The 144,179-nt window shown below is 47.4% G+C and overlaps 3 protein-coding genes across 3 annotated transcripts; 2 read left to right on the top strand and 1 right to left on the bottom strand.

Moving 5' to 3' along the window:
- The first annotated feature begins 5,172 nt into the window (after window positions 1–5,172).
- On the top strand, window positions 5,173–52,291 carry LOC146025642 (solute carrier family 26 member 6-like). Its single transcript, XM_083155608.1, has 20 exons — window positions 5,173–5,823; window positions 16,999–17,138; window positions 18,156–18,266; window positions 18,863–19,029; window positions 19,284–19,448; window positions 20,050–20,202; window positions 20,685–20,767; window positions 20,904–21,051; window positions 22,452–22,565; window positions 32,630–32,707; window positions 34,359–34,454; window positions 35,114–35,220; window positions 39,238–39,307; window positions 41,168–41,260; window positions 41,834–41,950; window positions 47,568–47,636; window positions 47,866–48,054; window positions 48,418–48,472; window positions 51,424–51,560; window positions 51,772–52,291. Exons 1-20 carry the CDS (start codon window positions 5,690–5,692, stop codon window positions 51,793–51,795), a joined length of 2,250 nt encoding a protein of 749 aa, XP_083011734.1. The 5' UTR covers window positions 5,173–5,689; the 3' UTR covers window positions 51,796–52,291.
- Window positions 52,292–60,087: 7,796 nt separating this feature from the next.
- Window positions 60,088–74,538, top strand: UQCRC1 (ubiquinol-cytochrome c reductase core protein 1). The gene is made up of 13 exons (XM_083155610.1): window positions 60,088–60,247; window positions 62,279–62,419; window positions 62,641–62,727; window positions 65,014–65,143; window positions 65,247–65,445; window positions 66,618–66,697; window positions 67,406–67,521; window positions 67,718–67,861; window positions 69,816–69,976; window positions 70,868–70,953; window positions 71,186–71,274; window positions 73,828–73,903; window positions 74,262–74,538. Exons 1-13 carry the CDS (start codon window positions 60,140–60,142, stop codon window positions 74,324–74,326), a joined length of 1,482 nt encoding a protein of 493 aa, XP_083011736.1. The 5' UTR covers window positions 60,088–60,139; the 3' UTR covers window positions 74,327–74,538.
- A 2,924-nt stretch (window positions 74,539–77,462) lies between these two features.
- On the bottom strand, window positions 77,463–85,611 carry KLHL10 (kelch like family member 10). Its single transcript, XM_083155609.1, has 5 exons — window positions 85,343–85,611; window positions 82,505–82,994; window positions 80,361–80,975; window positions 79,095–79,244; window positions 77,463–77,890 (listed from the first exon to the last, which is right to left on the bottom strand). Exons 1-5 carry the CDS (start codon window positions 85,465–85,467, stop codon window positions 77,522–77,524), a joined length of 1,749 nt encoding a protein of 582 aa, XP_083011735.1. The 5' UTR covers window positions 85,468–85,611; the 3' UTR covers window positions 77,463–77,521.
- Window positions 85,612–144,179: the final 58,568 nt, after the last annotated feature.

Genomic DNA, 144,179 nt, shown 5'->3' on the forward strand with positions numbered 1-144,179 from the left:
GTACTTGGACTCCACTGAGCATCGGCAGAGAAGGGGGGCCCCGCTGGTGGAGGCCGCACCCAGACCTCCTCCCCTCTTACAACACCCCGATACAGAATACTTTTGGCAAGCCAGGCAGCTTTTCATCATCATGATGTCATTATTTATGTGGAGGCGCAGAGCCCCACCCGGCCCATTGCTAATCTGGCCCTAGTAGCCTGGAAGAGCACCCTCTATGTCACAATGGTATCCTGAGGCTATAACTGATCAGAAATCGCTCTTTGCTCTGTAGATAATGATTTTCCTTTGTGATTTGCTATAATGTTCTAAGCTGGAGAAGGAGAGTAACCGGCAGCAATAGTCCACTTGCTTTAGGTCTTCACCCCGGAGACCTCCGTAGCAGCAGAAATCAGCTAAAACTCACAACTTTACAAACACCCCTGAAGAAGTCATAGAACAAACTACGTCGGGTAATAGCAGCTGTACTCTGACGATTTATTGGGCAATATTGGTAGATAGTAGCGCTCAACCTGGGTGCTGGCAGCTTGGTCGAGTTGTCCAGGCTCAAAGGAGTGCAGATAAATAGATAGATAATGACCAGCGCACTAGCTCTATAACTGTGTCCCCAAATAAGTGGGATGGTGTGTTATGTCGGCGGTAAGGAAGATGCAGATAGGAGTGGGTGAAGCACAAAGAATTTATTGGTATTGGACACAGTGTATAAGTATAAACTGCTCTGCAACCAAAATATTCTGACAGTGCTGGTGCTGTGGGGGGAGAGAGGGGAGAGTACCGCTGCACCGTGTGTCTGCGGTCTGGTATGACTCTCCCTCCGGTGTGATACTGGTGACACTATTGGAGCACCAACGGTATCAATTAACTTTGTTTCCCACCCACCCCGGACTGCCAACCCCCCCCCCCCCCCCCAATATTCACCGCTGCACAGAACACCTAGCCCGGTGGACTTTACTCAGTGCAAGCCCACCCCCACTGGATACCTGGAGACGGGTTGGGATCATTTGGCCTATTGCATTATGGTCGAAAGTCATTAGGTCGAATCCATTAGGTCGACATGCTAAAAGGTCGACATGACTCTAGGTCGACATGGGAAAAGGTCGACATGATTCTAGGTCGAAAGGTCATTAGTTCGACAGGTCATTAGTTCGACAAGGTCATTAGTTCGACATTGTCTATGTCGACATTCACAAGGTCGACATGGGGTTTTTCACTGTTTTTTTACCTGAATGTCAACACAGTCGACATGGACACAGTTTAAAGTGCACTGCATCCTCTCGCATCGCTCGCTGCGCTCGCGATGCGTCGGGCACGGTGCCTCGCTACGCTCGGCACACTATTTTATTCTCCCACCACGCCCTAGTGGATGGTAGGGCATGAAATACCGCCTGTCGGCACATGTTGGCTCAAAAAACAGTGAAAAACTCCATGTCGACCTTGTGAATGTCGACATAGACAATGTCGAACTAATGACCTTGTCGAACTAATGACCTGTCGAACTAATGACCTTTCGAACTAGAATCATGTCGACCTTTTCCCATGTTGACCTAGAGTCATATCGACCTTTTAGCATGTCGACCTAATGGATTCGACCTAATGACTGTCGACCATAATGCAGTAGACCAAATGACCGCATCCCGTTCAGCGGTACTCTCCACTCTCTCCCTCCCCCCCCCCCCCCCCCACAGCACCAGCACTGTCAGAATATTTTGGTTGCAGAGCGGTTTATACCCATACACTGTGTCCAATACCAATAAATTCTTTGTGCTTCACCCACTCCTATCTGCATCTTTCTTACCGCCGACATAACACACCATCCCACTTATTTGGGGACACAGTTATAGAGCTAGTGCGCTGGTCATTATCTATCTATTTATCTGTACTCTGACGATGACACCCAGATACACCTGGTGCTCCCACTCCACCGAGGAGCATTGTGGACTTGTGGATGTCATTGTGTCATAGCTGGCGGTCAGTTACACGTATCCAAATCGTATTGCATTTGTTATTATACTACACAATGAGTGGCCTTGAGCGTTGCTTTTTGGATGCCTTTGATGGAAGGGTTATCCCTATGGATCAACCAACCTTATGTGGAGGCGGGCAAAAAGTGGAAATGGGAGTTTTTGTTTATTGAAGCCAGAAGTTTAACGATTCATCCTGAAGAAGATCCCAAAAAGGAAGATACAGGGATATATTTCATAAAGCTTCTTAAGCAGTCCAGTTGTTGTTGCCCATAGCAATCACTCAGATTCTCTGGGGAAAATTTACTAACATGGGAGTTCTATTCAAGCGGGGATGTTGCCCATAGCAACCAAGCATATCTTTTATCTTCTACAAGGTCTAAAATAAAGAAGTGCAATCTAATTGGTTGCTACGGGCAACATCCCATCTTCAACAGAACTCCCACCTTAGTACATTTACCCCTGTCTATCATGTTCTAGAATGCAACAGAAAAGTGATTCAGAAATGTAGTAAATCTGCCCCAAAGATCTAAAGTCCTTCAAGATAACCGTTAGATCAAGATCTTCTATTGTGTCATTTTCACATTTGTCGCATCTTGTTTTATATACACTACATTTATATATAATCCTGTCATTGTATACAGAAATGTGCCATGTCACCTGTATTATACAACCACACCTTTGTGTCTTCAGCCTGACGTTTTATGACGGCACAAAACAGAAATCCATCTTTGTGTATTCGCTGCTGTGACAATAGCGCCTGTATTTAATATCGGTATTTGTTACGCTTGTTGTCATCACATAGATAAATTTGTACAAATACATCATTAAAATGTGCTAGAATCGGGCAGCGGACAATGGGGGCTTTTGATGAAAGGTAACAGGGATGCTATGTGGTTGGCACATCAGAAAGCTGCCATTTAGGTGGCATCACCAAGGTCACTGTTAAATAATTGGCAGATAATAGAATATTTTTTAACCTCTTCTTCTCCTCCAGTCACCTGCGGAGGAGAAAGGGGGAAGGTGAAATAGTTTCGCAAGTTTTGGGGGGAGGTGTACCAACACCTGCATACTAATGCGTTCACTACATGGGGAGGAGGCTTAAAACTACTGGATGTGGCAGTGGGCGGTGGTCCTCCTGCCAGTATTGAACAGTATAAATATGGACGTACAGGAATAAATGCTGCTAATGTAATTCAGCTACAGGCTACAGAATGGCTAATTACACATCGGCCAGTTTCATGTGAATGGAGGATTCGGCGGACGTCAGTGAATGTGAAGTCATAATGGTTGGTCTTGTATAAGGTAGGTCTAAGCAACAGGTGGCTTTCCAATGGCTGTGGGACTATAAGTCCCAGCAGAAAATGTATAAAGTCTAAGGGCCAGATGTATCAAACTTCAAAAAGTGATAAAGTGGAGAGTTTTAAACAAACAGCCAATCAGCTCCTACCTGTCATTTTTCAAACCTAGCCTGTAACATGGCAGTTGGGGGCTGATTGCTTGGTTGTTTATCACTCTCCACTTTATCACATTTTGAAGCTTGTTACATCTGGCCATTGGAGAGAGATAAATTGAAGCAGCTGCCTAAAGCAAGCAACTGGCTGATGTCCTTTATCTAGCACAGTCTGCGATATAAAAGTAAGATGCTGATTGGTTGATTTAAGCAACTTCTTAGAGATGTTGGGCAGCGGCAGCACAGAGGTATTTGGTGCCCCCTATAATGTGCAGAGCTGCTTTTGGCTTCAGTTAATAGTGTTGATGCTAGGCGGGCACCAGTGCATGCATACGTTCCCCTGCCTGCTCGGGGCAGGCAGGTGATGTCACATGATGTCAGTACCCGCCCACAATTCGGGCAACAACGTGCAGCAGAAAAGTAAGTCCTGGGCTATTGTTCTGCTGCGAACAGAGGAAAAGTCATTTGATGGTCTCCGAATATATGCAGCCTAGCAATCAGGTCTGAATGACCCCCTATTTTACCTTCCATGCAAGAAAGAGGAGAAAGGGGTAGCGGTTGTATGGTTGGATGCACGCCTTTTACAGGTATAATTAGATAATTTTTAATAAACTGGTAAAAAATGTCCTGTGTTGTTTTTTTTTTATTAGTTGAAACTCAGGGGCATATCATGTTTTAGACAAGATGAAATAGAGTTTAAAAAAGGGTTTACACATATAGACACAAAACATACATTTACTGTATTGTGTGGAGGAAAAAAGATTTGAGAATTCGTGCAATAGTGGTGTATTTAAAAATACAGAACCTCTGTTATGCCATGGAGTTTTTACTGGGAGATAAGCACTGGTTTCGTTAGCTGTGGTTGGTTTATTATAATACTTTTAAATAACTCTATTGATTGAACACAGCCCTCGGATTCACCTACCAGTGGTTTATTATGTGACCACTGGTTCCTGATGCAGAGTCCAGGCTACTCTTACCAAGCGGATGTGTGCTTTTTATAATTTTGGAGTTTACAGAAAACATTGTCATGTTACCAAGGTCACTTTATAATATTCCAAATGTCCTCTTTTAGGCCTGGTATTTAGCAAGTTTTACAGGATTGGTTTAGTGATTTTCAAATACTCTATTCATAAAACCTGGTGCTTTGATTTGCCATGCACTGCTATTATATATTCTTGTTTATTGGCACAAAGCACAGGCTTTGAATGAGTAGTGTGCTCCTGTTTGTAAATAGAACTTGAGTATATACAATGTTGCAATAGTTCAAGAAAAAGTGTCTCTTGTTCTATCGCAGCCTGATATGTGCACAGAGATATTATATATGCAGAATCAGGTACAGATTCAAATATCCTTGCTTGGATTATTATCCCTACTGTCCCCTTACAGGGGATTTCTTGCTAGTTAGACCCAGGTCACACACATCGCAACTTACATTTTTGCTTTTTTCAATCAGATTTACACATAATCTTAGGTACAGCAATAACAGAGGTTCTGGGGGTTCAGGGGGAACTGACTGACACGTGTTTCACCTTACTAAGAAGGCTTTTTCAAAGGTCACTTTTTTTCAACTCTATTTGACCTTGTCTAAAACATGATATGCCCCTGAGTTTCAACTAATAAAAGAAAAACAACACGGGACATTTCTACCAGTTTATTAAAAATGATCTAATTATACCAGTAAAAGGCGTGCATCCAACCGTACAACCGCTACCCCTTTCTCCTCTTTCTTGCATACATTTTTTTGGTTGTCTTAGATAGCACCCCCACCTGACAGTTAAAATTCTAATGATAGGTGGATCCATAAACCTAAAAATATGGTTGTTGGAGAAAAAAAGCAGTGTTCGGACCTACCCTCCTTGTTCTATTTTACCTTCCACAAAGACACTAGGCTTTTTATTACAAACCAATTACCCCATGTATGCGATTCTAGTGATATCCTGTACCACACACTGGCACAGATTTAATAAGCCTTGGAGAGTGATAGAGTGAAGAGAGTTCCAACCCATCAGCTCATAACTGTCATTTTTAAAACACAGCCCGCAATACTGCAGTCAGGATCTGGCTGATTGGCTCTACTTGATCACTCTCCAAGGCTCTGTACTGTACCTCAGTTGTTGCAATGTCCACCAATTAGGAGGAAGGAGGATACGGTTACAGTACTGCCTACTTTGGGCGCATTACAGTAATCAGAATGTTTATCTTACTAATTGTGTATCCTCAGACAATGCTGTTGAGATAAACGTGTTGCCCAGCATATGACAGCCGACACTACACCATGACAGAGGACAGGTTGGTACCGGGCTCCTTGGGAAAGCACCAGGCGGTGAGTGAAGCCGATCTGGACAAAATAGCTCCAAGAACCGATATTGTAAAACCGTCAGTTTGGAAAAGATGCAAAAGTCGCATGCGGTGAGTAAAGCGGAAAATACATTTATTATTCACATCAGCGGCTACAGGGCGTATAATATCCTGTGTCATGTAAAGTGTCATTTTATTTAGGTGTTGTTTCGCACAGATCCCCTATCGCACAGTTGTGTCTGCCTGCACTCAGTATATAGGCAGAGATCCCCTATCGCACAGTTGTGTCTGCCTGCACTCAGTATATAGGCCGAGATCCCCTATCGCACAGTTGTGTCTGCCTGCACTCATTATATAAGGCAGAGATCCCCTATCACACAGTTGTGTCTGCCTGCACACAGTATATAGCCTAAGAACCCCTATTGCACAGTTGTGTCTACCTGCACTCAGTATATAGCCTGAGAACCCCTATCGCACAGTTGTGTCTGCCTGCACTCAGTATGTAGGCTGAGATCCCCTATCGCACAGTTGTGTCTACCTGCACTCATTATATAGCCTGAGAACCCCTATCGCACAGTTGTGTCTGCCTGCACTCAGTATATATGCTGAGAACCCCTATCGCACAGTCGTGTCTGCCTGCACACAGTATATAGCCTGAGATCCCCTACCACACAGTTGTGTCTGCCTGCACTCAGTATATAGACTGAGAACCCCTATCGCACAGTCGTGTCTGCCTGCACACAGTATATAGCCTGAGAACCCCTATCACACAGTTGTGTCTGCCTGCACTCAGTGTATAGGCTGAGATCCCGTATCGCATAGTTCTGCCTGCCTGCACACAGTATATAGCCTGAGAACCCCTATCGCACAGTTGTGTCTGCCTGCACTCAGTATATACTGTAAGGCTGAGATCCCCTATCGCACAGTTGTGTCTGCCTGCACACAGTATATAGCCTGAGAACCCCTATTGCACAGTTGTGTCTACCTGCACTCAGTATATAGCCTGAGAACCCCTATCGCACAGTTGTGTCTGCCTGCACTCAGTATATAAGGCTGAGAACCCCTATCGCACAGTCGTGTCTGCCTGCACACAGTATATAGCCTGAGAACCCCTATCGCATAGTTCTGCCTGCCTGCACACAGTATATAGCCAGGGAACACCTATCGTATAGTTCTGCCTGCCTGCACACAGTATATAGCCAGGGAACACCTATCGTATAGTTCTGCCTGCCTGCACACAGTATATAGCCTGGGAACACCTATCGTATAGTTCTGCCTGCCTGCACACAGTATATAGCCTGAGAACACCTAGAGCATAGTTCTGCCTGCCTGCACACAGTATATAGCCTGGGAACACCTATCGTATAGTTCTGCCTGCCTGCACACAGTATATAGCCAGGGAACACCTATCGTATAGTTCTGCCTGCCTGCACACAGTATATAGCCTGGGAACACCTATCGTATAGTTCTGCCTGCCTGCACACAGTATATAGCCTGAGAACACCTAGAGCATAGTTCTGCCTGCCTGCACACAGTATATAGCCTGAGAACCCCTATCGCACAGTTGTGTCTACCTGCACTCAGTATATAAGGCTGAGAACCCCTATTGCACAGTTGTGTCTGCCTGCACTCAGTATATAGCCTGAGAACCCCTATCACACAGTTGTGTCTACCTGCACTCAGTATATAAGGCTGAGAACCCCTATCGCACAGTTGTGTCTGCCTGCACACAGTATATAGCCAGGGAACACCTATCGTATAGTTCTGCCTGCCTGCACACAGTATATAGCCTGGGAACACCTATCGTATAGTTCTGCCTGCCTGCACACAGTATATAGCCTGAGAACACCTAGAGCATAGTTCTGCCTGCCTGCACACAGTATATAGCCTGAGAACCCCTATCGCACAGTTGTGTCTACCTGCACTCAGTATATAAGGCTGAGAACCCCTATTGCACAGTTGTGTCTGCCTGCACTCAGTATATAGCCTGAGAACCCCTATCACACAGTTGTGTCTACCTGCACTCAGTATATAAGGCTGAGAACCCCTATCGCACAGTTGTGTCTGCCTGCACTCAGGTGTTCTCAGCCTATTTACTGACTGCAGGCAGACACAACTGTGCGATAGGGGATCTCAGCCTATACACTGAGTGCAGGCAGACACAACTGTGCGATAGGGGTTCTCAGCCTTATATACTGAGTGCAGGTAGACACAACTGTGCGATAGGGGTTCTCAGGCTATATACTGAGTGCAGGCAGACACAACTGTGCAATAGGGGTTCTCAGCCTTATATATTGAGTGCAGGTAGACACAACTGTGCGATAGGGGTTCTCAGGCTATATACTAAGTGCAGGTAGACACAACTGTGCAATAGGGGATCTCAGCCTTATATACTGAGTGCAGGCAGACACAACTGTGTGATAGGTGTTCTCAGCCTATTTACTGACTGCAGGCAGACACAACTGTGCGATAGGGGATCTCAGCCTATACACTATCACACAGTTGTGTCTGCCTGCACACAGTATATAAGGCTGAGATCCCCTATTGCACAGTTGTGTCTACCTGCACTTAGTATATAGCCTGAGAACCCCTATCGCACAGTTGTGTCTACCTGCACTCAGTATATAAGGCTGAGAACCCCTATCGCACAGTCGTGTCTGCCTGCACTCAGTTGTATATAGCCTAAGAACCCCTATCGCATAGTTCTGCCTGCCTGCACACAGTATATAGCCTGGGAACACCTATCGTATAGTTCTGCCTGCCTGCACACAGTATATAGCCAGGGAACACCTATCGTATAGTTCTGCCTGCCTGCACACAGTATATAGCCTGAGAACACCTAGAGCATAGTTCTGCCTGCCTGCACACAGTATATAGCCTGGGAACACCTATCGTATAGTTCTGCCTGCCTGCACACAGTATATAGCCAGGTAACACCTATCGTATAGTTCTGCCTGCCTGCACACAGTATATAGCCAGGGAACACCTATCGCATAGTTCTGCCTGCCTGCACACAGTATATAGCCTGAGAACACCTATCGTATAGTTCTGCCTGCCTGCACACAGTATATAGCCAGGGAACACCTATCATATTGTTTTGCCTGCCTGCACACAATATATAGCCTGAGAACACCTAGAGCATAGTTCTGCCTGCCTGCACACAGTATATAGCCTGGGAACACCTATCGTATAGTTCTGCCTGCCTGCACACAGTATATAGCCAGGTAACACCTATCGTATAGTTCTGCCTGCCTGCACACAGTATATAGCCAGGGAACACCTATCGCATAGTTCTGCCTGCCTGCACACAGTATAGCCTGGGAACACCTATCGTATAGTTCTGCCTGCCTGCACACAGTATATAGCCAGGGAACACCTATTGTATAGTTCTGCCTGCCTGCACACAGTATATAGCCTGAGAACACCTAGAGCATAGTTTTGCCTGCCTGCACACAGTATATAGCCTGGGAACACCTATCGTATAGTTCTGCCTGCCTGCACACAGTATATAGCCAGGGAACACCTATCGTATAGTTCTGCCTGCCTGCACACAGTATATAGCCTGGGAACACCTATTGTATAGTGCTGCCTGCCTGCACACAGTATATAGCCTGAGAACACCTAGAGCATAGTTCTGCCTGCCTGCACACAGTATATAGCCTGAGAACCCCTATCGCACAGTTGTGTCTACCTGCACTCAGTATATAAGGCTGAGAACCCCTATCGCACAGTTGTGTCTGCCTGCACTCAGTATATAGCCTGAGAACCCCTATCGCACAGTTGTGTCTACCTGCACTCAGTATATAAGTCTGAGAACCCCTATCGCACAGTCGTGTCTGCCTGCACACAGTATATAGCCTGAGAACACCTAGAGCATAGTTCTGCCTGCCTGCACTCAGTATATAGCCTGGGAACACCTATCGCACAGTTGTGTCTGCCTGCACACAGTGTATAGGCTGAGATCCCGTACCGCACAGTTGTGTCTGCTTGCACTCAGTGTATAGGCTGAGATCCCCTATCGCACAGTTGTGTCTGCCTGCAGTCAGTAAATAGGCTGAGAACCCCTATCACACAGTTGTGTCTGCCTGCACTCAGTATATAAGGTTGAGATCCCCTATCGCACAGTTGTGTTTGCCTGCACACAGTATATAGCCTGAGAACCTCTATTGCACAGTCCTGTCTGCCTGCACACAGTATATAGCCAGTGAACGCCTATCGCATAGTTCTGCCTGCCTGCACACAGTATATAGCCTGGGAACACCTATCGTATAGTTCTGCCTGCCTGCACACAGTATATAGCCAGGGAACACCTATCGTATAGTTCTGCCTGCCTGCACACAGTATATAGCCTGAGAAAACCTAGAGCATAGTTCTGCCTGCCTGCACACAGTATATAGCCTGGGAACACCTATCGTATAGTTCTGCCTGCCTGCACACAGTATATAGCCAGGTAACACCTATCGTATAGTTCTGCCTGCCTGCACACAGTATATAGCCAGGGAACACCTATCGCATAGTTCTGCCTGCCTGCACACAGTATATAGCCTGAGAACACCTATCGTATAGTTCTGCCTGCCTGCACACAGTATATAGCCAGGGAACACCTATCGTATAGTTCTGCCTGCCTGCACACAATATATAGCCTGAGAACACCTAGAGCATAGTTCTGCCTGCCTGCACACAGTATATAGCCTGGGAACACCTATCGTATAGTTCTGCCTGCCTGCACACAGTATATAGCCAGGTAACACCTATCGTATAGTTCTGCCTGCCTGCACACAGTATATAGCCAGGGAACACCTATCGCATAGTTCTGCCTGCCTGCACACAGTATAGCCTGGGAACACCTATCGTATAGTTCTGCCTGCCTGCACACAGTATATAGCCAGGGAACACCTATCGTATAGTTCTGCCTGCCTGCACACAGTATATAGCCTGAGAACACCTAGAGCATAGTTTTGCCTGCCTGCACACAGTATATAGCCTGGGAACACCTATCGTATAGTTCTGCCTGCCTGCACACAGTATATAGCCAGGGAACACCTATCGTATAGTTCTGCCTGCCTGCACACAGTATATAGCCTGGGAACACCTATTGTATAGTGCTGCCTGCCTGCACACAGTATATAGCCTGAGTACACCTAGAGCATAGTTCTGCCTGCCTGCACAGAGTATATAGCCTGAGAACCCCTATCGCACAGTTGTGTCTACCTGCACTCAGTATATAAGGCTGAGAACCCCTATCGCACAGTTGTGTCTGCCTGCACTCAGTATATAGCCTGAGAACCCCTATCGCACAGTTGTGTCTACCTGCACTCAGTATATAAGGCTGAGAACCCCTATCGCACAGTCGTGTCTGCCTGCACACAGTATATAGCCTGAGAACACCTAGAGCATAGTTCTGCCTGCCTGCACTCAGTATATAGCCTGGGAACACCTATCATATAGTTCTGCCTGCCTGCACACAGTATATAGCCAGGGAACACCTATCGTATAGTTCTGCCTGCCTGCACACAGTATATAGCCTGAGAACACCTAGAGCATAGTTCTGCCTGCCTGCACACAGTATATAGCCTGAGAAAACCTAGAGCATAGTTCTGCCTGCCTGCACACAGTATATAGCCTGGGAACACCTATCGTATAGTTCTGCCTGCCTGCACACAGTATATAGCCAGGTAACACCTATCGTATAGTTCTGCCTGCCTGCACACAGTATATAGCCAGGGAACACCTATCGCATAGTTCTGCCTGCCTGCACACAGTATATAGCCTGAGAACACCTATCGTATAGTTCTGCCTGCCTGCACACAGTATATAGCCAGGGAACACCTATCGTATAGTTCTGCCTGCCTGCACACAATATATAGCCTGAGAACACCTAGAGCATAGTTCTGCCTGCCTGCACACAGTATATAGCCTGGGAACACCTATCGTATAGTTCTGCCTGCCTGCACACAGTATATAGCCAGGTAACACCTATCGTATAGTTCTGCCTGCCTGCACACAGTATATAGCCAGGGAACACCTATCGCATAGTTCTGCCTGCCTGCACACAGTATAGCCTGGGAACACCTATCGTATAGTTCTGCCTGCCTGCACACAGTATATAGCCAGGGAACACCTATTGTATAGTTCTGCCTGCCTGCACACAGTATATAGCCTGAGAACACCTAGAGCATAGTTTTGCCTGCCTGCACACAGTATATAGCCTGGGAACACCTATCGTATAGTTCTGCCTGCCTGCACACAGTATATAGCCAGGGAACACCTATCGTATAGTTCTGCCTGCCTGCACACAGTATATAGCCTGGGAACACCTATTGTATAGTGCTGCCTGCCTGCACACAGTATATAGCCTGAGAACACCTAGAGCATAGTTCTGCCTGCCTGCACACAGTATATAGCCTGAGAACCCCTATCGCACAGTTGTGTCTACCTGCACTCAGTATATAAGGCTGAGAACCCCTATCGCACAGTTGTGTCTGCCTGCACTCAGTATATAGCCTGAGAACCCCTATCGCACAGTTGTGTCTACCTGCACTCAGTATATAAGTCTGAGAACCCCTATCGCACAGTCGTGTCTGCCTGCACACAGTATATAGCCTGAGAACACCTAGAGCATAGTTCTGCCTGCCTGCACTCAGTATATAGCCTGGGAACACCTATCACACAGTTGTGTCTGCCTGCACACAGTGTATAGGCTGAGATCCCGTACCGCACAGTTGTGTCTGCTTGCACTCAGTGTATAGGCTGAGATCCCCTATCGCACAGTTGTGTCTGCCTGCAGTCAGTAAATAGGCTGAGAACCCCTATCACACAGTTGTGTCTGCCTGCACTCAGTATATAAGGTTGAGATCCCCTATCGCACAGTTGTGTTTGCCTGCACACAGTATATAGCCTGAGAACCTCTATTGCACAGTCCTGTCTGCCTGCACACAGTATATAGCCAGGGAACGCCTATCGCATAGTTCTGCCTGCCTGCACACAGTATATAGCCTGGGAACACCTATCGTATAGTTCTGCCTGCCTGCACACAGTATATAGCCAGGGAACACCTATCGTATAGTTCTGCCTGCCTGCACACAGTATATAGCCTGAGAAAACCTAGAGCATAGTTCTGCCTGCCTGCACACAGTATATAGCCTGGGAACACCTATCGTATAGTTCTGCCTGCCTGCACACAGTATATAGCCAGGTAACACCTATCGTATAGTTCTGCCTGCCTGCACACAGTATATAGCCAGGGAACACCTATCGCATAGTTCTGCCTGCCTGCACACAGTATATAGCCTGAGAACACCTATCGTATAGTTCTGCCTGCCTGCACACAGTATATAGCCAGGGAACACCTATCGTATAGTTCTGCCTGCCTGCACACAATATATAGCCTGAGAACACCTAGAGCATAGTTCTGCCTGCCTGCACACAGTATATAGCCTGGGAACACCTATCGTATAGTTCTGCCTGCCTGCACACAGTATATAGCCAGGTAACACCTATCGTATAGTTCTGCCTGCCTGCACACAGTATATAGCCAGGGAACACCTATCGCATAGTTCTGCCTGCCTGCACACAGTATAGCCTGGGAACACCTATCGTATAGTTCTGCCTGCCTGCACACAGTATATAGCCAGGGAACACCTATCGTATAGTTCTGCCTGCCTGCACACAGTATATAGCCTGAGAACACCTAGAGCATAGTTTTGCCTGCCTGCACACAGTATATAGCCTGGGAACACCTATCGTATAGTTCTGCCTGCCTGCACACAGTATATAGCCAGGGAACACCTATCGTATAGTTCTGCCTGCCTGCACACAGTATATAGCCTGGGAACACCTATTGTATAGTGCTGCCTGCCTGCACACAGTATATAGCCTGAGAACACCTAGAGCATAGTTCTGCCTGCCTGCACACAGTATATAGCCTGAGAACCCCTATCGCACAGTTTTGTCTACCTGCACTCAGTATATAAGGCTGAGAACCCCTATCGCACAGTTGTGTCTGCCTGCACTCAGTATATAGCCTGAGAACCCCTATCGCACAGTTGTGTCTACCTGCACTCAGTATATAAGGCTGAGAACCCTTATCGCACAGTCGTGTGCGTGCACACAGTATATAGCCTGAGAACACCTAGAGCATAGTTCTGCCTGCCTGCACTCAGTATATAGCCTGGGAACACCTATCGCACAGTTGTGTCTGCCTGCACACAGTGTATAGGCTGAGATCCCGTACCGCACAGTTGTGTCTGCCTGCACTCAGTGTATAGGCTGAGATCCCCTATCGCACAGTTGTGTCTGCCTGCAGTCAGTAAATAGGCTGAGAACCCCTATCACACAGTTGTGTCTGCCTGCACTCAGTATATAAGGTTGAGATCCCCTATCGCACAGTTGTGTTTGCCTGCACACAGTATATAGCCTGAGAACCCCTATCGCACAGTCCTGTCTGCCTGCACACAGTATATAGCCTGGGAACGCCTATCGCATAGTTCTGCCTGCCTGCACACAGTATATAGCCTGGGAACACCTATCGTATAGTTCTGTCTGCCTGCACACAGTATATAGCCTGGGAACACCTATCGTATAGTTCTGCCTGCCTGCACACAGTATATAGCCTGAGAACACCTATAGCATAGTTCTGCCTGCCTGCACACAGTATATAGCCTGAGAACACTTATCGCATAGTTCTGCCTGTCTGCACTCAGTATATAGCCTGAGAACCCCTATTGCACAGTTGTGTCTACCTGCACTCAGTGTATAGGCTGAGAACCCCTATCGCACAGTTGTGTCTACCTGCACACAGTATTTAAGGCTGAGAACCCCTATCGCACAGTCGTGTCTGCCTGCACACAGTGTATAGCCTGAGAATACCTATCGCATAGTTCTGCCTGTCTGCACTCAGTATATAGCCTGAGAACACCTATCGCATAGTTCTGCCTGCACACAGTATATAGCCTGAGAACACCTAGCGCATAGTTCTGCCTGCCTGCCTGCACTCAGTAGATAGGTTGAGGACTCCTACCACACAGTTGTGTTTGCGTGCACTCAGTGTATAGGCTGAGATCCCCTATCGCACAGTTGTGTCTGCCTGCACTCAGTATATAAGGCTGAGATCCCCTATCGCACAGTTGTGTCTGCCTGCACTCAGTATTTAGGGTGAGATCCCCTATAGCACAGTTGTGTCTGCCTGCACTTAGTGTATAAACTGAGATCCCCTATCGCACAGTTGTGTCTGCCTGCAGTCAGCATATAGGCTGATAGCTCCAATCACACAGTTGTGTCTGCCTGCACTCAGTATATAAGGCTGAGATCCCCTATCGCACAGTTGTGTCTGCCTGCACTCAGTGTATAGGCTGAGATCCCCTATCGCACAGTTGTTTCTGCCTGCACTCAGTATTTAGGGTGAGATCCCCTATAGCACAGTTGTGTCTGCCTGCAGTCAGTATATAGGCTGATAGCTCCAATCACACAGTTGTGTCTGCCTGCACTCAGTATATAAGGCTGAGATCCCCTATCACACAGTTGTGTCTGCCTGCACTCAGTGTATAGGCTGAGATCCCCTATCGCACAGTTGTGTCTGCCTGCACTCAGTATATAAGGCTGAGATCCCCTATCGCACAGTTGTGTCTGCCTGCACTCAGTATTTAGGGTGAGATCCCCTATAGCACAGTTGTGTCTGCCTGCACCCAGTATATAGGCTGAGATCCCCTATCGCACAGTTGTGTCTGCCTGCACTCAGTATTTAGGGTGAGATCCCCTTTAGCACAGTTGTGTCTGCCAGCACTCAGTATATAAGGCTGAGATCCCCTATCGCACAGTTGTGTCTGCCTGCACTCAGTATTTAGGGTGAGATCCCCTATAGCACAGTTGTGTCTGCCTGCACTTAGTGTATAAACTGAGATCCCCTATCGCACAGTTGTGTCTGCCTGCACTCAGTATATAAGGCTGAGATCCCCTATAGCACAGTTGTGTCTGCCTGCAGTCAGGATATAGGCTGATAGCTCCAATCACACAGTTGTGTCTGCCTGCACTCAGTATATAAGGCTGAGATCCCCTATCGCACAGTTGTGTCTGCCTGCACTCAGTATTTAGGGTGAGATCCCCTATAGCACAGTTGTGTCTGCCTGCACTTAGTGTATAAACTGAGATCCCCTATCGCACAGTTGTGTCTGCCTGCAGTCAGCATATAGGCTGATAGCTCCAATCACACAGTTGTGTCTGCCTGCACTCAGTATATAAGGCTGAGATCCCCTATCGCACAGTTGTGTCTGCCTGCACTCAGTGTATAGGCTGAGATCCCCTATCGCACAGTTGTTTCTGTCTGCACTCAGTATTTAGGGTGAGATCCCCTATAGCACAGTTGTGTCTGCCTGCAGTCAGTATATAGGCTGATAGCTCCAATCACACAGTTGTGTCTGCCTGCACTCAGTATATAAGGCTGAGATCCCCTATCACACAGTTGTGTCTGCCTGCACTCAGTGTATAGGCTGAGATCCCCTATCGCACAGTTGTGTCTGCCTGCACTCAGTATATAAGGCTGAGATCCCCTATCGCACAGTTGTGTCTGCCTGCACTCAGTATTTAGGGTGAGATCCCCTATAGCACAGTTGTGTCTGCCTGCACCCAGTATATAGGCTGAGATCCCCTATCGCACAGTTGTGTCTGCCTGCACTCAGTATTTAGGGTGAGATCCCCTTTAGCACAGTTGTGTCTGCCGGCACTCAGTATATAAGGCTGAGATCCCCTATCGCACAGTTGTGTCTGCCTGCACTCAGTATTTAGGGTGAGATCCCCTATAGCACAGTTGTGTCTGCCTGCACTTAGTGTATAAACTGAGATCCCCTATCGCACAGTTGTGTCTGCCTGCACTCAGTATATAAGGCTGAGATCCCCTATAGCACAGTTGTGTCTGCCTGCAGTCAGGATATAGGCTGATAGCTCCAATCACACAGTTGTGTCTGCCTGCACTCAGTATATAAGGCTGAGATCCCCTATAGCACAGTTGTGTCTGCCTGCACCCAGTATATAGGCTGAGATCCCCTATCGCACAGTTGTGTCTGCCTGCATTCAGTACGACAAGAGTGCGCCTGAATGTGCAAGGACTGGGACGCATCGTTTCTGCATCTGTAGAGGCAGCAATAGACACCACCATAGTTTGCACCATCGATATTTATTTCACATATAGGTTTGTATTACACTATTCTGTAATAACACAGCAGTATATTCAGTTTATCGTGGGATGAATTAATACTGAACTTAATCAATGTCGTTGCACGTTCTGGTTTATAGATGTTCCCAAGTGAGTGCCTGGTCCTTGTTGCTGAAGTACATTCCTGTCCTGCACTGGCTCCCGCGGTATCCTGCCAGGGACTGGATACTGGGAGATACCATATCCGGGATTAGTGTTGGCATTGTCCAGCTGCCTCAAGGTAATGGTTTTAAAGATCACACAGTATGGGCCCAGTAAACAAACAGCTATAATTTGCTACTCTTATCTAATCTCTCTATCTACCTACCTACCTATCTATATGTATATCTATCTATCTATCTATCTATCTATCTTTCTATCACAAAGCTGATCCCAGAGAAAACCCAGGATTCAAACTCATAACCTGTTGCATTCCAGTCAAACACCCTACTCATTGAGCTATTTGATATTTATAACCATAGTTATAATTGTATTTGAGCAGATATACGGTATATTATGTGCAACAACACATCCAATCCCGTGAATCCACACACTACATAGATTTTCTGAGCAAAGCTGTTCATTATTTTAATGTAGCACAAGGTGAGCTTAAATAGTTAGAATTCTCTGGCTGTCTATGCGGGGTTAGATAGCTTATAAATAGAGTGACTGACTGCAATGCCACAGGCGATGGGATTGAATCCCAAATATATAGCGTGAAATGTTCTTGTATGTATATTGTGTAGGAATTAGCAATGGAATGGGTGAGGGAAGGAATCGCTGGGAGTCAGGAGATGCCGAGCTTCCAAACCTTGGTTTACACAGCAAGTGTATTCTGGTCATGAAAGGTTTATTCAGGATATTGTGCTTTATGGCTCTATTTATTAAGCCATGGAGATGGAAAAACTGGACAGAAATAAATTATCAACCAATCATTTCCTAACCACCATGTTATAGGTGGATGGCTGGTGACATCACTGTAGCTCCGCCCCCATTTTACAATACACACATCATCAGCATTGTAAAGCGGGGGCGGGACTACGATGACACAGTTTAATGCTGATAACGTCATTGGTCTGCACCCTTCTTTCATTTGAGTGGTGGTATGGGAGTGCGGCGGTGAGTGGGATACAGGAGCCTTGCCTACTTTGCAGGGGGACAAGGAGTGCAGCACGATTTTTGGGAGCCTCCCAGCCATTCAGAGAGCAGTATGACTGTATGCAACAATGTATATAAAATCTCATTGTTTCCCTTCCAGGTCTGGCGTACTCGCTTCTGGCCGGCTTGCCACCTGTCTTTGGACTCTACACGTCCTTTTATCCGGTGTTCATATACTTCCTACTCGGAACCTCTAGACATATATCTGTAGGTGAGATGTGGGAGCCAGGTAACCTGTAGCAGGACAATGGGTAATGACAGTTAGGAGCTGCCTTTGTGTTACCCTGTGCCCAACGCAGCCTCCGTAATCTAACAACCATGGTGCATATTGTGTTGCCTGATGCGTCCTTCTCACCCCTACGTACAGAATTACTTAGGTCACTCTACATTCACCGGCCCTTACTCCCGACGTTGTAGCTCTCCGTGGGCCCATCTCTCTAGAATTGCTGTATTATTGCTCTTATTAAGACCTTGGTTACACATCAGTAATATGTAACTTATATATTCCTAGTTATCAGCCAGTTAAAATGATGAAAAGTCGGCGCTGTGAGCTGGGCGTGCGTGAACTCAGCAACAGTTGGCTGCCACCTAGGGGCCCCTGGTGTGCACAGCACTTGCATTCTTGTCCTACGCATGTCACATAAAAGACATTGTACACAATGAGCAGATGAGATATTTATATGAATCCCATCTGGCCCAGTATAGATACTATCATTATAACCACGTTTACCGCTCATTTAGACGCTTACAACTTTTTCTTTAATATTAGAATACAATAATTTTCTCCCTCTTGCTTGTGTGATTCAGGTACGTTCGCTGTGGTATGCGTCATGATTGGCAGTGTGACGGAATCGCTGGCGCCCAATGAGAACTTCCTGGTAGGGGAGAACGTGACGTTTATTGACACAGTCGCCAGGGACGCGCTGAGGGTGGAGTTGGCCATGGCGTTGGCGTTCCTGGTAGGACTGTTTCAGGTAAGGTAATACTGTATGTCACCGTGAACCAGTTAGATACTGTATTGCATTGTGTTGTTCTGTAGTACAGGTGAACGCAGTCTCCATTCTCCTGAAGATACGCGTAAAAGAGAAATCAGCAGAAAATGGCGCCATCGTTGTTGTGATAATGTGCGCAGTCGCCTCAGAGTTGCTGAAGGACAGCTGCGTACAAGTGTGCTGATTGGCTGACCTGTCTGTGAAGTGTAAATCTCTCTCCTGCCTTGTGTTTGTAGCTTGCTCTCTGTCTGATTCAGTTTGGATTTGTGGTCACCTATCTCTCGGACCCATTAGTAAGTGGCTACACCACGGCGTCGGCCGTCCACGTGCTGGTGTCCCAGCTGAAATACCTTTTTGGCATTAGAATGAGCCAGAAGACCCAGCCGCTGTCATTAATATATGTAAGTAATACAGGGAGTTGGTTATGACTTTTAGCAGCATGGGGCAAAAGCTACAGTTTAGAAAGCACCTTCGTGTCAGACCTTAAGGGGGGTATTCAATGTGGAATTCCGACTGTCGGAATGTCCCAACAGTTGGAATCCCGGGCCATGTTCGGTCGACTCGAGTGCAAGTTTACAGGCAGAATTCAATGTTACCCCTGTCGAGTGTCGAAAAGTGAGCGTGTTGGTGAAAATAGTCACGGATTGTCAAGAAACTGGTGTGAACTCCACAATTCGCGGCCGTTTCCGACAAACCAGATCTGACTTGTTTTAAAGTCAGATCTGTCAAACTCCCCTATTAATGCTGTGGTAGCATTGAATACGCGGCCGCTATTTCTCCTGCCGGAAATAGCACCCAACATTGAATACCCCCCTAAAACTACTAAACGCGCATTGTCAGCCACATAGCGCATACACAATAGATGATATCATCGTTCTACAATGAAATCCTTTTACTGATTTTGCATATCACGTAATACTGTCGGGTTATAAATCTATAACATGCTGTAGCTACTGTAGTATTCTCTATATTTATGTTGATATTCTCTATTTTTGTCTTTAGACCATAGTTAAACTTTTCACAAAAATCACACAGACAAACATCGGGACCATCGTCACCAGCATCGTTGCCATCGTAGTCCTCTTGCTCATGAAATATTTAAATGAGAAGTTTGTAGGAAAGCTCGTAATCCCAATTCCCATCGAACTGATCATGGTAAATGCAACCGTTTCCTTATAACATAGCCGTCTATGTAAATGCCTTCATGAGTGTTTTCATTTACATAAAAATGATGAGAAAAATAAGCAAAATGTATATTGTTTTTATATCTGCATTACGCTATCTCGGTCTCCAGGCGCTCAGGTGTTGACATTGGCACACAAAAATGTGAAAACGCATGCTGACCTTTTCCCATGTGGACATTTTCCACAGTGACATTTTGTCAACGTTGATATTATGCTTGTCGACCTTGTGTCATGCCGACCTACTGCATCCCCACCCTTCCCTATTTGAATTTTGGATTTTGTTGCATCCCCACCCCTGGTCCCACCACTGGACGTGAATGTGACAAAAGTAGAATGACCGCTACTGGCCCGAATCAGACCCCAAAATCCTGTTGTAATATTGTGCACATTACCCAGGTGATCAGGAATGAGGTCCGTAGATATCACTTATCCTTGGACTCTTGGTTTCTTTAGCTCATCGTCTCCACTGGAATATCCTATGGCGTTGGATCGTATGACAAGTTTGGAATCGAGAACGTCGGGGAAATCCCTGTAGGGTGAGTCCTGGGCAGAAACGGGCTGGTAGATGTTATGGTGGGATCCGATCAGAAGTCTCCACTGTTTAATTCCTAACTCCATGAGATGTCATGTACTTTACCCAAGCTTACTACCGATACTTGCCCTGTTCTTCAGTTTAAAGGTTCCAAGGTTGCCTGACTTCAGTCTGTTTGGAGAGATCCTGGGAAACGCGTTCGCCATTGCTGTGGTGGGATACGGCATAACTATATCACTGGGAAAAGTATTTGCCAATAAGCATGGTTACAAAGTGGACAGCAACCAGGTACTCTCTGGCCAAGATGTCCTCTCCCGTTGTTTGTGAACTAAAGATAGGGCCTCCTTGAATTCCAGTCTACAAAGTTCTACAGAAGTCACCATGTACTCTGCTTATGTATGCTGAACGCTGTACAATAATTCCCACCTACTGTGGTACTGAGGGCTCATACTACTGCAAAGTTTGTGTGTATTTTAGCAGAAGAGATTGCTTAAGGGTCCAATTACTTGGCACATTCCTCCAAAATAATCAATTACTAAATACCAGCTCCGGGACACCCACCATGACCACAAAGTAACCACTGTCTGAAAGGAGAGTGGAAGAATGGAGAATGGGCCTATTTAGTACATTATACTTGCACAGGATAATCAGTATGTACTGGAGATGTCAACCCACTCTACAGAAACCATGGCCGTCCAATCAGGTGTAGATCCCATCAATGATTGGTCTCTGGGCTTGTTTCAGTGCTCAATGATTGGTCTCTGGGCTTAAGTGCTAAAGTGGACAGAGATAAAGAACCAGCCAATCATCCCCCTAACTGACATTTTCCAAACACACCACATGACAGTTAGGAGCTTATTGGCCTCCTGTGAATGCAGCACATTGCACTGACATGCTCCTGACCCGCCCACTAAATGAACAATTTATGCGCATGCTACAAGCCCCCTGGCGTCTAACTTCCGTTACTGTTGATCTAGACGCGGTTGACTATCTTTAGGCGTCTAACAAGACGGGTTCGACTAAGCGTGGTGGACCATAACATGATCGATCTAGACATCGTAGATCCATCTACCGGATACCCCTAAAACGGTGTTATTTAGCATGACCCGGGTCGCGGTAACCCAAGTCAAACCATTCACACTGCACCCGGTTGGTTACACCTCACCCCCTTGGTCCCATGTCCAGGTTGGATTGCTGAATCTCTTGACATGGCTTCTTTTTCTCGGGCCCTTTCAGATTAAGCCGCAACCTGGCTTCCATTTGGCATTAACCTGGGTTCTTGCGACAGTCTGAAAGGGATGTACGCTGGTCACACACTGCACCATAATAGTAGCAGCAGAATAAATGACCGGTTTGAATATTCTTTGTTGAGGGCACAATAGTGAACGTCGACTGTTCAAAGCATGAAAATGGCTGAAAAATGGTCTGGACCATCGTTCAACCACCGTCATGTGAGTGGAGATCAGCTCCACTTATCGTGTAGTATATGTAGGTGATCCGATTATCGGACAGTCGGCTCTTCCCATCGACTGCACGTGTTTGTCCAGCTTTAGTTGTCCCCAATAATGGGTCATGTCTGAGGGGTTTTCTGCACAAGGTAATTACTGAAGCACACAAATACATGAATGATGTTATAATACGTCTTTGGCCCCTGGCAGACAGTATAATAACAGTTTCTTCTTTTACAGGAGCTGATAGCTATTGGCTTCAGTAATTTGGTGGGGAGCTTTTTCCAGTGCTTCGCCATTAGTGCTTCCGTGTCCCGGTCTAGTGTCCAAGAAAGTACCGGAGGAAACAGCCAGGTGCGTCATCTGTCTACGTCACGGAGTAAGGACAGCAGGGACCAAAGATACAGCAAGATAATAAGTCCTGGTGGAGGCTATTATAGGGGAGGCTGTACATGAGATATAATTCTACTGTATAGCCTCCCCTACTGCTTAGTCCCATCTGCTCCGACCTTTTGTCTTCGCAGCTCCCTCTCTCCATACCCAGCAAGTTTGAAATAGATCATTTTGCTTTCACTTTCTGTCAAGGAGTAATTTGTCAAGTCAAGTGGTCTCTAGTGGTCAGTAGAGGTACTTCACCTAATAGAGGTGAGGAGTATTTAGCCTTTTATATAGAGAGAGATTTTCTCCAACATGGTAATAGATGAATCAAGATTCCACTGCTGAATAATATCCCATTTACATTGAGCGGTGATGTGGGTCCTGGCTAAGAGTGAAAGGGTCTACCTGGGTCCAAACTGCAGGAGCCTTGACCTCGTGCCCTACGAGAGTCATGACTGCTGATTGGCAGGTTCAGAAGCGTTCACTGGGGACATCCGGTGTGCATTCTGTATTCCCTTTGCTCAACTCTGGAACTTGCTGCCAAAAAGGGGTGTGACTAGTGGAGGCTCCAAGGGGGTGTATGGGAGGGGATCTGCAGCACAGTTCAACTGCCATTCCAAACTCAGCTGGCGTTTCTCCTTTATTTGAATTTTGAACTGTGCTGCAGCTCCCATCTTTGGAGCCGCAACAGGGTGTGACCTAAGCTAAAGGGGTGTGGCCTTGATGGGAATAGCGCTGATAAAGCAGATATTTATCTGATAAGATTAGATATGATTGATAACCCAAACCTGTATATATTTACCTTATTACCTTTAAATATAACGGCAACGCTGAAATAATTGCACACCCACACAACCTTGTTATAAAAGGTATGACAATGCTTTACTTAAAGAATAGCTTCATTACAGGTATTTGCAAATGCAGACTAACACAAGAAACATAAAACTGACTAGCTAATACTTAAACAGTAATTCTAAATCAAATCAAAATGGACACCTTTCAAGGACAGTGATCAGCCATGATTAAACCTCCTTCATAGTTACCTCCAGCCCCCTGTGCTTCCTTGTTCTTTCTCAACTGCCTTTTTCACCTCCCTCTCTAACTCTGATATTTAAACCTTTATCACATTAATTAATTAATTACTCATAAGCATTGAGTCTTATTGGAAAGCTCTGCTTTCAATCATGATGTCATAATTAACCCAACACCCAACTTCAGTGGCCTTGTGGGTCTACGCATGTGTGGCCTTGTTCCCATCTTATTCAGTTTGTGGAGACTAGCTTCCTGTCCTTGCTACATTATACTGTCAACATCACATTCTTAAGCTTCTAAAACCAAAAACAATATTCTATAAGAAATCACTTTTACAGCTCTGTTCTGAATGATCAGCCATTTTATAATATTTATGCAAGTCATGGTTCAACAAAATGGCTGCTGCTTCTAACATATTATAACTGTTTAGCGCAAAGGGAAGGCCTCATACGCAGTGAATAGTACAGTGTGCAACAAGCTAAAGTCATCTGCAGCAATAATAGCGGCAGTCAGGAAAACAGAATATAATAAAAGCATAGATATATTGATTAGTTGATTTTCTGTATTATCAGTCCATCCTCAACTTTTTTCATATCTCCGAAAAAAAGTTCATATCTCTCGTACTGTGCATCATTTGTTTCTCTCTTAATACATCGGAAAACCTTCTTGAAGCATTTCACTAGTATACAGAAAAATCAATAATATTATCTTGGCAAAAACATCAAACTTCTTAAAGCATATATAACATTGACTTATGCGAACCAGTTATTGGGGTTCAACCAAATAAACCAACTGTAGGGAATCACATCACTCACACCTGTTCAATAAACTAAAAAATTTTTTCCAACCCAAATAATTTAATTCAACTTTCCTTTTAACGTCACCATCAGTTTAGTATTTGTGATGCTTGTACCATATTTTAATTATATTCACAAATTCAAATACAATTTTATAAACTTGGGATAATGTAAATAAGTGTGTTTCTTTAATATACCATGTGTTACTTTCAAATCTTCATGTTGAATCACCACTGTATTAATTAGTAAAAGTAAAATTTTATTACAATAGATCTTGTTTGTAACCATTTAGAAACCTTATAATCCTTGTGGTAATGTCCATGGCTTATGAGACGGTATGTTTGAGAAAACATCATAAGAAACAATTCAATGAGTACCCCTTTTTTTTTTCTAGATGTTATACTAACACACTTAACTCTGTCACATAACTACATGTTTTGTTGTACTCCAAAATATCTCCTGTTATTACACTCTTTACCAATTTTAAACCTAGAGAGAGTCAGTAACCTTATTGTTCTTTTTATCAGCTCATGATGAGCGTCTTAAAAAAGAAATGTCAGTTTGCATATAGATATTATGTTTGCACCATTGTTACCATCCTTATTTAGAATGCCTCTTCTTTACTGATACCTCAACTAGAAGTATTCTATCAATAGTTCTGGTGTGGGCGTTCTCAGTTACTTTTATGTTATTACTCATATATTTATTTTAAACCTTTTAATTAGTTTAACATATTGGCTATCAGTATTTTATTACCATCCTCTGATGCATACCGAAACCTGGGAGCATCAGTAGTATGATGTTTATGTGTGTCTGTTATGATTATTACTATACTTGTGGGATTAAATTTAAAAGCAGAAGTAGAATACACCATCATGACTCTAGTAATACCTCTTTGATAACTATACACACTGTCCTTGCCAGCAACCAATCCCTGGTAACCCTCATTCACTATAAAAATATGAAAACTTAAAAAACAAAAATGACTTCTTCAGTTAGTGAGTGTATGGGAAACTTGGTCACTCATGGGGATCATTGTTTTACACCTTGTCCACAACCCGCAGGGACACCACTAAGGGTATCCCCCGATTCCGTGGACCTCTTCTTGCCCACAACCCGCAGGGACACCACTAAGGATGCCTCCCGATTCCGTGGACCTTGTCTTGGTCTGTGTGGGGGCCCTGGACAGGCCCATCATCCAATAAGTTTATTAAGTTAGAATCAAAGTCACAATATTTATCTGCATCAGTTTTTATTTCTTTCAACTGATATCACCACCAGGTCGGAAACCTTCTTGCAGTGAGACGCATTAATTCAATTGGTTTGTTTCACAGGGACGGGTCTTGCCTTTGATCTACGAGACATTTAATTGTAAGAATTTTCTCACCATTGCATAGTCTCCAGGCTGGACCTTATAACAACATCCCTTCATAAGCTTGTTTGCTTTTCTGGTAAAGTATTTAGATGATGTGAGAATTAGAGTGCCAAGTCTGCTGCTGGATGTTGAATAGGGTTTGCTGGTCTCCCAAAAATAAAAAAATGTATATATAAATGAAATAATGATCTTATAAGGGGACAGGTTCAGTGGCTGCTGAGGAGTAGTGTGAATGTCATACAAAACCGAAGACAAAACTTCAAGGTCAACTCATGGTAATTTCCACACCCACCCTAAATAATGTGTTCTCAATGTGCATTTGTTAACATGTTCAATTTTGACTAAAACCTTTTAGTGAATGGTGAGTGCAACCAACCTTCAATAACCATACATTGATTTATTCCTTAGAATACCTTTCCTGTTAAATACCTCAATAATTTTTTTTAATAGCATATACCTTATGGGATAACATATCTGAACACAAATTTCTCAAAACATTTCTTTGCTGTAAAGGATGCTGTACATGGGACAGCTGGGATGTTCCTTATAATCAAGATAACATATCAGATACCATTTAAATATAATGACAATTTTAAATGCATGTAAATTCCCCAAAAAATAATTTTAACCTTAGGAATGGACCAGTGGTAGGAGAAATGTTTGATGGTTCTATAGGAATAATTTTCCTGAGTTCATTCTTCTGCAGATGCGTTTGGGCCTCTGCATAAGATGAAATCAACATACATGCCCTCTCTCTCCTTACATGGGTCATCCCATGGGCAGCTTCCGCATATGCCAGGAGGAGGGGTTTGGGGAGCTACTGGTCTGCCCCCACCATCTTTACATAGGCCATTAGCCTTTTGACTGTATCCATTCATCATCCATTGGCACATTCCTTTTAAATACACAACTCTTGATGTTTTATGAGATTCTGCTGGTCAATTGTAAAAACATTAAATTGTATAGTGGTGTGATTCACAACAGTGGCCATCTTATTTTTGTTACCAAGTGCAACAAGATCACTTTATAACATGTGAGCTTGACACTTAACAACTACTGCCTTTGCAGGGAGTTGCACAGCCTCAATGAGCTCCTTTACTTGCTGTGATATTAGCGTATTATATCATAGCAAAATCACGATGGAAAATGAGGATCTCTAAATCCAATACTACCGCATATCCCGTATATGGCCATCCTGAGTCTCCTTGTTGGTGACAACTACAATCTTTGTAGATGGTAGTGGCGTGTCAGAGATATCAGGTCTAATTGGAGAAATTTTGCTTTAAATATTCCTCACAATCATGTTCTAAATCCTGCATCTCATCCATCCTCTGGGACTCCCGGGTCCCACCAGGTAGCAGAGTAGCAGGATTTAGCGTACCACACCTGACAATGGTCAGGTCATGTGGCGCTGGGAGCTAAAGTTCCCAACGAGAGAACCATGCACTGGAAATGTGTCTTGTCCGTGAGGAATTCAGTAGAAAAGATGTAGCATTAGAGACACATAGTGTGCGGTGTTCTGTAATTTCTATACAAAGGCTGCAGCAGCCGCCACAGTCCTTAAACATGTTGGTAAAGCAGATGCCACTCGGTCAAATGTGCAACTGTAGTACCTGATGGGTCTATGTGAACCCCCATGTATATGTGTTCAAACTCCCAAGGTCGCTGCTTGTTGTTCATTACAGTAAAGACAGGTATATGATAAATCTGATATATCCAGTGCTGTGGTTTCTGTCAGTGCGTGTATCAGAGCCTCAAATGAAGCAATTATGTCAGTATATTGTACTTTGCCAGCTCTGTGTCAGTTAGATTCAGTAGTAGTAATAGAAAAGGTGTCAGTAAGAGAATCCTGTAAAGAATTTAAACACATCTTTAGATCATAAACATATTGAATCAGCATTGTGGTAGCAATCATGCAACTCATTGTGGGACATAGTGGGGCTGTCCATAAAACCTTGGCTTAATTGAGTCCACGTATATTGGACTGTGCTGTAAATAAATGTAGTAAGTACTGACTATCTGCTATTTGATTGTAAGAACTATGCAGATCATAAATCAATGATTAGATGACTGTAATACTTCCATAACTGTAAAATGAATTGATTTACACTAAAAAAATAATAAGAATAATCACATTGGGCAGATAACCTGCAATAACGGAGTGTTGCCACTACTATGGGTATTAAATAGTATGCGTTGTTGTAAAATTTGAAAAAAACTATTTCTTGTGGTCCATAGATGTTTAGAAACTTGTGACATGATTAGTAATGAAAAACTCATCAAAATCCTCTAACCCCGTAAGGGTCCTCATATCGATTAGTGCCTTCTGACAGCAGTCTCTCATGGATTCCTGTTAATAATACACAATTTCTTCCAAACCACTCTGAGAAAAAACAATCATTAAATCATTACAAATATTTGAGAGAATATCATGATTAGTTGTGCAGCAAATGCGATTTACTAGTAGCAGAACCCAGTAGTGCTGCACCTAATTGTGACCTCCATTCCTTATTTGTGGGCTCATATGCATGACCAATGGATCTAGTAAAGTGGCAACATGCAATCAGATAAATCAGTAAGCATAAAAATGCAACTCAATATGCATCTTATAATAATCACTATAAAAATCTGTATTTTCCAATAATGGCTTTGATAAGGATTCTGCAGCATTACCTGCAGACTCAATATTATTTTCTAAAGAATTTCTAGTGGCTCAGTAATAATAATAATAATAATAATAATAATAATAATAATAATAATAATATTATTTTTTTTAAACACTTGCTTTTTCTGTGCAAAATGAAAAGCATCAATTTGTAAATTAATCTTTTCTCTGGAATGGTCACACCTCTATTGGCTGGGATTTAATTTAAATAAAACAAGCAAAAGCAATAGCATTATTAAGCTCAGACATCATATTAGCATTTGTCATTTGGAAAAAAAAAATGGCAGTTTTTTAAACAGATGTTGACAAAACAACATTATCACATGAGGGAAGCAGAGGGGAGGGGGCTGGAGGTCATCCTTGGGTATGGCTGATCACTGTCCCATACAGAACATTGCAATAACTTTAATCTATTCATTGTGCTTTTTCAAAAGGGTAAACAATATCTTCAATTCTAAGAACTTTCAACACATAATTGTTTATATGTCCTTGTTATGGAAAACAGTTCTGTAACACTCCTTGGATATTTCACATCATTTAGGAATAAAACTTGACTCTCTTATCAATCTCATTAACCATTTCCTGCCTTTAATCTCCAACAGAGTTATTTCTGATGTTACTCTCACCTCATCACTGAAAAAAACTTATTCCCTTCTGCTTTTTCAAAAATAAACTAAAAATTTCAAAATTATTCTTTTTTTCCCCATTTTTCTTTTTTCTCCCTAAGGCTCTAAAAGACATATCACCTCTCCTCACTTCTCACTGAACATAATTAACCCCTCAGTGGGACAGTACAATCTTTCCAAACATATGTGGGTTAGTGGGATATACTATCTCAATTCTTGAAGCTTTCACCACCTGTCACCAGACCATTGCGCGTTCACTCTTATCAAATAATCATTACCTCACAGGTGCATCATCATCGCCAATTCCAACTAACTATGACCAGCATAGTATTTTCTATTCCTTCTCACTTGCTCACACTAGTCACATACTCAGAACTTTCTGTGATCCCATACAAATGCTTAAAACAGTGTTACCTCTTTCAAAGACAAAAATGTAAATAAAATAAATGAAAAATGTCCCCAAAAAACCTAACCTTGCGTTATGTGTCATTCACTGTTACCACACCTACGCCTTCCACATCCTGTCATTCCTTGTTACCAGTCTTGTGGGTCTCTACTGTCATTCTTTGTTACCAGTAGTCACGTGTCCCACCCCCACCCTGTCTTCTTTTATTATTTTCCCCATATATTCTACCTTGTACGTAGGTGGCAGATACCCCCTGTGAATCTCGCTACCGGTCAGCACTCTTCACAGGAAAAAAATCAACTCATCAAATCAGAAAAAAATTATATGCAATATGTCATTCTTTGTTACCATATCTGCACATTGTCTAAGTGATCATTACACGATTAGATCACTATCTCCCCTTGTTATTTAGCTAACTGTGGCCACAGTATTAACCCCTTACGATACTCTATCAATTTAGTACCCTCCCCCTTTGAAAACAAACAAAATTAAATTAACACAAATCAAAAACAAAACAAAAATTGGCTTAAAGAAAACCCCACAGCCTTGAGTCAGTTATCACTGATTACCTTCCATTCATAAGAATAAAAATAAACCCAGGATTTATCTGCGCATTACTCAAGGTATATCTGATTCAATATATGTATCCAGATCAAACAAATAAGCAATAGAAATTGCCAACAGAAAACATGGTCTAATATATCAATATGAACCTTTAAGAATAGATGTTATATTGGACTTATATCTCATCGATATATATATCACTTTTCTTATCCAAAATGTATTACTCATTAAATGAAAAAAAAAACATTGAATTCACATGATCATTTCCTGTTTCTTCACCTAACATGGACAACTCCTTATCTCGCATTACATCAACTGAATCCATCACTTTAGAGTTTCCAACTCACAGCTGCTTTGTTTAATAAACCAAAAAAAATTAAATCAAAAACCCATAGCAGAAAAACATCAGTCCTACATTACGGACTTCATCTCCGCAAGACAGGAGACCAAAAAAACTTTACAATGAGATAAACTCGATCTTACTTTCTTTGTTATAAACAATATTCCAATTAACTTTATTTATTCTGGTGGTAAAAATGAACTGTTACTTGAACCTACAACAAATATATGCAACTTCTTTAAAATTTATAGATTGGACAAACAAAGAAACTCTAATTATCAAAACAACCGCTACAGATTAGTTACTTCAGCAATATCCTCAGCAGATAATATACATCAAACAATCCAACCGCGGTCAAAAAATAAAAACAAACAAAAAAATACTGTCATTTAAAGAATATATTTTTTTTTAAAAAAGTAGAAAATGTATTGCCAGCATAACCTTTATACCAATATGCTTGCTATAGTCTGCATGCTTTGCAAATAAACTAAAGAAATACTCTTCCTGACCCAAGCAATGTTGTTTACAACTTCTTGCCAAGTTTCTCGCTGCTCTCCTTATCTATTCTCTGACACAGAATGGGCTTTAGCAAGCTGACAGTCTGCAAAATGCAGCGTTGTCTTTCCATGCCTTAAATTACGATCTATTTGTTTTATAATTAAATAGCGAAGTTTCTTCAAGTAATTGTGGATTACCATACCTTAACAGATGTTTGAGAAGATTAGGGTACACAAATGCACCGACTTTAAAAAAAAAAAATTCTACACATTTTTTTTTTTTTTTTTCCAATAGCTAATTTTTTTCAAACTTTGATCTTCTCAATAACTGACAAAATATGGACACCAACCATCATTGAATCTCGCTGGGGCCTCCAACTGATAAAACAGATGTTGAGAAAGATAAGGGTACAAAAAAAATGCATCACCTTTACAATTTTTTCTACACATTCTTTTTTTTTTTTTTTTTTTTTAATAGCTAATTTTTTTTTTTTTTTTCAAACTTTGATTTTCTCAACTGATAAAATGTGAAAACCAACATCATTGAATCTCGCTGGGGCCTCCATCTGATAAAGCAGATATTTATCTGATAAGATTAGATATGATTGATAACCCAAACCTGTATATATTTACCTTATTACCTTTAAATATAACGGCAACGCTGAAATAATTGCACACCCACACAACCTTGTTATAAAAGGTATGACAATGCTTTACTTAAAGAATAGCTTCATTACAGGTATTTGCAAATGCAGACTAACACAAGAAACATAAAACTGACTAGCTAATACTTAAACAGTAATTCTAAATCAAATCAAAATGGACACCTTTCAAGGACAGTGATCAGCCATGATTAAACCTCCTTCATAGTTACCTCCAGCCCCCTGTGCTTCCTTGTTCTTTCTCAACTGCCTTTTTCACCTCCCTCTATCACTCTGATATTTAAACCTTTATCACATTAATTAATTAATTACTCATAAGCATTGAGTCTTATTGGAAAGCTCTGCTTTCAATCATGATGTCATAATTAACCCAACACCCAACTTCAGTGGCCTTGTGGGTCTACGCATGTGTGGCCTTGTTCCCATCTTATTCAGTTTGTGGAGACTAGCTTCCTGTCCTTGCTACATTATACTGTCAACATCACATTCTTAAGCTTCTAAAACCAAAAACAATATTCTATAAGAAATCACTTTTACAGCTCTGTTCTGAATGATCAGCCATTTTATATTATTTATGCAAGTCATGGTTCAACAAAATGGCTGCTGCTTCTAACATATTATAACTGTTTAGCGCAAAGGGAAGGCCTCATACGCAGTGAATAGTACAGTGTGCAACAAGCTAAAGTCATCTGCAGCAATAATAGCGGCAGTCAGGAAAACAGAATATAATAAAAGCATAGATATATTGATTAGTTGATTTTCTGTATTATCAGCGCTGACATCGCTCTGGGGGCAGTCCAGTTTCCCCAGAGAGGCAGGGCTGCTCCTGGAGACTAGAGTCTGCACTGTCTGCTCTATGACAGAAGCCAGGTGCTGTAGGAGAGTGTCACACTGCAGCATTGGGCTACTGTCACTGTGGAGAAGCCAGTCCCTGCCCCAGTGGAGCGTACAATCTATATTCCCTACCACATGTACACGCACACACATATTCATTCTAGGGTTAGCTGTGAATGTGTATAAGTGATTCTATGAATAATATCTTAATTTCCCACTTTTCTCCCAACACATGAATGCAGGTCGCCAGTGCTATCGCTTCATTTGTCATCTTCGTCATCATCCTCCGGGCTGGAGAACTCTTCCAAGACCTACCAAAGGTAAATCAAAGATATTAACAGGCCCAAAGAAGTATGAAAACGATGTTATGCTAAATATTTTATTGGTAATCTGCCGCCTGTGGCCGCTCTGCCTCCCCCTGGTTAGCGGCACTGTGTAGGAACGCTCTATGAAGACGTGCAATGGTGCTGATCCTGCATTATAGTGTGTACAGGGGGAACGCAGAGGCCACAGGGACCAGAGACACCTGCGGTACTGTATGATGCATCTACAAGCACAATACATGGGATGGTCAACTACCTGCACAACGGCAAAAAGAAAAACAAAAAGTGCTAATATGTTTTAGCTCAATAAAGGACTTTGGCGTCTTTTCATGAAGCAGTGATAAGAGTTCAGAAGCCAGGGGAGAAGTTGCCCAGGGCAACCAATCAACTTTTCTAAAGGGCTTTCTATAAAACTATATGCAGCAGCTGATTGGTTGCCATTGATTGCACCTTCTCCACTTTTTTTTGCAGCTTCATGGATAGACCCCTTTACTACAGATGCGTCCTCATGCACTGTGGCTTCAGTCCCACTGAGTGCGCCTGGTCCCAGCGGCATGGCTGCGCCTAGCTATGTTCTCGCTCACATTGTGCGTCTTCTCTGCATAATCATAACAAATGGAAGAGACAAAACTACTCAGATAGATGACACTGATCAGTGTGATGTGCGATATCTGTACATCTGTGTGCGACTGAGTCTGACCCTGTATATGGAGTGCGATTTACCTATGACAAGTTCTGTTGTGCCCCATCTGTGGCTCTGTAGGTGTTTAAAACCAAGGGACATATTTATTAACATGTTTAGTTTTCACACCTGTTTCACATTATTTTAGTGTCACCCAAATGCACTAAAGGGCTTTTTGAGCAATTTTCATGAAACACTTCTCCAAACCCTTCCATTTGCCTATTTGTAGTAACCAGATCGCATTTCTCATACTTAGAATTGGAAATGTGATCTAGCCGAATTCACAACAAGAACTTTCAGAAAAACACTTTGATAATAATCACAGGGCTCACTGGGAATCCTGCCTCCTGCACTGCTTTCTCTGGCCGTATGCACAGAAATCAGTGCAGGGGCCCCGCCAGTGTGATTAGCTAGTGTGTCTGATGGACTCACAATCTGATCATCGTAAAGAAAATAAAAGGAAAAGACAAAAGATCGGTGCTTCAGTGAGGACTGCTGATCATTGGGTTCTGCTTTGTTGACACATGATCCCTGGTGCAGTAAAGTGATGCTCACTTTACAGCATCGGGGTAACTGAGCAGAAGAGTACCGGTTGTGTATATATCCTCTGAGTAAATGTTCCGGCTGATGGGACATACCATGTGAGCTGGGAGGGCAGGGGGAGCCTGAAAGTAGGTAAGAACACACATAAAATGTACCCTCACTATGGTTCGGCCCCGGTGTCTCTGCTTTGCTTGCCGCCTGGTTACTAAAGGCAACCGGTGGTGGCTTGGATAGTAAAATTGGTGTTCCACCGACCTTGCTGCTGCCACCACCACGTGGTATTTTCCATTGGAACCTTGGTCCAAACTACATTCACAAGTTAGGAACAAGCCGCTACCAAAGAGTATCCCAAACCTGGCAATGGCAGCACTAATAATGATTTTAGGCAGTGTTAATTATAATCTTTTTCTGTTTTTCTCCTAGGCCATACTAGCTGCTATCATTGTAGTTAACTTAAAGGGAATGTTTAAACAATTCTCCGAAGCCGGGGTCCTGTGGAAAACCAATAAAATTGATCTGGTAAGAACTGATCATTGAGAGAGAACGTATAAAGTTTTTGTTGATCTTCTGCTGGAGCATCTCATTGTTGCTGAGGTGGGGTGTGACTTTATATGTGATGAAAAAAAGGGAGCTGAGAAGGCGTGGCTACAATCAGGATCCGCACCAGCACCAGCCAAGTATGCGCCTCGCTGGAGGTCCGCCCTGGGAGACTTGTCCACTCGATTTTCAGGTGCCTTTTGATCTCTCCGGGAGAGTAGGCAAGTGTGAGGCATGTTGTCTGTAGGGCCCTTCACCAATTTGATTGGGGCAGTTATAGAGGCTCATACCTTCCCCATCTATTCCTAGGGGTGCTAGAATATAGATTTAGAAGGCTTGAAACCAACAAGAGATGGAACGGTACTTATATGTTAGTTGGGCGCCCACTAAGCTATTTGCTATTTGCTTAGTTTTCTGTGTCCGCTCGCCACACTATATAAAATCAACTCCATGCCGACATGGATAGTGGGGCTGCACCAGGGGAAGAGTCATAGATGTGACGGTGGCACAAGGCCGCTGCCCCAGACTCAGACTCAGCCTTATTGTGTACGGTCATGTGTGGTGACCTGCCCAGTATGTATTGTACATGTATTATGACATGTCTGAGTGCAGAGTAATGTGTCATGTGTTCTCCATTACAGATAGTCTGGGTGGTGACTTTTGCAGCAACAATTCTGCTAAACATGGACATCGGCCTGGCCGTCGCTGTGGCCTTCTCCTTACTGACCATCATCTTCAGGACCCAGCTGTGAGTGGCCACAGGACCAAAGCATAATGGACATAATATACACATACACAGCTGAGAGGAAATAAGATGACACATAAGTCCTCTAGGACCTTCTAGAACTATTATTGGAAGAGCTGATGCTTCCATAATTACTCATACCAGCGTTAATATATAGTGCACTGCTAGCGACACATCTCCCCCGGCAAGAGCGGTCTCTTGTACATGTGTGGTTGGTGGTCAGTGTATGCACAAGCTGCAAGGGACTGAAGGGGATCTTCTGAACCCTCTCTGGGGTTTTCTGTACCCTGGAGAGGGTTCAGAAGAATGTGCCTCATGCCTATATATATATATATATATATATATATATATATATATATATATATATATATATATACAAACACAGGGGGCCCAGCACTCACTACAACAAACTAACTCACCTTAACATTCAAATAATCAATAAATAAATAATGGGGTTTTAGTTCATGAATTGATCAATGCATTTAAGCTTGCAGCCCATCGCCAAGGGACCCCATTTCACTGCAAGTCCTACACTAACAACTGGTTTTCTTGGGAACCTGGCACCTGCTTACACATCATAGCTAAAATGAACATGTGTTTTTTTTCTGGGTTAATGCTCAACTGCCAAGTAACTTATGGCTTTTATAAGGTGAGACAATCCCAAACACAGCACCTGAATTAGTATTAAAGGGGCAGCTGTAACAGGTTTCAGGTAAATGAGATTATCTAGGGTGCATGAGAAAGCTATGATCACAGTAACAGAGGTTAATTAAAAATCAACCCAAATATATAGATACAGAAGTACCAACACACTCGCCATTCCTAGGAATGGGGTGCAAACAGCACCCACATCCCAGGGTGGGGTGCGGTGGCCTGTGACCACACACTCTAGTAAATACAAACACAGGGGGCCCAGCACTCACTACAACAAACTAACTCACCTTAACATTCAAATAATCAATAAATAAATAATGGGGTTTTAGTTCATGAATTGATCAATGCATTTAAGCTTGCAGCCCATCGCCAAGGGACCCCATTTCACTGCAAGTCCTACACTAACAACTGGTTTTCTTGGGAACCTGGCACCTGCTTACACATCATAGCTAAAATGAACATGTGTTTTTTTTCTGGGTTAATGCTCAACTGCCAAGTAACTGATGGCTTTTATAAGGTGAGACAATCCCAAACACAGCACCTGAATTAGTATTAAAGGGGCAGCTGTCACAGGTTTCAGGTAAATGAGATTATCTAGGGTGCATGAGAAAGCTATGATCACAGTAACAGAGGTTAATTAAAAATCAAACCTAATATATAGATACAGAAGTACCAACACACTCGCCATTCCTAAGAATGGGGTGCAAACAGCACCCACATCCCAGGGTGGGGTGCGGTGGCCTGTGACCACACACTCTAGTAAATACAAACACAGGGAGCCCAGCACTCACTACAACAAACTAACTCACCTTAACATTCAAATAATCAATAAATAAATAATGGGGTTTTAGTTCATGAATTGATCAATGCATTTAAGCTTGCAGCCCATCGCCAAGGGACCCCATTTCACTGCAAGTCCTACACTAACAACTGGTTTTCTTGGGAACCTGGCACCTGCTTACACATCATAGCTAAAATGAACATGTGTTTTTTTTCTGGGTTAATGCTCAACTGCCAAGTAACTTATGGCTTTTATAAGGTGAGACAATCCCAAACACAGCACCTGAATTAGTATTAAAGGGGCAGCTGTCACAGGTTTCAGGTAAATGAGATTATCTAGGGTGCATGAGAAAGCTATGATCTATGAACCTGTTGTTAGTGTAGGACTTGCAGTGAAATGGGGTCCCTTGGCGATGGGCTGCAAGCTTAAATGCATTGATCAATTCATGAACTAAAACCCCATTATTTATTTATTGATTATTTGAATGTTAAGGTAAGTTAGTTTGTTGTAGTGAGTGCTGGGCCCCCTGTGTTTGTATTTACTAGAGTGTGTGGTCACAGGCCACCGCACCCCACCCTGGGATGTGGGTGCTGTTTGCACCCCATTCCTAGGAATGGCGAGTGTGTTGGTACTTCTGTATCTATATATTTGGGTTGATTTTTAATAAACCTCTGTTACTGTGATCATAGCTTTCTCATGCACCCTAGATAATCTCATTTACCTGAAACCTGTGACAGCTGCCCGTTTAATACTAATTCAGGTGCTGTGTTTGGGATTGTCTTACCTTATAAAAGCCATAAGTTACTTGGCAGTTGAGCATTAACCCAGGAAAATAACACATGTTCATTTTAGCTATGATGTGTAAGCAGGTGCCAGGTTCCCAAGAAAACCAGTTGTTAGTGTAGGACTTGCAGTGAAATGGGGTCCCTTGGCGATGGGCTGCAAGCTTAAATGCATTGATCAATTCATGAACTAAAACCCCATTATTTATTTATTGATTATTTGAATGTTAAGGTGAGTTAGTTTGTTGTAGTGAGTGCTGGGCCCCCTGTGTTTGTATTTACTAGAGTGTGTGGTCACAGGCCACCGCACCCCACCCTGGGATGTGGGTGCTGTTTGCACCCCATTCCTAGGAATGGCGAGTGTGTTGGTACTTCTGTATCTATATCTATATATATATATATATATATATATATATATATATATATATATATATATATATATATATGGAGCCCATCGGCCTCTATAGGTAACACCAGCAATAGATGACATTACTTATTGGCCATAAGCTCTACAAAGTTCTGCTTTTAGAAGCTTGATGCCAGCACATTGCAGATCAATATAATTCTACGGGGACTGAAATGCCGGCGGATCACATTGGATATCTGCTCTGCTCCAATCTAATCTAGATACTGAGGCTTGTCTGCATTTTTTATTATATAATACATCCAACCTTGAGTGCCAAATACAACATTTAAATGATGGGTAGAGTCAATGGGTGACAGGAAGAGGCAGTGGGTGACAGGGAGAGGCAGGGGGTGACAGGGGGAGGCAGGGGCTGACAGGGGGAGGCAGGGGGTGCCAGGGAGAGGCAGGGGATGACAGGGAGAGGCATGGATGACAGGGAGAGGCAGGGGGTGCCAGGGAGAGGCAGGGGATGACAGGGAGAGGCAGGGGGAGACAGGGAGAGGCAGGGGATGACAGGGAGAGGCAGGGGATGGCAGGGGATGACAGGGAGAGGCAGGGGTGACAGGGAGAGGCAGGGATGACAGGGAGAGGCAGGGGATGACAGGGAGAGGCAGGGGATGACAGGGAGAGGCAGGGGATGTCAGGGAGAGGCAGGGGATGCCAGGGAATGACAGGGAGAGGCAGGGGATGGCAGATAATGACAGGGAGAGGCAGGGGTGACAGGGAGAGGCAGGGATGACAGGGAGAGGCAGGGGATGACAGGGAGAGGCAGGGGATGACAGGGAGAGGCAGGGGATGGCAGGGGATGACAGGGAGAGGCAGGGGATGACAGGGAGAGGCAGGGGATGACAGGGAAAGTCAGAGGGTGACAGGGAGAGGCAGGGGGTGGCAGGCAGAAGGTGACAGTGAGAGACAGAGGGTGACAGGCAGAAGCCGACAGTGAGAGTCAGAGGGTGACAGGCAGAAGCCGACAGTGAGAGTCAGAGGGTGACAGGCAGAAGGTAACAGTGAGAGGCAGTGGGTGACAGGGCGAGGCAGTGGGTGACAGGGAGAGGCATGGGGTGACAGGGAGAGACAGAGGGTGACAGGGAGAGGCAGAGGGTGACAGGGAGAGGCAGGGATGACAGGGAGAGGCAGGGGGTGACAGGGTGAGGCAGGGGGGACAGTGAGAAGCAGTGGGTGACAGGTAGAGGCATTGCAGTGGGCCCTGGTGCAATGCACTGAACGCACCTCCACTAGTTCCATCAAGTACAGTCCCCCTCTCAGGATCTGTTACTCCATTCCCACACATAATGCTTTCTGCTTTGTGGTCTGGTTGCGGTTCCCTTGTGATACACGTTTCTGGCTGCTTACATAGATGTGCGCAAGGTGAAACGCTGTCTCGTTTGCCATTTCAGATCTAATTACGCAATCCTGGGGCAAGTTTATGACATGGGTGTTTACAGGGATGTGGCAAGGTGCCAGCAGGTAAGACATCTACCCCCCCCCCAAAAAAAAATCAGTTATGAATAAAATAAAAACAGCGGAATGGTTTGACGTGTCGCTTGGCCCGCCATTGTTTGCAGATGAGTTCGAGAACTGCGCAAATCTGTGCTCTACGGGAATTAAAGATAAAATACAATGATAGAATAAGTATTACAGCAGGTAAACAGAGTTCTCCGTGCAACAAAGATGTGCTGTTGCTAGAGGTTCCCCATTGATGTACGGTGTGGCGTTGCCATGGGTTATTGCCACTTTCCAAAGTCACCTAATTTATTCTCCCTCTATGGGGGTCGTGGACCCCCACGAGGGAGCAGTCGGGTGGCAGGCTAATGGGGATTTAAGTGTTAAAATAAATGGTTAAAAAATAGATATCTGGTAGAACTACAGGGCCCAGCAAGCCTCCCTCGCATGCTGGGACTTGGAGAACCACAAGTCCCAGCATGCGGGGCCTTAATGGGCCCACTGGGACTTGTAGTCCTACTACAGAACCAATACCCCAAGAACAATCACACACACATGTAAAAATAAAACTTTAATACATACTACATACAATCATACATACTTACCTATAGGGTCCAGCAGAGGCCTATTAATGCCCACATGTTAAGAATTGTGGTTCTCCAAGTCCCAGCACACAGAGGAGTATTTCTAACCATTTATTTTCACACTTCCACCACAATCATCCCGCCACCCGTGTGATGCTTTACGGTCATTCGTATTTGGCTGCCCGGAAACACAGCAGCCAAATATGGACGACTTCACCATCGGAAAATACCAATCAGGAGAATACGGCAGCTTTGTAAATTAGCCGTATTCTCCGTTCCTATTTTCAGGCCGTAATTGGTCTTCTTAGTAAATTTCCCCCAATGTTGGCTACCTGGCTTGTACCTGGCCGGTCTAAGAACTTCTAGGGGATTATCTATAGAGTCGGATTGTGAAACCCAACACTTCTGAGAATGTCTATGAGAAGGCCGATGCTTTCCCCCGCTGTGTCCTGCCACTAACAGCATCAGGCGTAATGCGCCAAAGTGATGGATTCTACATTCCGATTCTACATACATTAACCCTCTAGTTGCTGTTTGGCTAATCTGATTTTGGATGTGAGATGATGTCACCATAGGTGAGACAATAGAAGAACATAATAATGGGAGAATGCGCTGGGGGCCTGATTCAGAGATTGCCGTAAATGTGATATTTAAGTAAGTCTCCGATGTTTGCAGATCTGAGCATGTGCGAATCTGTTTCTACAATGCCGGTTGCAGTGTCCCAAAAGCTGCAGCACACGTGACATTCTGCCGGTGTTTGTTAGGGGGGCAAGTAAACGGCATTTCCTGGGCGTCCACAGGATTTGAAGGACAACGTGTGTGTGCGTGTTGGTGGTCGGCCTGATACAGACCTGATCCCTGTGCTGGGAATCTTTGGCGCACAGCGATCAGGGAAACGTCACCACCGCCAGAGTTCCCCCGCCCCTGTGCACAGCTGCGAATACATTTGCAGCTGTGCACACAGGGGGGAAACCATTCGCAATCAGTCACCCGAGAAGGAGGCCGCTGATGATGTCAGTGCCCCTACCTCCCAACAGCCGGGCAATGCCTGCGTTTTCCAGGGCACTCCCAGAAAACACTGGCGTGCCACCCCCAAACGCCCGGCACCTGTCACTCGACTTGAGAACGGCCAGTGATGGCTATCCATTTGTGCGTGTGGTCGTCCGATAATCACAAGGGCCCGTGGATTTGTAAGCCCCAAATGTAGACTTTCTAATCTTTAAATCTGTATATATGTGTATGTGGCAATATTGTCAGTACTACACTTCTGTATTTATGTTTCTGTGTATATGTGTTACAGGCCAGAGAGATACCGGGGATAAAAATCTTCCACTCCTCATCCACGGTGTTCTACGCCAATGCTGAGCAGTATACGGAGGCGCTGTACAAGCAGGTAACCCTGACGCCCGGCTTACAGTATGCTGCGTTCCTGCGCTGGGGGAAACATTCAATATGAAGAACTCATTGTGCAGCGCAACTGTACTATGGGCCTGATTCAGGTTCATTCGCTAAGCAGCGGTCGTTCATAGCACATGTGTCTACCACAAGTCCCAGCCATCAGTGTGTACTTCTACCTGCTCTACACCGAGGCTGAACCTGGGTTAAGAGCAAAGCAAAATGAGGGCCATTGTCCATTGATGTATCAAACCATCAATGGTGTATAACCGATGGTGAATCATTTTTCACCATCAATGGCAGATATCCAGATGGTTTACCAACATTGATGATAGCTGATTGCCCCATGTACCCATGTATGCCCCACTCCTGGCTCTCAATCAGACCCACAGCCAGGACATGTAGAACCTGCCATTGATGGTAATACAGTACATCAATAGATGCCGCACCAATGGCTATCCCTAAGCAACATGTGCAGAGAGAGCTAAATGGTTGGGGCGGTTCTTAATGTGGTAATATTACTGTGAGTAACATGAGGATATTGTATTCATATCTCTGTCCATCCCATCAGTGCGGCCTGGATGTTGAAAAACTGATTGAGAAGAAGAGAAAAGCAATAAAGAAACGTAAGAGAAAAGAGGAGAAGGTTATGAAGAAAGCTAATAAGAATAACGAACCCACCAAAGAGGTAAGTGCGGACATTCCCCTTATACCGGAGACCTTCCATTACTTCCCATTCCCCTTATACCGGAGACCTTCCATTACCTCCCATTCCCCTTATACCGGAGACATTACATTACTTCCCAATTCCCTTATACCGGAGACTTTCCATTACTTCCCATTCCCCTTATACCAGAGACTTTCCATTACTTCCCATTCCCCTTATACCGGAGACCTTCCATTACTTCCCATTCCCCTTATACCGGAGACCTTACATTACTTCCCATTCCCCTTATACCGGAGACCTTCCATTACTTCCCATTCCCCTTTTACCGGAGACATTACATTACTTCCCATTCCCCTTATACCGGAGACCTTACATTACTTCCCATTCCCCTTATACCGGAGACATTCTATTACCTCCCATTCCCCTTATACCGGAGACTTTCTATTACTTCCCATTCCCCTTATACCGGAGACATTACATTACTTCCCAATTCCCTTATACCGGAGACGTTCCATTACTTACCATTCCCCTTATACTGGAGACTTTCCATTACTTCCCATTCCCCTTATACCGGAGACTTCCCATTACTTCCCATTCCCCTTATACTGGAGATATTACATTACTTCCCATTCCCCTTATACTGGAGATATTACATTACTTCCCATTCCCCTTATACTGGAGACATTACATTACTTCCCATTCCCCTTATACTGGAGACCTTCCATTACTTCCCATTCCCCTTATACTGGAGACTTTCCATTACCTCCCATTCCCCTTATACTGGAGATATTACATTACTTCCCATTCCCCTTATACTGGATACATTATATTACTTCCCATTCCCCTTATACTGGAGACATTACATTACTTCCCATTCCTCTTTCACTGGATATATTTCATTACTTCCCATTCCCCTTATACTGGAGACATTACATTACTTCCCATTCCCCTTATACTGGAGACCTTCCATTACTTTCCATTCCCCTTATACTGGAGACTTTCCATTACCTCCCATTCCCCTTATACTGGAGATATTACATTACTTCCCATTTACCTTATACTGGAGACATTATATTACTTCCCATTCCCTTATACTGGAGACTTTCCATTACTTCACATTCCCCTTATACTGGAGACATTACATTACTTCCTATTCCCCTTATACTGGAGACCTTCCATTACTTCCCATTCCCCTTATACTGGAGACTTTCCATTACCTCCTATTCCCCTTATACTGGAGATATTACATTACTTCCCATTCCCCTTATACTGGAGACATTACATTACTTCCCATTCCCCTTATACTGGAGACATTACATTACTTCCCATTCCCCTTATACTGGAGACTTTCCATTACCTCCCATTCCCCTTATACTGGAGATATTACATTACTTCCCATTCCCCTTATACCGGAGACCTTCCATTACCTCCCATTCCCCTTATACTGGAGACATTATATTACTTCCCATTCCCCTTATACTGGAGACATTATATTACTTCCCATTCCCCTTATACTGGAGACTTCCCATTACTTCCCATTCCCCTTATACTTGAGATATTACATTACTTCCCATTCCCCCTATACTGGAGACTTTCCATTACTTCCCATTCCCCTTATACTGGAGATATTACATTACTTCCTATTCCCCTTATACTGGAGACATTACATTACTTCCCATTCCCCTTATACTGGAGACTTTCCATTACTTCCCATTACCCTTATACTGGAGACTTTCCATTACTTCCCATTCCCCTTATACTGGAGATATTACAATACTTCCCATTCCCCTTATACTGGAGACATTACATTACTTCCCATTCCCCTTATACTGGAGACCTTCCATTACTTCCCATTCCCCTTATACTGGAGACTTTTCATTACTCCTCATTCCCCTTGTACTGGGGACTTTCCATTACTTCCCATTCCCCTTATACTGGGGACTTTCCATTACTTCCCATTCCCCTTATACTGGGGACTTTCCATTACTTCCCATTCCCCTTATACTGGAGACTTTCCATTACTTCCCATTCCCCTTATACTGGAGATATTACATTACTTCCCATTCCCCTTATACTGGGGACCTTCCATTACTTCCCATTCCCCTTATACTGGAGACTTTCCATTACCTGCCATTCCCCTTATACTGGAGACATTATATTACTTCCCATTCCCCTTATACTGGAGATATTACATTACTTCCCATTCCCCTTATACTGGATACATTACATTACTTCCCATTCCCCTTATACTGGAGACATTACATTACTTCCCATTCCCCTTATACTGGAGACATTACATTACTTCCCATTCCCCTTATACTGGAGATATTACATTACTTCCCATTCCCCTTATACTGGAGACATTACATTACTTCCCATTCCCCTTATACTGGAGACCTTCCATTACTTCCCATTCCCCTTATACTGGAGACTTTCCATTACCTCCCATTCCCCTTATACTGGAGATATTACATTACTTCCCATTCCCCTTATACTGGATACATTATATTACTTCCCATTCCCCTTATACTGGAGACATTACATTACTTCCCATTCCTCTTTCACTGGATATATTTCATTACTTCCCATTCCCCTTATACTGGAGACATTACATTACTTCCCATTCCCCTTATACTGGAGACCTTCCATTACTTTCCATTCCCCTTATACTGGAGACTTTCCATTACCTCCCATTCCCCTTATACTGGAGATATTACATTACTTCCCATTCCCCTTATACTGGAGACATTATATTACTTCCCATTCCCTTATACTGGAGACTTTCCATTACTTCACATTCCCCTTATACTGGAGACATTACATTACTTCCTATTCCCCTTATACTGGAGACCTTCCATTACTTCCCATTCCCCTTATACTGGAGACTTTCCATTACCTCCTATTCCCCTTATACTGGAGATATTACATTACTTCCCATTCCCCTTATACTGGAGACATTACATTACTTCCCATTCCCCTTATACTGGAGACATTACATTACTTCCCATTCCCCTTATACTGGAGACTTTCCATTACCTCCCATTCCCCTTATACTGGAGATATTACATTACTTCCCATTCCCCTTATACCGGAGACCTTCCATTACCTCCCATTCCCCTTATACTGGAGACATTATATTACTTCCCATTCCCCTTATACTGGAGACATTATATTACTTCCCATTCCCCTTATACTGGAGACTTCCCATTACTTCCCATTCCCCTTATACTTGAGATATTACATTACTTCCCATTCCCCCTATACTGGAGACTTTACATTACTTCCCATTCCCCTTATACTGGAGATATTACATTACTTCCTATTCCCCTTATACTGGAGACATTACATTACTTCCCATTCCCCTTATACTGGAGACTTTCCATTACTTCCCATTACCCTTATACTGGAGACTTTCCATTACTTCCCATTCCCCTTATACTGGAGATATTACATTACTTCCCATTCCCCTTATACTGGAGACATTACATTACTTCCCATTCCCCTTATACTGGAGACCTTCCATTACTTCCCATTCCCCTTATACTGGAGACTTTTCATTACTCCCCTTTCCCCTTGTACTGGGGACTTTCCATTACTTCCCATTCCCCTTATACTGGGGACTTTCCATTACTTCCCATTCCCCTTATACTGGGGACTTTCCATTACTTCCCATTCCCCTTATACTGGAGACTTTCCATTACTTCCCATTCCCCTTATACTGGAGACTTTCCATTACTTCCCATTCCCCTTATACTGGAGATATTACATTACTTCCCATTCCCCTTATACTGGGGACCTTCCATTACTTCCCATTCCCCTTATACTGGAGACTTTCCATTACCTGCCATTCCCCTTATACTGGAGACATTATATTACTTCCCATTCCCCTTATACTGGAGATATTACATTACTTCCCATTCCCCTTATACTGGATACATTACATTACTTCCCATTCCCCTTATACTGGAGACATTACATTACTTCCCATTCCCCTTATACTGGAGACATTACATTACTTCCCATTCCCCTTATACTGGAGACATTACATTACTTTCCATTCCCCTTATACTGGAGACATTACATTACTTCCCATTCCCCTTATACTGGAGACTTTCCATTACTTCCCATTCCCCTTATACTGGAGACATTACATTACTTCCCATTCCCCTTATACTGGAGACATTACATTACTTCCCATTCCCCTTATACTGGAGACATTACATTACTTCCCATTCCCCTTATACTGGAGATATTACATTACTTCCCATTCCCCTTATACTGGGGACTTTCCATTACTTCCCATTCCCCTTATACTGGAGACATTACATTACTTCCCATTCCCCTTATACTGGAGACATTACATTACTTCCCATTCCCCTTATACTGGAGATATTACATTACTTCCCATTCCCCTTATACTAGAGACTTTCCATTACTTCCCATTCCCCTTATACTGGAGACATTACATTACTTCCCATTCCCCTTATACTGGAGACATTACATTACTTCCCATTCCCCTTATACTGGAGACATTACATTACTTCCCATTCCCCTTATACTGGAGACTTTCCATTACTTCCCATTCCCCTTATACTGGAGATATTACATTACTTCCCATTCCCCTTATACTGGAGACTTTCCATTACTTCCCATTCCCCTTATACTGGAGACATTATATTACTTCCCATTCCCCTTATACTGGGGACTTTCCATTACTTCCCATTCCCCTTATACTGGGGACTTTCCATTACTTCCCATTCCCCTTATACTGGAGACATTATATTACTTCCCATTCCCCTTTTACTGGGGACTTTCCATTAATTCCCATTCCCCTTATACTGGGGACTTTCCATTACTTCCCATTCCCCTTATACTGGGGACTTTCCATTACTTCCCATTCCCCTTATACTGGGGACTTTCCATTACTTCCCATTCCCCTTATACTGGAGACCTTCCATTACTTCCCATTCCCCTTATACTGGGGACTTTCCATTACTTCCCATTCCCCTTATACTGGGGACTTTCCATTACTTCCCATTCCCCTTATACTGGAGACCTTCCATTACTTCCCATTCCCCTTATACTGGGGACTTTCCATTACCTCCCATTCCCCTTATACTGGAGACTTTCCATTACTTCCCATTCCCCTTATACTGGAGACCTTACATTACTTCCCATTCCCCTTATACTGGGGACTTTCCATTACTTCCCATTCCCCTTATACTGGAGACATTATATTACTTCCCATTCCCCTTATACCACTACCTGCTACATCCCCAACCTCCCCCCAAAAACACATTCCTACCCCACCTCACTCTGCCACCAACGTCCTCCTTTGTCCTCCTCACCGGTCCCAATCACCACTTCCTACTACTACTTCAGGATCCCTGACGTGCTTCGCCCTACCTGGGGTACTTTCCATGGTCAATAATCTTCTGGGTTCAGTTTGCAATCTACATTTTGTAGTTTGAGATGTGTGGTTTGCATTTGATGTTTTCATTCATTACTGTTAGTTAAATTTCAGACCTGTCTGGCATTTTTGAGGATCCCCTCTATCCCCAGGTGCGGCACATAGTTTTCTTCTAAGATATTTATTTGCCATTTATGTTATCATGTTGCCTTATTTCTGATGTCACAGGTCACAGGACATGACAACATCGCCTTTGATAGCCTTGAACTTGGAAAATTTGACTTTGAAACAGAAGAGGTAAATGATGAACAATGCAAATTCTACAAGCTAATGGTTCACGCTATCATCCTTTTGAAGGAGTAGGATATTTCACATAAGCAGTCAGCCACCTTGTCGTACAACAGCATTTGTTGAACTACTATAAGTCTCAGCATGCCATGACTCTTCTGTTGGAATATGTAGAGACCGGTACAATAAAGTAGACCCAGAGGAACTAATGAACAATTTTTGAATTTTCCACTCACAGCAGAACAAAGAGCAGGATATGACCGAGGGTTCCATCATTGTTGTACCGGGTCATGCAGCAAACAAAGAGACAAATGGGAAGAACACGCTACAGTCACTAGGCCTGGAGAAACCACATTTCCACTACCTAATACTGGATTTCTCAGCGGTGAACTTTGTAGATACGGTCTGCCTCAAAATGTTAAGACAAGTAAGTTTGTGCCAAATTGCGGCATTTCTAAATATCGGCAATCGTTAGCGTTTCTGCTTCATTTAGGGGTCAATTCAATGTGAGTTTTGACTACCTCTTTTCCCTGGTAATGACGGATTATAATCCAAGGCCACAAACTCACCAAATTGTGTGTTCATGTCTCCATTCATCTCCTTTATAACCTGCTCCCACTGAGACATCTGAGTGCGCCTCTGCTGGGTATAACTGAGAGATTGGCAGCTGGGAGAGGCTGTATTACTTTAACATGTGGAATAAAAAAGTTCAGTTACAGTGTAAGGTCCCGGCCCAGGCAGACAGATATTTTTGCCGTACTAATGGTACTGTCATTATTTTTTGTTACAGATTTACAGGAATTTTGCTGAAATTGAAGTGGACGTCTACCTTGCTGGTTGCAATGGTAAGTATATCTAGGATTTAATTGTCTTACTGTAGTTCTAATAAGTGTAATTGTGAGATACAATCAGGATCCCGGTAGTCGGGATCAGGGTCATGCGGTGGATGGAGCTGCAGGTATTGTACCTGTATGTTACAGGTATTACGCGTCCCCACGCGGGGCTCGCTGCACTCGCCACGCTTCGGGCTCGTTGGCTCGCTCCACTCGCCACACTATATAAAATCAACTCCACGCCGATGTGGATAGTGGGGGTATGAAAAGGTCGGTCGGACGCGTACCGCTGCACTCACCACACTGCGGGATTTACCATTAAATGGCATTATTCTAGGTTCCATCAGAACCGATATCTCATCGCATCTCATCGCATTGCATGCCATACAATAATGGCATGTGATGCGATTTTTTATCGCATCCTATCTTTTTAATGGATTCACTGACACAGAGCAGTGAATATATTAGATAGGAAAATCGCATCGCATGCTATACAATATGGCATGCAATGCGATGCGATGCGATTTCACTACCGTGAATAGCCCTCTATGCAAATGGAGTAGTGGGCGCCGTGATAATACACAAGTACCCATTTCTATTAGCAGTTATTTTTTGTATTCCCTGTAGAAGTTCCTTAGTTTATTTAATGTACCATTGTTGTTCCCTAATTTGGGTTAACCCTGTACAGGGTTGGGTATATACCCGCACAACCTATTTGGAACTTAATCCACAAATATAGAAAGAGAGACCCCCAAATATTGTGTCCACAGTGTGGGGGGTGCAGTTCCCAACAGAAACAATGTATTTATACGAGGAGAAGAGAAAAAGACTGTATGGGGGAACGCACAAAATATTAAAACGTAACTTTTATTGATATATTCTAAGATGCCCTATATCCGAATCAGGGGCACTACATAAACAGCGAAAATATTGAAGAGGTTAAAAATACATATAATACACAGACAAAGTGAGTGATGGAAGATAAAAAAAGAATTAGTGTGTTAAAATACACATTTGTTATTTAGGGAGAGATGTTATGGGGATAGACGTTGAGACAAAGACTTCTATGAGAATCAATTCCTTATGTCATATGTTTGGTTGATAACCATGGAGAAATATAGATTGTGGGCGAATGATTTATAATCCACTTGTGATGGGTGATCCCCTCTCACTGGTTCCCCAGTCACAAGTGGTGGCAAGCTGGTGTTGTTATGTGTTATAATGTTTATGGGCACTCGTCGTGAAGGGTGATCCCCTCTCACTGGTTCGCCCCTCACAATAATTGGGTTTAATCCCAAAATATTCAGAGATATTTTTTTCTCTATTGGGTTATACTTTATTTCAGTATCCCATTCGTGCCTAATTTTCACACAAAGAAAAAAACAACACGGTTGCCACCAATCAAGATGTATCGCCACAATAGTATCTAGTATTGTTTCAGGAATGCCACTCTCACTGGCATTACCTGTTAGTTCTAATTATTGGGTAGGATTACCCACACTTCAGATTATTGCACAGTTCAGTATGGGATTTCCCCTGTGTTATAGTAATTCAGGTGGTATTATCTGCTGGCTTAGATTGCCCTCTAATGGTTAAACCAAATGAATTACAAACACATTACTGTTGCAACATTGTGTTCAGTACATATACTAGATACATCTCTGATACAATGTCTAATACTTCTCCTATCTCAAGTCTATCCAAGTCCTATCTCATACAATATATTTCATTTATCATAATGACAATTCTATAATAAATTATGAGGACTTCTCCCTAATATAACAGATGCCAATGCAACGTTTCGCTATTTAAGCTTTCTCAAGGCTAATTTATCTGTAAGGCTGCCAGTACACATTGGGGGTTATTCTGGTGGATTGGCAAGGCTGCATATTCGCAGCCTTGCCAATCCACCAAACCACACCCAAACCTGAATGAACGCCCCCCCCACACCCCCTCGCAGCGTGGGTTCACCCGCACAGGCTGTAAATGGATATTTAGCATAAACATCCATTCGTATGCCGCGGGTAACCTCTCACATCTTTCAATGGTCGCTGTGCGAATGCACGGAGGACCGAAGGAATAAGAATAACCCTCATTATGCCACAAAGTACCCAAATTGACATTATGGCATGCACTGTCCACATTACGGTGCCTCCTTACCAATATAACATCCAATACACGCTCCTGTCACTATAAATATAATGTCACATATTCAGGTTGGGCAATGGATCTGATACAATTGCTTGGTCGGTAAATCTGGGGAATTGGTATGCAACTTTACAACCTGGGTCCAGGCCAGAAATGTAGTATTGCAATTGCATCATCACAGCCCCGCCCCTCTCTACACAAAGCCATCTCATTTGTGGCATAGTAAAGCAGGGATCTGTTGTCACAATGATAAGATTAAATGCAAATTGCATAATCAGGCCCATGGGCCACCTACAGTACTTCAATAAGGAAATGTGCGGCATCCCTAGTCTGGGAGAGCCACCCGAAACGCAGGGGTCTCCCAGACATTCTGGGAGAGTAGGTAGTAATATGAAGTGTTGTCCTTTATACGTCACCAATAATAATGTGTTTCGGCTTCCCTGATGAAGTGAGCAGGAGTGTCACAAAACGCGTCGGGGTGGTTACTTTGTAAGGAGGATGCTCAAAGGGCAGAAACCCATAACCATGGATTCATTCCGATGCTGCAGCGATGGCGATCATAGCGACACACATAAAGCATAGGGTTCTATGTAAAACTCCTGCTTGTGAACACATGGAATGTCCCAACAACAGGTGTTTAAAGTACAGTAAATGTTCCATATTGTTGCAGCCTACATTTGAGATCACAATTGTGCTGTAGTACCAGAAGGCAGCCATTGTGTCACCATGGCGGCATCTACTTCAGGTGGACAATAAAGTACAATTCACCACATAGCCATTGCTACAACTACACTATGCCATATTTATTCCAACAGCGATAGTGATGGCCGGGCTGGAAGACGGAAACTTCTTCAATGAAATGATCACAAAGTCTCAAGTCTTCCCCTCCATCCAAGATGCAGTCACTTATCTGAGCACGGACCATGACCACATCTCTGAGCCGGATGTACATGTAAGTGATGGACTGGATTCCTGTCCTTTGTACATTGTCTACTTTATAGTGTGTCCTGTATTAGACCCTATTTGTGTATGACGCTAGTTAGATTATGGGTAACTGTCATTTCCATAGCCATCTGCCTACAGAAGACACCCTGGATATCTGACACAGGTAGGGACCATCAGGAAGTATGAGAACTGATAGGAGTAATGTCATTGTCTTGCAGGGAGATCCAGACACAAGATTGTAGACTGGACGGATGACGAATGGGAACAAGATCACCAGGAAAGAAGACAAGTGCATTATCTATGAATTGGCATCATTTTATTATTATTATTATTATTATTATTATTACTAAAACTTTCATTATAACTTCTATAACATGTTATTGCGTTGATAATAAATAAGCCAACTGATGACCCACTAGTGCAGATGTTACCAGCGCAGCAAAGACACTCAGAAGGTGTTATCACACACAATAAACACAAAACATGGAAATATTGACTCCGGTTCTGTATTTGGGAATAATGACTCCGGTTCTGTATTGGGAATCCTCAGCCTCCCTTCTTCCTGTGGGAGGCTCAGGAATGGGGTCCGGCAGGTGTCAGCGGCAGCCAGAGCCGGCGGGACGGAGGTCTTGGGGGACGTTGCCCATTGACCATCCTGTGTATTGTTACATATTCATACTGTCACCTCCTAGCTGAGCTTCAGTGATTCTAGGTAGTCCTGCTCCCGGGTATTCCCGGAGACCGTGTCTGAGGGGCATTCCACCGTACCCCCAGGTATAGTTACTTTTACCTCTTGCCTTCTCTCCGCCTCGACGGATGTGTTGTTCTACGTAAGGCCTGGCGGCATCGGGGCAGAGCCGGCATAACCAGCTCTGTCGAACGCGGCTGTTATAGGTGAAGCCTAGCACTGCATGCGTCCGTCGACCACGGTTTGAAGCAACAGAGTTAGGGTTCCAGGTCGGTGGTATCCCCTCAGAGTCCTAACACTCTGGTCCTTTATTGGGAATAACCACTCCGGTTCTGTATTGGGAATAATGACTCCAGTTCTGTATTGGGAATAATGACTCCAGTTCTGTATTGGAAATGACCACTCCGGTTCTGTATTGGGAATAACCACTCTGGTTCTGTATTTGGGAATAATGACTCCGGTTCTGTATTGGGAATAATGACTCCGGTTCTGTATTGGGAAAAACCACTCCGGTTCTGTATTGGGAATAACCACTCCGGTTCTGTATTGGGAATAACCACTCCGGTTCTGTATTGGGAATAACCACTCCGGTTCTGTATTGGGAATAACCACTCCGGTTCTGTATTGGGAATAACCACTCCTGTTCTGTATTGGGAATAATGACTCCAGTTCTGTATTGGGAATAATGACTCCAGTTCTGTATTGGGAATAATGACTCCGGTTCTGTATTGGGAATAATGACTCCAGTTCTGTATTGGAAATGACCACTCCGGTTCTGTATTGGGAATAACCACTCCGGTTCTGTATTTGGGAATAATGACTCCGGTTCTGTATTGGGAATAACCTCTCCGGTTCTGTATTGGGAATAATGACTCTGGTTCTGTATTGGAAATGACCACTCCGGCTCTGTATTGGGAATAACCACTCCGGTTCTGTATTGGGAATAACCACTCCGGTTCTGTATTGGGAATAACCACTCCGGTTCTGTATTTGGGAATAATGACTCCGGTTCTGTATTGGGAATAACCACTCCAGTTCTGTATTTGGGAATAATAACTCCGTTGCTGTATTGAGAATAATGACTCCGGTTCTGTAGTTGTAATAAGTCCTGTTTTTACAAATGTCCAGAGTGTTCTATATAAAGTCTTTATCCTCAAACGTATTTATATATTTATTCATATAATAAACCGATATATTCTGCACAGCCAAGAACCTGACACCACCGTTCCAACTGTGCATGACCTGTCATGTCTTCTGCAACCTCATCTGTAGCTAGTACTATACAAATCCCTGCCCGTATCCCATCAGTGTATTTGGGCAATTCCCCCGATCCCCTGATGGTCCCCTTTAAACATGAGTGTAAATCCTGATTCTCTAATCCTGACAGGGATTGCAGAATTGGGACTTTTTTTACAGACTTAATTTCCTGGATTCGACAATGGATCAATGGATATCGATGGCTGACGACCGGCACATCCGGTAGGTGGAACAGCGTTGCCGGCGAATTGGAGGATTGCCCCGTTGATGTGCTGTATGGGCCCCTTTACCCATCTTGGCCCTGCAGGCACACTTTACCGTCTCCAATTACCGAGTCCACGTGGATGGTAAATAGGAAAAAATGACCCAAAAATCGCATGTCGGCATTTTCATTTGTCGACCATAGCCATGTCGACTGTGTAAATCTTTTGGTATCTTGCGTGTGTCAATCTTTTGACTATGGTGACCATGACCATATAGTGTGGACCTGAGTGTCATCCCACCATTCAGATACCATACTCTAGCCACATAATTTGGGGAAAACTGAGTTTGAAACCTTTGTGGTCTTTCCATTGGGTACGATTCATTAGATTGACAGTGACAAGGCCAACAGTCAAAAGGTCGACCACTATTGGCCAACAACCAACTAAAACGGTCAACATGAGTTTTCCACATTTTTTGGTGTCTATGTCCACATAGGTCAACATGGACATTAGTGTACCGCGTCCCAGAGTGCCTGCCCCGCCAAATCCACCCCCCCCCCCCTCATGTGCCCGCTGCTAGAGGAATCAATCAAATGATTTATCCAGGGCTCGCATATATATAAGTCAGTTGAGACTGACTTATATTTGGGGGCTTCTGTCCGAAGACAGGGCGGTGGCTGATGTCATCAGTCACCCGCATTACGCTGGCATTTACATGGGAACGCCCAATGTTTATGATTCTGCGCATGCACAGGGCACCACCATCGGTCCTCATGGACTAGAATCGGGCCCACAATTTGTAATTTGCTCCCAATATCTTGAAATGGACAAAATCTGTCGGTCAGACAAAGTTCTGTCGTTGAAATTGTTTGATTTAAATAATTTGACCGAATGTTTTGTCCATTTTCCTGGGTTTGTGAGCACATTGCCTATTGTCGTTTATGCTCCCATACACTGCCAGATTTTCAGTCCAACCAGCCAACTAGTTGTCTGGTTGGATGAAAGTTGGTTTGACCCTTCCACAACTCTACAACAGAATCAGGCTGACAGAGGCCGGCACTGACACCACAGACCCTCCTTTAAAATGCTTGGGCACGCCTACATTTTTCAAGACACTCCCAGATAACCACCCACAAACACCAGCAGTCAAGATGCGAAGGCATTGGGAAAAAAGTCAAAGCTGGTTTGTGTTGCTGTCTTGCCTTTCACATGTGCGCTAAGATCCGTACACATGCGATAATCGTTCACCTTGCACATTCGCACAACAGCGATCAACTCTGAATAACCCCCTTTGCATTTAAGGCGTGCATCTGCATTTTCTGGATTTTTTTTTCACAGTTTATTTGTAATTCTGAATGTTTCAGGTTCTGTGTCAGTACTTCGCTTATACTCTGTAATACTGTGGTTTTTTTTTCATAAATATATTTTTGATTTTCATCATTATAGTTAAATTGTTTTCTTTCATTTGCAATATTGTTATTCTAAGACACTACATGTATAATGTAAATATATATATATAAATATTTTATATTCACTGCAAAATATTTGTCAGTCTATTTTTTGCACCACTCAACACCAGATGAGCAAAACGTGTTGATTAACCATTAACGTTTTGATGGTCATTGTGTGCCAATGCGGGACCCCAAAAAGGTAAGTAATAAAACATGGGTACAGACCGAGGGGGCCAAGGGGCCCCGCACACATTGCACCCATTATAGACACTCCAATGCCCCCCATTCTCAGAGCACCCCTACACACAATAGCAGAGGAGCCACCCCCATCCACCGCAATATGTAAATAATAAAATGCAGTGTTCTCCCCAGCGTTGTTTTCTTGGGCACTCCCCATGGCAAGGTGCACCCTGCCGCCCTGCATTCCCCTGGCCAGGCAGAGTGGTGGACAACCCACCCGACAGGTCTGTGGATATTTTAAAACTTGTGCAGGCTCGCAAGCTAATTGGAGCTCGTGGTCCTGCGGCTAATCAGGAGCGGCAGTAGTGGATATTGATTGGCTGTCATACCACAAGCTCTGATTGGCTTGCGAACCTGCACAAGTTTTAAAATAGCCGCTGACCTACCGGGTCACTTCAGACAAAAAAAGGGTTTTAGAAACCACTCCGCGCCCCAAGACTGCAGCAAAGCAATATATCCTCTGGGTTACCAATCCCAAGAATGCATATACAAAAAGAGGTTTGGATACACCCAGTGGCGTAGCTACGTTTTGGGCGCCCCCCCCGCCAGTAGGGGGGGGGCGCCCCCCCGTCGCCGCCCCGCCAAGCACCCCTACCCCGCCGCCCATGCAAACCCCCCCTCAATCCCCCACAGCCTTACCTATCGCGCTGGTCCCGGCGGCTCCGTTCTTCTGCTGAGGACCACCACAAAATGGCCGCCCCCATACAGCAGACAGTTCCGGGAACTGTGTGCTATATGGGGGCGGCCATTTTGTGGTGGTCCTCAGCAGAAGAACGGAGCCGCCGGGACCAGCGCGATAGGTAAGTCTGCGGGGGATTGAGGGGGGGGGGGTTTAACTATAGCACCGCAGCCCCCGGCGCCCCCACATGCACAGCGCCCCCCCGCGGTGGCGGGAGCTGCGGTGCTATAGTTACACCACAATGCTCTGTCTTATTCTAATGAATATAGGATCAAATGTCCTCAAATGGTGCATAGTTTTCCACCAATATCAATTATGTGTCTTTGACCTGGGAACCGATAAATACTCCAATGGTCCAATCTCCGTAACAGATTCCCAATGTATGTAACTGACCTTTTGTAAACGCCCTATGGGCACATAACGGTATCTTTATCAATCTTCACAAATCACAGTTCACGTGTCACCAAATTTTGCAGATCTCACCTGTATAAGGTGCCCTATATGCACCAAAAGGTTTCTTTGTGACGGTCACCAACCAGAAATAACGTCCAGAGGGTCTCCAAAGGGGGTATACACATTTATTCCGATCACAAAAAGTTTTTCACAATAAAAATGTCAATAAAAAATTCATAAAAACTGGAACAAGAATGAAGTCCCACTCAGGATCACAACCATAACCACCACTGGTCACCCGGAATGAAGAGAGGTAGTAAATCAAGATGTTGCACTGGTCCTGGATTCCCTAGTGAGAGTCAAACAAGCCTCCAACCCACTAATGCGTTTCGGGCTTAACAAGCCTTTTTCAAGGTGTGGAGGCTAAGATGAACAAATCAGGTATATATACCTGAATGCAAAGTAAAATCCGAACTGGAATATATCTAATTATACACATTAAAATCATATTTCTTTATACAAATATATTTTTTCACATTTTTATTGTGAAAAACGGTACTTGTGAGTTATCTGGGCTGCCGATTTTTTGATTGTATGCCTTAAGTTAAGGCATACAATCAAATGCGATGCGATGCGATATCGCATCGCATCGCATCGCATGCGATCATCGGATGCGATGACCCGATTTTTCCATAGGAATCAATGTTAAAATGGACTGAGTCCATTTTAACATGGAATTCAATGGGAAAAAGGGGTCCTTTTCATACCCCTACTATCCAAGTGGGCATGGAGTTGGATATAAACCTGTGGCGAGCGTAGCGAGCCACCGAGCCCGAAGCGTGGCGAGCGAAGCAAGCCCCGCAAGGGGACGGTATTCTGTGTCCCCTCGCGGGGCTCGCTACGCTCGCCACGCTTCGGGCTCGGTGGCTCGCTACGCTCGCCACAGGTTTATATCCAACTCCATGCCCACTTGGATAGTAGGGGTATGAAAAGGACCCCTTTTTCCCATTGAATTCCATGTTAAAATGGACTCAGTCCATTTTAACATTGATTCCTATGGAAAAATCGGGTCATCGCATCGCATCGCATCGCATCCGATGGTCGCATGCGATGCGATGCGATGTGCCCGATCCGACCCGATTTAGAAATCGGCAGCCCGGATAACTCACAAGTACCTGAAAAACTTTTTGTGATCGGAATAAATGTGTATACCCCCTTTTGGAGACCCTCTGGACGTTATTTCTGGCTGGTGACCTTTACAAAGAAACCTTTTGGTGCATATAGGGCACCTTATACAGGTGAGATCTGTAAAATTTGGGGACACATGAACTGTGAGTTGTGAAGATTGATAAAGATACCGTTATGTGCCCATAGACTTTTTGTAATGAGTGACAATAGGCGGTGCTAAACACACCCCTCTGACAGTGCAGTGTCCCACTAGACCCCCACCCGGCTACTTCTTGATGCCAGCTGGCTGGAAAAAAATTCTATTTGTCCTAGGTCTGGACTGCAGGGTCATTCACAGACATACCAGCCAAACTGCCTTGAAATATATTGGTTGTCCGATTTATCTACTGTGAGCCTAAAAGTCCCAACAAGCTCTGGCAGCCACTGGACTGGGTGTGCAGGGGCGGATCCAGGATAAAATGACAGGGGGGGCACCATGATAAAAGAGGGTTTAGGTGGGGGAGGGGCAGTGTTAGTGGTGCCAGTGTATATGCTAAGAGAGCGGCAGAGAGAGAGGTTGGGAATGGGATTAAAAATAGACCCTGGCATTTAAAGTACGCAGGCCCACAATGGCGACAAAAGTGAAGGATGTAGTTGTGCACGCGCCGAAGGCGTGCTCCGGAAAAGGGGGTGTGGCCACTCAACAGGGGGCGTGTCCTTGAGTGTAGTGTACAACACCATATACAACTTCTACACATTATGCAACAAAATACTAGACCCCATTATACTTGCCCCTTACACATGATGCCACATGGATTGAGCCAAAATTCAAATAATGTCACATGGATTGTGTCAAAATTCACATAATGCCACACGGATTGAGCCAAAATACACATAATGCCACACGGATTGAGACAAAATTCACATAATGCCACACGAATTGGGCCAAAATTCACATAATGCCAAATGGATTGTGTCAAAATTCACATAATGCCACACGGATTGAGCCAAATTCATAAAATGCCACACGGATTGAGACAAAATTCACATAATGCCACACGGATTGAGCCAAAATTCACATAATGCCACACGGATTGAGCCAAAATACACATAATGCCACACAGATTGAGACAAAATTCACATAATGCCACATGGATTAAGCCAAAATTCACATAATGCCACACAGATTAAGACAAAATTCACAATACGCTTCATAAACAGGGACATTGTCCACCAAAGGCGCGCATTAAACATTTACACCATAATGTCCATTACACGTTAAGTTACACGCCATTATGTCCATTATGTGTTATGCCAAACACCATAATGCCTATTAAAAATTATGCTACATAAGTGCTGCTTATCTACATGCTCATTGCCAAGGGTTCCATGCTCATTGCCAGAGATTCCATGCTTGTTGCCATGTGGGATTACATGCTCATTGCCAATGGGGAATACATGCTCGCGGTAAATGGGGGACAGCCGCCAGGCAGAAGTGATAGCCACTGACAGTGGCCGAGCCTGGCTGTATTCAGAGCACTGCAGGTACCGGCTATTTGAAATAATACCCCTTTTACACCAGAAAATGCATTGCCAGGTTGGCCCCTTTTACACCAGCCTAGTCCCTGCCTTTTCTGGTGTGAGGGGGAGAGAAAACCACCCCTCCCCCCTTTAACCAGTTATCTAATTTAACCGGCTATATCTTCGGAACCAACTGACCCATTTACATGAGACAAGTATCATATTGAAGAACTTTTGTGTGGGCTTTGAATGATTTTGGTCCAGTGAAACTGGAACGTTTGGTTCCAGAGTAATCTGCCCTCAAAGAACATGAACAGCCATGAAATTACATTTCAAAAATAAAAAAATCGGTTTACACACAATATCTCTGAAACCGATTTGCCGATATGGACCAGCCTGGTATCATATTGAAGGCCCAGCGATTTGGAATTGAATGTGTTCAACCAGAAGCTTCTATGATGCCAGGGCGGGAACAGGCAGCCATCGGAACCGGGTGGGGGTCGGAATTGACGGGTCCCATATTATCCTAGGGGGAAAAAACATTACAGCTTTGACAGGCGATATGGGGGTTATTCTGGTTCACTTGCAAAAGCAAATTCTCTCTCTAATGGACAGACCCATGTGCACTGCAGGTGGGGCAGATGTAACATGTGCAGAAAGTTAGATTTAGGTGTGGTTTGTACTTCAAACTGATATCTATATTTCAGTGTAAAATTAAAGCAGCCAGTATTTACCCTGCACAGAAACAATAAAACACCCAAATCTAACTCTCTCTGCACATGTTACATCTGCCCCACCTGCAGTGCAGCTGCAGCATGGTTTTCTCCATTAGAGAGTGGCCTTTGCGAGTGAACCAGAATAACCCCCAATATAGTTCCGTGCGGTTCTCTCTCCTATGAACAGCTGCTGCAGTACAGACCTCCACCAGCAGCGGCCGCTGTGCCTTATCATCCCCGGCAGGCGGCGCGCCCACTCCTGTGCTTTCCCATGCGCATGCGCCTTGCGAGTCTCCCCACTGTCAGCTGGAAGATGGCGGCGTCCGTGTGCAGAGCCGGGAGCGCAGCGGCCGGCAGAGTCCTCCTCGCCTCCCGCTCGGTGGGTACAGAGCTCCGGCGCATCCTTACTGGCAGGGGTGGCGGGCTGCTCAGGCTGCCTCAGCCAGGGCTCGGGAGGAGGGGGCAAGGCAGCGGAAGCGGTGTGAGGGGTGTGAAGGTCACCTAGTCCCGGGCACAGGGCTGGCGGAGCGGGGCGGCAGCATACGGCCGCACTGACAGGGGGACACTAGGCCCCGTCCTCTGTGCTGTGGTAATGTCAGTGGCCGTATATAATACATGCAGGTTACTGGGCTGCCCAGTGTCTGGCACACAGCACCCGCGGTGCTGATAATAGGGTGATATGGGGTCACTGTAGGGTTATTACTTTTATGTTAAATATATAAAACGCAATACTAAATATTAGATACCAAAATAAGGTGACCCGCTATGAAAGTCTCTTGCTGGTCCATACACACTGGGCGATTATCGCCGGCATCGCTGTGGGGAGGGCGGCTTTGCATAGCGCAGCACTATCCTGTCCTCAAAGCCGCTCATCTGCTGTTTTGAGCGGGTTTCAGCTCAGTCACCCAGTGTGAATGGACCTTTATTATCATGGGCGATTTTGATTTGCTTCCCAATACAGTGTGGTCTGTATTTCAGCACTGGTATGCAGACCATACTTGTGCTAGAAGCACCTCAGCAGACCAACACCCCAGACTGGAAAGAGGAACCGCACAGGTTTTGAAAGAGGCTAGAATAATGAACACTACCTGTGCTGTAATACTGATTTAACCACTTCCATGGTATATGGTATCTGGCACACCCCCCCCCCCCCCCCCCCGGCACTCACCTCGCCGAGGCTCCCCCCCAGGCCCCGCTCAGGCAAGTTCGGGGCCACTCAGGAGTTCAGGTGCCCCTGAACTCCTGAACCTCCCAAAGCCAGCAGCAGCCCCAGGGAAGAGAAGCTGGCAGCCCATTCAGTGGTGAGTATTTTTGGGGCAGAAAAAACCTGCCCTGGTGGGTTGGTACTGCCCCAGGAAAACCCACCACTCAAGGGGTTAAGGCTGTATTTAGGAAGCGGTTGTTTGTGACCTTAAACTATAAAGTCGCCCTAATGGGAAGTGCACCATTAAGGTACAGTTATTTAGGAGCATATCCCGCTAGAAGGTGCCTGTTTGTACCACTATAATGCACTGCAGGGAGTCTGGAAACATTAGTGTGCAGATTAAAGCCCTCCATACTCCGAGGGGAGAAGTCGCAGCCGATACACTTGTACCGCTCGGGACCTTCCTGGGCGGCAGGATACACACGACATATCCCTTTTCCCTGAGGAGTCTCCTTGTCCTAGTCGGAGGTCAGACTTACAAGCAGTTCTGATGCACAAGGGAGCGCGGATCGGATATAATATCAAACACATGCGATTTGGCCACTTGATTGAATGAATGATGATTGTTCAGTGTATGGCCATCGTGATTGGATGTAGTCTGCCTGCATGGTGCATTGTGGGACAATATCTCCATTACTGTGCATTCTCCCCTGTCAGCTATGTGGTCCTTATGTGTATGGCCTGCATTAGTGATTTATTACATCTGGCATGTAACGGGGCCGTCCTGGGAATATTGCTGCATGCAGAAGCCTCAGCAATGTATCACCTACTGTGAATACGTCATACCCAGCTAGAAAGACGTTCTGGGGAGAACACTGGTGCGGAACGTGGGATGGGAATTGTTGTTTGGCTGCAGAACTTGTCTGGTTTTTGATCTTTTTATTTGAATGCAGTCGAAGCTTTAAGTATACATCTGGTGGGCACATTTGTGCCCTAAACATTCCAGACTAAGTTCACATGAAAATAAAAAAAGTTGTACGGTAATGATTATCTACCCCTTTGAGAATGGCCGATATTAGTACCAAGGGTTGTCTGTTAACTAGACCAAAGGCTTTATTTAGCAGTGAAAGTTGATGTTCCTACATTATGTTAATAATCTGTGCGTGTGGACCATGGGAAAGCATGGAACGGGTGCTTGTACTCCAAACACAGGTGTGACATGTTTACAATTTTCACTGACCTAATTGTGGACATTTTATTTTGTAGCCGTCGTTGCTGCACCTAAAGAGGAATCAGAGTGCCGTGTCCTATGCCCAGGCATTGAGCAACATTCCTGAGACCCAGGTTACCACTCTGGACAACGGACTGCGCGTTGCTTCAGAAGAATCCAACCAGGCCACCTGCACAGTGAGTCACAGTGTCTCCAAAATATTAAGGGTTTATTTTTCTTAATTGCTGAATAGTTAAACTATACCTTCATACTTTCAGGTGAGCTTCAAATAATAACACATGAATGAGGTTATTATTGGTCTTTGCCTGAGCGTCCGTATTCCTGATTTTAAGCAGTATGTGACTGGCGATTTGTGTAGCATTACTCTACCCGTGGCTGACCCATTATCTGTCTTTAGGTCGGGGTGTGGATTGGAGCTGGCAGCCGCTATGAAACTGAGAAGAACAACGGCTCCGCGTATTTCCTGGAACATTTGGCGTTCAAGGTGATTATCATCATCATCATCATCACTTGCTTTATAATTAATAGCTTCTAGTTCCTTAGTTCTGTTTCATTTATGTCCCTGACCTGATCCCTCCTGTAGCAGCTAAATGAGGATTGTTAAAAAGAAGCTGGCAAAACCTCTTATTGCATGTATTTGTTGAACTCTTAGTCAGACCTGATCGCACAGCTTCTAGTTAGCAGAGCCCAGCAGTCAGGTATACGCTGCCCAGCAGTCAGGTATACGCTGCCCAGCAGTCAGGTATACGCTGCCCAGCAGTCAGGTATACGCTGCCCAGCAGTCAGGTATACGCTGCCCAGCAGTCAGGTATACGCTGCCCAGGTTGTTTTTGACTAATCTCCCTCCACAAGCAGCTAGAAATGTCACCACAGCGGTCCGCATTCACAGCATTGTCCTTGGTGAAGAAATCAGCAAGAAGCCTACCCCTGTGGTCCCAAAATACATAATTCTTTGCTGATGGAGTGGAAGGTGGGGCTGATGTGTGTTTCCAGGTCATGCATGCTTGTTTCATCTCCGGAGTCACATGATGCACTCACGTACCCGTGTCAGGTGCACAAGTAGTAGTAGTACATTTATTTATAAGGCGCCACAAAGTGTCCGCAGCGCCGTACATAGCAAACAAAAAAAACAAATTACAAGGTAACGTACAGGGTGTGTAGAAAGATACAGTATAAATAGGGGTATAGCTGGTAGAACTAAAATCAGCATCAGTTCAGAAGTAGGTGTCAAAATAGTCAAGGAGACTGAAGATGAAGTAGAGGAAGGGAAGAACAGGACGGGAGCACAGGTGAGGTAATGAGGTAGGGTGAGTACGTGAGGAAGGAGGGCCCTGCTCATAAGAGTTAACATACTAAAAATAGGTGGGTGGACGAACGAAATACAATAGGATAAGTAGGAACGGAGGGGAACGGAGGCAGGATAGGAGGATCAAAAGAGGTTAGGAGGAGGGAGGACTGAAGGACTGAACTCCCTCCTCATTGTACCGTGTCGGGTGCACAAGAGACAATCCCACCCTATCTGTTTTGCGAACTTCCCTGTCATGTTGCTCATTTACGATGTGCACAGCACCCACTGAAATGATATATCACAAACAAGGAAAGAAAGTATAATGTAGGTGCACTGAAAGTCCTTTAATGTTAGTATTAATATTAAAGGACTTTCAGTGCACCTACATTATACTTTCTTTCCTTGTTTGTGATATATGTAGATACTCAAGTAGTAGGTAGCACCTCCTTACTGTCAGCAAGAAGGAAATTATTCCTACAAAATACCAGTATTGAGGGAGAAAAGAAAGTCCCAATATATAAAAGACTGGTGCGGGTATCATCTTTTCCCCACCCACTGAAATGAGCCTGTTCCTCCTGATTCCAACCTTCAATGTGGCACAAATTGTCACCTGCGGTGGACGTGCTTGGTCGTCTGGATTGCTGCTGATCTTGAATGGCCGACATTATCACCGTACACCCAGACAATTTGCCAATGATTTTCAGTTGTTGGTGTGCCTTTTAGACACAGGAATCTGATCACAGTATCCACCTCAATGTTTGACCTTGATGCCATCTTGTTGGGACAAAATGACTGATATGAGGCGCAGTCTAATGGCTGTGAATGGAAGCAGCGGGCTGCCTTGCGGGCAATTACAATGAAGAAGAGAACATTACACATATGAGAGGGCTTGTAACCTTTGTTATTGAACCACCTGCAATTTTCATGTAATATATCTGGCCGATTCATCAGAATGGGATGAAAACAGGCAAATCAGACCTGTGTATGGACACCTTAATTGATTATTATTTATATAGCGCACATAGTCAGCAGCCCTTATACAGAGAATATTTGAACACTTACACCAGTGGAGCTTACAATCTATATTCCCTACCACATGTACACGCACACACGTTCACTATTGGGTTAATTTTGTTGGGAGCCAAATAACCTACCAGTATATTTTGGATTGTGTGAGGAAGCTGGAGTACCTGAAGGAAACCCACGCAAGCACAGGGAGAATATACAAACTCCACACAGTTAGGGCCATGGTGGGAATCAAACCCATGACCTCAGTGGTGCGAGGCAGCAATGCTAACCATTACACCAGTTGTGTAACCAGTGTTAAACCAGTTGTTGTATAGTAATTGGATCATTCCGGACGATATAAGGAAGCTCATACTGTCTCTTACTGGATATAATATGACCAGTAGGAATCCTACAGATACACAGTGGGTAGCTGCAGAGGGCTAGTGGAATAACTGGTATGGGTTTTTATTCCAGGGAACAAAGAAACGCCCCCAGGCTGCCCTGGAGCAGGAGGTGGAGAGTATGGGGGCTCACCTAAGCACTTATACGACCCGAGAGCAGACGGCTATCTACATAAAGGCTCTGTCCAAGGATTTACCTAAAGGTAATATTAATGTAAATGTGCTGCCCCAGCTAGACATAACGCTATACATAACAGAGACTAAGGTCTGGCAGGCGCCTGTGTCTAACCCTCTCCTCTCTCCCAGCTGTGGAGATACTGGCCGATGTGGTTCAGAATAACAGTTTGGAGACCTCTCAGATTGAGAAGACACGAGAGGTGGTTCTACGCGAGTTACAGGAAGTGGACTATAATCTGCAGGAAGTGAACTTTGATTACCTCCACAGCACGGCTTACCAGGGGACTCCCCTGAGCCACACTGTTGTGGGTCCTTCTGAAAATGCCAAGTGAGTGGCCGGAATATACTGGTTGGGTGTGGGGGCTTTTTTGTTTGTTTTTTAAATCTTTTTGGTGCCTTATGTTAAAGTGTCACTCATTGTCTGCTGGTATCTTGTGGAGTTGTGTTGGGAGTCTAGGTGATCCACATTGGAACACTATTGAGACTCGTAGGCACAGAATAAATTAGCCATGGGAGTTACCGCAGGGTCTCAGAGCCCCCCGGATAAGTGGCCAGAGCCATTCTGACTTGCCCACAGGCTGATGACAAAATCCTATGAGGCAAAGCTTGCGATGTTGGTGGCCGCGATGTGCCCCTGTAGAACAGTACATCGCAGCCATCTCACATAATGAAATCACCCTCCGCCCATTACATAAGGCTGCCTCCTGCTGGGAACGGTCATGCACCACTAGCTGAGAGAGTTTGCAATTAGTGTCAGATGCGAAAGTGCTACGTAGTCTATCTAAAGCTGTGTACACATGGTACACTTATCGCTGAGCGACCATATTGCCAGCGATTGGAGTGTGCACCAGCGATAAATCGACTTCCTCTGATTTTTCTCCCGGCAATGTGACATTTTCATCTGCGATCATCTCTGGTCACAGATGAAAACGGGACACTGAGCAATATATTGCCAGCGACATATTGCCCCGTCTGTACGCACCTTGACACTGAACCTTTGCGTGCGGATGGCGCTGTGTGCTAGATATGGCTGACCGCTTCTGGTGGCCTATACTCACTAGTACAGGCAATCATTGTGCGTGAGATGTTCCAGCCTGCGACTTTGTGGTCCTTTGTATACTATCCAGCAGTGTGAGGCCTTCCGTTATCAGATGGCAGCGGGCCACAAGGTCTATTTTATATGATGCAATATTGGCTTGTGTGTGGGTGCGGTGCCGGATCAATGCCCGACAGTCGGGATCCTGACAGTATACCGATATCGGAATCCCGAGCGCTGGTGCTCTGACAGGGGGGATCCTGAATCACAGGGGCTATTCTCCCTTGTGGGCCCCCATAGAGGGAGAATAGAACCTGTGGTGAGCGAAGCAAGGGGCTTCTTTGCATTCATACCCCTGCCGGGGCACCGGCAGTTGGGATTCCGATGTCGGGCAGTCATACCACACCCGCAGGGGTGTGCAATGTATATTTGTAGTAATAAGTTTATTTTTATTTTTTATAAAGGAAGTTAACTCGGGCCGATCTACTGGAGTACATCAACCTCCACTATAAGGCACCTCGCATGGTCCTAGCAGCTGCTGGAGGTAATGTCTCGTATTTGTCACTCAGAAAGGGTTTGACCGTTTTTATGTTGTGTGTTTCTAACTCTGCGCATCTCAGCAGCCCCTGAGGAGTCTCAGCAGCCCCTGAGGAGTCTCTGCAGTCCAAAGAGATTCTCACGTCCTTTACTAAGGCGTAAGATGTGCCCTGAATAATATAATATACATGAACTCTGACTCTAGTTAATTATCAGGGGGAATGTTAGTTCCGCTGTAAATGCCATATAAGAGCAAAGCGATACGTTTTTTTCCCCTTGTTAAAGAAGACCCGGTCCCTATACGCTGACTGGCGGTGACGAGCCTTTATGGCATCTTGCAAGATGAATATTGTCTGGCCAGATTTTTAAAGTGGCGATCATTTATACTGCAAACCCACCCTGGTTACGCTGTGTAAATGATTGCTGCTTTAAACATCCGGCCAGACTCAGATGAAATACCGTACTTCTAACACTTTCTATCAGAGGGAATTCAGTTTTGCGTGATGCGCCCCTGTGTTTGGCTTCCCCATGTCTAAGCATTGCAGGTTTCAGGACAAACCTTTCATGGGGAACCAGGTAAGATTGGTGACGTTGCGGTCAGCATTGGGCCTTCTCTTCAGCATTTCAGGTTCATCGCACTGGATCGCATTCCCCGTATAAGTCTTTGTAATCTCTTTACCCTGAGTCCCTGTGACCGGCTTTCTCTCCTCACCAGGTATTGATCACAAGGAGCTGTGTGACCTTGCTCAGCGTCACCTCGGCGGTCTGTCTACAGAGTATGAGGACAGCGTTATACCTGTGCTGGCTCCCTGCAGGTTTACAGGAAGTGCGGTAAGCCAAGCTCTATGGGGGGGTTTAACCTGTCCTATGTAGTTTGCCACCTATTGTATTAACCCTTTCAATCTGTCTCCATGCAAAAAATACTCCCAAACGTTTGTATGACGCCACCTATGTGATTGGAATGAAAGGAATATAACTGCCTGCTATTGTCCTGTGTGTCATTATTCCGTCTCTTTGGATTTTCCAGATCGGTGCCCGTAATGACGACTTGCCCTTGGCTCATGTTGCTATTGCCGTGGAAGGACCGGCCTGGAATAGTAATGATAATGTGGCTTTGTCCTTGGCCAACACCATCATTGGCAGTTATGATGCTACGTTTGGAGGGGGCAAGGTAAGGCGGAATGTTCCTGAGCAGCAGTAACCTGCCTACAATAATTCCCCAGTGTCTCTGAGCATATTCCTATAACAAGTCTACTTCACTGCTTGCTCTCTTTAGAGATATTGATATCAGATCTATAAAGAAAAGTCTAAGCCTGGTGCCGGCTCCCCCTAGCTGCTGCCGCTGGTCTGATACTTGCTCCCCCTAGCTGCTGCCGCTGGTCTGATGCTTGCTCCCCCTAGCTGCTGCCGCTGGTCTGATGCTTGCTCCCCCTAGCTGCTGCCGCTGGTCTGATGCTTGCTCCCCCTAGCTGCTGCCGCTGGTCTGATGCTTGCTACCCCTAGCTGCTGCCGCTGGTCTGATGCCGGCTCCCCCTAGCTGCTGCCGCTGGTCTGATGCTTGCTCCCCCTAGCTGCTGCCGCTGGTCTGATGCCGGCTCCCCCTAGCTGCTGCCGCTGGTCTGATGCTTGCTCCCCCTAGCTGCTGCCGCTGGTCTGATGCTTGCTCCCCCTAGCTGCTGCCGCTGGTCTGATGCCGGCTCCCCCTAGCTGCTGCCGCTGGTCTGATGCCAGCTCCCCCTAGCTGCTGCCGCTGGTCTGATGCCGGCTCCCCCTAGCTGCTGCCGCTGGTCTGATGCCGGCTCCCCCTAGCTGCTGCCGCTGGTCTGATGCCGGCTCCCCCTAGCTGCTGCCGCTGGTCTGATGCCGGCTCCCCCTAGCTGCTGCCGCTGGTCTGATGCCGGCTCCCCCTAGCTGCTGCCGCTGGTCTGATGCCGGCTCCCCCTAGCTGCTGCTTCTGACGTGGCGCCGGCTCCCCCTAGCTGCTGCTTCTGACGTGGCGCCGGCTCCCCCTAGCTGCTGCTTCTGACGTGGCGCCGGCTCCCCCTAGCTGCTGCTTCTGACGTGGCGCCGGCTCCCCCTAGCTGCTGCTTCTGACGTGGCGCCGGCTCCCCCTAGCTGCTGCTTCTGACGTGGCGCCGGCTCCCCCTAGCTGCTGCTTCTGCTTCTGGCCTGGCGTCGGCTCCCCCTAGCTGCTGCTTCTGCTTCTGGCCTGGCGTCGGCTCCCCCTAGCTGTTGCCTTTGGCACTAAAGTAACGCCGTCTCCCCCTAGCTGCTGCCGCTGGTCTGATGCTTGCTCCCCCTAGCTGCTGCCGCTGGTCTGATGCTTGCTCCCCCTAGCTGCTGCCGCTGGTCTGATGCTTGCTCCCCCTAGCTGCTGCCGCTGGTCTGATGCCGGTTACCCCTAGCTGCTGCCGCTGGTCTGATGCCAGCTCCCCCTAGCTGCTGCCGCTGGTCTGATGCCGGCTCCCCCTAGCTGCTGCCGCTGGTCTGATGCCGGCTCCCCCTAGCTGCTGCCGCTGGTCTGATGCCGGCTCCCCCTAGCTGCTGCCGCTGGTCTGATGCCGGCTCCCCCTAGCTGCTGCTTCTGACGTGGCGCCGGCTCCCCCTAGCTGCTGCTTCTGACGTGGCGCCGGCTCCCCCTAGCTGCTGCTTCTGCTGCTGGCCTGGCGTCGGCTCCCCCTAGCTGTTGCCTTTGGCACTAAAGTAACGCCGTCTCCCCCTAGCTGCTGCTTCTGGCGCTGGACTAGCGCCGGCTCCCCCTAGCAGTTGCCACTGGTCTGGTGCCTGCTCCCCCTAGCTGCAGCTTCTGGCGCTGAAGTGGCGCCGGCTTCTCCTAGCTGCAGCTTCTGGCGCTGGCTTCCCCTTAGCTGTTATTGGTCTGGCGCCGGCTCCCCCTAGCTGTCGCTACTGGCGCTGGCTCCCCCTAGCTGTTGCCACTGGTCTGGCGCTGGCTCCCCCTAGCTGTTGCCACTGGTCTGGCGCTGGCTCCCCCTAGCTGTTGCCACTGGTCTGGCGCTGGCTCCCTCTAGCTGTTGCCATTGGTCTGGCGCCGGCTCCCCCTAGCTGCTTCAGCTAAAGCCACAATTGCCCATCACTGTAATTTTTGTTCTTTGCTTTGTTTATAGAACCTTTCTAGTAACATGGCCAGTGCCGCAGCTGAGTATAAGCTCTGCCAGAGTTTCCAGACGTTTAACATTCGCTACTCTGACACCGGGCTGTTTGGGATGCATTTTGTGGCGGACAAACACAACATTGAAGACACGCTGCACATCGCTCAGGCAGAATGGTAAGAGACCTGGAAAGGACACATTGTCTTGTTGCTGTATCAGAGAACTCACATGGAAGATACAACTGTACTTGCTGTTACATTCTCCATTCCATGATGCTGAGCTACCTTTTAGTCCTTCCCTCCCATCACTTGTATCTTCTATATAGTTCTTCCCCACACCAGCCTATAGGTAGGGGATAACCAAACTGATCTTCTGTAGGAGGGTATGTGGGTCGCTGTTAAGAACTAATACATAATTCTGCCAACGCAAATCTAGTAATTATCCCTGTACTGTGCGTACATTACAGAAAGGGAGGGCTGAGTGTGGAGGGAGGCTGGCTGAGTGTGGGGGAAGGGAGGGAGGCTGGCTGAGTGTGGGGGAAGGGAGGGAGGCTGGCTGAGTGTGGGGGAAGGGAGGGAGGCTGGCTGAGTGTGGGGGAAGGGAGGGAGGCTGGCTGAGTGTGGGGGAAGGGAGGGAGGCTGGCTGAGTGTGGGGGAAGGGAGGGAGGCTGGCTGAGTGTGGGGGAAGGGAGGGGAGGCTGGCTGAGTGTGGGGGAAGGGAGGGAGGCTGGGTGGGGAGCTAGGGATGGTGGGTGTATGTGGCGGAAATAGAAGGGATGTGGGCAGTGCGACACTTACTGTAAGATGGCCACTCACAGAGACACAGTGCCAGCAGCATAGTACCAGCCAATTGGAGCTGGCAGTCCATCTTCCTGATAGGCTGCCAGTCTGTCAGCTACGGCCGGCACTACATGTGAAATGCAACTGGCCCTGTCTGCATCCCTCTTGGTGCCCGACTAAGCCCATAGACACGGCTGCATGTGTTTCCGATCACTGTTCTTACTCTCCCAGCCTCCCAAATGTGACTCGTGTCGTATGGTGACGTTCTAATCTAGTTTGTACTCTTAGGATGCGTCTTTGTACCAGCGCAACAGACGGCGAGGTGGCCCAGGCGAAAAAAACCCTGAAAAATGCTCTGGTGGCCCAGTTAGATGGTATGTCGGATTTCCTGGAGAGGGTAGATATATGGCGCACCAGTAAATATGTGCCCGTCCTCATTGCGCCCGCGCCTATTCGCCAGTGTAATTGCAGGTGTAACTTGTATCACCCGGGCAGACGTAGTCCCTGTGGCGATGTGGGCACACTAGCGAATGCGTTATGGCATTGACCAGCACGTGCATATCTGTATTTGGTATCCTTACTGATGTGTTGTGTTCTTATTCCAAGGAACGACCCCCGTGTGTGAGGATATCGGGCGCCAGGTACTGGCCTATGGGCAGCGCATTTCTTTGGAAGAATGGAATTCTAGAATTGATGTGAGTAGTGATACTCTAGAACAGAGATGCAGATACCAATTGTTCTACATTCCTGACCCCTAACTGCCACTAATGGAACAAACTGCAAGTTACCAATTTAAAGCGTGGATGAGGAAAGGGATATACAATAACAAGTTCAGCTTGTACTTTGCTTCCAGACAAATCCATACAAGATAAAATGCATTAGATACGTGTTCTAATATATACAGTATTTGAGTAGTTCGCTGGCTTAATGTGCTGCCTTCAGTTGGATGGTCCTAAATGTGATCGACCAGCGTCATGGCACATGTACTAGGAAATAGACTGCAAACCCTACCTGCGGGTTACCCCAAGTCCCCCAGACAACAGACATACCAAATTAAACAGCAGCTCAGGATTCTAAGGACTGCATCAGCTGCAGACTGTAGAAGCCTGATAGGCCAGTTATTACAGCAGGGGCGTGGCTTCCCATTGGAAATGCTCTGTTACTTGCAGCCTGTACTGGCAGTCCCAGAGGGAGAAGTTACCTCCCCCTGAGACTGGCTGATTGGCTGTGACTAGCACGGAGTGCTTTCAATGGGAAGCCATGGCTGCAGCCACTAGGTGACACCTGCCTCTAGTGCAGATGTTCCCAAACAATTCTACATAAAGAGAACTGTTTAGATACCCAGTCAGGGTATAAGTTATAAAAGGTGCAAATAAGGCTATGTGCTCAAATTATACCTACCTTGTAGTCATCAGCCAGTCAAACAAAAGGACCAGTCAAACAAGAGGACCAAGACAAGGGGGGTAATTCTGGTTGATTCGCTCGGATGCACCCTTGTGAATCGACTAAAACCGGCTTTGCTAATTGCTGCTGCCACCCGTTCGCAAGGGCGACTCGCTCACGGGACTGCAAATGGACTTTACACAGTAACATTCATTCACAGGCCAGGGGGAACCTCCCACATCTTTCGATGGTCGCCGACCATCGAAAGATGTGTAAGGTTGCTCTGAGCACGTTCAGGGGGAAGTGGGCAGGCAGCTGACATCTGGTAATGTCAGCTGCCCACCCTCCGCCTGTCTGTCATGCCCGCATTAGCATGAGAGCGCCCAGTGTTGTCATGGGAACGTCCATGAAATGCTGGCCGGCACCCCACGCCACTCTGCCTGCTGTGGTGTGTGCGAGCAGAATGTTCGCCGTGGGTACACACACACAGAAATGCGACATCAGTCCCCGTGTGAACAGAGCCCTGCTACGAAGGAACCTGAATAAGGTCCAAGGCCTGTAGTCCTATAAATGACTTGCATAAAGCCAGCATATACCATTGTGCTGTACCGTACTGATGAGAACAGGCGCCGAGTGCAGTCGCTCACTTGGAATTCGTAACAAGACAGATAATATATTTGATGATAATGGACTTGTTCTCCCCCAGAACCAGGCGTTCTAGTTGTAGTACATTTGCTGTGCAGTTGGCTGTCACACGTCCACCTCCTCCACATTGCTCCCAGCTTCCATGTACTTCCCTCTCTGTGTCCTCACTGCCCGTCTGCTTCCATGTACTTCCCTCTGTGTGTCCTCACGGCCCATCTACTTCCATGTACTTCCCTCTCTGTGTCCTCACGGCCCATCTGCTTCCATGTACTTCCCTCCCTGTGTCCTCACGGCCCATCTGCTTCCATGTACTTCCCTCCCTGTGTCCTCACAGCCCATCTACTTCCATGTACTTCCCTCTGTGAGTCCTCACGGCCCGTCTGCTTCCATGTACTTCCCTCTCTGTGTCCTCACGGCCCATCTGCTTCCATGTACTTCCCTCTGTGTGTCCTCACGGCCCATCTGCTTCCATGTACTTCCCTCTGTGTGTCCTCACTGCCCGTCTGCTTCCATGTACTTCCCTCTGTGTGTCCTCACGGCCCGTCTGCTTCCATGTACTTCCCTCTGTGAGTCCTCACGGCCCATCTGCTTCCATGTACTTCCCTCTGTGTGTCCTCACGGCCCATCTGCTTCCAGGTACTTACCTCTGTGTGTCCTCACTGCCCGTCTGCTTCCATGTACTTCCCTCTCTGTGTCCTCACGGCCCATCTGCTTCCATGTACTTTCCCCCCCCCCCCCTGTGTCCTCACGGCCCACCTGCTTCCATGTACTTCCCTCTCTGTGTCCTCACGGCCCGTCTGCTTTCATGTACTTCCCTCCCTGTGTCCTCACGGCCCGTCTGCTTCCATGTACTTCCCTCTGTGTCCTCACGGCCCGTCTGCTTCCATGTACTTCCCTCTCTGTGTCCTCACGGCCCATCTGCTTCCATGTACTTCTCTCTCTGTGTCCTCACGGCCCGTCTGCTTCCATGTACTTCCCTCTGTGTCCTCACGGCCCGTCTGCTTCCATGTACTTCCCTCTCTGTGTCCTCACGGCCCATCTGCTTCCATGTACTTCCCCCCCTGTGTCCTCACGGCCCATCTGCTTCCATGGAACATGCGAGTCCTTTCCTACAGCTGTCTGCAGACAATGTTACGCATGTGTTCCTATAGTTGTGCCATATGACTGATATATATATATATGTGTGTGTTTGGTCATTACTCTCTTCTGGTTATTTACAGGCTGTCACTGCTAAGACGCTGATGGAGGTCTGCTCCAAATACGTGTATGATAAGTGTCCCGCCGTGGCTGCTGTTGGTAAGCTACGTTACTGCCCAGTACAGGAAACTCTGGGCTCCGGCATTTTATATCCTTAGATGTGTGCACGTATGATCTCCGGGTCAGACACCCCTGGTGGCAGGGAGCAGGATCGCATCTCATACATTTGCATGCATAAGGCGTTCTGGGCAGCTCAAGGGCGTTTGGATGTGATGTCACCCATAGGTGGCCTTTAATAATCTCCCATGTGGCTTTCTGTTTGGGCTGCAATAGTTGCTTTAATGGGTTAATTATGCTCCGTATTGTATATTGTAGTACATGTGTAATTTGGGGTTGGTCAGCCAGCACGGATTGAGGATAATGTGTTCTCACTGATTCCGTTCTGTCTTTATTGTAGGTCCCATTGAGCAGCTTCCTGACTACAATCGTATCCGCAGCGCTATGTACTGGCTGCGTTTCTAAACACCGTGTGACCCGGAGCCCGTTGTGTCGGGAGAGATTTCCTTTCTTGCCGCCAACTGTGGTTTCTGCTAATCCATACCAGCAGTTATACAAGCGGATCCAAAGTGAACTTAAGGATCTACGTGTGCGTAATATCCACAGTCGTCCGTGCTTTGTTTATTTTCAGAATCGTGCAAAATGGAACCACAGAATAAAATGTAATTTAAATTGAATGAGTTGTGTTAATTTCCAGCGCAGTATTTCTAATGTTCATTCTAGCAACCTGCACCTTTCAAAACTCATGCAGTTCATCTTCCCTGCCAGGGGTGTCACTCTTTGCTATGGTGCTTCTAGCACAGTTTGCGCTGTGGTGTGTCTAGCACAGTATGATCTGTGTTTTAGGGAGATACAGACCAAACTGTGCTAGAAGCACCATAGTAAAGAGTGACACTCCCGGCAGGAAAGAGGAATTGATAAGTCAGTGGTAAGTATGTATTGATGGGCCTGATTCAGAGATTGAGTGTTTAGCACAGATGCAGCTGCTGTTTACAAATATGATAATCCGAAGGAATAGGACTCCTCCATCTGATTGGTTCTTCTGTCGCACGTACAATGTAACTCTTACATGGTTTACCACAGATACTTAATGATCTATGGTTTTGTTGTTTGTTAGCCTTTTACACTATTGTCCTGTATTGTTACATTATGAAGCATATAACACTTTCGGCAGCACAAGTGCACTACTGTACGGCAGATTATACGCTTAAGGGCCCCACACACCGGGCTGACCAGATCGCTTAGATAAAGACCCTACATTGCGCCTCGTGCGTCGCTATGACCCAGACAATTAATATTCAGCACGATAGATACATCTCCTGGCCCTGACAGTGCTGTGCAGTGCTGTATGCTGAGCGATCTAGCGTCCCTCGGAACGCTCTCCCCCTCCCCATTACGTTCCGGCAGAAATGAAGGCTCCAGCTGAAGGAGTAAACGCTTTATTTTCATTTTTGTTACAGATTTTAATAGAAGCTGTATAAATATGTACAAATTCCTCCCTCGGTTGGAGCAGATTGAATTCAGCATTATTTTGATGGGTCATAGAATAGAAAAAATGCAGAGCATTGAAAAGATGGCACTGTCACATGCGTATTTCTAATGCTTCAACAGTGTCATCTAGTGGTCAAAAAGGGTAATGCAGAAAAAAGTATAATTTAAATTTGACGCTTCATATAGCTTGCTGCTTCCATTTGAATTATTTTACACTGTGTATCCATCAGACATGTTCAGATGATCACACTGCCTGGTTCTGGGCCCCGCTGCTTTCTCTGCCTAGGGGCAGCCCTGGGATTACTTCAGCTGAAGCTGGAATTATCATCACAGAGCTCACTGCAGGTTTTTTGTTTTACTTTATTTTATATAAATTTGGCCAGATCGCATTTCCCATTATAAGTATGGGGAAATGCAAAATGGTTTCTTAAAGTGATTTAAAGGGTTTGGAGAAGTTTTGTTTTTGAAAACTGCTCCAGAAGCATTTTATTGCATTTAGGTGATAATAAAATAATGTGAAAAGTGTTTGAAAACTCCTCCGTTTCACATTATTTTAGTAAACAAAACAAAAAAAATTGTAAAAAAAAGTTGTTTTCCTTCCTTATTTACCTTTTTATCGCTTTCACTTAAATATGTAATATAAAGCATTCAAATATAGTATACAGCAGAAGTTCCCAACCTGGGGGTACGCTGCAGACTGGTTGGGGGGGTATTTGAAAATAATATTGGTAATGGTGGAAGAAGAAAAAGAAGTCTCCCGTTGCCGTGGAAATGAACCATGTTGTGTTACTTCCGGTTCCATCTGCAGCATCATCCGCGTCTCCTCGTACTTTTGTCAGGCCAGCATTCCACTGGGAGATACCCGCGCTGCCCTCAGATATCAGCGTTAGTGGGAACCCCTGAGACAGTACACAGAGGGCCTGATTCCTGACCGCACACTACTCCTCCGCTACCGGAGACCATGCACAGCCAGTGGCCACACACAGAGGGGCCCCATTCCTTACCGCACACTACTCCTCCGCTACTGGAGACCGTACACAGCCAGCGGTCAGACACAGAGGGGCCCGATTCCTGACCGTACACAGCTAGGGGCCAGACACAGAGGGGCCCGATTCCTGACCGCACGCTACTCCTCCGCTACCGGAGACAGTACACAGCCAGCGGCCAGACACAGAGGGACCCGATTCCTGACCGCACACTACTCCTCCGCTACCGGAGACCATGCACAGCCAGTGGCCACACACAGAGGGGCCCCATTCCTTACCGCACACTACTCCTCCGCTACTGGAGACCGTACACAGCCAGCGGCCAGACACAGAGGGGCCCGATTCCTGACCGTACACAGCTAGGGGCCAGACACAGAGGGGCCCGATTCCTGACCGCACGCTACTCCTCCGCTACCGGAGACAGTACACAGCCAGCGGCCAGACACAGAGGGACCCGATTCCTGACCGCACACTACTCCTCCACTACCGGAGACCATACACAGCCAGCGGCCACACACAGAGGGCCCGATTCTTGACCGCACACTACTCCTCCGCTACCAGACACCATGCACAGCCAGTGGCCACACACAGAGGGACCCGATTCCTGACCGCACACTACTCCTCCACTACCGGAGACCATACACAGCCAGCGGCCACACACAGAAGGCCCGATTCCTGACCGCACACTACTCCTCCACTACCGGAGACCGTACACAGCCAGCGGCCAGACACAGAGGGGCCCGATCCCTGACCGCACACTACTCTTCTTACTCCTTAATAAAAGGACACACATACCACTCACTTCCACTCCACTCGTAAGTACTGTGGATATTTCATATTGAGTGGATTGAAAAGCCTAATCAAGGGGTAAGGGAGAGATAAAGGTTGGGAACCGCTGGTATATAACAATGGGTTCTTATTTTCTTGTTCAGTCCATGGAATTTGTCTTAATGCTGAATAACTGAATTCTCCGAATTAGAGTGGGCTACCTTTAAAGTCTTAAAAAGTAAATGCGGTCGACCTCCCAATTTCTCATGGACATGACGGCTTTCTCCTAGAACCCAACCTTGTATCATACATACATATATGTAGCACATATCCATCTAACAAACCCACTCAATGCATGAGCGTGATGGTTTTTATTACAAGGTGGTCTGCAGACATTTATGTCGTGGTTACGTGCTCAGATTGACGACACTGTCAGCAGTGATCTTGTGGAGGATGAGGCCGTAACATCATCTCTAACATATTGGCGGGCAGTATATTCCCGAACGTTGGCGAGTCCTGGCACCACGCAACAGCTGAGGGCACTACGGTTGAGTCTCATGTCTTGGGCGCTGTACCACTCGCCCTTCTTCTCATCATAACACTCCACATTGCGGATGGTGGTGAAGCCATTGAATCCTCCCACCACGAAAAGGAGGTCGTCCACAACCTCGAGGCCGAAGTTGCTACGTTGATTGTACATACAGGATACCATGCGCCAGGTGTTGGTGGTCGGACTGAAAGCCTCAACAGTGTGCAGACGATTGGCTCCATCAAAGCCACCTACCTGTAAGAAACAAAACGTATCAGCTAAATAAAAGCCCATCAAAATGGCTTGCTTCCACTTTGAGCTGTGACTGTTTTTACATTAATTTTGAGCTGTGGCAGTTTCTACTTTCACTTTGAATTTGTTACTGGGAAAAATTTACCGCGCTCCATGGGAATGGCACTCATCACAAGGAAAGATAGAACAATAGAATTTGGCCACATTTCAGGTGGGGATTTGGGCTGAAATCAGGACTATACAAGGTTTTATATTCCTTGGTAAAAGCATACTTTCCTTCTCTGCCTCTATGACCAGGATGCTCCCAGGACCTCGATGGCACAGACCAAATCATTGTGTCTTGGTGGCTCCACCCTCCATTGTGCACAAAACATAGCATTGATTGGGTCACAATGACCCAATGATTCACTGCATTGCAAACCCCTCCCTACTAATCAGGGGTGTTTTAAGAGAGGCAGAGGTCCTGTGCAGCCTCCTCCAACCTGGCCCCTCCCTCTCTGCCTGGCGCTCAGACTCCACTGCACATTTCCGTAAACGTGGCACAGATTTAAAGAAATGGGAGCAGCATGTGCGGTGTGGGCCCTGCTGGGTCTCAGGGACCCGTGTGCACTGCACACACTGCACCCATTATAAATAGGCCCCTGCCCTTAAGCTCCTTCTTGCATGTCCCTTTGGAGGTTAAAATGTTACAAAAATATGCTATAATTTTTTCAATTGCAGGAATGAATAAATATACTGTGTGACTGTTCTAGTAACGCACATTCTGCTGAAATACTGTCCAAGCAAGTTTATGTCAGTTACTTGTAATGGTCACAAATGTAAAACTACTGAACACAGCAGTATCTATGAAAGACGTAGGAAGAAGACGCAGCCAGATGACACCTGAACTACGACCTCAAGCGAACGTACTGCCTGCCCGCAGCCACATGGTAAGTGTCTCAGCCTATGCTGAAAACTGTGTGCACGTAAGTGGGAGAACCAATGAGAATCCACAATCACGGACACTGCAGCTTCTGATTGGTCCCTGTTGTGGCCATTTTCAATCAAGTGGTGGCCAAACAACCGCTGCAAACCTCAAGCCTATTTTCTAAAACCTCCACCCCTTGAGTGGCATTATGGCACCTTGACACGGTTAGGCAAAGTGTTCTCCTCATTAACGTTAGACTATGGAAAATATAAGAGCATATAAATAATATTTCACGCTCACCACATAAACTTCATCTCCATAGGCAATTACCCCAACGCCACTGCGCGGACTTCTCATTGGGGCGATAACGTTCCATTGCCCGATCTCGGGACAGAAAACCTCAGCAGTGATCAAGATGTCGTTGCCAGTAAATCCACCACATATATAGACCTGCAAAGAAAGATTCACAAATGTGTTCACAGCACTTACAAGTTGCATAGATGCAGGGGCGCCGACAGGTCAGCCGGGCCCTGGTAAAAATGGAGGGTGTGTGGCCACCGAATGGGGGCGGGGCCATGTCTCCATGATTAAAAAAAAACAAGAGGAAGAGAGGACAGGCTACCGCTGCAGGTGTCTCTCTCCCCAGCTCAACACACGCACTGAGCAGTATGTGCTGAGCTGGGGAGAGAGGCTGTACTGTGGTGGCTGCCTGTAGGGGCGGATTGGCCCGCCGGGAAACCGGACCATTTCCTGGTGAGCCGGCCCAAAACTCATTAAAAACAGGCTGGCCGCTCCCCCGCCTGGGCCGTGGGCAGGGGCCGTGGCACCTTGCTCAAATCCAAAATGGCCGTGGAAGGGCTGCGCACAGCACCTCCCATGAGCCTTCAAGCTGGCTCCAAGCTCCCGTTCCCCCTCCGCCCGGCTAGCAGAAAGAAGAAGCAGCAGGTGAGCGCCCCCCCCCCCAGGAAACTTTCCGGGCCGGTTTCAAGTGCCAAACCGCCCCAGGCTGCCTGTCATCTCTCTCCCCACTTCCTGGCTCCCTGCTTGGGCCTCTACAGCAGAACCGGCCCTGGGTAAAAAGTACCCACTCCGCCCTCTCTTGACGCCACTGCATAGATGGGATCCGATACGTAATCCCGGCGGTCGGGATCCCGGCGGTCGGAATCCCGACCGCCGAAATCCCGACATGGGGGGGACGTGGATCGCCCCCCCTTGCGGGCTCGCAGCGCTCGCCACGCAGCGGGCCCGGTGCCTCGCTACGCTTGGCACGCTATTTTATTGTCCCTCTATGGGTGTCGTGGACACCCACAGAGGGAGAAAGTTTCGGGATTTCGGCGGTCGGGATTCCAGTGTCGGGATTCTGAACGCCGGGATCCCGACCGCCGGCAAATTGACCGCATCCCCATAGATGAATTGCATTAACAAACCTATCCATTGTAATATAATACGGGAGTTCTTTCCTAACGGTTAGTCTAATAACATCGGCAGAAAGATCGATGAAAGCGAGCGCCAGAATATCTTCTACCCCTCCAAGTGCCTCCAGCGGGTACAGCGTTATCCTCTTACCTTTCCATTGAGGGTGGTGGCACTAGCGTCACTCCGCTGCTCATGCATCGGGGCGATTAATGTCCACTGATTGGTCTCCGGCTCATAACGCTCCGCAGTATTCAGCCGGTCAATGCCGTCAAAGCCGCCCAGAGCATAAATGTGGTTATCATGGACGGTGACGCTGACGTAACAGCGTTTCCAGTGCATCGGGGACACTTCCCGCCATGTTTTGTTGTGCGGATCGAAGCGACTCACGCTGTTAAAGTAGTTAATGCTATCAAACCCCCCAATGATGTACACATAGCCTTGCAGGTACGCCGTTCCATTATACGCCCTGGGGGTCTCTGTGTCACATCCAACATTCACCCAACTGTCCGCACGAGCATCATAAGCCTCAATGGTGTTAGTGGGGCTACCGCTCCAGCCTCCAACAGCCAATAAGATCTCGTAAGGAAGGCGTGGCCTAGTCTGTGGGTGTGTGAGGTTAGAGTTGGTGGCGCCATGCATGTTAAGATCATACATGTTCTTCAGAGCATTAATAATAATCGGTTTGCAGTCTTCATTGTCTGTCACATACTCATGGGTTTTGACTCTATTCATGAGGTAAACTGAATCCATGAACGCCAAACGGACCTAGCAAGGAACGTAACATTGCATCAGTTACATCTCATTATCAGACAGATTTATATTTCACTCAGATACATAGAGGCATATTTATGAATTATTGTCTTTTAGTTGCAGCAAAAAGCATGGTCGGCTGATAATGTATGCACCAGCAGCCATTATCAGGGAGGGATCTTGAGGAACCCTCTCCCAGTGATTTCTGGGAAAATATGTGAAGATGGCATTAGCATTAGCACCTATGGGGGACTGCAAGATCTGCAGATCTTGCAGTCCCCTGTCAATAAATGCAGAGGATACTTAATATTTGTGGGTGGCCCCTATTTTCTGGGGATATCACATAAATAATCTTTCACAAATGGACCGCACATTCTCTTTGACATTATCGATAAGGTTTATGTGATACAGTGAGTGACAGGTGGAATAATTATGTAAATGTCAGCTCTCTTAGTGCCCTGGACGTCCCCATCTGGCGCCATTGTGTTATCCACTTTTAGGTTGGAGAGTTCTAGTTAGGACCAATGTAAATGTATTGTCATCTACCGTAATTTTATGAACGCCCATGCAACTTAAATGTGGCCCCTTCCCCGCTCCTTCTGTAGTGAATACTGAGCAAAAATAATTATTTAGAGGATGTGCTGTTGCTGTCTTCCTACATGTGAATAGTATAGCAGTATATAGGTTCCGTCATAACATCACGCAACAATACTGTATACATCTGCTAATGGGAGGAGCAATTGTTACTCAGTAACTTATTCTGATTGACTCGCAAGGCTGCATAATTCGCAGGCTTGCAACTCCGCCCACAGTGCCGGCCGCCCCATCCTCGCACGCACAACCCCCCGCATGCCTGCGAATGATCTGCATAATCATCCATTCGCAGACGGGTAGAAATCATTCGATGGTCTGCGACCATCGAATAATTTCTCCAGTTGCCCGCCCCCCGCCCCCGCGTCACGGCCTCATTAGCATGAGAACGCCCAGCATTTTCATTGGAACGCTCATGCAACACTGGGCATTCCCATATGCTAATGGAGCTGCCTGGTGCCCCCGCCCTTCTCCGCCCCCTGTGTAGGGGGCGTGCACCCGGGGAACAGAATGTTCGCTGTGGGTGCACGCACCCTGCGTCTGCACATGTGCAGAAATGCGTTGGCGGAGACGCACACCATCGGTCCTCCTAGGCGAACGTACGGAGGACCGAATCAATCAGAATAAGGTCCTAAGTCTGGGAAATTCCCGTTTGAGCAAGCGAAGAACCTAATTCCGACCCAATAGCAAATCTCCGCAAATCACAGTTTAAAGCCCCATACACACTAGAGGATATAGTCAGAGATATCGTTCAGTGACGTCATCGGGTCATTTGGCTGTACAGCTGCATGTTCAGCAGACAACAATCATCATTAATGATATTGAGTATACACACTAGAGGATATCGGGAAAGGTATCGGTCAGAAGGGGCTTTCTGCACAATATTGTTTACCGATTCCAGATCACACATCTCTGCGGGAACAGTGCATAGACCAGAAGATGGATGGAGATACCTCAGATAGAAGGATGGACATATACTTCTTCCGGGCTGTTACATCATGATTGATCCATTTGATGATGGCCTCAAATAAAATGTTCTCCTGCTTGATGTTAAGTTCATCTTTCTCTATGAGGTCTTCAAGCTCCATCACTGAAAGCTTCAGGAACTCCTGTGAGGTCTTCACGATACCTTCAAAGTTGTTCATGATGTACCTGTAGGCTTTGTGTCTGAGGTCTGGGCAATGATAATTCTCAGTGAACTTCCAGATGCCAATACAGTTTTCAAAACCAAGTTGGCCGATCATGAAGTCAGAGCAGGCTTGTACAATGCCCATGACGTTCAACTGGTCAGCTGCGATGAAGAGTTCTTGCGCGTCGTTGGTGGTGATGGCCATCGATTGGGTGTAGGCATAATCAATGATTAGTCTCATCATATCCGGGGAGATGCCGGGGATCTTATAGTCTTTCTTCTCTGAGTTGTTCCATCTACTGGAAAACAGTGCTCTGTCGGGGGAGAGGAATATTATTATGACCGTGTAACTGCCCCAAACATACCATCTCATGCCACAAATTCTTGTGCCCAGCAACAGGTTATTCATTCAGCATTATAGACCCTCATAGTGAGGTCTATATTGCAGTGTAAAAATAAAGCACTCAGTATTTTCCCTGCACAGAAACAAAATAACTCACCCAAATCTAACTCTCTGCACATGTTACATCTGCCCCACCTGCAGTGCACATGGTTTTGTCCATTTGAGAAGGAATTTGCCTTTAGGAGTGAACCAGAATAAGCCCCAATGCCTATTCTGGTTCACTCCTAAAGGCAAATTCCTTCTCTAGTTTATCTTTAGTTTTTTTTTATGGGTCATGGCCCCACCCCTCATGGAGGCCCCGTCCCCCCTGATGGCCACAACCCCCACAAAAATGAAAAAACTCTCCCAAGGTCTCTCACTCTCTGATTCTCACACCCTATTACTTGGCCCCGCGTGTGTATTCACACGACGACTCCTTTTCTAAGTTATTTGACGTTAATAAACATCTAGTAAAAGTCAAGTTCTGTCTCGGCGTGACCAGGGCTGGCGCCACCACTAGGCAGCCTTAGGCATTTGCCTAGGGCGCCGGCCACTGGAGGGAGGCATGGGATTAGCTCCCCCCCCCACTTGGAGCCATATGAGCTGCACACCCCCCCCCCCCCCAGACTCTGCGGCGGCGGCCGCTTCAAGCTCTCCCTCCCCCTTTACTTGGCAGCGGCGGCCGCATCCCCCCCCCCGGACTCTGCGGCGGCTGCTTCAAGCCCCCCCCCCCTGGACTCAGCCCCCCTGTGAGCAGGTAAGCGGCAGGGCCCTGGCCGTGACCGCAGTTTAAGTTGCATCAACTATGCAATGGGGGGCGGTGATAGACTGTTGGGGGACGGAGATAGATGTGTCCGGACCACTCGAGGACGGCGGCGGCGTCTGGGCCACCCCCTGCCATCACAGGTTGTAGTTTAGCAAGTCTTCGCTAAACTACAACCCACACTGAATTGGCCACTGTGAGTGGTATTGCTAAGGGCCAGTACTTGGGTGTGTGCTCAGTGCGACCGACAGATGCGCAGTGTACCGATAATCACTCAACCCCATAATTGCATCTCTGAATGAGGCCCATGGTGACAAGCAGAAGTCAGCACACTGGGGTTAGCAATACTGCGCTACAAGTACTTTGCATGGTAAGTGACTGCACTGAGTATACATACAGTGGCGGATCCAGAGGGGGGATGCAGCACAGTTCAAAATTCAAATAGGGGAGCCACACCAACTGCCAGTGAGTCAGTTTGGAATAACAGTTGGTGGCAGTGGGTGTGGCTCCCCTCTTTGAATTTTGAACTGTGCTGCATCCCCCCTCTGGGGCCACTATTGCATACATAACATTTCCTGCTACATTTAGTGGTAAATTTACTAAAGCTTCTAAAAATGAAAAGAAGTGATGTTGCCCAACCAATCAGATTCTGTCTATCATTTTCTAGGATTAAAAAGAGAAATGATAGACAAAATCTGATTGGTTGCTATGGGCAACACTACATGTAATTTCTAGAAGCTGCACATGTGAATTGGGTTTATTTCCCGCGATTTATGTCACTCATACCAGTGTAGGGGCACCTCTAAATTGCTCCGTTGCTACATCTAGTTTCTGCTGGCAAGCACACTTGAATCCCCCCATAGAGGCGAGGAGCAGTGCTACCCTTTTATTATATAGAATGCTAGTACATGTAGTAATCCTTGCCCTGCTTCACTAATCTATAGGGAAGAATAACGCTGCAGCACAGGGGTCATTATTTACCTCACACACCAACGTCTCTACATTCGCCCCATGTGTCATTCATCTACATGATCACAGCGGCTACAAATTGCTCCTAGTTTGTGTTAGGAGCAGAATGTAATATAGGGAACTGTAGGACAGACATACAGTACCTGCAGGAACCTAGCCCCATCCAGAGGTGTAATGGGAGCACAGTATTCCCACACCAGAGGCTGAGAATACTGCTCTGTGCTGCAGGAGGACCCTGCTCCTTCCTCTATCACACTCATTGTCCTTTACCAGTCCCATCCCTAACACAGATCAGGTTACGCCCACCATAGGTCTCTAAAGGTGGCCATACATCAGAAAGATATTGTACCCAATCATACAATCTCAATTGATTGTAAAATAGATTGTATGCAGAGTGTGAGTACATTGTGTGTCCGAAAACCACCAAGGACTGCCGGGGAGTTGAAGGGAAATTGGACACAATCATGAGCGCTATCAATCTTAAAATCAATCTGTCTGATGTATGGCCACTTTAATACTAACTGTAACAAATCACTATGTACACTGACCTAAAATACGGACTACAGCCGCACAGAATGATCTTATGGGCATTGTACTCCTGACCATTGACTTTGATGATAACGTCACAGAGTTCTCCATCCAGTCTCATCTTGTTCACAATACAGTCGCCCATGGCGCTAATCTTGTGCTCTGAGCGGCTGGTTTGGGGCACTGGGGTGTTATCTTAGTTGTCTATTGCACCGTCTGAGGATGGCCACTGCGATCCCTGTGTCTGCTCCTCCCCTCCAACTGACACGGAACCTTGCCGGTGCTGAGGCCCCACAGTGACATCATAGTACAGGTCACCGTGGCAACCAATGGTACACATGCAGCATGGCCATACACATAGATATTACTTATTATTGTTTTACCTTAATCAGTAGAAAAAGTGGAGGGCGGTTATCCGGCAATTATTGCACATTATTTGTTCTATATCCTACTGACATAGTAAGCCGGGATCAGTATAGGCGGGATCATAGTAACATGGTAATTAAGGTTAATAAAAGACGTTAGTCCATAGAGTCCAATCTATCTGACATGTAACTACTGACGTGAGTAAGTCATATCTATAGGATTCCCTTCGTGCCCCAATATGTATCCAGGAGTTTGGCCCAAAAATGGCTGGAATTTGAATCCCGGGATTATAGCTTCCAATCCCAGGATTAGCCTTAAAGTGCCCATACACTAGTAAGATTTATCTTCAGATCTGGCTGGTTGGAACAAAAACATGGTAACATCTAGATGACAGTTTGGCAGTTTTCCAGCATTTCCAAGCAAATGGTCAACTGTCATTTGCTCTCATCCGTAACCATGTTTTTGTTCCAACCAGACAGATCTGCAGATAAATCTGTGTGTGTATGGCCACATGCGTAATCTAATGCCAGGCATTGCACTAGGGGGGCTAGAGGAGATAGTTGTGCCATCCAGAGGAATAGCTCGGTGACATGGTGCCTGGAGCAAGGGTATGTTTCGGCACCCACATAGCAAGTAGTGGGGCAGATGTATCATAGCAGCGCTTATCGCGCCGCTATGATACTTCCTGCTTCGCCTCAATAGCGAGGCGAAGCAGGAAGGGACATCGACAAGATGTATTAACATCTTGTCTGCCGAAGCGGGGGAGCGTTAACTCCCCCCTTCGGCGATGTCCCTTTCTGAAGATAGCGCATCAGTTAATACTGATGCGCTATCTCCTGTCCCCCGGCCGGCAGCACTGGGCATGCGCGGGATCTCGCTGTTCACGCGAGATCCCCAGCGCAGCCCAGACCTAACAGCAGGGACAGCGCTGTCCCTGCTGTTTAGATAGGGCTTCGCCAGCCTGATGCTGGCGAAGCCAAACCTGGCTTCGTGCGGAACGGTCAGCGATGCTGACCGTTCATACATTCGGCCTGCTATCATTTTGATAGCAGCGCCGATATGGACAGGGGCGCATAGCGCCCCTGTCCATTACCGCATCCCGGCCGCATCCCGGCCGCTTCATACATGGGGGAGAAGCGGTATCAGTGCACATAACGTGCGCTAATACCCCTTCTCCCCCATAACGACCGTTCATACATCTGCCCCAATGCCCCTTAACATATCCGGTCGATGCCACACACACCATAGTGCCCCTTACACAATATGCCACACAAACCGTACTGCCCATTGCATGTTATGCCACACAAACCGTAATGCCCATTACCCATTATGACCCTCCCCGTAATTCCTATTACGTCACATACAGTTATAACGCTGATTTTTTGGCCCACACACAGAAATGCCCTTTACAAATGATGCCCCACAGAAAGGCTTTTGCCCCATACATTAATTACAGAATTTTTACCTTCATGCATAGAAACCTCTGGGGGATGCGGCTGTGAGCGGCACAGGATGGATCGGAACAAGTATCGGAGATCCTGCTGCGGTCCCTTCTATATACATTCCGGCAGTACTTAATATTTACTGCTAACCACTGAAAACGGGTGTTTTCGGGCAATTATCCGCAATTATTAAATGATATATGGGCCCTTTAATAAAAGCCTTTAAATGTTCAAACTGTTTCCAATTCCTCCCTCGGCCGGGGCAGATTGAAGTCAGTATTTATTTGGACGTGTTATTTATTATCACATTACATTTACAGAGATCTTATCTCACCCGGGATTACAAAAGCCGCAGACGGGAGGGATTGGTACATACTGAACTAATTAGTGAAACGAAGAGAGAATAATACAATTGCTTTGTAGCTAAAGGGTTCGGGGGAAGGGGTGGCAAATACCCAACGTTTTCAACTTGATTTTTTTACCTGTCAGCGTTTTTTTTTTTTTTTAATAGTGGTGAGTTTTTTGTCTTGGGGATAAACATTTTCCTTATTTCTGTTCATCAACCTGTACAATGGTGTTTCCCAAACTGCTCCAGGTTATAAAGCTATCCATCTGAAATTTGGGAGAGTGACCTGTTGGCAAGGGGGCAAGGCCTACATATTGCTTCACTCCAGTGTTCCCTCTAAGCTGTGCGCACGTGCGCGCGCACACCACTCGACGAGCGTGCGCACAGACATTACAACAGAGCGCACAAAGCAGCAGTGGTCCCTTTTTGCAGTTGTGGACTCAAGTAATGTGTGTTTCACCCATTAACTACATTGTGTGCTGTGTTTTGAATGTTTAAATGTTTAATATCAGTTTGAAGTAAAGTTAACACAAATGCTGAACGTCATTTTCCAGTTATATATGTGACGCACAAAATTTTTAATTTCCTTCCAAAGTTGCACAGCCAAAATCTTTTGCCGCACACAGACTTCGGAAAATTAGAGGGAACATTGCTTCACTCCCGCAAGGTGATACACCCTTTTTGCCGCTGTGGGGGCAAAGTCAGCGACTCTGTAAGCTATTGGCCATGCCACCAGCCCCTCTGGCTGCAGGAATAGACTCCCCCACCCCGACACTGCTGGCCCCAGGTGAAACGTGGGTACGTCTCAAAAAAATGGGATGTTCCCGTGAAAATCAGGACAATGTGGAGGTATGACCACAGTGTGTACATTATGTGCATAGCCCAGGGCTTACTCAGCTGCTGCGATAAAAACAGGCTGTTCGGGGCCCGAGCTGAGGAGCTGGTGTCACACGACTTCCCCTAAAATGTGTTTTCCCTGACACTCCCAGAAATCGGCCAGTTACCACCTGGTATCTGAATCAGGCCCATCGCAGGTGCTTCACAGGCTGTATGAAGAGGTGAATGCACGCAAATAACCACATTTATGTCTGTGCATGCACCCAACTTCATATCAAACCCGAAGTTCTCCAGTGCAGCTTGCAACCTACAGCACCTAGTACAATAGGACAGAAAAACATTTTGTCACTAGACAATAACAAGTATAATGCAGACCATTGAGGAGATAACGACACTGCGCAAATGTCACATGCGCAATTCAAATGCTTCAACAGTGTCTTCTAGTGGTCAAAATAGGTTAATGCAGTGTTATTGAGTTAACTGTCACATGCACAGTACAAATGCTTCACCAGTGTCATCTAGTGGTGAAAAAGGGTAATGCAGGGAAGAAGTATAATTGAAATTTGACGCTTCGTTCAGCTCGCTGCTTTCAGTTTAATTCCTTTTGAAATTCTTTTCATTTCTCTTCCTCAGCACATTCAGCTGCTGACGTTCTCTTCCAAAGTACTGTAGAAGAGAATAGGCTATACCTCAGGGCTTTATATTTCGTTGCTATGGACAACCCTGACATGTCACAAAGAAATGCAGTTAAAATGTTGCAGGCGTTTTGCAAATCACGTCAGCTTCAATTCTTTTGCTTAGGAAGCTCAGTTGTAACTTTTCAGACTCCATAAATCATCTGGGTGTTTGATAGAGATGTAAGATGTAAAGTTCTGTTATAGCTTGTACAGACTTACTGTTATCATTATTCCCTGGTAGGTAACATGCAATTATCCTCTGTACCTCGATGCCAAGAGACCTTTCTATGGCCCTTATTCTACTTCGTGCGGTACGGCCCGCGTGCGGCCGTACCGCCGATGTTTTTACACTGCACATGCGCAGAGGTCAATCTGCGCATGTGCAGCCCCCTTCGCCGCAGACGTATTTCGTCCGCCGCAAAGGGGGCGTATAGGGGCGTGAGGGGCTTCATGCCCTCATTTCCCTATGTGTACGCCCCGCGTTTCATGGGCGTTCCCATGCAAACGCGGGGCGTATGCATGGTAATGAGGGCATGACGCCACTCATGGGGGCGGAAAGCTGACGTCGCCGGATGTCAGCTTTCAGCCCCCATACAAGCTACCACACGGACGATTGTCCGTGTGGTCTCAGCTTGCGGGAGCTGCCGCGGCGTGCGGTCCTGCCTTCGATGGTCGACGACCATCGAATGCAGGGGGCAGCTCCCACCATGGTGGAGGCGTAGCCTCCACCATTTTTATGCGGATCGCCAGCCGTCCGTGTACGGACGGCCGTGGCGATCCGTAGGGTGGGCGGGGATTGGTTTGTGCGGCCGGAGCCCCGTGTGCGGCTCTGGCCGCACCAACCAGAATAAGGGCCTATATGTGTGTGTGTGTGTGTGTATATGCTTTACCTCACATTGTGCTATATGATATTCAGCTTTGGCTTACATGATACAAACATTGCCCCTGAGTGGGGTTTTAGGAAATACGTCTAACACCACACACACACAGTGGTTCAAAGTTACTGGATAACTAAGGTTTCCGGAAACTGGTGGTAATTCCCAATGAAAGGCCGGAGCAGAGGGGACGCAGCCATTCTGATAATAGTTACACTGTTGACACCACAATGTGTATAGATATGATGTTAACATTGTTAATATTTCAACATTGAAATTTCCGCATTTGCAGAATGTCGACTTGTGAAATGTCAGTTTTATTTGTGGACTTAAGGATAAGATACTGAGGGGAGCTTAAAGTTAGGTTACAGAGGGAAGGTTTAGGCTGTCAGTGGGGAGGTTATGGAGGGCTAGCATTAGGCTGTAGGGGATGCGGTCATTTGGTCTACAGCATGATGGTCCACAGTCATTAGGTCAACACCATTAGGTTGACATGGGAAAAGGTCGACATGGGTCTAGGTCGACGTGGTTCTAGGGCAAAAGGTCATTAGTTCGACAGCGTCTAGGTTGACAGTGAAAAGGTCAACATGTGGTTTTTATTTACTGTTTTCTGAGCCGACATGTGCCGACAGGCGGTATTTCATGCCCTACCATCCACTAGGGCGTGGTGGGATAATAAAACCGTACCCGACGCACAGTGATGCTGGTAAGTAATGGGGGCAGGGTGCATGTGGGTGCAGGTGGGAGTTGCGCTGTGCTGCTGGGGGCCCGGGCCCCCACATTTCTAGCGGCGGGTCTGTGCCCGCGTGTCCTAGGCCTGTTAGTGACCAATCATCTCCCAGTTCCATATGATTCCCAATCCTGTATGTGAACATAGTAATCCTATCACCTCTCAGCCTCCGTTTCTCCAGTGAGAACATATTCAGCCTGGTATAACCTATCCTTGTATTCTAGTGATTCCAGACCTGTTACTAGCTCAGTCGCCCTTCTCTGCACCTGTTCCAATTAATTTATGTCCTTTTTAAGGTTCGGTGCCCAGAACTGAACACAATATTCCACGTGTGGTCTCACCAATGCCTTGTAAAGAGGCAATATCACATTGGCATTCTTGGAATCCATGCCCCTATTAATGCCAGTGTCCGGTTTGCTTTTGCTGCTGCGCTTGAGCTCAATTTTTCATCTATGATGACCCCCAAGTCCTTCTCTACAGCAGAATTCCCTATAATAACTCCACTTAGCCTATAAGTAGCTTGTTCATTTTTATTCCCAAAATGAATTACTTTACATTTATCAACTTTAAACTGCATTTTCCACCTTTCCAGTCTATTTAAGTCACTTTGTAGTGTACCCACATCCTCTCCTCAGTTAATATACTTACTCAATTTCATGTCGTCTGCAAATATTGCAATTTTACTCACTATGTCACTTCCAATATCATTAATTAATATTTTAAACAAGGTGGGTCCCAATATTGAACCTTGCAGGACTCCACTTTGGACCTTACCCCAGCTGGAATGTGTGCCATTTACCACCACTCTCTGTCCCCAATTGTGCAACCAGTTTTAAATCAAATTACAAATTTTATCACCTAACCCTAAATTACCTAGTTTCATTAATAACCTTTTATGATGCACCATATCAAAAGCTTTAGCGAAATCAAGCAGCATTACATCAACAGATTTCCCTAAGTCCAGCCCCCTACTGACTTCCTCATAGAAGCTAATTAAATTAGTCAGACATGATCTATGTTTGACGAACCCATGCTGAGCCTTACTTATTACTTTCTCCTGTTCTAAGAAATTTTGGATACTATCTCTTATTATTCCTTCTAATATTTTCCCCACAATGGATGTAAGGCTGACCGGTCTATAATTTTCAGGGTTAGTTTTGCTACCTTTCTTCCATATTGGTACTATGTTAGCTATGTGCCAGTCCCCGAGTTTATTGATTCTCGAATATTAGATATAATGGTAGTGCTATTACAGAACTCAATTCTTTTAGTATGCTAGGGTGTATTTTGTCCGTGCCAGGAGATTTGTTACTATTTAGGTTCTGTAATACTATTTCCTCACTCAAACATACAGTTTGGGAGCCATCAAAAGCCGAGCATTTAATCTGTGGGAGATCTTCTGATGATTCTTCCCTTGTAAATACTGAAGCAAAAAATTCATTGAATAATTCCGCTTTCCCTTTTCCTTCTATTACCAGGTGACCCTGCTTATTTTTTAGTGGGCCAATATTTTCCAACCTTAACCGTTTCCCATTCATATAACTGTAGAATTTTTTGGGATTATATTTGTTATCTGTGGCTAGTTTACGTCCAGTCTTTAATTTAGCCATCTTGATTGTATTTTTACATTTCCCCTCGAAAATGAAGTGTATTTTCCAGGCGTATTTTACCGGCAATTAGCGGCCGTATCCCGCTAATTGCCAATAATTAGCTGTTACATACGGCCACCATCCTTTTGAATGCTGATTCCAGTTCGTTTTCTTTTGATGGCGTATACATTCATATTTATAAATACAAATATGAATGTGCCATCAATACGAATTGACGTATTTTCGGTATAGAAAATGCCAAAAATACGAATACGTATAAAATAGGCACCTATTTTATACACATTTTTGTTAGTAAATTTCCCCCAATGTGAACTTGAGATATTTTACTTTCATTTTTTCTTTAACGAAAAATCTCAAGTGAACATTGCCCACTGTATATATTTGTGGTCCTTTATACACACTGAGAATTATTTATTGTAAAGGTGCCCATACATGGTGCGATAGGCACTGTACGTTTTGAACGCAATGCAATGAGATGCAATGCAATCTAGTGCAGCACATACTGCTTAAACCTGAATGGTGGCGGGGACGTGGCAGAGGATACCTGGCAGAGCTGCCAATGGCTGCCCCCCTCCTATAATTGGTGCTGCTCACATTGGGCGGGATGTACGTACCAGAAAATGAGGTAAACCCCCGTTATTAGGGGTTTTACCGCATTTTCAGATGCACTAAAGCCCCAGCACCGGGGATTTGCCGCATGAGGTTACGCCAGCTCTTGCTGGCATAACTCCATAGAAGCCTTTGGGCTTCTTTTCACATCCCCCGCCGCCCCACGCTGCCCTCCTCACCTGATGTCCAGGCCGCCTCCTGCTGTGCTGCCCGGACAAGTGACCTCCTCCTCCCTTCCGGGTGCGGGAATGTACCGTAATCGCTTGGTACATGCCGCCCTTATTGGAAGAAGTGCAGACTGTCTGGAGTGTCTTCTGAGTAGCTGTACAGGTCAGAGTATGCTCCGCGTGGACCTGTAGAGTGAGACTGGCCGCAGGTTGCTGTACCGGGCAGCCAGAAGCAATGGTACTGCCCCCTCCTTGTAACTGCACCCAGCCGTGGCATGTCAAAGTGTTTCAGCATCTCCGCTGTTGTCGGTACATCCCCCCACATTCACTGCACCATACTAACATCATTGGAGGAGTACGCTGAGGGGGTCATACAGAATGTTCGCTCTGGCAGTGAAAGGGTGCAAGGCGCTGTTACCCATCAGACAGAACATCATTTCTCCTGCAGGATCACACACGAACAACGCCTTGTTTAAAGGCACCAGGTAAGATCCTGGCCCAGCACCAGCACGTCTTCATTGAGATGTGTTAGCTAATTGTAGCTGCTGCTGCAGACACATATCCCAGCTGTAAGCCGCATAGGGCAGGGTGGAATTCCGTCTCGTCTTCTGATCTGCGTGTTCTTAGGAGGGGAAGCCATGGAAAGAATCCAGAACTCCTGAATGTCTCTGCGCTGCAGGGGCAAGCCGCATCCTGCCAGCTGCCGAAATCCCCTCTGTGAGTAACAGGCCAGAGACTGGTGAGATGTGTTTGTACTGGAGGGCATGAATGAGCCATAAATTACCTGTACCAGTGATGGAGGGTGGGGGGGGGGGGGGGGGGTCTGGGCCAACGGCATGTGTAAAGATAAAGACTAAAGTTTTACAACATAAGCTCAGCCTCACTGCCTTCAGTAACCGTCACCTGTATGTCACACTGCGATATCAATGATCCGTATTACCTAGCTCCTCCGCATATTTACCAACTTACCGAGGAGATGCTGCAGGGAGCTTCGGTAGGGGGAGGCTCTGACATCATAAAGCCGTTCCATAACTTTGCCAGTCTTGGTTCCACATAAGGGGCGGAGCTAAAATGACGTCCCTTCCCCACTGGCAGATGAATGCCGATGGTGATCTCTCCATCCTGCCCGCTTCCCCAGGGTGCGGGAGATCTGCCTGCTCTTCCTGGTGTGAGGGGGCACAGCCAGAAAATCGGGAGCCTCCGGGATACGAGGAAATTATGCTTCTCCATCCTGTGAAATAGACTTTAGCAGGAAAACGTATTTCTTATTCTCTACTTTAAATTAGAGATGTCCCATTGCGGATTTAGAGGCAGATTTAACAACGAGTGATATACTTGTTATCACCCGATACTGGTGGCAGCTGCTGGTGGTGAGCTACAACATCAACTCCATATTGTATAGAGCGTATCCAGATGGCTGACAGAAAATGGGCCTGATTCAGACCTGATCGTTGGGCTGCTAATTTTCAGAGCAAAATCCTCCCCCGTGCAAGCCTGCAAATTGTTTAGTATGAGAATACTGCAGGCCTGCGAATAGATGCAAATCCATTCACAAGCCGCTCACCATGTAATGATTCCCCAGTGTGTGCGGTGTGTGTGTAGCCCAGGACTTACACATCGGCTGTAATAGAATCAGGCTGACCGGGGGCGGAGCTGACATCACATGACTTCCCCTCACACACCAGGCCACACCTGCGTATTACCTGACACTCCCAGATAACAGCTGCTCACCATGTAATGATTCCCCAGTGTGTGCAGTGTGTGTGTAGCCCAGGACTTACTCAGCAGCTGTGATAGAATCAGACTGATCGGGGGCGGAGCTGACATCACATGACTTCCCCTCATACACCTGGCCTCGCCTGCATATTACCTGACACTCCCAGATAACAGCCGCTCACCATGTAATGATTCCCCAGTGTGTGCAGTCTGTGTGTAGCCCAGGACTTACTCAGCGGCTGTGATAGAATCAGGCTGATCGGGGGCGGAGCTGACGTCACATGACTTCCCCTCACACACCTGGCCACGCCTGCGTATTACCTGACACTCCAAGATAACAGCCGCTCACCATGTAATGATTCCCCAGTGTGTGCGTAGCCCAGGACTTACTCAACAGCTGTGATAGATTCCGGATGATCAGAGGCGGAGCTGATGTCACATGACTTCCCCTCACACACCTGGCCATGCCTGCGTATTACCTGACACTCCCAGATAACAGCCGCTCACCATGTAATGATTCCCCAGTGTGTGCGGTGTGTGCATAGCCCAGGACTTACTCAGCGGCTGTGATAGATTAAGGCTGATCGGGGCGGAGCTGATGTCACATGACTTCCCCTCACACACCTGGCCATGCCTGCGTATTACCTGACACTCCCAGATAACAGCCGCTCACCATGTAATGATTCCCCAGTGTGCGCAGACTGTGCATAGCCCAGGACTTACTCAGCGGCTGTGATAGAATCAGGATGATCGGGGGCGGAGCTGGTGTCACATGACTTCCCCTCACACACCTGGCCACACCTGCGTATCACCTGACACTCCCAGATAACAGCCGCTCACCATGTAATGATTCCCCAGTGTGCGCAGTCTGTGCATAGCCCAGGACTTACTCAGCGGCTGTGATAGAATCAGGATGATCGGGGGTGGAGCTGATGTCACATGACTTCTTCTCACACACCTGGCCACACCTGCGTATTCCCTGACACTCCCAGATAACAGCCGCTCACCATGTAATGATTCCCCAGTGTGTGCAGTCTGTGCGTAGCCCAGGACTTACTCAGCGGCTGTGATAGAATCAGGCTGATCGGGGGCGGAGCTGACATCACATGACTTCCCCTCACACACCTGGCCTCGCCTGCATATTACCTGACACTCCCAGATAACAGCCGCTCACCATGTAATGATTCCCAAGTGTGTGCAGTCTGTGTGTAGCCCAGGACTTACTCAGCGGCTGTGATAGAATCAGGCTGATCGGGGGCGGAGCTGACATCACATGACTTCCCCCTCATACACCTGGCCACACCTGCGTATTACCTGCCACTCCCAGATAACAGCCGCTCACCATGTAATGATTCCCCAGTGTGTGCAGTGTGTGCGTAGCCCAGGACTTACTCAGCAGCTGTGATAGAATCAGGCTGATCGGGGGCGGAGCTGACGTCACATGACTTCCCCTCACACACCTGGCCACGCCTGTGTATTACCTGACACTCCCAGATAACAGCCACTCACCATGTAATGATTCCCCAGTGTGTACAGTGTGTGCGTAGCCCAGGACTTACTCAGCGGCTGTGATAGAATCAGGCTGATCAGGGGGCGGAGCTGACGTCACATGACTTCCCCTCACACACCTGGCCACGCCTGCGTATTACCTGACACTCCCAGATAACAACCGCTCACCATGTAATGATTCCCCAGTGTGTGCAGTGTGTGTGTAGCCCAGGACTTACTCCGTGGCTGTAATAGAATCAGGCTGATCGGGGCGGAGCTGACGTCACATGACTTCCCCTCACACACCTGGCCACGCCTGCGTATTACCTGACACTCCAAGATAACAGCCGCTCACCATGTAATGATTCCCCAGTGTGTGCGTAGCCCAGGACTTACTCAACAGCTGTGATAGATTCCGGATGATCAGGGGCGGAGCTGATGTCACATGACTTCCCCTCACACACCTGGCCATGCCTGCGTATTACCTGACACTCCCAGATAACAGCCGCTCACCATGTAATGATTCCCCAGTGTGTGCGGTGTGTGCATAGCCCAGGACTTACTCAGCGGCTGTGATAGATTAAGGCTGATCGGGGCGGAGCTGATGTCACATGACTTCCCCTCACACACCTGGCCATGCCTGCGTATTACCTGACACTCCCAGATAACAGCCGCTCACCATGTAATGATTCCCCAGTGTGCGCAGTCTGTGCATAGCCCAGGACTTACTCAGCGGCTGTGATAGAATCAGGATGATCGGGGGCGGAGCTGGTGTCACATGACTTCCCCTCACACACCTGGCCACACCTGCGTATCACCTGACACTCCCAGATAACAGCCGCTCACCATGTAATGATTCCCCAGTGTGCGCAGTCTGTGCATAGCCCAGGACTTACTCAGCGGCTGTGATAGAATCAGGATGATCGGGGGCGGAGCTGATGTCACATGACTTCTTCTCACACACCTGGCCACACCTGCGTATTACCTGACACTCCCAGATAACAGCCGCTCACCATGTAATGATTCCCCAGTGTGTGCAGTCTGTGCGTAGCCCAGGACTTACTCAGCGGCTGTGATAGAATCAGGCTGATCGGGGGCGGAGCTGACATCACATGACTTCCCCTCACACACCTGGCCACGCCTGCATATTACCTGACACTCACAGATAACAGCCGCTCACCATGTAATTATTCCCCAGTGTGTGCAGTGTGTGTATAGCCCAGGACTTACTCAACGGCTGTGATAGAATCAGGCTGATCGGGGGCGGAGCAGGGCATTCCATGACTTCCCCTCATACACCTGGCCAAGCCTGCATTATCCCTGACACTCCCAGATAACAGCCGCTCAACATGTAATGATTCCCTAATGTGTGCAGTGTGTGTGCAGCCCAGGACTTACTCAGCGGCTGCAATAGAATCAGGCTGATCGGGGGCGGAGCAAACGTCACATGACTTCCCCTCATACACCTGGCCACGCCTGCATTATCCCTGACACACCCAGATAACAGCCGCTCACCATGTAATGATTCCCCAGTGTGTGCAGTCTGTGCGTAGCCCAGGACTTACTCAGTGGCTGTGATAGAATCAGGCTAATCAGGGGGCGGAGCTGACATCACATGACTTCCCCTCACACACCTGGCCACGCCTGCATTATCCCTGACACTCCCAGATAACAGTCACTCACCATATAATGATTCCTAGTGTGTGCAGTGTGTGCGTAGTCCAGGACTTACTCAGCGGCTGCGATAGAATCAGGCTGATCGGGGGCGGAGCTGACATCACATGACTTCCCCTCATACACCTGGCCACGCCTGCGTATTACCTGACACTTCCAGATAACAGCCGCTCACCATGTAATGATTCCCCAGTGTGTGCAGTCTTTGTGTAGCTCAGGACTTACTCAGCGGCTGCGATAAAATCAGGCTGATCGGGGGCGGAGCTAACATCACATGACTTCCCCTCATACACCTGGCCACGCCTGTGTATTACCTGACACTCCCAGATAACAGCCACTCACCATGTAATGATTCCCCAGTGTGTACAGTGTGTGCGTAGCCCAGGACTTACTCAGCGGCTGTGATAGAATCAGGCTGATCAGGAGGCGGAGCTGACGTCACATGACTTCCCCTCACACACCTGGCCACGCCTGCATTATCCCTGACACTCCCAGATAACAGTCACTCACCATATAATGATTCCTAGTGTGTGCAGTGTGTGCGTAGTCCAGGACTTACTCAGCGGCTGCGATAGAATCAGGCTGATCGGGGGCGGAGCTGACACCACATGACTTCCCCTCACACAGCTGGCCACGCCTGCGTATTACCTGACACTCCCAGATAACAGCCGCTCACCATGTAATGATTCCCCAGTGTGTGCGTAGCCCAGGACTTACTCAACAGCTGTGATAGATTCAGGCTGATCAGGGGAGGAGCTGATGTCACATGACTTCCCCTCACACACCTGGCCATGCCTGCGTATTACCTGACACTCCCAGATAACAGCCGATCACCATGTAATGATTCCCCAGTGTGTGCGGTGTGTGCGTAGCCCAGGACTTACTCAGCGGCTGTGATAGATTCAGGCTGATCAGGGGCGGAGCTGATGTCACATGACTTCCCCTCACACACCTGGCCATGCCTGCGTATTACCTGACACTCCCAGATAACAGCCGCTCACCATGTAATGATTCCCCAAGTGTGTACGGTGTGTGCGTAGCCCAGGACTTACTCAGCCGCTGTGATAGAATCAGGCTGATCGGGGGTGGAGCTGATGTCACATGACTTCCCCTCACACACCTGGCCACACCTGCGTTATCCCAGACACTCCCAGATAACAGCCGCTCACCATGTAATGATTCCCTAGTATGTGCAGTCTGTGTGTAGCCCAGGACTTACTCAGCGGCTGTGATAGAACCAGGTTGATTGGGGGCGGAGCTGACATCACATGACTTCCCCTCACACACCTGGCCATGCCTGCATTATCCCTGACACTCCCAGATAACAGCGGTTTACCATGTAATGATTCCCCAGTGTTTGCAGTGTTTATGTAGCCCAGGACCTACTCAGCGGCTGCCATAGAATCAGGCTGATCGGGGGCGTAGCTGAAATTACGTGACTTCCCCTCACACACCTGGCCACGCCTACGTATTACCTGACACTCCCAGATAACAACCGCTCACCATGTAATGATTCCCAGTGTGTGCAGTCTGTGTGTAGCCCAGGACTAACTCTGCGGCTGTGATAGAATCAGGCTGATCGGGGGCGGAGCTGATGTCACATGACTTCCCCTCACACACCTGGCCACACCTGCATTCTCCCTGACACTCCCAGATAACAGCCGCTCCCCATGTAATGATTCCCCAGTGTGTGCAGCGTGTGCGTAGCCCAGGACTTACTCAGTGGCTGTGAGAGAATCAGGCTGATCGGGGGTGGAGCTGATGTCACATGACTTCCCCTCACATACCTGGCCACACCTGCGTTATCCCTGACACTCCCAGATAACAGCCGCTCACCATGTTATGATTCCCCAGTGTGTGCAGTATGTGCGTAGCCTAGGATTTATTCAGCGGCTGTGATAGATTCAGACTGATTGGGGGCGGAGCTGACATCACATGACTTCCCCTCACACACCTGGCCACGCCTGCCTATTACCTGACACTCCCAGATAACAGCCGCTCACCATGTAATAATTCCCCAGTGTGTGCAGTATGTGTGTAGCCCAGGACTTACTCAGCTTCTGCGATAGAATCAGGCTGATCGGGGGCGGAGCTGACATCACATGACTTCCCCTCACACACCTGGCCACGCTTGCGTATTCCCTGACATTCCCAGATAACAGCCGCTCACCATGTAATGATTCCCCAGTGTGTGCAGTCTGTTTGTAGCTCAGGACATACTCAGCGGCTGTGATAGAATCAGGCTGATCGGGGGCGGAGCTGACGTCACATGACTTCCCCCTCACACACCTGGCCACACCTGTGTATTACCTGACACTCCCAGATAACAGCCGCTCACCATGTAATGATTCCCCAGTGTGTGCAGTCTGTTTGTAGCCCAGGACTTACTCAGCGGCTGTGATAGAACCAGGTTGATTGGGGGCGGAGCTGACATCACATGACTTCCCCTCATACACCTGGCCACGCCTGCGTATTCCCTGACACTCCCAGATAACAGCCGCTCACCATGTAATGATTCCCCAGTGTGTGCGGTGTGTGCGTAGCCCAGGACTTACTCAGCGGCTGTGATTGATTCAGGCTGATCAGGGGCGGAGCTGATGTCACATGACTTCCCCTCACACACCTGGCCATGCCTGCGTATTACCTGACACTCCCAGATAACAGCCGCTCACCATGTAATGATTCCCCAGTGTGTACGGTGTGTGCGTAGCCCAGGACTTACTCAGCGGCTGTGATAGAATCAGGCTGATCGGGGGCGGAGCTGATGTCACATGACTTCCCCTCACACACCTGGCCACACCTGCGTTATCCCAGACACTCCCAGATAACAGCCGCTCACCATGTAATGATTCCCTAGTATGTGCAGTCTGTGTGTAGCCCAGGACTTACTCAGCGGCTGTGATAGAACCAGGTTGATTGGGGGCGGAGCTGACATCACATGACTTCCCCTCACACACCTGGCCATGCCTGCATTATCCCTGACACTCCCAGATAACAGCGGTTTACCATGTAATGATTCCCCAGTGTTTGGAGTGTTTATGTAGCCCAGGACCTACTCAGCGGCTGCCATAGAATCAGGCTGATCGGGGGCGGAGCTGAAATTACGTGACTTCCCCTCACACACCTGGCCTCGCCTGCATATTACCTGACACTCCCAGATAACAGCCGCTCAACATGTAATGATTCCCTAATGTGTGCAGTGTGTGTGCAGCCCAGGACTTACTCAGCGGCTGCAATAGAATCAGGCTGATCGGGGGCGGAGCAAACGTCACATGACTTCCCCTCATACACCTGGCCACGCCTGCATTATCCCTGACACACCCAGATAACAGCCGCTCACCATGTAATGATTCCCCAGTGTGTGCAGTCTGTGCGTAGCCCAGGACTTACTCAGTGGCTGTGATAGAATCAGGCTAATCAGGGGGCGGAGCTGACATCACATGACTTCCCCTCACACACCTGGCCACGCCTGCATTATCCCTGACACTCCCAGATAACAGTCACTCACCATATAATGATTCCTAGTGTGTGCAGTGTGTGCGTAGTCCAGGACTTACTCAGCGGCTGCGATAGAATCAGGCTGATCGGGGGCGGAGCTGACATCACATGACTTCCCCTCATACACCTGGCCACGCCTGCGTATTACCTGACACTTCCAGATAACAGCCGCTCACCATGTAATGATTCCCCAGTGTGTGCAGTCTTTGTGTAGCTCAGGACTTACTCAGCGGCTGCGATAAAATCAGGCTGATCGGGGGCGGAGCTAACATCACATGACTTCCCCTCATACACCTGGCCACGCCTGTGTATTACCTGACACTCCCAGATAACAGCCACTCACCATGTAATGATTCCCCAGTGTGTACAGTGTGTGCGTAGCCCAGGACTTACTCAGCGGCTGTGATAGAATCAGGCTGATCAGGAGGCGGAGCTGACGTCACATGACTTCCCCTCACACACCTGGCCACGCCTGCATTATCCCTGACACTCCCAGATAACAGTCACTCACCATATAATGATTCCTAGTGTGTGCAGTGTGTGCGTAGTCCAGGACTTACTCAGCGGCTGCGATAGAATCAGGCTGATCGGGGGCGGAGCTGACACCACATGACTTCCCCTCACACAGCTGGCCACGCCTGCGTATTACCTGACACTCCCAGATAACAGCCGCTCACCATGTAATGATTCCCCAGTGTGTGCGTAGCCCAGGACTTACTCAACAGCTGTGATAGATTCAGGCTGATCAGGGGAGGAGCTGATGTCACATGACTTCCCCTCACACACCTGGCCATGCCTGCGTATTACCTGACACTCCCAGATAACAGCCGATCACCATGTAATGATTCCCCAGTGTGTGCGGTGTGTGCGTAGCCCAGGACTTACTCAGCGGCTGTGATAGATTCAGGCTGATCAGGGGCGGAGCTGATGTCACATGACTTCCCCTCACACACCTGGCCATGCCTGCGTATTACCTGACACTCCCAGATAACAGCCGCTCACCATGTAATGATTCCCCAAGTGTGTACGGTGTGTGCGTAGCCCAGGACTTACTCAGCCGCTGTGATAGAATCAGGCTGATCGGGGGTGGAGCTGATGTCACATGACTTCCCCTCACACACCTGGCCACACCTGCGTTATCCCAGACACTCCCAGATAACAGCCGCTCACCATGTAATGATTCCCTAGTATGTGCAGTCTGTGTGTAGCCCAGGACTTACTCAGCGGCTGTGATAGAACCAGGTTGATTGGGGGCGGAGCTGACATCACATGACTTCCCCTCACACACCTGGCCATGCCTGCATTATCCCTGACACTCCCAGATAACAGCGGTTTACCATGTAATGATTCCCCAGTGTTTGCAGTGTTTATGTAGCCCAGGACCTACTCAGCGGCTGCCATAGAATCAGGCTGATCGGGGGCGTAGCTGAAATTACGTGACTTCCCCTCACACACCTGGCCACGCCTACGTATTACCTGACACTCCCAGATAACAACCGCTCACCATGTAATGATTCCCAGTGTGTGCAGTCTGTGTGTAGCCCAGGACTAACTCTGCGGCTGTGATAGAATCAGGCTGATCGGGGGCGGAGCTGATGTCACATGACTTCCCCTCACACACCTGGCCACACCTGCATTCTCCCTGACACTCCCAGATAACAGCCGCTCCCCATGTAATGATTCCCCAGTGTGTGCAGCGTGTGCGTAGCCCAGGACTTACTCAGTGGCTGTGAGAGAATCAGGCTGATCGGGGGTGGAGCTGATGTCACATGACTTCCCCTCACATACCTGGCCACACCTGCGTTATCCCTGACACTCCCAGATAACAGCCGCTCACCATGTTATGATTCCCCAGTGTGTGCAGTATGTGCGTAGCCTAGGATTTATTCAGCGGCTGTGATAGATTCAGACTGATTGGGGGCGGAGCTGACATCACATGACTTCCCCTCACACACCTGGCCACGCCTGCCTATTACCTGACACTCCCAGATAACAGCCGCTCACCATGTAATAATTCCCCAGTGTGTGCAGTATGTGTGTAGCCCAGGACTTACTCAGCTTCTGCGATAGAATCAGGCTGATCGGGGGCGGAGCTGACATCACATGACTTCCCCTCACACACCTGGCCACGCTTGCGTATTCCCTGACATTCCCAGATAACAGCCGCTCACCATGTAATGATTCCCCAGTGTGTGCAGTCTGTTTGTAGCTCAGGACATACTCAGCGGCTGTGATAGAATCAGGCTGATCGGGGGCGGAGCTGACGTCACATGACTTCCCCCTCACACACCTGGCCACACCTGTGTATTACCTGACACTCCCAGATAACAGCCGCTCACCATGTAATGATTCCCCAGTGTGTGCAGTCTGTTTGTAGCCCAGGACTTACTCAGCGGCTGTGATAGAACCAGGTTGATTGGGGGCGGAGCTGACATCACATGACTTCCCCTCATACACCTGGCCACGCCTGCGTATTCCCTGACACTCCCAGATAACAGCCGCTCACCATGTAATGATTCCCCAGTGTGTGCGGTGTGTGCGTAGCCCAGGACTTACTCAGCGGCTGTGATTGATTCAGGCTGATCAGGGGCGGAGCTGATGTCACATGACTTCCCCTCACACACCTGGCCATGCCTGCGTATTACCTGACACTCCCAGATAACAGCCGCTCACCATGTAATGATTCCCCAGTGTGTACGGTGTGTGCGTAGCCCAGGACTTACTCAGCGGCTGTGATAGAATCAGGCTGATCGGGGGCGGAGCTGATGTCACATGACTTCCCCTCACACACCTGGCCACACCTGCGTTATCCCAGACACTCCCAGATAACAGCCGCTCACCATGTAATGATTCCCTAGTATGTGCAGTCTGTGTGTAGCCCAGGACTTACTCAGCGGCTGTGATAGAACCAGGTTGATTGGGGGCGGAGCTGACATCACATGACTTCCCCTCACACACCTGGCCATGCCTGCATTATCCCTGACACTCCCAGATAACAGCGGTTTACCATGTAATGATTCCCCAGTGTTTGGAGTGTTTATGTAGCCCAGGACCTACTCAGCGGCTGCCATAGAATCAGGCTGATCGGGGGCGGAGCTGAAATTACGTGACTTCCCCTCACACACCTGGCCACGCCTACGTATTACCTGACACTCCCAGATAACAACCGCTCACCATGTAATGATTCCCAGTGTGTGCAGTCTGTGTGTAGCCCAGGATTAACTCTGCGGCTTTGATAGAACCAGGTTGATTGGGGGCGGAGCTGACATCACATGACTTCCCCTCATACACCTGGCCACGCCTGCGTATTACCTGACACTCCCAGATAACAGCCGCTCACCATGTAATGATTCCCTAGTATGTGCAGTCTGTGTGTAGCCCAGGACTTACTCAGCGGCTGTGATAGAACCAGGTTGATTGGGGGCGGAGCTGACATCACATGACTTCCCCTCACACACCTGGCCATGCCTGCATTATCCCTGACACTCCCAGATAACAGCGGTTTACCATGTAATGATTCCCCAGTGTTTGCAGTGTTTATGTAGCCCAGGACCTACTCAGCGGCTGCCATAGAATCAGGCTGATCGGGGGCGGAGCTGAAATTACGTGACTTCCCCTCACACACCTGGCCACGCCTACGTATTACCTGACACTCCCAGATAACAACCGCTCACCATGTAATGATTCCCAGTGTGTGCAGTCTGTGTGTAGCCCAGGACTAACTCTGCGGCTGTGATAGAATCAGGCTGATCGGGGGCGGAGCTGATGTCACATGACTTCCCCTCACACACCTGGCCACACCTGCATTCTCCCTGACACTCCCAGATAACAGCCGCTCCCCATGTAATGATTCCCCAGTGTGTGCAGCGTGTGCGTAGCCCAGGACTTACTCAGTGGCTGTGAGAGAATCAGGCTGATCGGGGGTGGAGCTGATGTCACATGACTTCCCCTCACATACCTGGCCACACCTGCGTTATCCCTGACACTCCCAGATAACAGCCGCTCACCATGTTATGATTCCCCGGTGTGTGCAGTATGTGCGTAGCCCAGGATTTATTCAGCGGCTGTGATAGATTGACTGATTGGGGGCGGAGCTGACATCACATGACTTCCCCTCACACACCTGGCCACGCCTGCCTATTACCTGACACTCCCAGATAACAGCCGCTCACCATGTAATGATTCCCCAGTGTGTGCAGTCTGTTTGTAGCTCAGGACATACTCAGCGGCTGTGATAGAATCAGGCTGATCGGGGGCGGAGCTGACGTCACATGACTTCCCCCTCACACACCTGGCCACACCTGTGTATTACCTGACACTCCCAGATAACAGCCGCTCACCATGTAATGATTCCCCAGTGTGTGCAGTCTGTTTGTAGCCCAGGACTTACTCAGCGGCTGTGATAGAACCAGGTTGATTGGGGGCGGAGCTGACATCACATGACTTCCCCTCATACACCTGGCCACGCCTGCGTATTCCCTGACACTCCCAGATAACAGCCGCTCACCATGTAATGATTCCCCAGTGTGTGCGGTGTGTGCGTAGCCCAGGACTTACTCAGCGGCTGTGATTGATTCAGGCTGATCAGGGGCGGAGCTGATGTCACATGACTTCCCCTCACACACCTGGCCATGCCTGCGTATTACCTGACACTCCCAGATAACAGCCGCTCACCATGTAATGATTCCCCAGTGTGTACGGTGTGTGCGTAGCCCAGGACTTACTCAGCGGCTGTGATATAATCAGGCTGATCGGGGGCGGAGCTGATGTCACATGACTTCCCCTCACACACCTGGCCACACCTGCGTTATCCCAGACACTCCCAGATAACAGCCGCTCACCATGTAATGATTCCCTAGTATGTGCAGTCTGTGTGTAGCCCAGGACTTACTCAGCGGCTGTGATAGAACCAGGTTGATTGGGGGCGGAGCTGACATCACATGACTTCCCCTCACACACCTGGCCATGCCTGCATTATCCCTGACACTCCCAGATAACAGTGGTAAACCATGTAATGATTCCCCAGTGTTTGGAGTGTTTATGTAGCCCAGGACCTACTCAGCGGCTGCCATAGAATCAGGCTGATCGGGGGCGGAGCTGAAATTACGTGACTTCCCCTCACACACCTGGCCACGCCTACGTATTACCTGACACTCCCAGATAACAACCGCTCACCATGTAATGATTCCCAGTGTGTGCAGTCTGTGTGTAGCCCAGGACTAACTCTGCGGCTTTGATAGAACCAGGTTGATTGGGGGCGGAGCTGACATCACATGACTTCCCCTCATACACCTGGCCACGCCTGCGTATTCCCTGACACTCCCAGATAACAGCCGCTCACCATGTAATGATTCCCCAGTGTGTGCAGTGTGTGTGTAGCCCAGGACTTACTCAGCGGCTGTGATAGAATCAGGCTGATCGGGGGTGGAGCTGACGTCACATGACTTCCCCTCACACACCTGGCCACACCTGCGTATTACCTGACACTCCCAGATAACAGCAGCTCACGATGTAATGATTCCCCAGTGTGCGCAGTCTGTGTGTAGCCCAGGACTTACTCAGCGGCTGTGATAGAATCAGGCTGATCGGGGGCGGAGCTGACGTCACATGACTTCCCCTCACACACCTGGCCACACCTGCGTATTACCTGACACTCCCAGATAACAGCCGCTCACCATGTAATGATTCCCCAGTGTGTGCAGTCTGTTTGTAGCCCAGGACTTACTCAGCGGCTGTGATAGAACCAGGTTGATTGGGGGCGGAGCTGACATCACATGACTTCCCCTCACACACCTGGCCACACCTGCGTATTACCTGACACTCCCAGATAACAGCCGCTCACCATGTAATGATTCACCAGTGTGTGCAGTGTTTGCGTAGCCCAGGACTTACTCAGCGGCTGTGATAGAATCAGGCTGATCGGGGGCGGAGCTGATGTCACATGACTTCCCCTCATACACCTGGCCATGCCTGCGCATTACGTGACACTCCTAGATAACAGCCGCTCACCATGTAATGATTCCCCAGTGTGTGCAGTCTGTGCGTAGCCCAGGACTTACTCAGTGGCTGTGATAGAATCAGGCTGATCGGGGGCGGAGCTGATGTCACATGACTTCCCCTCACACACCTGGCCACACCTGTGTATTACCTGACACTCCCAGATAACAGCCGCTTACCATGTAATGATTCCCCAGTGTGTGCAGTGTGTGTGTTGCCCAGGACTTACGCAGCGGCTGTGATAGAATCAGGCTGATCGGGGGCGGAGCTGATGTCACATGACTTCCCCTCACACAGCTGGCCACGCCTGCGTATTACCTGACACTCCCAGATAACAGCAGCTCACCATGTAATGATTCCCCAGTGTGTGCGTAGCCCAGGACTTACTCAACAGTTGTGATAGATTCAGGCTGATCAGGGGAGGAGCTGACGTCACATGACTTCCCCTCAAACACCTGGCCACGCCTGCGTATTACCTGACACTCCCAGATAACAGCCGCTCACCATGTAATGATTCCCCAGTGTGCGCAGTCTGTGTGTAGCCCAGGACTTACTCAGCGGCTGTGATAGAATCAGGCTGATCGGGGGCGGAGCTGACATCACATGACTTCCCCTCACACACCTGGCCACACCTGCGTATTACCTGACACTCCCAGATAACAGCCGCTCACCATGTAATGATTCCCCAGTGTGTGCAGTCTGTGTGTAGCCCAGGACTTACTCAGCGGCTGTGATAGAATCTGGCTGATCGGGGGCGGAGCTGACATCACATGACTTCCCCTCACACACCTGGCCACACCTGCGTATTACCTGACACTCCCAGATAACAGCCGCTCACCATGTAATGATTCCCCAGTGTGTGCAGTCTGTTTGTAGCCCAGGACTTACTCAGCGGCTGTGATAGAACCAGGTTGATTGGGGGCGGAGCTGACATCACATGACTTCCCCTCACACACCTGGCCACACCTGCGTATTACCTGACACTCCCAGATAACAGCCGCTCACCATGTAATGATTCACCAGTGTGTGCAGTGTTTGCGTAGCCCAGGACTTACTCAGCGGCTGTGATAGAATCAGGCTGATCGGGGGCGGAGCTGATGTCACATGACTTCCCCTCATACACCTGGCCATGCCTGCGCATTACGTGACACTCCTAGATAACAGCCGCTCACCATGTAATGATTCCCCAGTGTGTGCAGTCTGTGCGTAGCCCAGGACTTACTCAGTGGCTGTGATAGAATCAGGCTGATCGGGGGCGGAGCTGATGTCACATGACTTCCCCTCACACACCTGGCCACACCTGTGTATTACCTGACACTCCCAGATAACAGCCGCTTACCATGTAATGATTCCCCAGTGTGTGCAGTGTGTGTGTTGCCCAGGACTTACGCAGCGGCTGTGATAGAATCAGGCTGATCGGGGGCGGAGCTGATGTCACATGACTTCCCCTCACACAGCTGGCCACGCCTGCGTATTACCTGACACTCCCAGATAACAGCAGCTCACCATGTAATGATTCCCCAGTGTGTGCGTAGCCCAGGACTTACTCAACAGTTGTGATAGATTCAGGCTGATCAGGGGAGGAGCTGACGTCACATGACTTCCCCTCACACACCTGGCCACACCTGCGTATTACCTGACACTCCCAGATAACAGCCGCTCACCATGTAATGATTCCCCAGTGTGTGCAGTCTGTTTGTAGCCCAGGACTTACTCAGCGGCTGTGATAGAACCAGGTTGATTGGGGGCGGAGCTGACATCACATGACTTCCCCTCACACACCTGGCCACACCTGCGTATTACCTGACACTCCCAGATAACAGCCGCTCACCATGTAATGATTCACCAGTGTGTGCAGTGTTTGCGTAGCCCAGGACTTACTCAGCGGCTGTGATAGAATCAGGCTGATCGGGGGCGGAGCTGATGTCACATGACTTCCCCTCATACACCTGGCCATGCCTGCGCATTACGTGACACTCCTAGATAACAGCCGCTCACCATGTAATGATTCCCCAGTGTGTGCAGTCTGTGCGTAGCCCAGGACTTACTCAGTGGCTGTGATAGAATCAGGCTGATCGGGGGCGGAGCTGATGTCACATGACTTCCCCTCACACAGCTGGCCACGCCTGCGTATTACCTGACACTCCCAGATAACAGCAGCTCACCATGTAATGATTCCCCAGTGTGTGCGTAGCCCAGGACTTACTCAACAGTTGTGATAGATTCAGGCTGATCAGGGGAGGAGCTGATGTCACATGACTTCCCGTCACACACCTGGCCATGCCTGCGTATTACCTGACACTCCCAGATAACAGCCGCTCACCATGTAATGATTCCCCAGTGTGTGCGTAGCCCAGGACTTACTCAGCGGCTGTGATAGAATCAGGCTGATCGGGGGCGGAGCTGACGTCACATGACTTCCCCTCACACACCTGGCCACACCTGCGTATTACCTGACACTCCCAGATAACAGCCGCTCACCATGTAATGATTCCCCAGTGTGTGCAGTCTGTGTGTAGCCCAGGACTTACTCAGCGGCTGTGATAGAATCAGGCTGATCGGGGGCGGAGCTGATGTCACATGACTTCCCCTCACACACCTGGCCACGCCTGCGTATTACCTGACACTCCCAGATAACAGCCGCTCACCATGTAATGATTCCCCAGTGTGTGCAGTCTGTGTGTAGCCCAGGACTTACTCAGCGGCTGTGATAGAATCAGGTTGATCGGGGGCGGAGCTGATGTCACATGACTTCCCCTCACACACCTGGCCACGCCTGCGTATTCCCTGACACTCCCAGATAACAGCCGCTCACCATGTAATGATTCCCCAGTGTGTGCAGTGTGTGTGTAGCCCAGGACTTACTCAGCGGCTGTGATAGAATCAGTAAATTCAGTAAACGTGTCCTTAGTGAGTGCTGGGGATTACTAACATTCCGAGGTAGCGTGTAGTGATTTGTACATTCTGCCAGACAATATTATGTCATCTCCCGGTGTAATGAGGGAGATTAATGGAATTCTCCTACTGTAATGATTAACCAACAGCTGGGATGACAAATATCATATAACAAAGCTCATTTATTAACATTACCGGACTACACCACACCATGGCAACCAATAAGATGTTTACCGTCATTGTCTAAGTTGTACAGAGACAGATATTGGTTGCTGTGATACCCTGGAAATGTTGGACTTTACATGCACTGTACATGCAGCGTTATATGATTAAATGTACATATTTATTGGTGAAACTTATTTTATAGGGCAAATCCAAGTGAAGGAGAGCTAAGGAAAGTCTGTCAATGTGTTTCCTTGGCTCCCAAGAGAGCAGATATATCTCCCGTGCAGTCGATGCGCTTGGTGATGCAGCTTGTAGCGAAACCTGTCACTGAGACCCAACTGATCGATGCCGCAATTCACAGTGACATCATTCACAGCGACGTGCTGCTTGTGCCACCCATCTGCAACTTTTACCGCTGTGCTCAAGACTTATTACAGCGATAGAAGGCAACGTTTCCGGCATCAACAGTATACATATGAGGCTCAGCATCGCAGAGATAACGGAAACAATACAGTGGTGTAACAATAGCGCCGCAGGGAGGCGCTGACTAAGTGTGGGCACCGGGGGTCTGCGGGGGCTATTGTTACGCTGCTGCCTGCCACCGCATCTGCTGTGGCCGGGAGTTGGGACCCATAGATTTACCAACCTGCGTCCCGGCGCTCCTCCTGGCTGGCTCCTTATAAAAAATGTCCCTCACAAAATGGGTGGCCGCCTCTAGCATCCTTAAAAACAGTCTACTGTTAGGGGGCGGCCATTTTGTAAGGGACATTTTTCATAAGGAGGCTGAGCCAGGAGGAGCGCCTAATACCCAGTGGCTTATTTATAATGGGTGCACACTGCACCCATTTTTTAATACTTACCCCTCCGTAGTCCCGCGATGAAGGCAGTAGTGCTGCTGGAGTTACCCAAAATATGGCCGTGGCACCATTTTTTCGGAGAACCAGGTTTGCGCAGGAGTCTGAGCGATGGGTACTAGAGCGGCACTGGCGGCCAGGAAAGGCCCAAGCAGAGGAGGTTGGCCTTGGGCCTTCACCTCTTTTACAGCGCTTCTACTAATACCACTCAGCCTGCGTTACTGATGGAGCAGTACATGGGACCTCAGGGTAAACACTGATTCTGCATGCTGCAGCCGGCTGGATGTCATGAGTCTGACCCCGACCCACTTGCTGTTGTCACACTGCAAAGCTGGAGCCCTAACAATGCACTGCGGGCTCCGGTACCTGTAGCCAGGCTGAGCGCGCAATCTATAAAATGATGTAAACTGGGTGTGTCAATATGTGTGTGTGCGTGGGGAGGGGGGGTCATCTGGGATGAAATGACTCCTCTGGTATAATACTGTAAAATGTAACAAGAACCCTATACTGTATGTCCACGTTTTTGTGGGACAACCCACTTCTCCTGATAGGGGCGCGTGGTCGGTGCAGATCAGGTATGTAGTATGGGTGTACGGAGGAATGGCCTCAGGATGTGCTATGTATCCTGCTATGTTCCAAGTTGGGCTGGTGGTGTGCCCCCACAGTGAGGGCAAAGGGAGGCTTGGCTAGCGGTTGCAGAATTCCTGCCCCCTTTTCCCGAAGCCATGCACGCGTGAGTCCCGATTGCAATGTTGGGCGGTATGAGTTAGTTTACCACATTCCTGTTGCTGGGAGTATTTACATAGCGTTACTTTTAATAACTTTACATGCATAGCTTATTGACATTGTTATTGGTAGGGGCCCCACAAACCTGAACCGGGCCCTGCTGCCTAGCTTAGTTGGCCAGCCTGAAGGTTCTCTTATGAGTTATCTAAGATCCCCGGTGTGACTCTGGGTTCAGGAGCACTCAGGAGAACAACACGACCTTACAATTTTAATTTCTTGGCAAGAGGGTTCATTGACAAAGGTCTTAACCACAACAGAGCTACCCTTTATTCACCACTTCCCAGGGGTTAAAGTGAGGGGGAACAGGGTGGAACTGAGCTCCTCCACCTCTAATGGTAGGTGGAACTGAGCTCCTCCACCTCTAATGGTAGGGGGAACTGAGTTCCATCTCCACCACAGTCCTTAACAGTAATTCCAACAGAAAAACCTGTCCCCGCGGCTCCTTCTTCTGACACAGCGTATGTGTAAAGTGAAGATGAACAACTGTGGACATTATGTGTATAAGGGGTATTACTGTGTGATTTAATATAAATCAAGGGCACTATATGTGGTGTAATGTATATACGATACTGCTACAGTGTGTTGTGGGACCACTATTCCTTTATGGAAGGTATGGCAAAAATTCCCTGGCACTGGACTAGGCTCTGCCTAACGTGGGAGTTCCACCACCCTTCCAGGACCACTTTAAACCTTGCCACTTCCCTTGGAGTGATGTCTATGGGCCTCTGCCACCCAGGTGGGAACCATGTCCAATATCTTCCCAATTTTGGCAGGTGCAGAAAAATCATTTAAAATGTGATCCGTAGACCATTGCAACGGAACCTCTAGACTGTCTTCTCCTGGAGAACAACATTTAGAGGAAGAGGTCCCTGGTAAATTTGCTACAGAGGTGGGACTTTGGCCAGACTTGATGATGACTAAGTGCCTGCTTATTGAGGATCTGTAAGCTTGCCTCCCCCGTTTGGCACTCTATGGGGTAAATGGGATGGGAGTTATATTGAAAATGGGATGTTGCCTACAGCAATCAATCCAATACTATTTATTATACTCTAGAAGGTGCTATATAAATAAGAAGTAACATCATCTTCATCCCATCATCATCATCAATAGTACTCCCATCTTAGTACATTTACCCATACTAGACTGGAAAATCTGTTGGTGCCAGAGGAGTTCGCATGGGATCCCTAATACAGAACAATGGGCCTTTATGGGATGGACTTTCTGGACCCCCAGTCATTATGACATCATCTCTTCATGCGTTGCCGTGGTGGGAGCGGGTACTTTCCGAGTCATTATGACATCATCTCTTCATGCGTTGCCGTGGTGGGAGCGGGTACTTTCCGAGTCATTATGACATCATCTCTTCATGCGTTGCTGTGGTGGGAGCGGGTACTTTCCGAGTCATTATGACATCATCTCTTCATGCGTTGCCGTGGTGGGAGCGGGTACTTTCTGAGTCATTATGACATCATCTCTTCATGCGTTGCCGTGGTGGGAGCGGGTACTTTCCGAGTCATTATGACATCATCTCTTCATGCGTTGCCGTGGTGGGAGCGGGTACTTTACGAGTCATTATGACATCATCTCTTCATGCGTTGCAGTGGTGGGAGCGGGTACTTTTCGAGTCATTATGACATCATCTCTTCTGGGCGCTTCATCATGCGTTGCCGTGGTGGGAGCGGGTACTTTCCGAGTCATTATGACATCATCTCTTCATGCGCTGCCGTGGTGGGAGTGGGTACTTTCCGAGTCATTATGACATCATCTCTTCATGTGTTGCCGTGGTGGGAGCGGGTACTTTACGAGTCATTATGACATCATCTCTTCATGCGCTGCCGTGGTGGGAGCGGGTACTTTCCGAGTCATTATGACATCATCTCTTCATGCGTTGCCGTGGTGGGAGCGGGTACTTTACGAGTCATTATGACATCATCTCTTCATGCGCTGCCGTGGTGGGAGTGGGTACTTTACGAGTCATTATGACATCATCTCTTCATGCGCTGCCGTGGTGGGAGTGGGTACTTTCCGAGTCATTATGACATCATCTCTTCATGCGTTGCCGTGGTGGGAGCGGGTACTTTCCGAGTCATTATGACATCATCTCTTCATGCGTTGCCGTGGTGGGAGCGGGTACTTTACGAGTCATTATGACATCATCTCTTCATGCGCTGCCGTGGTGGGAGCGGGTACTTTCCGAGTCATTATGACATCATCTCTTCATGCGTTGCCGTGGTGGGAGCGGGTACTTTCCGAGTCATTATGACATCATCTCTTCATGCGCTGCCGTGGTGGGAGCGGGTACTTTACGAGTCATTATGACATCATCTCTTCATGCGCTGCCGTGGTGGGAGTGGGTACTTTACGAGTCATTATGACATCATCTCTTCATGCGTTGCCGTGGTGGGAGCGGGTACTTTCTGAGTCATTATGACATCATCTCTTCATGTGTTGCCGTGGTGGGAGCGGGTACTTTCCGAGTCATTATGACATCATCTCTTCATGCGTTGCCGTGGTGGGAGCGGGTACTTTCTGAGTCATCTGTTATATTCTGTTAGATCTGAGGCAGCAATGCATCTTGTCATTCTCTAGGGTTATGAGGAAGGTGCAGAGGAAGTAGCCACTAAATCATCCCACGGTGTGTAGGAAGGGAGCAGGGGGTCGGTAAATCTGTCCATGAATGTGACTGATAATACCATTTGTATGTAGAATAAGGGCTGCTATCTCCATTGCCGCATGCATGCTCTAGGCAACATCAATGGTCGTAATAAAAATATGTTTGCAGCGAGGTCTGTGCAAGTTTAAACACTGTACTGTCTCCTGTGAGTCCGGGAGCACTGAACGCCTCCACCTTCAGTATAATGTATTATAATTCTATAGGTTCCTGTCACGCATAGAATAAGAAGACAATCTGGTGCTATCCCATTGCAGGGTATATACGTTCCCCGCAAGCGCAGGTGCGGCTCTCCGTGGTGTCATCTGTCCAACACCAAGCTATTTACACTGGACAGAGGGGGGACGTATGCAGGGCCGGTGCAAGGTTTCTCGGGACCCTAGGTAAAACTTCAGCTTACTGCTCCCACCACCTACACCCCAATACTGACTTTCAAGAACCTCAGGTGAGAGTGGAGGTGATCTGGGAAATGTGACAGTTAGTAATGACTGCACCTGTGCACCAGCTAGGTGATCTGGAGAACATGACAGTTAGTAATGACTGCACCTGTGCACCAGCTAGGTGATCTGGGGAATGTGACAGTTAGTAATGACTGCACCTGTGCACCAGCTAGGTGATCTGGAGAACATGACAGTTAGTAATGACTGCACCTGTGCACCAGCTAGGGGATCTGGGAAATGAGACAGTTAGTAATGAATGCACCTGTGCACCAGCTAGGTGATCTGGGAAATGAGACAGTTAGTAATGACTGCACCTGTGCACCAGCTAGGTGATCTGGGGAATGTGACAGTTAGTAATGACAACAGCTGTGCACCAACTAGGTGGTCTGGGAAATATGACAGTTAGTAATGAATGCACCTATGCACCAGTTAGGTGATCTGGGAAATGTGACAGTTAGTAATGACTGCACCTGTGCACCAGCTAGGTGATATGGGAAATGTGACAGTTAGTAATGACTACACCTGTGCAGCAACTAGGGGGTCTGGGAAATGAGACAGTTAATAATGACTACACATGTGCAACAACTAGGGGGTCTGGGAAATGAGACAGTTAATAATGACTACACATGTGCAACAACTAGGGGGTCTGGGAAATGAGACAGTTAATAATGACTGCACCTGTGCACCAGCTTTGTGGTTTGGGAACCTGACTTGCTGGTAGCTCTCGAGGAATAATTTGGCCACCCCTCAGCAATAATAATGATAATTAGAAGCTGATTGGTTTCTATAAGCAACTTGTCTGAATTCACCATGTGGAGCGTTATTTAATGTCAGAAGATACTTGCTGGCGACGTTCGCACAGGAGGATCTCCATGCACAGACTCCCACCATCGGCCCGGGGAACCGAATTCAGCCAGCTCCGAGCCAGTCTAAATCACCCTCATTGCTCACCTTATTTACCTGATGGAAAAATGTGATAGATTTGGGTGGGGGTGGGGTGGGGTGGGTAATTCAAACTGATACTGCAGTTTAAAAAAAAAGCAGCCATTATTTACCCTGCAAAGAAAAAATAAAGTACCTGTAAAGGGTGGTTACAGGTAGGTGTCCAGATGACAGCACATAGGTATTGTGCCATAGGAAACATCTATAATATATTGTCAGTGAGGAGTCATCTGTGTATTTTGGCCATCGTATAACGTGTTCTCTGCGATGATGTTGTAGAACATGTGGTTCTGTTTTACAGGTTTTATTTTCTAGAATTAACAAGTAATAACATCAAACATTTAATTACATTAAATATAATAATGTTTTGCGGTTGAATGCTCGCGTTATTCAGCAATGTATCGGCCTCCAAATACACACAGACACCGCCGCTGTCTTTATTAACCAGTTCCTCCCTGGTAGTACTCTATACAGATTAAGGGGGTTATTCAGACCTGATCCCTAGGCTGCGATTTTGCAAGCCGGGCGATTATTGATACACGGCTGAAAGTATGAGTGCGCAAGACCATCCTGCGATAAAATCCAGCGTCTTTTTTCATCAATGGCTATATGCAAGTTGATTGACAGGAAACTGACATTGTGGGTATCACTTGGAATGTCAGGGAATACGCAGGGGTGCCCAGGTGTGTGAGGGGAAGTCATGTGATGTCAGCTCCGCCCCCGTTCAGCCTGATTCTATCACAGCCACAGAGTTAGGCCAGGTACACACCAGAACGATCCTGATTGTTAGTAGATTGTTAGCAGATTGTGTGATTTTCGCACGATCTGTTGGAGCACACAATCTGCTAACAATCTGCTAACGATCTGCATCCAATCTGATCCCAATCCGATCTGAGTCTGTATCCAGTTGAATGGATCTTTTACAGATCCTCACTGCAGCAGGTAGGATCTGTAAAACGACCAAACGACAGCGGGGACACGCATCGGATTGGAATCGGATCGGAATTGGACTTAAACATGCCCAATCTACATACAATCTGCATCCAATCGGTCGGAATTGGATCCAGATTGATGGAATTGAGCCCTAATCGTTCTGGTGTGTACCCCCCCTAAGTCCTGGGCTACGCACACACTGGGGAATCATTACATGGTGAGCGGCTGTTATCTGGGAGTGTCAGGTAATACACAAGCGTGGCCAGGTGTGTGAGGGGAAGTCATGTGACGTCAGCTCCGCCCCCGGTCAGCCTGATTCTATCACAGCCGATGAGTAAGTCCTGGGCTACGCACACACTGGGGAATCATTACATGGTGAGCTGCTGTTATCTGGGAGTGTCAGGGAATACGCAGGTGTGGCCAGGTGTGTGAGGGGAAGTCATGTGATGTCAGCTCCGCCCCCGATCATCCTGATTCTATCGCAGCCGCTGAGTAAGTCCTGGGCTACGCACACACTGCACACACTGGAGAATCATTACATGGTGAGCGACTGTTATCTGGGAGTGTCAGGTAATACGCAGGCGTGGCCAGGTGTGTGAGGGGAAGTCATGTGATGTCAGCTCCGCCCCCGATCATCCTGATTCTATCGCAGCCGCTGAGTAAGTCCTGGGCTACGCACACACTGCACACACTGGGGAATCATTACATGGTGAGCAGCTGTTATCTGGTAGTGTCAGGTAATACGCAGGCGTGGCCAGGTGTGTGAGGGGAAGTCATCTGATGTCAGCTCCGCCCCCGATCAGCCTGATTCTATCACAGCCACTGAGTAAGTCCTGGGCTACACACACTGCACACACTGGGGAATCACTACATGGTGAGCGGCTGTTATCTGGGAGTGTCAGGTAATACGCAGGCGTGGCCAGGTGTATGAGCGGAAGTCATGTGATGTCAGCTCCACCCCCGATCAGCCTGATTCTATCAGAGCCACAGAGTAAGTCCTGGGCTACGCACAGACTGCACACACTGGGGAATCATTACATGGGGAGCGGCTGTTATCTGGGAGTGTCAGGGAATACGCAGGTGTGGCCAGGTGTGTGAGGGGAAGTCATGTGATGTCAGCTCCGCCCCCAATCATCCTGATTCTATCACAGCCGCTGAGTAAGTCCTGGGCTACGCACAGACTGCACACACTGGGGAATCATTACATGGTGAGCGGCTGTTATCTGGGAGTGTCAGGTAATACGCAGGCGTGGCCAGGTGTGTGAGGGGAAGTCATGTGATGTCAGCTCCGTCCCCGATCAGCCTGATTCTATCACAGCCGCTGAGTAAGTCCTGGGCTACACATAGACTATTACTGTAGGTGACCGGGCACCCACACCCAGGTGTCCAAAGGAAGCTTATTTCATCCTTAAAAGCGCCAGTGGTTTCCCCAAATCTCGTTGTTTCTATATGCCTATTGTTGGAGTGTGATGGTCTCCGGGGGATCCACAGGCTGCAGATTATTTAATTAATCACCCTGATTCTGCGCCAGTTTGCATTAACCTTGTTGCCTAGATACACATAGACTGCACAAACTGGGGAATCATTACATGGTGAGCGGCTGTTATCTGGGAGTGTCAGGGAATATGCAGGCGTGGCCAGGTGTGTGATGGGAAGTCATGTGACGTCAGCTCCGCCCTGATCAGCCTGATTCTTCTGTATCCGTTGATTAAGTCCTGGGCTACACACGCCCTGCACACACTGGGGACCCATTACATGGTGACTGAGTTATGAATACATTTGCAGTTAACCGCAGGGCTGCAATATTTACACAATGAACATGAAATCCCTGGCAACAAGAATGAAACCCCTGTCAGTGAGCATGAAATCCCAGGCACCGAGCATGTAACATCTGGCAACAAGCATAAAACTCCTGGCAACGAGCATAAACCCCTGGCAATGAGCATGTAACCCCTGGAAACGAGCATGTAACCGCTGGAAACTAGCATAAACCCCTTGCAATGAGCATGTAACCCCTGGAAACGAGCATGTAATCCCTGGCAATGAGCATGAAACCCTGGCAATGAGCATGAAACCCCTGCCAAGGAGCATGAAACTTTTCTGGCACGGGGAGACAACTTTTCTTGTTACTCCACTGTGTAGGTCAACACCATATGGCAGACGCAAGCAGAAGGTCGACATGATAATAGTCAACGCATCAAATGGTCGACGTGAGTTTATTGGGGATTTTTACTTTTTCATACTTTACAATCCACATGCACCTTGCCCGAAGCATAGCGAGGGGATTGTGGACACTAATTGGGGGTCCATGTTATCAAATCTACAAAGTGCTTGTAGTACCAGAAATGCCAACACACCCATGTCGGTAAAGCTTAATGACATTTACAGACATCCAATCACAGACATGGCATGGCTGCAGGATGGGTAGTGCACCTGCAAAATATGTTCCCCCTTGTTCATTGTAAACTTCACCTAAAGCTGGGGCAAGGCCCCCTTCCTGCTTTCTGCTAATCTGCCCATCGGGAGAAGACTGAGAAGAGGACTCACTGCTGACAGAGCCACAACCTAACGAACAGACTGCTCGGAATCTTAGCTTCTAATCAATAAACACTTCAATCTGATTGGCCAGAGACTGTTATGGCTTGTCTCTATTGGTTAAATACAGAGACCTCACCTCTAACCACAGGGAACAACATTGGGCGGTATTCAATGAGAATACCTGCGAGGTGCAGCGAATCCTGTTTAGGATTCGCTGCACATTCGCCACGTTCCGGAGCCTCGCCGGCTCTGGTATTCAACGAGTCAGGGGCACGATGCCCCTGACCGGCGAATATGAGCTCCTGCGGCGAACGCCGCAGGGAGCCTGAGGACGGTGGCAGGCAGAGAGATGGAAGTCTCTCTGCCTGCCCCAGAGCGTATGTGGGGGGGAGGTGGGCTCCCCGGGAGCCAGGCAGCACAGGCTGCCCCCCCGGGGGTGCCAGCAGGGGACCGCGTATATTCACTACACCCGATCGTTACGATCGGGTGCAGTGAATATATGAATATCTAATGAGCGGCTCGGCTGCTGTGTAAAAAAAATATATATATATATTTTTTTTAAATTAAATATATATATTCATGTGCTTACAGCACATGAATAAAAATAGCATGCCCCTCCTCAGAATAAAATTCCTGATTTTTTGACACCAAATGTAAAAAACAAAACACTTTATTTTAAAAGTTCACATTCCACTTCTCCATAAAAAGATAGCGATTGCTACTCGGTGAATCATGGTGAAAAAAAACCTTCAAATGTATTCGCCATGTGGTCATTGAATAGGGTGATTCACCGTTTTAGTCAAAAATTCGCCAAACAGCACAAATTCGCCATAAAAACATAGCGAATCAGGCTCATTGAATACCGCCCATTGTATCACAGGGATGCAGTTACAATCCCGGCGGTCGGGATCCCGGCGTTCAGAATCCCGACGCCGGAATCCCGACCGCCGAAATGCCGACACTTTCTCCCTCCGTGGGTGTCCACGACACCCCTGGAGGGAGAATAAATTAGTGTGCCGAGCGTAGCGAGGCACCGGTCCCGCTGCGTGGCGAGCGCAGCGAGCCCGCAAGGGGGGGCGATCCACGTCCCCCCCTTGTCGGCATTTCGGCTGTCGGGATTCCGGCGTCGGAATTCTGAACGCCGGGATCCCGACCGCCAGGATTCAATACTGAATCCGTATCACAGAAGCACCATACCTGGGGGACATTCAGGTTCACAATTAGTTCACAGAAATAAACGTGGTAATTCTTATTTAATCGGCCAGAAATACTTCCCCAAATTGTCACTTCCCATTTACATGTGGTTAATTTGCATCTACATTCTGGTCCTAATAGTGATTTAACTGGAGCGCAATAAGCCCACAGGGGCACAGTACAGAGCCTGCCCGTCTGATCATAAATCCTTGAGTCCCACGCATACTTAGCCCCGCAGGAGATCAGCATTCCTGCTGCACTGTTGTGTGTCGCCCCTTACAGAAACCGGCTTCTTGTAGACACCGAACGTCAAACATTTAATCATTTCTGTCTTTCACTCTTTCCTGAAATAGAAAGCATTACACTATAATTACCCGGGATATCGTTAGACGCAGGCCCACCTTACCATACACATTACAGTACTGCAGTACAATCACCTAGTTACACTATAATTACCCGGGATATCGTTAGACGCGGGCCCACCTTACCATACACATTACAGTACTGCAGTACAATCACCTAGTTACACTATAATTAGCCGGGATATCGTTAGACGCAGGCCCACCTTACCATGCACATTACAGTACTGCAGTACAATCACCTAGTTACATTATAATTAGCCAGGATATCGTTAGACGCAGGCCCACCTTACCATGCACATTACAGTACTGCAGTACAATCACCTAGTTACACTATAATTAGCCGGGATATCGTTAGACGCAGGCCCACCTTACCATGCACATTACAGTTCTGCAGTACAATCACCTAGTTACACTATAATTAGCCGGGATATCGTTAGACGCAGGCCCACCTTACCATACACATTACAGTACTGCAGTACAATCACCTAGTTACACTATAATTAGCCGGGATATCGTTAGACGCAGGCCCACCTTACCATGCACATTACAGTACTGCAGTACAATCACCTAGTTACATTATAATTAGCCGGGATATCGTTAGACGCAGGCCCACCTTACCATACACATTACAGTACTGCAGTACAATCACCTACTTACACTATAATTAGCCGGGATATCGTTAGACGCAGGCCCACCTTACCATACACATTACAGTACTGCAGTACAATCACCTAGTTACACTATAATTAGCCGGGATATCGTTAGACGCTGGCCCACCTTACCATGCACATTACAGTACTGCAGTACAATCACCTAGTTACATTATAATTAGCCAGGATATCGTTAGACGCAGGCCCACCTTACCATGCACATTACGGTACTGCAGTACAATCACCTAGTTACACTATAATTAGCCGGGATATCGTTAGACGCAGGCCCACCTTACCATGCACATTACAGTACTGCAGTACAATCACCTAGTTACATTATAATTAGCCGGGATATCGTTAGACGCAGGCCCACCTTACCATACACATTACAGTACTGCAGTACAATCACCTACTTACACTATAATTAGCCGGGATATCGTTAGACGCTGGCCCACCTTACCATACACATTACAGTACTGCAGTACAATCACCTAGTTACACTATAATTAGCCGGGATATCGTTAGACGCTGGCCCACCTTACCATACACATTACAGTACTGCAGTACAATCACCTAGTTACACTATAATTAGCCGGGATATCGTTAGACGCAGGCCCACCTTACCATACACATTACAGTACTGCAGTACAATCACCTAGTTACACTATAATTAGCCGGGATATCGTTAGACGCAGGCCCACCTTACCATACACATTACAGTACTGCAGTACAATCACCTAGTTACACTATAATTAGCCGGGATATCGTTAGACGCAGGCCCACCTTACCATGCACATTACAGTACTGCAGTACAATCACCTACTTACACTATAATTAGCCGGGATATCGTTAGACGCGGGCCCACCTTACTATACACATTACAGTACTGCAGTACAATCACCTAGTCACACTATAATTAGCCGGGATATCGTTAGACGCGGGCCCACCTTACCATACACATTACAGTACTGCAGTACAATCACCTAGTTACACTATAATTAGCCGGGATATCGTTAGACGCGGGCCCACCTTACCATGCACATTACAGTACTGCAGTACAATCACCTAGTTACACTATAATTACCCGGGATATCGTTAGACGCGGGCCCACCTTACCATACACATTACAGTACTGCAGTACAATCACCTAGTTACACTATAATTAGCCGGGATATCGTTAGACGCAGGCCCACCTTACCATGCACATTACAGTACTGCAGTACAATCACCTAGTTACACTATAATTAGCTGGGATATCGTTAGACGCAGGCCCACCTTACCATGCACATTACAGTACTGCAGTACAATCACCTAGTTACACTATAATTACCCAGGATATCGTTAGACGCAGGCCCACCTTACCATGCACATTACAGTACTGCAGTACAATCACCTAGTTACATTATAATTACCCGGGATATCGTTAGACGTGGGCCCACCTTACCATACACATTACAGTACTGCAGTACAATCACCTAGTTACACTATAATTAGCCGGGATATCGTTAGACGCAGGCCCACCTTACCATGCACATTACAGTACTGCAGTACAATCACCTAGTTACACTATAATTAGCCGGGATATCGTTAGACGCAGGCCCACCTTACCATGCACATTACAGTACTGCAGTACAATCACCTACAGTAGTTACACTATAATTAGCCGGGATATCGTTAGACGCGGGCCCACCTTACCATACACATTACAGTACTGCAGTACAATCACCTAGTTACACTATAATTAGCCGGGATATCGTTAGACGCAGGCCCACCTTACCATGCACATTACAGTACTGCAGTACAATTACCTAGTTACACTATAATTAGCCGGGATATCGTTAGACGCAGGCCCACCTTACCATGCACATTACAGTACTGCAGTACAATCACCTAGTTACACTATAATTACCCGGGATATCGTTAGACGCGGGCCCACCTTATCATGCACATTACAGTACTGCAGTACAATCACCTAGTTACACTATAATTACCCGGGATATCGTTAGACGCAGGCCCACCTTACCATACACATTACAGTACTGCAGTACAATCACCTAGTTACACTATAATTACCCGGGATATCGTTAGACGCAGGCCCACCTTACCATACACATTACAGTACTGCAGTACAATCACCTAGTTACACTATAATTAGCCGGGATATCGTTAGACGCGGGCCCACCTTACCATACACATTACAGTACTGCAGTACAATCACCTAGTTACACTATAATTAGCCGGGATATCGTTAGACGCGGGCCCACCTTACCATGCACATTACAGTACTGCAGTACAATCATCTAGTTACACTATAATTAGCCGGGATATCGTTAGACGCAGGCCCACCTTACCATACACATTACAGTACTGCAGTACAATCACCTAGTTACACTATAATTAGCCGGGATATCGTTAGACGCGGGCCCACCTTACCATGCACATTACAGTACTGCAGTACAATCACCTACTTACACTATAATTAGCCGGGATATCGTTAGACGCGGGCCCACCTTACCATACACATTACAGTACTGCAGTACAATCACCTGGATTCCTGGTTTATATCCTCGGCTATTAACCTTTACACTCTTGTAAAAGTCGTAAACAAGCAGTTACTCTAGAACAGTCATTTACAGAATATAAATCGGAATAATGGGACCGTTGTTTACAAAGACAAAACCACTCTATTATCATTCGTATCCTTTATATATATATAGGTGTCAGGTCAGTTACCTGTACCCCCTTCATTTCATCTACATAATTGTGTTAAATTGAATCAAACTTGTAATGTGTCAATATGTTCAGCGTTAAACCCTTTTCACATCACAAGTGGGGATAGCAACCAGGATTTGGACACGGGTCTGACCCGGGAGCAACCCGGCATTTGCAATATTTAGTGACCTGTGACATCAGACAGGGCTGATCGTGGCCCTCATCGGGGGAGGGGACAGGGCTGTCACCAAGCGCTGCCTTCTTCATAGTGTGAATGGGACCTGGGTTGATACTGCGCAGTAAACCAGGTCAGAGCCGTGGGCCTTATTCTGGTTGCTTTGCACGGGGACCGATGGTGGTGCTGTGTGCATGCCCGTTTCTGTGCATGTGCATACGCAGGGTGCATGCACCCATGGCGAACAGATTGTTCTCTGGGGCAGCCCAGCTGGGCGTCCTCATGCTAATGAGGCCATGACACGGGGGGGCGGGCAGCTGACATCACCGGATCTCAGCTGCCCGCCCATTTCCTTCCCAGCATGCACGCATATAAAAGTCCCTTTTATATGCGTACACCTTGCACATCTTTTTATGGTCGGCGGCCATTGAAAGATGTGGGAGGTTCCCCTGCCCTGCGATTGGATGTTACTGTGTAACATCCATTCACCAACCCCTGTGTGCCAATCGCCCTTTCGAATGGGTGGATCCAGCAAGGCTACGAATTCAAAAATCAACCTGAATTAACCCCCCGTGTTTAATCCTGGTTGTGACCTAGGTTGCAATGCCGGGGTGTCAGTAGTGCATTCACACCAGAGGTCAACCCAGGTGGACGCGGCAATAACCCGTGTTGTTTTGGCGGTCTGAAAGGGGGAACAGAATAATAATTGCAGGAGAATCCAGGTGCCGCTAATAATCCGTCATCTGCAGATCACAGTTAAAGGCCTTATTCTGGTTCACTCTCAGAGGCAAATTCCTTCTCAAATGGACAAAACCATGCTGCACTGCAGGTGGGGCAGATGTAACTGGTGCAGAGAGAATTAGATTTGGGTGAGTTACTTTGTTTCTGTGCAGGGTAAATACTGACTGCTTTATTTTTACACTGCAATATAGATCTCACTTTGAATTAAAACCCCACCCAAATCTAATTCTCTCTGCACAAGTAACATCTGGCCCACCTGCAGTTAGGCTGTCCAACTCATCCCTTTAATCCGAGACACATATTAATTACACAGGTTCTGTGGCAGTTTAAAACCAGGTGAAATGGAGTCTTGAGGTGTGGCAGTTTAAAACCAGGTGAAAGCCAGCCACAATACCTGTGTAATTAATATGTGTCCCGGATTAAAGGGATGAGTTGGTCACCCTACCTGCAATGCAGCATGGTTTTGTCCATTTGAGAAGGAATTTGCCTCTGAGAGTGAACCAGAATAAGGCCCTAAGTGAGGGGGACAGTATGGAATCCGAAGCTGCTCCAGGCACCTTGGGCCTTGGTCATCTAGGGGTGTGAAAGTCAGCCAGCCAACTTTGGTTATGCTGCCAGAATCAAAGACGCTCTCTCAATAGCCGTTGTGGAAGATTCAAATGTTAATCGCAGCCTTCGCTCTGTGCTGCTGCTTCCAGGGACTGTGCTGTTACGGGAATTCTGCTGGACACTTGGGTTTGTATGAGCCTTATCCACCTTTCCAGGACTTTCCTATACGTTCAGCTGTGAAAACACGGAGACTGCGCTGTTTCTGAATCAGGCCCAGAGTTGACAGGGCCCCCCGGGAGCCATACTTAGCAATGCTGTACTTAGAAGTAATTACAGTGCGTTTTACAACTCAGTCATAATGACAGTAACTTGTCCCCAATGGATATCATGTAATGAGGAGGAATCGACAACAAAAGATAATTATAAGCCATGTAAAATAAAGAAGAGTGATAGTTAACGGATCTCTGTGTTCTAGTTATCTGCCCATAGTGTATTATGTGTCCTGGTTTAGCCGTATTCTCTGCACAGTTCTACATCAGGTACAGGGCCTCATTCAGGTTTGGTCACGTACGCCGCCCGTCCAAATGCCCGCCCCCCCCTGCCGCCGCCAATTCCCCTGCAGTGGTATCCTAAAATCTCCACTACAGGATGCAACAGTAACCGCACTACAATAGATGCATGCAGAGACATAATGGGCGCTATTGGTGCCCAGGGCTCTATGGGAAATGGTGACACCCCCCTCCCTGCTCCCGAAAAGGGGATGATGCCGGCCAGGGAGGGGGTGTGGTTTCACCCCCCCCCCCCGTCATCATTCTCCCTCCTCCCGCCCGGCTCTTCGTCTTCCCTGTCGCTGTCCTAGCACCCTGCCTTTACCCCGTTATGCCACTAGATGCGAGTGGAATTTGGCTGGGGTGTCACATCATTTATATATTGCCATGTTACACCACCCACCCCCACAGCCCAAATTATGACATATTTCTTTTTAAACCAGTTTACGCACAAATTTATCCCCCACCCAGGGGCTGGCTGGCAACTTTTAGCCTGGGGGGCAAGTCCAGAGCACTGGCCCATAAGTAACAGCACATCGTTAAATTTAGGTTTTGCGGTTTAAAAATATGTATTAATAAGAAAAAAAAAACAATAATAGGACACCACAGGCTGCTCCCCTGTATAATATCAGGACACCACAGGCTACTCCCCATCTTATAATAATAACAACAGGACAACAGAGGCTGCTCCCCCTGTATAATATCAGGACACCACAGGCTACTCCCCGGCTTATAATAATAACAGGACAACAGAGGCTGCTCCCCCTGTATAATATCAGGACACCACAGGCTACTCCCCGTCTTATAATAATAACAGGACAACACAGGCTGCTCCCCTGTATAATAATAGTACCCCCACAGGCTGCTCTTCCTGTATAATAATGGGACCCCCACAGGCTGCTTCTCCTGTATAATAAAAGTACACCACAGGCTGCTCCCCCTGTATAATAGGACACAACAGGCTGCTCCCCCTGTCTTATAATAATAACAGGACCCCACAGGCTTCTCCCCCTGTATAATAACAGGACCCCACAGGCTGCTCCCCCTGTATAATAATAACAGGGCCCCCACAGGCTGCTCCTCCTGTATAGTAACGGGACCCCCACAGGCTGCTCCCCCTGTATAATAAAATTACATCACAGGCTGCTCCCCCTTTATAATAACAGGACACAACAGGCTGCTCCCCCTGTATAACATGACCCCACAGGCTGCTCCCCCTGTATTATTATTATAATAATAATAACAACAATAATGGGACCCCCACAGGCTGCTACCCCTGTATATAAAGGGACCCCCACAGGCTGCTCCCCCTGTATATAAAGGGACCCCCACAGGTTGCTCCCCCTGTATAAAAATAACGGGACCCCCACAGGCTGCTCCCCCTGTATAATAATAACAGGGCCCCCACAGGCTGCTCCCCCTGTGTAATAATAACAGGGCCCCCACAGGCTGCTCCCCCTGTATAATAATAACAGGGCCCCCACAGGCTGCTCCCCCTGTATAATAATAACAGGGCCCCCACAGGCTGCTCCCCCTGTGTAATAATAACAGGACCCCCACAGGCTGCTCCCCCTGTATAATAATAATGGGACCCCCACAGGCTGCTCCCCCTTAGAATAACTGGACCCCCCACAGGCTGCTCCCCCTGTATAATAACTGGACCCCCCACAGGCTGCTCCCCCTGTATAATAATAATGGGACCCCCACAGGCTGCTCCCCCTTAAAATAATAACTGGACCCCCACAGGCTGCTCCCCCTGTATAATAACTGAACCTTACAGGCTGCTCCCCCTGTATAATAATAATGGGACCCCCACAGGCTGCTCCCCCTGTATAATAATAACAGGACCCTTACAGGCTGCTCCCCCTTATAATAATAATGGGACCCCCACAGGCTGCTCCCCCTGTATAATAATAATGGGACCCCCACAGGCTGCTCCCCCTGTATAATAACTGGACCCCCACAGGCTGCTCCCCCTGTATAATAATAACTGGACCCCCACAGGCTGCTCCCCCTGTATAATAATAACTGGACCCCCACAGGCTGCTCCCCCTGTATAATAACTGAACCTTACAGGCTGCTCCCCCTGTATAATAACTGAACCTTACAGGCTGCTCAGCCTGTACAGTCCCACTTCCTCTTACCTTGATGCCAGTCAGTGAGGCAGGCTGCAGCATAGGGAAGAAAGTGTAACGCACAGGCAGGAAGTAGGGGGAACATGCAGAGTCTCTGTAGTGGCCTCCTGCACTAGACATGTCCTCGGTGCAGGAGGCCGGAGGCCATGTTTATGGAGACCACTCGGAAACTGGTCAGTCTGGCTGCAGCAGCAGCCTCAGAACAATGGCGGCCCGCACGAAAAACGATTCAGCGGCCCGGGGGGCACATGGCACCCTGCCCCCCAGCCCAGCCCGCCCCTGCCCCCACCCATGCTGTAGCTCCACCCACAGCATACATAGCCCCGCCCCCGCAGGGAAGGCCTGTTTCAGTCCCTGTCTCTACAATTTCTGAACGCAGCCCTGCACTAATCATAGGGCCTTATTCATCATTGATCGCTAATCTGAGAAGTTGCAGATGACTGCGAGTAGATACTCGCCACTGAGACACAAATCGAATTCACCCCACAAATCCATACCCAATTACCAGAACATCGAACGGTCTTTGTGGGCTAAATGATGCCGGTGCTGACGCCAGAGACCCACCCTGAAGATGCCTGGGCATTTCTGCACTTTTTTTGACACACCTAGAAAATGGGCAGTTACTAGGGTGACCACCTAGTCCCTTTAATTCCGGACACATATTAATTACACAGGTTCTGTGGCTGGCTGACTTCAAGACTCCACTTCACCTGATTTTAAACTGCCACAGAACCTGTGTAATTAACATGTGTCCGGAATTAAAGGGACTAGGTGGTAACCCTAGCAGTTACCACCCCCAGAAAGGGGCGTGAGCTCAGGTAAAACAGGGCGTGGCTTCATAGAATGTCCCCAATTACAAAACCATGCCCCTGTTTCGCTGCTGTGGGGGGATCAGCCGGCGCTGCTGGTAGACCCCCCCTCCATTCTGTCTCAGTGAATAGATGCAGAGCAGTGAGAAGCAGGGGTGGGGGACTCCCAACTGCCCAACTGCCCGCCACACTGCTGGACACTGCCGCCCCTGGGTGGGAAGCGGGACAGTCCTAAACAAAACAGGCCTGTCCCACTAAAATCGGCACAGTTGGGAGGTGTGATGTGTCTGCTTTCCAGGAACTGGTAACATAGCGTGTGACAGTAACGGAGCCCCCAGCACATGATAATGATATGTTCCGATCTCCTCTGGGTGATTACAGAGACATGAAAGCTGCGGAGACAATGCTTCTGCAGAGGGGACTGCCCAGCCCATTGATCGCAGTGTAATGCGAGCTGTCAGACACCTTCCACTACATCTAAATCACATGACGGATGTACAGTAGCTTGCAGACCATTATGGTTATTTAACATGTTATATTTCATAAAAAAAAATAATGAATTCCCCAGACTGCGGGCCAGATGTGCTAGGCTTCAAACGTGATAACATGGAGAGTGATGAACAGCCAGCCAATCAGCTCCTACCTGCCATGTCACAGACTGTGTTTGAAAAATGTCAGACAGGAGCTGATTGGCTGGCTGTTTATCACTCTCCATTTTATCACTTTTGAAGCTCAGTACATCTGCAGGGGTACGCCCAGAGTGTTTATTGGCACACTCATAAAATTTTGGGCTTTCCCCTGATTCCTACCCCTCTTGGAGCGAATGGACCTGGGGAATATGAAACTCGCCAAAGACGTCCGTCCCAGGGTTTGCACATGCGCAAACCCCAACCATTGAGGACATGGCCGAATCAGGCCCACTACGAGCACGGCTGAATCGGTCCCAAAGCTTGTTATTGCCCCAGTAACTCTCTGGAAAGTGCAATGAAAAGAGGTGATGTAACCCATAGCAACCAACCAGATTCTGTCTATCCTTTCCCTATTGCATCCCAAAAAATGATAGACAGAATCTGATTGGTTACTATGGGCAACATCACCTCTTCTCCTTTTTTGAAGCTTTAGTAAATTCACCCCTAAGAGGGCATTACTATTGATTACAATAATCAGTAATATTGGTTATTGGTTACAATAATCAGTGATATTGATCCAGCCCAATAAATAATAGCTGCCGCGTCTTTGCTGTGGCAACAGGTGGAGGTTACTAATCAGACCCTATAATTATATAGGGAGACTCTGTGGAACAATGTGTGCCATCTGTCCTGAAGCGCGGGGTCTCCCAGCCCGCAGACGTGTAGGAGGCCTCGCACTGGAGCTGTTCCCACCGGCCCTCCGGAGGTTAATCATTGTTCCATATAATGAGGTCATTGATAAATGAAAACAATTCTCTGGCAGGAACCTGATCCGCACATTTCCATTCTCCCATAGCGGCTGTAATTCTAGAGGATGACCAGCAAGCAGAACCTGGCGTGACGCTGGCCCAGGATCACCTCTTCTGTGTATCAGCGTTTAGCGTGGTTTCCCTGAGGGTCCGATTCAGACCAGTGCGTAGACGTGTGGATCCGAATACGGCCCCATTTTCGATGTTGAGGGATCTGCGCAAGTGCAGACACCTGTGGGAACGCCTTCAGTGATTATCACACTCGCCAAGATGTTGGCACAGTAATGGGAGGGGTAAGGGGTGGGCAGGGGCGAGGCAGCAGGGGGAACACCCTGCGTTTTATAGCCATTGCGCATGCAGGTGCAAAACACGTCCCCCCGGGTCACTCAGTGGGGTATGGATCATAGGGTTGACAATGTCTAGGTCGAAAATCAATATGTCGACATCAAAAGGTTGACACAAGCAAAATATCAGGCTGCACAATCTGGAGCCTGCAGTGACCTCAGTCACTGACCTGGTTCAGTTTAATGATATAAAGAAAATAGAAATGAGCTACACCGGTTCCACTACTAACGAGGACCAGAGACGCGCCTCTCTGTCGTAGGAGGAGGAGAGAGTGACAGTCCCAATTATTACATCATAAAACGTATTCTGTACAGAACCGCTGCCATTACCGTGCAGTATGTCTGTGTTTCACGTCGACATGTCACGTTTCAAAATTGTGAACATGTCGACAATCTGCACCAGCCGACATGTTTAGCGTTGACATTTTGACTACATCCCCCATAAGCTGGTCCATGTCCTGTGAGTGGAACATCCCTGTAATATATATTAGCAGTGAGCAGACCAGGAATGGTGACTCAGCACAGGGAATGGAGGGGGAAACGACGCCGTATAAATATTTAGAACAGATCCAACACGATATCCCCAAACGGAAGATTTCTGCTGCCTATCATTAGACATCCAACCCCGAGGAATGTCTGCCGTCCAGGCCAGGAGACCAGCTGCTCCCGCAATTACCTTTGTTCCTTCTTACTAATCATTGTTACTAGTCGCTGGTTCAAGTACTCTGCGGTTTTCTGTAAATTGCTTTGGGATGACTCTGCATGGAGTTTATTCGATTTAAGAAGCAATGATGATTTTTTTTTTATGAGCCAATCACCTAGGGTGAGATTTAATAGGATAAGATTTTTCAGGGTTGCCTATTTTTAAAGTCTGTAGCTATCATCAAGCCCCACCCCCAGTACTGCAAATCCCGCAATTCGTGGGTCTTAGAGGAGGGTGCGGGCCAAGTGATGGGATTTGCATCTTTAGCCCCACCCCCAAATAAGATTCAAATGACTCCTGCCATGGGGGAGATGCACACAGGGGACGGGGAGGGGGACCTGGTTTTCAGAAGCCTCTCGGCCATTCCGGGAGGGTAGGTAACCCTGAGTTAAGTGCTGATTGGATGGCGCACCATTATTGTAAACGTAATAACTTTTAAATAGCTAAAACTCATTGATAAATGGTCCGATGTTGAAATACAGTTTTATTAACATGATATATATCATTAAAATAAGGTTGTTTTAGAGTTAGACCTCATTGCTGGTGGGAAGGGGCTCACTGTATGGTCCATTGCTGGTGGGAAGGGGCTCACTGTATGGTCCATTGCTGGTGGGAAGGGGCTCACTGTATGGTCCATTGCTGGTGGGAAGAGGCTCACTGTATGGTCCATTGCTGGTGGGAAGGGGCTCACTGTATGGTCCATTGCTGGTGGGAAGGTGCTCACTGTATGGTCCATTGCTGGTGGGAAGGGGCTCACTGTATGGTCCATTGCTGGTGGGAAGGGGCTCACTGTATGGTCCATTGCTGGTGGGAAGGGGCTCACTGTATGGACCATTGCTGGTGGGAAGGAGCTCACTGTATGGTCCATTGCTGGTGGGAAGGGGCTCACTGTATGGTGGATTGCTGGTGGGAAGGGGCTCACTGTATGGTCCATTGCTGGTGGGAAGGGGCTCACTGTATGGACCATTGCTGGTGGGAAGGGGCTCACTGTATGGTCCATTGCTGGTGGGAAGGGGCTCACTGTATGGTCCATTGCTGGTAGGAAGGGGCTCACTGTATGGTCCATTGCTGGTGGGAAGGGGCTCACTGTATGGACCATTGCTGGTGGGAAGGGGCTCACTGTATGGTCCATTGCTGGTGGGAAGGGGCTCACTGTATGGTGGATTGCTGGTGGGAAGGGGCTCACTGTATGGTCCATTGCTGGTGGGAAGGGGCTCACTGTATGGACCATTGCTGGTGGGAAGGGGCTCACTGTATGGTCCATTGCTGGTGGGAAGGGGCTCACTGTATGGTCCATTGCTGGTGGGAAGGGGCTCACTGTATGGTCCATTGCTGGTAGGAAGGGGCTCATTGTATGGTCCATTGCTGGTGGGAAGGGGCTCACTGTATGGTCCATTTTCAAAGACCCTCAGCTCCCTGTACTCCAACATTTGGACTTTGAGGTCCTTGCAAGGGCAGCAGGGACCACCAGGGATGTTTTGTTGCCATTATAATGATGTGAAAATTGCATCAGTGTCAACATGATGAATGTCAATATGATGAGTGTCGATATGTTGACATTCTAATGTCAACATAATATACCACACTTAAATGTAACAGCAGTTTACTGATACATACTGGGCCTGATTCAGTGGTGGACTCAGGGACAGCATCTGATGCCGCTCAGCTCATCCGTCCCCACGGTTACCACCAAGACACGCAGAACTAATTTAGACACAGGGCCGGATGTACTAAGCTTCAAAAAGTAGAAAGTGGAGACTGATAAACAGCCAGCCAATCAGCTCCTACCTGTCATTTTCAAACTCAGCCTGTAACATGACAGTTAGGAGCTGATTGTATAATCTTTAAACCACTTTGCGCTGCTGGTGGATAAGTGCAAATAAGATATACCACTGGACAGAATGGCACTGGACACACTGTTTAAATAATTCAATAGATTTTATACATAAAATCAAAATGTACACAAAAACATACATATATAACAATGATTAAAATATATAGAGGCAACGAGCCATCATTTTGCTTCAATGGCCATTGAAAAAAGGGGGGGTCACGTTTGCAAACTTAGGTGGGAGCTCCGGGGTATAGAATTAGTGGTTAGTAGCAGTCATGTAAATGATGATGAGGTTGTGAAACGGAATGAGATGAGGGATGAGATGAATAAAGGCAAACAGCCAATAACACTGTCAGTTAGCTCAAAGCAGGGTTAATATAGCAGTCAGGTGCCGTAAATGGACACTGGGTGCAGGAATAGGTTTGAATACTTCACCCTCCGTAGATGCAGTGGATTGGGGAGCTTCTGGTGGAATGCAGGCTCACCCAGTGGTGGATTGATGATGAGTCGGGGAGCGGCCAGGTGCTGGCATGTCTCTGCATCTAACTGCCACAGTTGCACTGGCATTCTGCGCCTCTATAGGTTTGGTGCAATGTCTGATGGTGCAATCTTAAGCTGCACGGGTCTTTTCAATAACCTATCAATAATCAATGCACTAAATATATACATATATATAGCTTCCTGGAAGATCTGGGCCATATATATGTATTGGGACATATGAAATAACGATTGTTAATGGTTTATTTCAGCACTCGGCACTTATCATCACACTGATGGGGAACAGCAGCTGTCAGCAGCTATGGTGTAATCCCATGAACGGTTCTAAGCACAAAGCCTTCAATGCCAATCATCTAGCATGATGCTGCATGCAGTCAGGAGACATATACATGTTCATAACATAACTAGGATTTGTTACCCGTCCTTCACCAGGCTGCTAGATATTGTGCAGGGTTTATTTTATACACCTTCCCATCTCTCCGCCATCTGCCATTAAACTCTCTCCCCACCTCCAAAACTTCAGGTGAGGATGCGGCTGGAGAGACACAAGGGATAAGGCTGAGGATAGCATGAGGCTGGAGAGACACCAGGGTTAAGACTAGGGTTGCCACCTCATCCCTTTAATCCTGGAGACATATTAATTACACAGGTTCTGTGGCTGGCTCACTTCAAGACTCGATTTCAACTGTTTTTTTTTTTTTAAACAGCCATCAGACTTCATTCCAACTGTATTTTTTTAATCAGCCACAGAGCCTGTGTAATTAATATGTCTCCAGTTTTAAAGGGATGAGGTGGCAACCCTAGTTAAGACGGAAAAACACATATGAGGATGATGTTGGAGACACAAGGTATAAGGCTGAGCGACGCAGGGTGGGGATAATGTTGGAGAGACACAAGGTATAAGGCTGAGTGACGCAGGCGAGGATGAGGCTCAAGAGACACAAGGAATAAGGCTGAAAACCACAGGTGAGGATAAGGCTGGAGAGACATAAGGGATAAGACTGAGAGATACAGGCAATGATATGGCTGGAGAGACACAAGGGATAAGGCTGAAAAACACAGGTGAGAATAAGGATGGAGAGACACAAGGGATAAGGATGAGAGAGGCATGGGAGGATGAGGCTGAAGAGACACAATGGTTAAGGCTGAAAACCACAGGTGAGGATAAGGCTGGAGAGACATAAGGGATAAGATTGAGAGATACAGGCAATTATATGGCTGGAGAGACACAGGGGATAAGGCTGAGAGATACAGGCAATGATATGGCTGGAGAGACACAAGGGATAAGGCTGAGAGATACAGGCAATGATATGGCTGGAGAGACACAAGGGATAAGGCTGAAAACCACAGGTGAGGATAAGGCTGGAGAGACACAAGGGATAAGGATGAGAAAGGTATGGGAGGATGAGGCTGAAGAGACACAATGGATAAGGCTGAGGATAGCATGAGGCTGGAGAGACACCAGGAATAAAACGGAGAGACACAGACGAGGATGAGGCTGGAGAGACACAAGGAATAAGGCTGGAAACCACATGTGAGGATAAGGCTGGAGAGACACAAGGGTTAAGGATGAGAGAGGCATGGGAGGATGTGGCTGAAGAGACACAAGGGATAAGGCTGAGAGAGGCATGGAAGGATGTGGCTGAAGAGACACAAGGGATAAGGCTGAGAGAGGCATGTGAGGATGAGGCTGGTGAGACAAGGGATAAGGCTGAGAGAGGCATGTGAGGATGAGGCTGGAGAGACACAAGGGATAAGGCTGAGGATAGCATGAGGCTGGATAGACACCAGGGATAAAACAGAGAGACACAGACGAGGATGAGTCTGGAGAGACACAAGGAATAAGGCTGAAAACCACAGGTGAGGATAAGGCTGGAGAGACACAAGGGATAAGGCTGAGAGAGGCATGTGAGGATGAGGCTGGACGATAAGGCTGAGGATAGCATGAGGCTGGAGAGACACCAGGGTTAAGACGGAGAAACACAGATGAGGATGATGTTGGAGACACAAGGTATAAGGCTCAGCAACGCAGGCAAGGATGAGGCTGAAGAGACACAAGGGATAAGGTTGAAAACCACAGGTGAGGATGAGGCTGGAGAGACACAAGGGATAAGACTGAGAGATACAGGCAAGGCCATGGCTGGAGAGACACAAGGGATAAGGTTGAAAACCACAGGTGAGGATGAGGCTGGAGAGACATAAGGGATAAGACTGAGAGATACAGGCAAGGCCATGGCTGGAGAGACACAAGGGATAAGGCTGGATAAATACAGGGGATAAGACTGGAGACACAGGGAGAAGGCTGTCTGGCCTGTACCTACCTGCAGCACCACAACAGGGCGGCAGTGCATCCTGTGTTGGAACCAACCCTCAGCCCTACACAATGTGCAAAGCCATTATTCACACACCCATTGTTACGGCCCTGCTTACCGAAGGGGGTCTGAATATAGGAGTGTGCCGGGCCCCAAGATTTCTGTTGCTGGCCCTGTGCACACAGCAGCGTCTTATTGATGTGGCAACTGGCAAAGGTAACCTAGGGGTATGACTGTGAAGCCACCCCACAAGGGCCCTCATGTCTGTCCTGGCAGCAGGAACTGCAGTAACATAGGGGCATTTCCTTTAGGAATTATACTCAATGCATCTACATAGATTTCATTAATGACCCTTGTAATCTATAGAATGACATATCCCCTATTAATAATCATGGGCTGCTTCTTACATTTGGTTTATTTCATTTTGCAATGTCCCATAATATTGACCCGTAACCCTGCCAGCAGCGCAGCGTATTAATGGTTTATGATGTAAGGGTTAATACAGCGTAATGTGCAACAAGTCACAGCAGTAGGATAAAGTAACCTGAGACTGGAGGCAAACACGGGGTTTAGAGAGAAGCTTTGCACAGACAGGACCCAACACGCACAGCCTGACACATCTGCACAGCAGCACACAAGTTCCATCGGGCCTGGGATCTCCTGGAGCATAAAGGCCTGCACCCTGGGACCAGAGGCTTGTCCATGATGACCGACCTCTCCATAGCCAGTGCCAGTCACATCGTGACCTGGCCTTCCCTGACCTTTCTGTGACCAGGATGAACTCATTCTGTGACCTGTCAGCAATACTCAGCCAGATGTTTAGAATGACGCATATACACACAGCCAGTACATTATATACTTATCTGCTTTCTCTATATCCAACACTGGCCTTTAGTACTGTACATCCTATCATTGCTGTGTGTGCAAGTATTTACAGAGTGATATAGGCACGCACCAGGGGGTGACTCAAACTATGAACAGCTCAGTTACTTAATCAGCAGTGCAGGATTATTGATAGATAGCAGGTTAGGCCGTACTCACTGTTACATGTACTGGTGAATTGCAGTTCTCACTGGGACAGTCATGCAGCTCGCCAGCTGGTGAGTGTATGTACTGTAGGTACCGGTTAGTGATACAGGATGCTGTAACATTGGCTAAATCAGCAGGTAATTGCAGTCCTTACTGGGGCATACTTGCCTACCCTCTCGGGAATGTCCGGGAGGCTCCCGAAGATTGGGTCCGAATCGCGCACCCCCTTTCCCACTACACAAATACTGGAATTTGCAGGTCGGCAAAGAGGGGCGGGGCTGAAATGACGCATAATTTGACACCAATTAAGCCCTGCCCCCTCTCCGCAGACCCGCAAATTCCACCCCCAGGACATGTTGCCTCTCCAGGCTTCTCCTGGAGAGATAACAATAAAAGTAGGAAAGTATTCACTGGGGCTCCTGCAGTGCTCACTGCCACCCATAGGTGTGAGCACTGGGGCTCCTGCAGTGCTCACTGTCTCCCATAGGTGTGAGCACCGGGGCTCCTGCAGTGCTCACTGCCTCCCATAGGTGTGAGCACCGGGGCTCCTGCAGTGCTCACTGCCTCCCATAGGCGTGAGCACCGGGGCTCCTGCAGTGCTCACTGTCTCCCATAGGTGTGAGCACCGGGGCTCCTGCAGTGCTCACTGCCTCCCATAGGTGTGAGCACCGGGGCTCCTGCAGTGCTCACTGCCTCCCATAGGTGTGAGCACCGGGGCTCCTGCAGTGCTCACTGTCTCCCATAGGTGTGAGCACCGGGGCTCCTGCAGTGCTCACTGCCTCCCATAGTTTTTTTAATTTTTATTTGGGCGGCAGTCAGCTGTATATATATATATAGTGGGGGCAGGAGTGTGGGCGGCCGGGCGCCGGGTATGAAGAAGGGAGTAGGTCTGGAGAGCGGGATCAGCTTTCACTATGTCTGCACTCCACAATGGCAGCGGCAGCAGTTGTCCACGGCAACCTGTTGTGTACCCTGCAATGCTGATTATAGTAACAGGTCTCATCTAACGCATATTGGGTCTGATTCAGGTTGGCTCACTAGGTAGTGTACATTCGCTGCCTAACAAGCCCATAAACACTGAAGGTCGATACCAGCATTAGGTCGACATGGGAAGGTCGACAGTCAAAAGGTCTTATGTTCTGCAAGGCTCGCTGCGCCCGTCATTCTTCGGGCACGGTGCCCACTGCGCTCGGCACACTATTATATTCTCCCTCCTCGCCTTAGTGCAGGGGTGGGGAACCTCAGGCCCGGGGGCCGTATACGCCCCCGTAGCCGATCTGAGCGGCCCGCACGGCGGCTTTGCCGGGAGTCAAGTACAGAGAAATCTCGCGAGATTTCTCTTAGTCTCCGGCTGCTGTTGATTGTCCTATTCAGTGGCCACCGCCGGAGCGTGGGACGGCTGCAGCAGGATTTGTAAGAGAAATTTTTAGGATTTTTTCCCCATACATACGGCCCTTGGCACAAAAAAGGTTCCTCACCCTGCCTTAGTGGATGGTTGGGTATGAAATTCCTCCTGTTTTTTTTTTTTAAATTTGAAAAACCTCACGTCAACCTTTTAACTGTCTACCTTCCAATTGTCGACTTAATGGTTGTGTCGACCTTCTGACCCCGTTAAACTATTTATTGTGTCACCCCAAGCCCTGTCAACCTTTAGTGGTGGACCTTATGTATGTCGGCTTTCATACTGTTGACTTAAGTTAGAACCCCTATCCCTTCAATACCAACTCACTGCTCATAGGCACAATACTGTGTAACATTTCCTTCTTCAGGAGACCCTGTGTAATGACAGCGGTTGGAGCATCCCTTTCCCTGTCTGCACGAGACCTGTCTAGTGATATCCGATGACGCCATTCACTGTCCAGGGGCTTTTCCGCTACGCGGGACCAGCTAATGAATGAGTTCCCTGGGGTCAGTTTACCACAAGTTATTACCCGCACCGGCAGAAGGTTCAGTGAGTGCGAGTGTCTGGGATCTGTACGGCTTCAGCTCAGATATATCCAGCGTCAGGATCTGCAGCCCCCTATATCCCAGCTGTGCGTTTGTATGATATTATTATTACTGAGGCCAGAGACTTACAGCACAACACACATGGGACAGAACATGCTGGAAGACCTGGTGAATATCATGCAGTTTGCATTACAGTCCGGAGTTCAAATAGGAGAGCCACACTAACTGTCAACCCAACCATTGCCACACAGTGGGCACTAACTGCCAACCCAACCACTGCCACACAGTGGACACTAACTGCCAACCCAACCGCTGCCACACAGTGGACACTAACTGTCAACCCAACCGCTGCCACACAGTGGACACTAACTGCCAACCCAACCGCTGTCACACAGTGGACACACTGCCAACCTAACCACTGCAACACAGTGGACACTAACTGTCAACCCAACTGCTGCCACACAGTGGGCACTAACTGCCAACACAACCGCTGCCACACAGTGGACACTAACTGCCAACCCAACCACTGCCACACAGTGGACACTAACTGCCAACCCAACCGCTGCCACACAGTGGACACTAACTGCCAACCCAACCGCTGCCACACAGTGGACACTAACTGCCAACCCAACCGCTGCCACACAGTGATCCACTGTTTGAATTTTGAACTGCACTGCAGCTCCCACCTCTGGATCCGCCACTGTCATGTTGGAGACAATGGGCCAGATTCTCTAAGCTTCAAAATTGATAAAATGGAGAGTGATAAACAGACGAGCTTGACACCCCTGGCAACGAGCGTGTAAATCCTGTCAATGTGCATGAAACCCATGGCAACAGGCATTTAGGTAAAAAAAAATGATAATCAATGTATGGAAGGGAGGGGGGGTGTAGAACCTTTTTTTTGGTCAGGGGGTTGCACAATTTCTAGTTACACCACTGTACAAATGTTTGCAGTGCTGTATGTAATAAGTGTCAGTGATGTGACATACAGACTGGAAGCAGTGCAGCAGTCACAGGGGTGTTAGCGGCTTACAGCATTATCCGGATGGCACTGACCCGTCACTGATACCATCACTACGTTCTCACCCGCCCCTGGTATAAATCAGCCTCTGTATCCTCGCTCTAGGGAGAAACCTGCTACATTCCGGCAGCAGGTGGAGGGAATTCATGGAATCCAGCTCAGAATTACTGCCTGTAAGGCGTAGTGTAATGGCGGATACTTTTATCTGTTAGGACATACAGTATAAGGGCCTGAATACAATCAACAGCAAACCCGTGTCTAATATGAATTGTACTGAAACAAGGGTTTTGCACTTCACCTGAAAAGTTTTATTGTTCCTCAGTGAGAAAAACAAAATAGCAATCTAGCAAATATGATACCTTTTAATGGCTAACAAAAATAAATGTTGTTAAAATGCAAGCTTTCGAGACTTCTTAGGTCTCTTCCTCTGAGGAAGAGACCTAAGAAGTCTCGAAAGCTTGCATTTTAACAACATTTATTTTTGTTAGCCATTAAAAGGTATCATATTTGCTAGATTGCTATTTTGTTTTTCTCACTGAGGAACAATAAAACTTTTCTTATCAACTGGCTAACACGGTACCAAACTTTTTTCTTTTGCACTTCACCTGATACACGGTAAGGGAAGTGTACACCTGATACACGGTAAGGGAAGTGCACGCCTGATACACGGTAAGGGAAGTGCACGCCTGATACACGGTAAGGGAAGTGCACACCTGATACACGGTAAGGGAAGTGCACACCTGATACACGGTAAGGGAAGTGCACACCTGATACACGGTAAGGGAAGTGCACATCTGATACACGGTAAGGGAAGTGCACACCTGATACACGGTAAGGGAAGTGCACACCTGATACACGGTAAGGGAAGTGCACGCCTGATACACGGTAAGGGAAGTGCACACCTGATACACGGTAAGGGAAGTGCACATCTGATACACGGTAAGGGAAGTGCACACCTGATACACGGTAAGGGAAGTGCACTCCTGATACACGGTAAGGGAAGTGCACACCTGATACACGGTAAGGGAAGTGCACATCTGATACACGGTAAGGGAAGTGCACATCTGATACACGGTAAGGGAAGTGCACACCTGATACACGGTAAGGGAAGTGCACACCTGATACACGGTAAGGGAAGTGCACGCATGATACACGGTAAGGGAAGTGCACACCTGATACACGGTAAGGGAAGTGCACATCTGATACACGGTAAGGGAAGTGCACACCTGATACACGGTAAGGGAAGTGCACTCCTGATACACGGTAAGGGAAGTGCACACCTGATACACGGTAAGGGAAGTGCACATCTGATACACGGTAAGGGAAGTGCACACCTGATACACGGTAAGGGAAGTGCACTTCTGATACACGGTAAGGGAAGTGCACACCTGATACACGGTAAGGGAAGTGCACACCTGATACACGGTAAGGGAAGTGCACATCTGATACACGGTAAGGGAAGTGCACACCTGATACACGGTAAGGGAAGTGCACATCTGATACACGGTAAGGGAAGTGCACACCTGATACAAGGTAAGGGAAGTGCACTCCTGATACACGGTAAGGGAAGTGTACACCTGATACACGGTAAGGGAAGTGCACATCTGATACACGGTAAGGGAAGTGCACACCTGATACACGGTAAGGGAAGTGCACTCCTGATACACGGTAAGGGAAGTGTACACCTGATACACGGTAAGGAAAGTGTACACCTGATACACGGTAAGGGAAGTGTACACCTGATACACGGTAAGGGAAGTGTACACCTGATACACGGTAAGGGAAGTGTACACCTGATACACGGTAAGGGAAGTGTACACCTGATACACGGTAAGGGAAGTGCACTCCTGATACACGGTAAGGGAAGTGCACATCTGATACACGGTAAGGGAAGTGCACACCTGATACATGGTAAGGGAAGTGCACACCTGATACACGGTAAGGGAAGTGTACACCTGATACACGGTAAGGGAAGTGCACATCTGATACACGGTAAGGAAAGTGTACACCTGATACACGGTAAGGGAAGTGCACATCTGATACACTGTAAGGGAAGTGCACACCTGATACACGGTAAGGGAAGTGCACACCTGATACACGGTAAGGGAAGTGCACACCTGATACACGGTAAGGGAAGTGCACACCTGATACACGGTAAGGGAAGTGCACACCTGATACACGGTAAGGGAAGTGTACACCTGATACATGGTAAGGGAAGTGCACACCTGATACACGGTAAGGGAAGTGTACACCTGATACATGGTAAGGGAAGTGCACACCTGATACATGGTAAGGGAAGTGTACACCTGATACATGGTAAGGGAAGTGCACACCTGATACACGGTAAGGGAAGTGTACACCTGATACATGGTAAGGGAAGTGCACACCTGATACACGGTAAGGGAAGTGTACACCTGATACATCGTAAGGGAAGTGCACACCTGATACAGCCTTCGTGTCGACGTTAGTCATGTTAACATTCCTAACCGACACATTCTACAGATCCAGAGGTGGTACGGAAAACATGGACTGTTGTTAAATCCCGAGGACCGGTTTGGCCAACCCTGATGTAGACAGTGATGTTGAGATGCTAGAATATAGACATATCGGGGGAAATTTACTAATATGGATTCGTAAAAAATAGGTGTATTCGTAGGCAGAAATACACCTATTTTTTACACCTTTGTATTTTCGGGATTTACTATCCCAAAAATACAGCAATTCGTATTCCTAAAGATGGGACATTCGTATTTGTATTTACAAATACGAATGTCTACACCATCGATAGAATAAGACAGGAATCACCATTCAAAAGAATTGTGGTTCCTGATTTACTAAGCAGCCGTATTGATAATACGGCTGCTAATTGGTGTAAAACAGGCACCAAAATACGACAGGAAAATACACCTTGCTTTACCTGTCGTATTTGGCTTCAGCCTGCACGGATCAGTCAGATCCGTGCAGGCTTTAGTGTAAAAAAAAATAGAAAAATAAATATTAAAAAAAAAAAAAAACAGCATGGGGTCCCCCCCACAGCTGTAACCAGCACCAGGCTGGGTACTTATGTAGTATCTGGGCGTCCGATTTTGTGATTGTATGCCTTACCTTAAGGCATACAATCAGATGCGATGCGATGCGATGCGATTTTGCATAGGATTCAATGTTAAGAAGGTCCTGTTCATTTCCCCACTATCCAAGTGGGCATAGAGTTGATTTTATATAGCGTGGCGAGCGCAGCGAGCCACCGAGCCCGAAGCGTGGCGAGTGAACGCATATTTCTTAAAAAGTATTCTGTGTCCCCTCGCTACGCTCGCCACAGGTTTATATCCAACTCCATGCCCACTTGGATAGTGGGGAAAGGAAAAGGACCCCTTTTTTCCCATTGAATTCTATGTTAAAATGGACTCAGACCATTTTAACATTGAATCCTATGGAAAAATCTTGACCATCGCATACGATTTGGTCGCATGCGATGCGATGCGATGCGATCCGATCCGATTTCTAAATCGGACGCCCAGATACTACATAAGTACCCCAGGCTGAAGGAGCCAGGGCCGGTAATTAAAAATCAGGGAACCCGACAAATAGGGGTTCCCCAAT

This window comes from Crinia signifera, chromosome 8 (genome assembly GCF_055691185.1).
Source record: "Crinia signifera chromosome 8, ASM5569118v1, whole genome shotgun sequence".
NCBI lineage: Eukaryota > Metazoa > Chordata > Amphibia > Anura > Myobatrachidae > Crinia > Crinia signifera.

What these genes read in the sequence shown, in the direction of transcription:
- LOC146025642 (XM_083155608.1), top strand. Translation starts at nt 5,690, where the DNA reads ATGACAGAGGACAGGTTGGTACCGGGCTCCTTGGGAAAGCACCAGGCG. An exon ending in AGATGCAAAAGTCGCATGCG is followed by an intron (nt 5,824 to 16,998) that starts GTGAGTAAAGCG and finishes TCTGGTTTATAG; the next exon opens with ATGTTCCCAAGTGAGTGCCT. An exon ending in CTACCTTGCTGGTTGCAATG is followed by an intron (nt 48,473 to 51,423) that starts GTAAGTATATCT and finishes TTATTCCAACAG; the next exon opens with CGATAGTGATGGCCGGGCTG.
- UQCRC1 (XM_083155610.1), top strand. Translation starts at nt 60,140, where the DNA reads ATGCGCATGCGCCTTGCGAGTCTCCCCACTGTCAGCTGGAAGATGGCG. An exon ending in GTCCAAGGATTTACCTAAAG is followed by an intron (nt 65,144 to 65,246) that starts GTAATATTAATG and finishes CCTCTCTCCCAG; the next exon opens with CTGTGGAGATACTGGCCGAT. An exon ending in GGTCCTTCTGAAAATGCCAA is followed by an intron (nt 65,446 to 66,617) that starts GTGAGTGGCCGG and finishes TTTTTTATAAAG; the next exon opens with GAAGTTAACTCGGGCCGATC.
- KLHL10 (XM_083155609.1), bottom strand. Translation starts at nt 85,467, where the DNA reads ATGGGCGACTGTATTGTGAACAAGATGAGACTGGATGGAGAACTCTGT. An exon ending in GGCTGTAGTCCGTATTTTAG is followed by an intron (nt 82,995 to 85,342) that starts GTCAGTGTACAT and finishes CTCCCCCGACAG; the next exon opens with AGCACTGTTTTCCAGTAGAT. An exon ending in ATGGAGATGAAGTTTATGTG is followed by an intron (nt 77,891 to 79,094) that starts GTGAGCGTGAAA and finishes TGTTTCTTACAG; the next exon opens with GTAGGTGGCTTTGATGGAGC.